Source organism: Mesocricetus auratus, unplaced genomic scaffold, assembly GCF_017639785.1.
Source record: "Mesocricetus auratus isolate SY011 unplaced genomic scaffold, BCM_Maur_2.0 Super-Scaffold_100045, whole genome shotgun sequence".
NCBI classification, from domain to species: domain Eukaryota; kingdom Metazoa; phylum Chordata; class Mammalia; order Rodentia; family Cricetidae; genus Mesocricetus; species Mesocricetus auratus.
This window is the reverse complement of record NW_024429222.1, coordinates 9045506-9186099: the sequence shown is the minus strand read 5'-3', so window position 1 is coordinate 9186099 and position 140594 is coordinate 9045506. Positions and strand designations below refer to the sequence as shown.

Genomic DNA, 140594 nt, shown 5'->3' with positions numbered 1-140594 from the left:
ACAGTTAAGTTTTCATCTCATCTTAAAGTAATTTTTATGTGTGATGAGTTAGGGTGAAAGTTCCTTTATAGTGAGTAAGTTTTGACATCATGTAGCATAAGCCTTCAAACATTTTCCACATAAGATTAGAATTGCCATTTCACTTTCCAACAAAACAATGAAACAAGCCAGTTGGACTTTTCATTTGGATTCAATTCACCCTGTAGCTTATGTGGAGACAGTTAACGTCTGTGATGACTAGTCTTCATCTTTCACTTGCCTGGACTTAGAGTCGTTAGGAGACTGGAGAGTCACACTTCTGGGAATGTCTGAGAAGGTGTTTGTAGACAAGTTTGACGGAGGTGAAGAACAATTCTGAATGCAGGTGCCCATAGTCCCAGATGCCATAGAGAGGGGAAAGGGACACTGTTGGAAGTGCATTGGCATTTATCCTTCTCCCTGCTTCATGGTCCGCTATGATGTGAGCTGGTATGCTCTTCCATGATCCACCTTCCATTGTGGATGGAACCCTTTGCAACTGGGAGCCTCAAGTTGTTTCTGTGAGATACTTTGGTTAGAATGACATATGAGCCTCTCACTAATATTGTCTCCTTGAACCCATGAACACATTTATCTCTTTATTACTTAGGTCTTCTTTAGTTTCTCTTAGCGGTATTATGTAATTTTAAGGTAGAAATTGTTTGCCTGGTATTGCTGGCGCACGCCTTTAATCCCAGCACTCAGGAGGCAAAGGCAGGTGGATCTCTGTGAGACTGAGGCCAGCCTGGTCTACAGGGCGAGTTCCAGGACAGCCTCCAAAACAATACAGAGAACCCCCCCAAAAAGTTAGAAATTGTTCAAGTCTTCCATTTAATATACTTTGAGTATTTGATGTTTTGATCCTATCACACTTTGCATTTTGAATCGTTTAACTTCTTTGTTCATAGAGAATACACACATAGAACACAGTGTTTGGTAGGTACTTCATGTTCTCTTGAAATGCATAATCTAGAGTTGTTAATATTATTTTATGTGTTTAACTCAATATGTGTCATTACGATTGCTATAGGATCCAACTCCTATCTATGGGTGTGCATGTATGGCTTTAGACAAGCAAGGACAGACAATACATATTTTCTAATGGCATAGACTCACTTTTCTTGTTATTGTTCCCTAAAACATAAAGTAACACAACTATTCATATAAAATTTTCATTGTATTGAGCGTTATATACAACTTAGAGATGACTTAAGTAGAAGAGTGTGCATAGCTTCTGTGCAGAATCCATACCATTTTATGAGGGACTTGAAAATTTGTGGATTTTCTCTCTCTCTCTCTCTCTCTCTCTCTCTCTCTCTCTCTCTCTCTCATGAAACAAACCCCTCCAGACACCAAGGTAAGAACTTATATTTTTATAATATTTCTTGTTTTAAAATCTGCTCTCCCAAGTGTACTGGAAGATCACATTCTTCAATTGCTCTATTTAGATGATTTCACTAAATGTGTTTACCAATATGAACATATATGGAGAGTCTCAAGCCAACATTTTTTTGTTTTTGTATTTTTATTTATTTAAATTAGAAACAAGCTTGTTTTACATGTTAATCCCAGTTTCTCTCCTCTCTGCTCCCCACCGACCACCTATCCCATCTCCTTTCTGCTCCCCAGGGAGAGTGAGGCCTTCCATGGGGGATCTTCAAAGTTTGTCATATCATTTGGAACAGGGCCTAGGACTTCCCTTATGTGTCTAAACCTACATTTTTTTTGTTACTGGTTCTGTATTTTTCTCATGTCTTTTCTTTTCTAGTCCTTATTTCCTCTTCTAAATTAATTGTTATGATTTTTGGAGAGTTCAGCTATTAAGTTTACTAGCTACATAAGATAAGAAACTTACAGAATGAACATTCCATCAAGCTGGTAGTAACATACCAATGTTCAGCACTGATTTTAATTATCTGTGTCAGATATCTTTGTCTTGATCAGAAATTTATCAATTTCCTCTTCAAAGAATCAGCTTTGGGATCCATCACTATTAACATCTTGCTATTTTTCTATCCATCATAATTAACATCTCATTATTTTTCTATTCTCTACTAGTTTTTCTACAACACATTATTTCCTTCCTTTACTTTGGATTTGCTTGATATTTTTCTCCTGGTTACTGACATAGATGATCAGGTACTGATGTGAGAATTTTTATTATGGGATAAATGTTATTCTGGTACTGTTTTTACATATAATAAGCTACAGTGTGTTGAATCTTTACTTTTATTTGTCTCATAATACTTGCTAGTTCCCATTAATTTTTTTGCTTTGACCTACTGGTTGTTTGGTGTTTCAGTTGCATTTTACATACTAGTAAAATTTGTGCATTCCTTTTATTATTTATTTCTAGGTTCATTTCATTGTGGTAGTCGATGATATTTGGTATGATTTCCAACTTTCTAAATTTACTGAAATTTATTTTGTGGCTTAACATGTGGTACCATGGGGGAATTTTCCATGTTCACTTTAGAATAATATAGAGTCTGCTGTTATAAAAATGCATGCACATATTCACTGGAAATAAGATCTTGACAGGTAGTTCACATTATCCTCAAACTCTTGATCTTCAGGCCCTTGAGATGGTTCAGTGGGTAAAAGCTTTGCAGTGCTAACCTTTGATGACCTGGGTTTGATATCTGGACCCATACTGGAAAGACACAGGCAGCTATGAAAGCTGTCAGCTGACTTTAACATGCCTGGTGTGTGTCTCTCTCTCATATACACATAGTGATGATCCATGACATCCACCAAGATAACGTTGATTTTAGTAATAAAAGCTCAGTCTTCCCATCCCGGCTTGCCTAGTGGTGGGTGTCAGGTCCAAGACTTAGGACAAATGGCTAACTGTGGTGCCTATAAGCATACCAAAGGGTATGCTGGCCTCCAGTCTCTCTCAGCAATGCCTATTGCAGAGCCTATGCTGGCATCGTGGCTCTTCTTATCTCTTCTCATCCGGCCCCAACCTTAAACTTCTCCAGCTTATGGGCTTCCTTTGCCCTAGCTTCTCATCCCTATAATGCTGCCATTCAGCCCTGCTCTCTCCCGGCTCTTGGTCCCCTTTCTTTGCTCCCTCTTCTTTGTCTCCTCTCTCTTGGTCCCCTCCTCTTTCATACCCCCCCTACTCCTCTCATGGCCTGATCCATTCTGTTAGCCATGTTTAGTTAGAACTACTTTCTCTCCTTGCTCTGGACTCTTCCAGATGCTTCTAGCTGTCTTCTCCCTCATATCGACAATAAAAACCTTCTCCTCAATCATACCTTGGAACGGTCATGTCCTCACTTTATTTATATAGGGGGTTTGCATATATGTGTCAACATGCCCTGTTTCTGTTGTTTGTTGGAATGTATTGCACAGAACCCTTAGGTCTAGTTGGTTTATACTAATTTTAAAATCTTTCATTTCTATGAGCAGCTTGTATTCAAATGGTCTATCCATTATTGAAAGCAGCATATTGAAAACATCAATTATCACTGTAGAACTGTTCAAAACCTGTGATTTTCTACTTTGTATATTTTGGAGCTCTGATGTTAGCAGTATATGTATTTATAATTCTTGTAACTTCTGGTGGGCTGATTAGCCCTTCATCATTACATATACCCTCGGTATGTGTTTTTGAGAGCATTTGTGTGGTTGCCTATGTGTGTGGGGGTATACATGTATGAAGGTGACAGTGTGCATGTGTTGCCAAATTTACAAAGTCAATATTATTGTAATGATGTCTCATAATAAAAGGGAAAGGGAAGTACTCCCTGAATGTCGGCGATGGTTATTGAGCCCGGATGCATGACTCAGCATACAGCTCACCAGCTGACATACTGGTGCCAGTAGGTTCCAGGCTTCTCCTGTTTCTGAACCCTGGCACACAGACATGTGCCACTGCACCCAGGTTTCGTGTGCATGCTGGGGATCCAAGCCCAGCTCTTCACGTTTGTGTGGCAGACACTTCAGGAATAGTTTGGTTTTTAAAAAATTAATTTCTTTCATTGTACTTTTGTGTAAACTATTTTTCACATGTTCTTGACCTTTTTTGTTGAAAAGCAGAGATTTTGAATACCATTCAATGGAAGATCTGCAAATACAATTTTGTTTTAATCATTGTCTGTCAGTGTAATAAAATATTCCTGAAGACAACTTAATAGAGGATAAGTTCCCTGGTGATTTTAGAGTTTCAGCTCACAGTCACTTGGGCCCATTGCTTTGGGCCTGTGGCAAGGAAGACTGTCACGGTAGGAGCTCATGACATCATGAGAGAGGAGGAGACTATTCACCTCTTTGCAGCTGACAGGGACAAAGGGCCAGAGTTCCCTCTCTTTCCTCTCACTGGACCCCACCCCACCTTCTAGAGGTTTCAGCCTCTCTCAATAGGACCGGGAGGCTGGCCACGACTTAGGAACATGGGCCTTTGGGGGACATTTAAGATTAAAACCAAAACACTTCCTTGATTGCTGTTGTGCTGACCTTGGTCGCAGAGGACTCAGAGACCCGCCTGCCTTTGCTTGGACTAGAGACACGCACTGACTGATTCACCCAGACAAAGTGGTTGTTATAGGGGCTGGAAAGCTGGCTTAGCAGTTAAGAGCACTTGCTTCTCCTGTTTGTTTAACAGCTTATAAACTAATTTTGTAAAGTTTATACTCTTTGTCCTGTATGGCAACTGATGTCTCTGTTTGGTTAGCTTAGTGGTCAGTTAGTGGTTTGGCAGAAATTTCCTGTTTTTGTTTCACTTTAATTTATTCTGTGGAGTTTGAGGTGAAGATTTAAACGCGCGTACCATGGAAGCTTTGGATATGGCACTGAACACACCCCGAGACAAAAAACACAAGTCATTACACATTCCTCATTTTTTTTTATTTTACATCTTCTTGTACAGAGGCAGTGTTAGCACACAAGTTCTAATTGCTCACAACCTGTTTTTGTCAAGCAGCGGCACCACAACGTGCCACGGTGGACTTTGCTGGAGGGTGAGGCCAGGCGTTCCTCGTGGGACAGGTAATGAATGTGAAGCAACAGATGGAAACAAATCTGACTTCTAAAGATACCGAGAGAAGAAAAATGTTAGCTTCAGGATATGTTAAAAGCAGGCATTACCAGTGGCTTTAATTCTGCCCCGTAGCTTAACACTTCTGTAGCTGCTTGAATCAGTGTGTTTCGAGGACTGCCCATTGGCTTTAGAAAGTCACCTTCAAATATAAAAGCACACAGTCTCTTGGCGAAGAATCTATATTTACACTGACAAATGCTACAGTAAAACATACCTCCTGAGAAAAATAGGCATTAAAAAGACTTGCATTGTGGGCTTACAATGATTTTAAAACTCGTTTTTCTTAAAAAGGAAAATGCTACTTTCAGATCTTTCAATATATGTTAGATGCCAGTAATTTATGTATTCTACACTTCAAGCAAAATTCTATTTTCTGAAGTGGTTCTTAAGCCTAATCTAAAACAAACAAACAAAAAAAGAAGTCAGCAAGTCTGTGAAATGGCTGTCCAGTACAGAACAGAATCTGTTTCTTCTATGAAAATTCATTCAGCTCTATCATTACCTTCAGGTAAGTGTTTAATATCTCATTTACCAGTGTCATACAAATATTTAGTGCTGGAACAACAAAAGCCGTAAACCAAACCTTCCAATCTGTGGACACGTTCTCTGTGTATGCTAAAGTGCCCTCAGCATTCAGCTGGGCAATTCATAACCAACACTACCTTTACTTCACAGAGGTCAGCCAGACACCAGAGACTTGTGGCTTACAGATATTTGTTGGGTGTGTTCCCTACCTTTGAAATACACATAGCCACAGGACTACGTGGGACTGTTTGAAATCTTTATTATATGTTAGTTGGCTTTTTGTTGCTGGGACAGAATGCCTTACACAAACAACTTAAAAGGAGGGATAATTCATTTTAGTTCATTATCTCAGAGATTTCAGTCTGTCAGTGAGGATAGCATGGTAGAGCCCTAGCCTAGGGATCAGGAAAGCTTACACTGGTGGGTTCGGTCCACTCTTATTTTGTTTGAGTCCGCAACATATGGGAGAGAGCCACCAACTTTCAGGGTGGGCTTTCTGCCCTTAGGTGACCCTTTCTGGAAAAGCAGTGGAAGACACACCCACTGGTGTGATTTTGAAACCAAGCCTTCTTCTCACATCTCCAAGTTTTCCACCATCCAGGCTGTCCTCCCAAGCTTTCCTATGATAGCTGTTTTCCTGGACTGGATCCAATTATTTTTTCCATTTTTGAAATTAAAACACTTTTTTTGTTAATATGTTTTGATCATGTTCACCTCCCTGAACTCTCCCAGAACCTACTCACTTTCCTATGCCCCAACTTTTTGTGTCCCCCTCCTCTCTCATAAAGCAACTCACAGAACAACAAAATGAAAATCAAAACAAATACAAATCCAATAAGACAAAAACAAAAGTGGTGAAACAAAGCAAAATGAAATAAAAGTCCACAGAACAAAACACCATAGAGTTTGTCTTGTGTTGACAAACTACTCCTGGGTATGGAGCCTGCCTTGGGGTCTAGTTGATAGGCCCAGTGACACTCCTTTATAGAAAACTGATTTTCATTTTCTCACCAGGTACCAGTTATGAATAGCGTCTTGGTTGGGAGTGGGACCCTCTGTCTACTTCTCCATTTCCGTGCTGGGACCTCATCTGGCTTGAACTAGGGAGATAAAATATAATCACAGTTTGTTGGTAATGAAGTCTGAACTCCTCCTTCTACACGAGGGCCCTCTACTGGGAGTTTGATTGACACCTCTGAGCTTGCCAGAGAACTGAGGAATGGGAGACAGTGCCAACAAATGTCACAGAACTCTCTTGCCATGACTCAGCTATTCCTTACTGGGTTGAATGTTTACCTGTTTTTGTTTTGTTTTGTTTGTGCTGCTTTGGCTGGTTTCCAGAGCTCAGATAAATTTATTCTGACAGTTCTGTTAACATATCCACCGATTTGTGGCAGAATGGGCCCAGGGAGTCCTTCCCTACTCAATGGTTTCGAAACCTCCCAGTGTTTGTGAGTAATTTTCCCTGGATTTCTAGACTCTTGGATATCTGATTGGCATTCAGGTAATGTCAACGTGTGGGCTGAGGGCTTGCTGACGAAGCTTCCTAATTCTTTCTTCTAGTATTGTCACTAGAGATGGATTCCCTCAGCGTCCTCCTCCTGAGCATGCCCTCCCCTTTCACCATTCTAGAAGTCTAGCCTCATGATGTGGGTGTTGGACAGGCAGTTCCTTCCCTTTCATCTTTTTCCATCTTTTGAACATCTTCTATTGTCTCCACTAAAAATAGTTCTATTCTTCTTGTTCTGTTCTCCCTGGGCTCCAATGCGTCTCATTTTCTGTCTGCTTTTAAGACTCCTTTTTTTTTAAGGCTTTGATTTTCACAAATTGATCATGATACATTATGTAACAATAATTTTCTTTGAATTAAATTCTGTTTAGAATTTATTGAGATTCTTAGATGTATAGACTAACATATTTTTAGATCAGTTTTTCATTCAATATATTTTTAAAAATAATCTTCAGTTTCTCTTCTCTTCCAGACGCCAGCATTCTTTTGAGATAAGAGTTTAGTGTGTAGCTCAGACTAGAGCCAAACTCACAGTCCCCTTGCCTCTGCCTCGTAAGTGCAGAGATTGTGTCTCACACAAATGTTGGACGATTACACGCTTTCCCTTGTTCCAGCAATCCTTTGATTTTCCTCTCTTCCTTTTTGCAATTCGTGCTTCAGTTGTGAGACTTTCTGCTGTTGTTTTCAAGTTCACCACCTGTTCCCCAGCTTACATGAGCTTACTATTAAACCCATCCCGTACAGCATTTATCTTACGTACTGTATCTTAATACTTTGCAATTGTCATTACCAACACTGTAGTGTTTTTCGCTTTGCCTGACATTCTCCATTTTTCCACCTGTTTTGTCCACTTGCCTTTGAAGTCTTCCATGTGCTTATCTGTAATAGTCATTGTGAAGTTCTCATCCATTAGTAACACTTTGGTCATTTGCGAGGGCAGTGTTTATTGAATTCCGTTGTCTTCTCATTGATTGGAGCTCACACCTTCTTGTTTCCTCATGATTCACAAGCTTTCTTTTCTTTTCTTTTTTTTTTTTTTTGGTTTTTCGAGACAGGGTTTCTCTGTGGCTTTTTTTTTTTTTTTGGAGGCTGTCCTGGAACTAGCTCTTATAGACCAGGCTGGCCTCGAACTCACAGAGATCCACCTGCCTCTGCCTCCCAAGTGCTGGGATTAAAGCACAAGCTTTCTATCTTATACCAGTTGTTGGAAATGCGCTTGCAGTGGTCAGCTTAGTTGCTGCTGACCTCTGTATCGCAGGTGGGACCCAGTCTCTTCCCTCTCTGGGGCCCTGACAGGTGGCACTGGGAATGCCTGCCAGTTCTGCTCCTCAGCATCTCCCTCAGTCCCTCCGTGCCATGCTTGAGAAGTGGCAGTCAGAGAGCGAGAGCAGAAAACCTTTTCTGGACTCTTTTACAGAGTTCAGTCCGCCGGGCTAATAATACATAGTTAGCTTGGATCGTCTGTTTCTGTTCATGAGAGACTTCCTGTTTGGGTCGCCCTTCCTTCTACACGCATGTGACCCCCCCCCACGCACATGGGCAATCTCTTCCAAAGACACAGTTCTACTCATCTGTATTCATACGCGTGTGCCAGGGACAGTTTGTTCTCGCTGTGTACTTTAGTTTAATAAGACTTCCCTGTGGCCATCCATCAAGTCCTCAAAGGATGACTTTAAGAAAAAAAATATACGTTTTTTAAAAATAGGGCTGGCTCTTATTCTTTCCTACGCTAGAAGCTGTAATAATCTTCCGTGTTTTAAAAGGGAAGAAAACTCCCATGACTGACTTTACGAGCAGATCTATATTTCAAAAAAAGTTTTTGAAAAGCGAAAGTGATGACTACCCAAGGTTTTGATATTAGGCCAAGACAGTTTGTAATGTGGTAACCACACTGACTGATTTTTCTAATATTAAACCAACCTTGCATGTCAGTGCAACCAAGGGGAAATCTAAGTAAATCCTCGAGTTTCATTATTTGCTTCTAGTTGACTTTAAAAGTCATAATTTTTGAGGCCACATAGCTGAAGAATTATCCATCTTCCACCAGCTTGGCTATTGGTGACACCTCTGACTGAAGATGCCCAATAAATTAATCCTGATATATTTGCTATCTCTCCTTATTCTCTGGCATGCAACTTTTAATTTATTTTGCATTATAATGATTAATTGCCAGGTTAGCTATTCCTGGGAAAGGGAACTTAAAAGGACACACAGTGTAAACTTGCCTGTTAGTACTTTTCCTTTAGATTTGTCACATTTGGATATCTGATAGCCTTTAGATAACATCAAAATGTGGGCCAAGGTTTGCTAAACTTATTACTATCATTGTTAAAAGTAGACTAATGTTTAACTGGAAGGGAAATAGAATATTTATAATCAGAAATTATAAGGACTGGCCTAAAATCTAAAGTCAGATTTGTTGCAATGATGCCTCACTAGAATGGGAAAAGACATATGTCCTCTGAATGTCAGATATGGCTGTAGAGCCTGGATGCAGGACTCAGCCACCTTCCCTCACACTGCCCCCTCTCTGCTTTTCCTTCCCTGTAAAAGCCATCTTGCATCCCTGATCGCCCTTCGTGCACAACAAAGCATACCCAAATCTCTTTGAGGAACAAAGCAAACTAAATATAGATCAGATGTGACCAGATGGAAAGTCTTTGTAAAGATGTGACACCTTCCATGAAGATAGTTCTAGAGTGACTGAGAAAGACAAGTTTCTGAGAAGGGTCTGGAGAGAAAGTCTCTGGTCACACAGATAGAGCAACGGCCACAGGTTGGAAAGCTTGTCTGTTCCAGGTTTTAACTCCTTCCCTTGAAGGAACAATCTTGTGTGCTTAACATTCCAGGTTCTGCTAGCAATGAAGTTCACAACCTTCCTGATGCTGTGACACTCTAATACAGTTCCTTGTGTTGTGGTGACCCCCAACCACACAATTATTTTCATTGCTACTTCATAACTGTAATTTTGCTGCTGTTATGACTTGTAATGTAAATATCTGATATGTAGGATATCTGAAAGGTGACCTCTGTGCCAAGGTCATTCCATACCCAAAAGGTCATGGCCCACAGGTTGAGAAACACTACCCAGAGCATGTCTGTGAACACAAAGACTTCTGTGACCCCGACAATATGCTATTGCATACATTACTGGATCTGAAATGCTAAGTTATTAAAGGAGTTTTCACATGGATTGAAGGGAGTCATCTATATTTCATTTTTATTCTATTGAAAGGTCATGTATTTTGAAGGAAAGTTCTGAGGACTCATTAGAGCATTTGCAAGTGTCGTAGTAACTGTCTCATCACTGTGGCCAAACACCTAACAAACAGTTTAAAGGAAGAAGGGCCTGTTTTGACTTGAAGCTTTGAAGGTGCCGGTCCATCACAGTTGAAAGGCTTGGGAGAGCTGAACAATTCGTATCAAGGTGTCCAGGAAGCAAAGAAAAAAATATGAGAAAGGGGTAGGGCGAAACATAGCAGCCAAGGAAGAGAGTGGCCTACCTGCTTGAGTTAAGTTCTACTCCCTGCCTTTCACTGTCTCCCAACAACACTACAATGCTATGAATCCATCAAAGGATAAATACGTTCATTAGGCAAGAGGCTTCAGGGACCAATTTCCCATGGCAATGACCTTACCTCCCTACTCCAGGCATGCTTTTCTAATCTCCTAGGCTTGTATCCATCCGATTAAGTTGACAATCAAGATAAGCCATCACAGAAAATAATTCATTATATTCTCTGAAAGAGTTCCTGCAACATTGACATAATTCATCTTTAAATCTTAGCCCCCAAACCATAAAAAAGATAAAATAAAAAATGCTTGTAAAAGAATTCTCTTTCACGTTTTCCTTTTCACATTTCACAACAATAAAAATGCAAGAATTATTTAATTAGACTCTCAAGAACTTGGATGCTCCTTGAGATTCAAGACTAAATGATCTGAATTTCCCTTTCCAAATAGAATGTTTCTTGTAATCAATAACTTCAGATTCATTTTTTCCAGACTCTCTTGGGACGAAGTTTTCTGTATTTCTTTGGTCCTTCTTTTAATGGCTTTCTCCTCAGCCTTGTAGAATATATAGTGGAAGTCAGTCTCTGTTGGGTGTTGGCAGGATCCCCACAGTCATAGAGAAATGTGAGTCCTAAAACCCTTGGAGCCTCCGGAATGATATCTGTGTGTCCCTCTATGACAATGAGATAACTAGGAGATGAGGACTGCTGGAGACCCGCAGTCAAGTGACTAGAAGAGAAAAATTATCAGTCCCCTCAATGCCTGGGGAGAGGGAAAGGGGCCGAGTGATGAGTTAAAAAATAATGTCCAGTGACTTAATCAATCATGTCTACTAGTCCCTCAACATGCGTGATCTTGGTGAGCCTGTGACTGGTGCCCTCAGAAGTTCCTGGAGAGAGCGAGAGAGACCTTTCAATGTATTTTGCCCTGTATATCTCTTCCACCTGGTTGTTTGTCTTTGTCCTTTATAACAAATGTATCAATGGAAGTCTTTCCCTGAGTCCTGCAAACCACTTAAGCAAATTAATCCAACCACGGACTGGGTTACCTAAATGCCAGTTTCTTTTTCATTGGAAGGATGAGTTGCAGTCTACAAATAGATAGTCTGTAGTCTTTTGGGGCTAAGCCCTAAACTGGTGGTATCTGTCATATTGATTGTGCTAGAGGAATTCCAGGTGATTTTTCACTGGAGAAATGTTTAATATATGGAGAAATATCGTAAACATTGGGTGAAGTATTGTGCTGAATGACACATGAGACTAAAAACAAGCAAAAAACTTTTCCCCCCTATCCCTTAGACTCACCAAGATGTAGTTCATGTCCTTTAGAGTTCTGGTATCAGGACCGTAATACTTTGCTTAGTTTGTGCTATTGCTGACCACTTTGCATAAACTGCACCCTTCAGCTATTGAATTCATTTATAATTTTAGACTTAACATTTACTAAAGCCCTGCTCTGTCAGACACAGGAATGGTTATTAGAACACCCAGTGAATTCAACATATCCCAGCCCTCATGTAGTCTAGAACCCAGTGTGATGGTTCATCTTGATGGTAAATTTGCTGTCATTTAGACTCTCTTAGAGGATGAACCTCTCTTTCTCTCTCTCTTCCTCCTTCTGCCCTTCTCTGTATGTGTGTGTATGTTTGCAGAAAGATTTAACTAATATGGGAAGACCCACTCTGACTGTAGGAGCACCATTCCATGCTCCAAGACTTGGTAGGACGGAGAAAGCTGCAGCTGGAGAAATGATTCAGAGTTTAGGAATACTTGTTACTTCTTGCTGGGAACCCAGGCTTCTGTTCATAATACCCACATGGTGGGTCACAGTGATCCGTAACTCCATTTCTAGGGCATCTGTTGCCTTCTTCTGACCTCTGTGGGTACCAGGTGTGCATGTGGTGTACATACATATCTGCAGGAGAAACACTCATGAAAATGCAACAAATCTTAGTGAGCGTTAGAAAAAGGAGAAGGCCAAGTGGGCACTCACTCTCATCCCTCCCTGCTTCCTGACTCTTGTGAACATAATGGCACCAACCACCTCACACTCCTACTTCCTTCCTTGCTTCGACAAAATTTACTCCCAAACTAGGAGCTGCAATTAACCCTTCTTTTCTTAAGTTGCTTCTGTTGGGTATTTTGTCATAGTAACAAGAAAGGTGGTTAACACCCAGTGAGAGAGACTGAGTAATGTTATGGTTGAAACCAGAGTCTAACAGATCCATCTTTGAAGGTCAGCCTTGCCAATCACTGATCTTTGTGACCTTCTTTTAACCTGATAGTGCTCAGCTTTCTTATCTATAGATAGAATAACAAAAGAATCACTTCCAAAGCATTTTATGAAGATTTAGCAAGGCAAGGCTTGTCACTAGAAAAAGCTTCATAGCAAAGATTGAGACAGAATTTATCAACATGAAATGAGTCTGCATTTCCATGGAAGGGCTTGCAAAAACTTCAGCTGAATTCGGAGGGGTCCCAAGTATTACTATGGAATCCCCAGGACATCTGCTGCAATCCATCCCGAGCCCAGCAGATGGCACTGTCCTCAGTGGGTAGGCCTTCCTCTACCTATTAAGATAATTGATATGATCTCTTATAAATGTTCACAGAAACCCTACCAGATGATTTCAGATCATGTCAGGTTGACAATAAAAACTGACCACCACAGTACTCAATGTGTTCTCAGCATGAGACACAGGTCCACCCAGTTGAGCTCATTTCCCATGGTGGATTGTGTGTTTCTTCCTCAAGCCTCTGGGTCATGTTTTCTCCCATCTGCCCCTTTCCAGAGTCGTGAGCAGCCCACTTTTTTCACCAATATCCAGAAGTTATGTGTGTCTGTCTCCCTGGCTCACTTTTGTTCTTATTCAAGGTAGACATCCAAGTGCATTGCTCACACCTGCACATCAGGAGACTTCTCTCTTGTCCAATGTCCTTTAGGGTGGCTATGGTGGAACAATTTGATTTTATCCTGTTTTTCTTAAACACAACTCTGTGTGAGCAAAGCCTGTTTTCTTCCTCTGTCAGCTAATGGCAGAGGAGCTCCTATGACTGGGTATATGCATTCCCTTCAGAGGCTTTGACATAGTAAAGGGAAATGACATGGGAACAGTCATGCCTACTTAATTTACTTGTGCTATGTGTATTTGCTTAATCCCAACTTCTAATAAATACTAAATGTGCTTGCCTGATCCTATTTCTAGATCCGAAAATATTTTGTTCCTAATAGATAGCACCGATGACAATACTTAATTCCAAGAGTAGGATAGCAGCCACATGACTGGAGTTTGCAGGCTTCTAAGAATTAGACTGCGCGCAGGCTGCCTGGCTCTGAAGTCACATTACACCAAAGCCATGCTTCCTATAGGCTTCCTCCAATTCTAATGAGCATGAGAGACATATAAGTCTCAGACCAATTTTGGGGGGACCTTGTAGTGATTGGTTTCAGTTTCTGGGCATCCTAACATGCTTTAGACCTCCTTTGGTTCTCATTGGCATCTAGAATACTCCTACCCAAACCATTTGTCATATTTTATCCACTTAGACTCTCCTTTCAGATCCTATCATTATTTGGCAGCTCCCCTAGACTTGCCTACCTTCCTTTCTGTTTTTAAGTCCTAGTTATCTCCCCCAATTAAATCTTTGCATAAAATCCTCTTTTGGCACAGACTTCTTAGTTAACTCAATGCAAGCTGTATTAATTGGTCTCAGAAGGCATGAGGTATGATGGAGCCCTGGGATTTGACCTTGAAGGAATGGAAGATGCCATCTTGTTTCACTGGAGGCATACAGAGAGTCCTTGACACCAGGTGGTAACTCAGTTGCTGACTTTTTTTTCTTTTTTTTGCTGGTGGTAAGAAATATAGGTGGCTACTATACTACGCATGTAATGTGGTATTGGGAAAAATAAAAGACCAAGGTCAGCACAGACAACCGAGTAGGCAGATGGGGTACTATGTTCTGTACGGCAGAGAACGATGGGAGACAAAGTTGTTAAGAAACAGATAATGCTGCGCCCGTGTGAGAATGTAAGGAAGGTCCCTTTACTCTTGACTGGGGTCATCGCCCACACACGCTGTTGCCTCTTGTGTCTCCCTTGTTGTGGATACGAAGCAGCATCTCTTTTGCTTCACAGGTACAATGCTGTCTCAAGCAACTCCATCACTTCTGACAGGTGAAGCCCCTGTGTGGTCCCTTGGATGCTGCGGGTCTTAGTGTCTTCCTTCTGGCTTCTGGCAGTGAAGTGTCACCCACCACCTAGTGTATGAAGCTTCACCATCTTCCAGACTCATGGTTGCCATTACAACTCTACTGTAGGAAGGTCCTGTGGTCCCAGAGAACCCAATTTCTCTAGGTCTCTGGCCTATTGATGCTGGTCACCTGACCCCACTGCTCCTGTGTCCATGGTGAGGTCTTTCCTGCAGCTTCATTGAGATTTTGTTGTCACTCTCTAAGCATACAGGGCATTCTTTCGGGACAATCAACAATACAAATTAAGAATGTGCCTTTTTATTATTAAATTCTCTCCTATCTTGCCTCATCTTCTGCCCCTCTCCTCAGCACCACCGTCAAGAATCATTTCAACTCCATTCTTGGTAGTGCATACAAGCCACAAAATATTATTCATTTGGTGAGAAATCTATTTTCTTCTACAGAATGAACTTTATTTGTGTGTGTGTGTGTGTGTGTGTGTGTGTGTGTGTGTGTGTGCAGGCTACGCTGAAACCTAAAAGCACAAGTCTCCAAGTTCTCATCCCCCTAGAGCATGAGGGCCAGTTGTTCTAAACATGCGGGTTGCAGCCCCTTTTGGGGGGAGGTTGAGTGATCCTTTCCCAGGGTCTCCTAAGACCATCTAAATAGTAGATATTCACATTATGATTCATAACAGTAGCAACATTAAAGTTGTAAAGTAGCAATGTAAACAATTTTGTAGTCGGGGGTCACCACATGAGGAACTGTGTTAAAGGGTTGCAGCATCAGGTAGGTTGAGAACCACTGCTGTAGGCCATCTTCACGAGGAAAGGTTTTATTTTGTGAGGCGTGAGACACCATCTGGGCCTTGTCAGAACAGCAATGTCTCTCTTTTAGTAAAATGAGGAAGACTGCACTGGTTAGCGTGCAGACTTTAGGAGAATCTGGGTGTTCATGGTTTCCAAACGTACCATCCTATGCCCCATCCCATGCTGAGTGCTTCAAGGCTACATGGAGATCTTCCAAGGCTACATGGAGAACCTCTTGTAGAGCACTGCTATCTTTGTGGTCAATCCCTATGTCTAATTCCCAGCATGGTTTAGCTATGGTTTTAGAAATAAAGGCAACCCTTAAAAGCTACCCCGGTGTTCCCTGACTTCCATGGCATACCCCGCATGTTGACAGAAGGTTTGCCTGAGCCCACTGTTTTCTTTAAGTCCAAGTCAGTTAACAGCCAGCCAACATCACACTTAAAGTTATACTGCTTCTGTATCTAGTGGAGCTAGAGTTTCTGCATTTCACACACCTGCCCTTCTACCCAGAAGCCTTCCTCATCATGAGTTTTAGTAATACGATGCTGTTGGACTGGAAAGTGACCAAGTTTCATAATTTTGCTGCCATCTTTCTTCCCACTTCTTTTTGTAGTAACAGACTTAATTCTGTTTTCTGAAAGCAAAACTGGATACAAGGTTTCAGCTTAGAAAAAAAATCCCTATGTAGGAGATCATCCTAGGAAGGAGAAAGAAACAGGAAGGAAAAGGACCAAACAGGGGAGGAATATTACAGACAATGTTATTGTCAGCAATGAGAACCTAACTTCAGGTCTTGGGCCTGCTGAGCAGCCTATAGAAAGCCTCCAGAGCCCTCCTGGCCTTGTGGCCCTTTCACTGAGGGCTACTCTTGGGGCTTTAACTGTCTCATAATTACAGTCTCACCTGAGTAAGGATGCATTTGTACCGCTGCCATCTGAGTCTGATTGAGATCTTCGCTCTCATCTGGGTTTTCTCCCTCAGGGTTTCAGTGGAGCAATCTGGAAAACAGGGAGGCATGATCAAAGGTCAGGGCCACTGGTCTGTGCTGCTGCTGAGAACATCCAGGACTGAGGGTGTAGTGTCAACTGAAAAGGTTAATTGAGTGTGGCCAAGAAGAAAGGAAAACCAGTGTCCTTCCTGATTTAGCGTTCCTCATTTCTTACTCCATTCTCCTTAAAACTGTAAGATGTGCTGCTAAGAGGCAAGGAAGTTGGTTTCAAGGGCTAGATGTGTTTCTTCCCTAGTGCGATATTGGACAAAACATGCTGCTCTACAGAGCTTCAGTTTCCTCACACACAGATGTGAAGCGTCTAACCTGGGGCCCGGTACCTGTACGGCTTCCTGTAAATGGATGTAGGGGCCTTGTTTCCTGGCATATGGTGAGGAGCACCTGAGGTAGCCATAGGTGTGACCCTTGTGATAGCAAGACAGTACTCGGGAAGCCTCTTTAAACGATTTAAAGGGTTAACTATTGCCTTCTGATTGGAGAGGGGTGGGTACAGATACCCAGCCAGGGAGAATCTTTGTGGTGGCCACTCAGGAGGACCAGGAAAGAAGGTGATGAAAGGAGCTGCAAGGAGCACATGAACATTGAAGAGTGCTCACTGACCTTCATCTTGGTGCGCAGACTTTCTCGAGGTGGTGAAATTTGTGCCTTCACAGCCAGTCACCCGCTTGTTAGCAACCTTTGTCCAGTTCTTGGAAACTTCTCCACTTCACTGTCAGGTGCCTGTGGCTTCACAGGCAGGTCTGGAAACCTCACTCACTCTTGTGAGCCTGGGACATACAATCATTAAGGATCTGCAAAGCTGCATCATTTATAACATTGGGAAACTGACGTCCACAGGAGAGGAAGGATTTGTTCAAGGACACTCATCCTCCACTGTGAGGGGGAATCAAAGAATCCAGGTCTCCATTAAGGGTTGGAAGGCCATGAGTAAGAACATCTAGCTGCTTGGACAGGCAGGGGCCAAAGTCATATTTCTTTATTGCCCTTTGAAGAACAGTGTGTGTTGGTAGAACAAAGACAGTTGTCCACCTACTGTAGAATCAGGATCCGAGTAAAGTGCTTTGAAGTCTACACAGCTATAAGGGTAGCCTGACTGCAGCCAGTGAACCATGTACACGTGTTGAGATGTCCAGTGAACCCCACTCAGAAGAAAAACGAATATGCATTAACCAAAAGTAAAACCATTGAAAACCTTTTGTGGGTTCTCTCAACAGCAAACGCGTGTAAGCATTCATTAGGCTGTTTAAATGCTCAGTGTTGTGTGTAACCAAGTAAGCCCCCAATGCCGCCTCAGGCAAACAAGGGGTGGTTTAGAAATCCCCATTCTTCCACCTAAACACCCCTAGAGGTTGTGACCACCTCAAAGATGGGCAATTTGAATAGCCAGGCTTTAATAAAAGACATGTCTTTTCTTCCTTAGCTGCAGTTTATGCTTCTTAAACATCAATTATGTTCACTGTTGGCCTCTGGGTCCCAGGGGAAAATTTGAGCAGAGATTTTTATTTTGTTTGCATATATATATATATTTGTTTGCACATATATATACATATATGTGTGTGTGTGTGTGTGTGCATATACACCCTAAACCATATTTAGGGCACACATATATATTTATTTTACTGAAAGACAGATCTTTTCTCACATAATATATCTCGATTACAGTCTTCCCCTTGCTCTATTCCTCTCAGCTTCTCCCCATCCCCCTCCCCATCTTGATCCGTTGCCTTCTGTCTCTCATCAGAAAACAAACAGGCTTCTATGGGACAATAATAAGATATAATAAGATAAAAGATGAGATACAACAAACACTAACACACCAGAATTGGATAAAACAAGCAAACAGAAAGAACAGAGCCCAAGAGAAGGCACAAGAAGCAGAGACCTAATCATTTGTACATTCGGAAAGTTCATGAAAACACTAAATTGGAAGTCATAATATACATACAAAGGACCCGTAGGGCAAAAATAGAGAAGAAAAAATATAAATACAATTTAAAAAATAAGATAAAATTAAAAAGCCAGAATAGCTCCGAATCTGCAGTACATGGGAGTATCATGGGGAGCAGGGAGGGAGGACCCACTGGGAAATTCAAATCCTCACAGATTTATTGAGTGACTCATTTTGAGCAAAGCACATCCCCCAGTCCTTGGCTCTGACCTTGAGAAAATCCTTTGCTGTTTCTTGAACAGTGCTCAGTATCCACCAGGAATATAATACTTGCTCATGACCCACCATATGAATATTCACCTCTCTGGATCTATTCCTCTGTAGATAGACTAGAAAACATAGGTATAGATCATGATTGCACAGGGTTGACTCCAGACACAATTCAAACTAGAAAATTGTTATATGGAGTACACAATTTAAGAGTAAATTGAAACTGTTTTAAAAACTTGACCCACAACACTGCCCTAAGGCAAATGTATACTGCATCTGAGAAGTCACTATAACTTTAGCAAACATGCATTTTGTTAAGTTTGCCATAGTCCTTACCACACCCTATTGCCTCTCTCCTAGTTATCTCCATTCTCCGTTAGTTTGCTGCCTGCATGGCTTCTGTAGACCTAAGTGGTAGTTTGAATGTATCAGATATCTCCTGCAGGATCAGGTGTTCCCAGCAGGTGGTGCTATTTTGAGAAACTATGGAAGCTTTTGGAGATGAGAGAGCTGGAGGAAGTCATCACTTAAGGAAGGTTCTTGGGGATATCTTCTCTCTGGCCTCTTCCTATGTCCCTTTCTCTGATTTCTGCTTTTCATGGTAAAACCTTTTATCACTACACATGTCAGCTTCAATGAACCCCCTGGAACTGTAAGCTCAAACAAACCTTTCCTGGATTTTTTTAAGTTGGGTGTTTTGTTACAACAAAGGGGATGTCTAACCCATGCTGGCTTAGCGGTTCCCAAAAGGCCTTTCAACTCTGTCATCATATGAATTACCAGTCTATAATATGCTTTTTCTCAGTGTCAGTGTTAATCATTACCCACTTCATATGTAAATCAGAACAGGAAAGTCTCGCTTGGCCAATTCTTCGAAAATCTAGCTTTGATGTTTTCACTGCATCCAGTATCTTGCTTGTTCAGCACCTGTCTGCTCACAGGAAGCACTTTCTAGTCCCTGACTGAAGTTCTCTGAGGCCAGCAGCAGCTGTGGATATCCAGACAGTTCAGGCAGGCCAACCAGATGACCGGGGATTGGGTGCACCCAGGACAGGCCCTAATGTGGGCCATTTGGATCTTTGCAGCCATCATGAGGGGTGAGATGGCCAGTGGGAGACGAGGGTTCTCAGGATGTGAGAAAATGGTAGGATTGTCTACTAGGGGAAATGAATGGATTTCTCAGAGGTCTTTGGGAGCCCATTGTGGGATGTATAGACCCTTAGGGCTTCAGTGTCCAGTACTGTTGAACGTTTGGGACCAGAGTCTCCTTCTCAGAGGTGGACAGTCAGACAGACTGACTCTGTCCTTGGGGTTACTCACACCCCGCAAGGAAAGACACCAGCCTGGGTACCGGGGAGACATGTGGACTGGAGCGTGTACTCTGTGGTGTTGCCTGTGGAGACAGGACTTGCACAAGTGACAGAACAGGTAGTGCCAAAACTCCTGCCGGGGTCCTGTTAAGTGAGTAATTCAAGGCGTCGTATTCTGTGACAAACCCAAGATTCTTGCATGCCTAGTCACCAAAGTACCGTGTTCAACCTCCTTGAGGGAGAAGTGCGGATTTCAGCTGTCCTTATCATGAGGAGTTTTTTTAAACATTCTTACTGATATATTTCAGTTTTTGTACGTAACCAAAGCAGCTATCTAACTTACCCAAACAACAGCTCTGTAGATACGATTGCTCAGGATTCCTCTAGGCTAAAATGTAAAGAAAATATTCAGTTTGTTTAAAAAAACATCACCACCCAGTAACTGCAGGCAATGACTGACATGTGGTGGTTTTGCGGTGAGTGTGGGAATGGCAAAAGTGCAATCAATCTGGCAGGGTCCAGGCATCCACAGAGCTGCGGCGTAGAAGAAAGGCCTCTCCCAAGCTCCTCGGTGTGGTGGTGGGCTCTCAGGAGCAACTGAGGCAGGCCCCCTTGGTGGTGGCTTCTCAAACAATCCTGGGGAAAGTGGACCTTGATTCAAAGAGAAGGACCCAGCTACTGTGGCCTCCGGGTGGAGGAAGAACACCCTTAAAGGGAGCCCCGGGGTGGCTGATGGTTTCTCTCTGTCTAGCCTGCTCCTCAGTCCTCCCTTGTATTTCCTCAGGGTCTGTGACTGAAGAGCCACATAGGTATACCAGGCTGGGATGGGTAAAGGGGAAGCAAGTCACCGTGCTGGGAACCCCCAAACCTGTGGACGTGTTCCTGGGGATCCCTTTTGCTGCACCCCCTCTTGGAGACCTGAGATTTTCCAATCCACAGCCTGCGAGCCCCTGGCATGACCTTCGAGAAGCCACCACATATCCCAATTTGTAAGTCACAGGTGGCCTGTGGTTCTGGGGACTGGGAGAGACGGCTGAGGGGGAATAAAGTTCATGATGTCCAGGGCAGAGGAGAGGAAAGAAGGACCCGGAGGTGGGAGGAACACAGACCTGGGTGAGTGTTTTCCTGTCTCAGGACTCCCACACTGGCTGCTCATCAGAACTGCTGGAGCCTTGTTAGAAATTGAACGTGTCCCCTGGCCTCCTCCAAGCATCACAAACCAGAACCCCTTAGGCTGGGCCCAAGACTCTGAGTGATCTGGAATCTCTGTGGGGTTCTGAGCCCTGAGCAGGTGTTGGAAGTGCTATGATGGCCTCCCACATCTTTCAAAGAAAGAGACTTTCCTAGTGTGTTTCTGTGTGACCTTTGCCCTGAGCTGGCCTTTATGGCTAGTCTGGATGAGGGATTCAGAGAGCAAAACCACAGTGTGTGTGTGTGTGCGTGCACACACACACACACACTTAACTCCTGAGGTCTCAGTTGGATTCAATGCAAGGCTGGGCTCACAGGGGGAACTTCATAAATGCCTGTGTAATGACAACATGGCTGCAGTATTAGTTACTTTTCTAGTCTCTGTGACCAAATTTTGTTTGGAAACGATTTAAGGGAAGAAGGACTGATTTGGGCCCATAGTTGAGACACCATTGTAGCAGAGTCTGTCGAGGCAGGTGATTGATGGCAGCTGGGGCTCCTCACCTCTGGGCAGATGAAGAAGCAGACAGCAATCTGTGTTTCTGCTATTTTCTCCCCCTTTCTTCACTGTGAGACCATAGCCCATAGGTCACATTTAGGGTAGATCCTCCCAGAGGAGCATCTTCTAGGTGATTCCTGTGAAGTTGACAGTGAAGGTTAACCATCACAGATGCCTCTGTGGCACAAGGGCAGTAGGTAGCTTCCAGCCAGTGAAGGGGTCCAAGGCTAGGTGGGTAACCAGTTACCATGTTAGTTATGGAAGACTGATAGAACGCTGTGTGGGGCAGGAAGACTTGAAGGTCCCCAGAGATGTTCTACTCTGGTTTCCTGAAGTCCTTAGGTTGGGTCACACGGGGCTAAAGGAGTACCTCGATACCAGGACATTCCCTACACCCCCAAAGATGATTTCATGTGGTTCACCTGTGGACCGAAAACAGTATGAAGAAACTCATTGGTTGGTTATTTATTGGTTTGGTTATGTTTATTCATTCACTCATTTATCAACTCATTCAGAACCAACTATAGAACTGGATATCATTAGGATTTGGGGATTTCCACAGTGGACCAAGGAGATTCTTCAGTTTACATCCTAAGGCATTGTAAATTGAAAATATATTTACTTCACCTGCCTTACCTACCCTATCCTACATCAACCCCCAATCATATAATACATGTGCCCCTGTGACACCATGGCCATTCACCTACACAACCGAGCATCTTGGGTACTGGCCAACATAACGTTCACCCAGCTAAAGATTAAAACTCAGCGTTTGAAGCCTGGTTTCTGTGGAGTACATATTGATTTTTTCACATTATAAAGTTAAGAAAAACCAAAGATCATTGTGTGTTGAGGAAATGTCAGCACAGTTTCCCTTAAGGAGCATGTAGACCATTAATGACAGAGGACAGAGACAAATAATTGATAATTAAAATATAAGGAGCCAAGGAAACCACCAGGGGTCAGAGAAGGCAACTGAGAGAGCAGAGAAGCACCCAGCCCAGCTTTAAGGAAAGGTCAGGTATACCTTTGTGGATAGTAAATGAACCCTGAATTTACGAATGACAACACTTAAAGGAGCCAGAAACATAATCACCCAAGAAGGAATATATTCCAGTGGTGGTTTCTCACTGTTCACCAGTGTTCACTCGTCTATCAAGAAAACAAGAAATAATAACTGAGCACTTATGTATAGCAAAAGCATCCATATACACAGTTTCACTTAAGTCACCCATTAGCCCTTTGGCTGAGATCAAATGTAGTCTGTTCTCATTCTTAGTGTGTGTCAGACTTGTGCTAGGGACTGAAGAGCAGAAGCGATTAATCTAGACTCATAGACTTTTTAGCTTCTCATTGAGTTGGAGAAGATAATAATGTCATGTGCAAGCCTGGAGCACGTTCTAGGGCATAGCACATGTTCTGTGGGAATTTCTAAAGAAGGGCTATGGTCACTTGGAGAAATCTCAGAAGGCTTCTTGGAGGAGGGGTATTTGGACTGAATCAGAAAGAAAGGGATGATGGTAAGCCATAACATCTTAGGAGAAGCAATCCAGCAGAGGGTACTTGTGCAAAGCTGGGGTACGGGAGTCTTCCTGTATCTATCTGGTTCCTGGTATGGAGACTGCAGGAAGATCCCTTTGCTTCCCTGGCTGTAGAAGAGAGACTGGTGGGAGAGAACCTTTGCTATGCTACTCAGTGGTGGGTATAGGCAGGAGGGTCCTTGGGGTTAATGACACTATTATTTTGGAAAATGAGCTTTCCTACCCAGAAACTGGGTAAAAGGTAAATGGGAATTATCATTTGTTAGTTTGCTTGTTTCTGAAAGAAGAGGTCGGGCAATCAGATTCTGTACCAATAGTTCTGACATGCCTCTTGGCTCAGAAGTGATGGTTGGACCTTGTCTTTGTCCCAAGAACCCGCCCCTCCCCTCCTTGGAAGGCATGATGGCATAGATTGTGGACAGACTCTCTCTCTCTCTCTCTCTCTCTCTCTCTCTCTCTCTCTCTCTCTCTCTCTCTCTCTCTCTCTCTCTGCCCCCCAGGTGCTTTCAGAACTCAGAGTGGCTCTCCACTAATCAAAAAATGCTCAAAGTGCATTACCCTAATTTTGGAGTCTCAGAAGACTGTCTGTACCTCAACATTCATGCGCCAGCTCATGCCAACAATGGCTCCAATCTCCCGGTAAGGCTGCCTGCTTCACTGAGCATCTACTAGCAGGCCTGGGCACCTGATGGGAAAGGGGGTATCTATTGGGTAAGGGAAATTTCATCACACAATAACTTGTTTTTTAAAAATCATAATGGTAGCTATTCCCTGTCATTGTCTCTGCTGGATGTTTCAATGGTCATGATTTCAAGTTTTGTTTCATTTTGTCTCCCCTCCCCTTCTGATAAATAATAAAATTGTCTGAGCAACTTAGAAAAGATACACTTTAAAAGGATTCTGATTGGTTTTCCAGTTTGAGAACCCCTTTTAAAAGAGTATAATTGAATAACTCAACTTTTCTTACCTAATTAAGACAGTCAAGTACTAATGTCAAATACTTCATTTAAGAACATAAGGAACCCTGTAGGTGAATGAAGGAAGATTTTTATGACCTACTGCACCTTCTCTCTATGCATCCTCTCTCTCCATGCTTCCACAATGGGAGAGCCTTTCTTCAGTATCAGGCAGCAACATTTGTCCACTATGTATTGTGTGCCAGGCGCTGGGCATTGTGTTGCTTAACAAAAGGTGTAAGAATGGTTGAAGTCATTTTGCAGATGAGAAAGTTGAGGCACTAGGAGTCTGCACATGCTTGCTCTGTGTTGTATAGAGTCAGGGCTTGTCCTCCACAGCTCTCCTCTCTTTCCCTGACCCAGGTCTGTAGTCTCAAACATGGGGTTGGAAGAGTGCAAAGGATTAAGATTTAAATAGTACTGCTATTTAAATAAGGTTTGGGTTCATTGGTCCTAATCGTTCATAAACAAGGTAAAGTTCCTGTACCCCCTTATGCCCCCTTTTACAATGAAGAAACCTCTTTAGCTAATGTCTTAGTAATTTGTCATATCACTGTGTTAAACTACCCAGACCAAAACAACTTTAGGGAGAAAAGGTTTGTATGACTCACAGTTCCAGGTTCAGTCCATCATGGCAGAGAAGCCCCAGCAGACTGCAACATTTGCTCACACTGGATCCACAGCCAGGAGCCAGGGTCAAGAAGGCTGAGGATCACCCTGCTTTCTTCTGGGAATTCAGTCCAGGCCTCTAGGTCCACATTAGGATGGGTCTTTCCACGTCAGTTATCCTGATGTAGCTAGTCTTTCACAACTACACCTAATCTAGACAATGCCTCACGTGCTGTCCTTGAAGCCTATCTCCTAGATGACTCTAGTTTTTAGTCTTCCTAACACTGTGACCCTTTAATATACTTCCTCATGTTGTGACCACAACCATAAAATTACTTTCTTTGCCACTTTATAACTGTAATTTTGCTACTGTTGTGAACTGTAATGTAAACATCTGTGTTTTCGATGGTCTTTAGGTGACCTCTGTGAAAGGATCATTTAATCCCCAGATGACTGAGATCCACAGGTTGAGAAAGACTGCTCTAGAACCTGTGAAGTTGACAGTTTTGACATCACAGCTTTTGCTCTTACGTGAACCTTACAATGGTTTCTGCCTTCCTGTGGTCCACAGGCTCAATGGGCTTCAGTTACAAGCGCTAAGCACTTGAACTGAGCAAACACTCTTCTAAAGCTTTAACTGCAGACTCTTATTTGGACCTCACAAAAACCTTATTAAAAAATAAGACCTTAAAGCCTACTTTTGAAAAAGAGTGAGGCATTTATGTTTTCCTCAATAAAAAACAACCCAACAAGCATGGGAAGGGATTGACTGGAGTGGTTCTGTCTCCTCAGGTCATGGTGTGGATACCAGGGGGTGGCTTTCAGACTGGCTCTGCCTCCATCTTTGATGGGTCTTCCCTGGCTGCCTATGAGGACGTGGTGATTGTGACCATCCAGTACCGTCTAGGAATATTTGGCTTCTTCAAGTGAGTTTCTTCTGGTGAATGACACTCCAGACCACAAAAGGAAGCTATAAAGTAGCTGTGGCCAGCGGCCAGCTACCTTAGGAGGAAGGAACGTTCAGTGGTATTGAATGAATTAGGTCCTAAGCAGCTAGTCAATTTAGCACAGTAACATAAAACCTCTCAAATCCTAGCAGTTTAAAAAGACCTCTGTCTCATCAAGGGCAGTCCAAGCTGTGCCCGCAATGGACAATCTTTGCGTGTGGTTAACCAGTGCCCCGGGATCTTTCCATTTTTTGGCTCTGATGCCATTGACTAGATTTGAATTTGTCCAGCAATGAATAAAGCATAGAGGGCCACATAGGGGACATGTTCCTGGGTCAGCCTGAAGATGGCACTCACTACTTCTGTTCACATACTCCTGGGCAGAAGGCATGCACTCACAAGGCATACTGGGCTGCCATGGAGACAGACACAGACATGTGGTGTGACCTGGAATTGTGTGACTCTGAAAGGTCTGATAGGGCAGGCGAATAATGCCACGGTGTTCATGGAGTTTGGAACTTTATCTTTTAAAGACCGAGGGTCTTACAAGTACCCTGCTCAGAGATATGTACTGGAAGAATACTTTGGAAGAGACCGGAGGCTAGACCATGCTTGATGGCTGTCCATTAACAAATGGTAGGCCAGTAAGGAGGCTGCTGCTGTCTTACTGAATCCACAAAGGGCTGTCATAAAAGCAAGAGGTAGCAAATGCAGCACAGTATGCTTGCTATCTCTATTTCTAGCAGTCCCAAGGAACGGGTATTGTTGCTGTTAGTTTCAACTGAGGGATTTGAGGCCCAGTTGGTTAAATGACTGACCCAAGGTCACCCAGATAATGGATGGGCAGGCAATGAATTCTGTGCTGCAGCTAGAGATCTTAATGATGTGGCCAGGTGCTTCTGCACCTTGAGGGAGGAATGGGAGCCACTGTGGAACCCACCATGGAATGAAGGTTAAATTGACGGAGGTTGGAGTGAGAAACTAGTCTTAGCCAGCATGGTTACAAACTGACAGAAGGTGTAGAAGGAGGAACAGGTTGGGGAACTGGAGGATGACAGGGGACAGAGTCCTGAGATTTCTCACTCAGAAGTGTACCACGTGGCAGTTATGGGTCCCAGGACTTTCCTTTTTTTTTTTTTTTGGCTCTCTGTTATTTTCATGTATTTCCTATGAATTGCTCAGTAATTCTGGGCAACACGCAATTTTTTGAGACACGTGGGATATGATTAGGAGTAGGGATTCTGAGGCTACAATCATTGAATCCTAATTCTTTCTAGCAAGAAGACCTATGTTCCTGAATTTCCTAGTCTGTTTAAATGAGATGTGTATCCTGATGGTACGCTCACAGATGTAACTGAAAGAGCTGTGTCCACTGGGGTAGTCACTTCCTTACCCCTCTGTCCAGCATGGAAGGAGCATAGGGTGGGTGGTAGGATATATAGCCCAGTCTTTCTCTCCTTTCAGGTCTCAGTACTTCCAATGGCACATGCTGAAGCCCAGGTGACAGTTTCTAGATGTCAACCTTTTGGTATCAGGGGAGAGAAAACCCAGAGAGGCAGAGAGGGCAATGTCCAGAGCCATCCATCTCAAAGACTGTGAAGGTCATAGGAGTATTAGCTGTACACTTCTTGGGGCCATGTTGGGCACACCTGCTGTGGTGGGCACTGCTTTTTATTGTTAACACCTAGGCAATTTAGAATGTTGTCATTCACTGGAATGGCTTTGTCCAAGAAAGCCTGGCTTACATGGCAGAGAGAACTCTCAACAGCAGGATTTTCCGGGGTCCATGAGTTAAGGGGAGCCGAGAATACCCTAACATTGGACATACCATATTGTGTGTATACTTCTCTGGAGTACAGAACTTCCACCATTCTTGAGGAAATACCAGAATTGTGTGGACTAAGCCTGTTGCTCTCAGTTCCTGTAGAGCTCTGGTTCTCAATGTCCTGCCAGATCATGCCTGACCGAGAACTGTGGACTGCAGGACGTGTAGCCAGCTAAGAACTTCCTCTTTGCCTCTTACCCCTAGCACACGGGACCAACATGCCCCTGGGAACTGGGCCTTCCACGACCAGCTGGCTGCTCTCCGATGGGTCAAGGAGAACATCAAGTTCTTCGGTGGAAACCCTGACTCCGTGACCATCTTTGGTGGCTCAGCAGGAGCCATAAGCATTTCTAGCCTTGTGAGTTTTCTGCTATATGACTTGGCTAGGGCGGTTATAGGCATAGAAACAAGACATCACCTACGTTTGGATGCTGCTATTGTGCTGAATAATAGTACATTCTTATTTCCTTAGGGTTAAAAATGAAACTCTTATTAATTTTTGAGTATTTTATGCATGCATGCAATATATTTTGATCATATTCATTCCCTCACTCTTCCCCTGAAGCCCTCCAAATTCTACCTCTCCCAGCTGCATGTCCTTCTTTATTTTTAATAACCCACTGAGTTAGTTTGTGCTGCTCATATCCACATGGGTGTGGGGTAGTCTACTGGAGTAGAATGCACATTTAAAAAATACATATTGCTTCATAGATAAGTTGTTAGTCTGGGGCACAGTCTCACTTCATGAACAAGACAGCAGTCACCAAGAGAGTTTAGATGAGTTCCTAAGGTCACATAATGAATGATAATTTGAGGGGAAAAATCCCTGTGTTTGTAGAGTTGAATCCTTATAATCTAGTCATCAGGACTGGTCAGCACTTGTTTATAATAGTTACATACTCCCACATACCACACACACACACGGTAGTAGGTGGCATCACATCTTGAACCAACAAGCGGAGAGTTGCCTGCAGTGGGAACTACTCATTTTATTACCACACTCTCCTGAGAACTACTTGCACCCTTTCCAAGGCCAGGTTCCCTCTTAGTCTACCTCTTTATAGATTTCACAATATTTTCCAATAGTACCGTCCAGGATGCCAAACATCTAGCACTCAGACCGTCTGTGGTGGAGGTGGGGGTGTCATACAAACCATAGCGTTGTTCACTAGAAAAACACAGCTAAAGCATGAATAATGAAGGATGTGTAGATGCACACATGGGGTGCTCATGCCTCACAGAGAGCTAGATACAGGCATTTTTCTTTTAGAGCTGGTCTGCTGCCCAGAGTTTAGACATGGATCCTTTTGTGCAGATCAGCTGCAGAACTCACATCCTTTGAGCATAGTTTTTGAGAGGTTTTATAGTCAGCACCCACATTTAAACATATCTACAAAGTAGCTTGTAGAAAACCACACTTAAACTATTATAACAGCATAGCAGGTTTTTACAGTTTTCTCTCAAAGATTTCACTCTTCTCCACACCAAATTTGACAGCAATATTTTTTAGCCACCCATCTTTATCAATCTTTCCCTAGACACAATGCTTTCTTTTCACATGTGAAGTCCACTGGTTCGAATTATATTCCCTTGATTGTGTTGCCACAGTAACAAGTGTGGCTGACATTACAACTTCGGGAATAACATACCCGACTTTTGGCACAAAGCTGGTAGGAATAGAAATGCTTGAATATAGTAGAGAATTACTGTCTTCAAGTGGTTGAATTCCCTGACATAAATCAGCATGTTAGTCAGAGATGAGTTATATAATAGTGAGCTAAGAGGGTTTCTGCTGTACAGTGCCCAACACTACTCAAGGTATATATAATCAAGTGTCATCCTTCATGAGTGAAATTGACCAGGTACTGAGTGACACTCATAATCATTACTTCTCCTACTCTAAATAAAAATATCTATGACATGATTCAATTTTTGCTACAGTGTTTCAGAGTAATACATTGATGCTTGGAAATATTAAGTGACTTGAGAGTAGCAATGGAGTAAAGGCACTAGAAATGATGTCAAAACACCTGACCAAGTCTTCCTGAAGCCAATCATGGAGGTACATGCCTGTAATTCTGGCACATGGAGGCTGAAGCAGAAAGATGGAGTGAGCCTGGGCTACAGAGAAAGATCCTGTCTTAAAAGCATAAACAAATTAAAGAACAACTCATTCAAGCCTCTATATCTAGTCCTGGAACTCCCAAGGAGGACTCTCCAGACTAAAGCTTGGATAGCAGAGGAGGCTTCCTGGGATGGTGACTTTAAGGAAGGAATTGGTGGCGTATGTGATGGGTGTGGTTCTGAGATGACTGTTGCTGGCTACATTCTCTTTCTAGGTTATATCTCCTTTGAGCAAGGGCTTATTCCACAGAGCCATCATGGAGAGCGGAGTGGCCATCATTCCAAGCCTGAGTAGCTTTGATGCTGACCTGAAAACTGATGTAGGTACACTGCTCACATCTCTCCTCGGTCCCCAGAAGCCCACAGGCTGCCAGCCTGTCATCATATGCTTAGATTTTTCTCACTGACCATGTCCAAAGAACCTCATGCTAGTCCAGTGTCCATCTTGCACCTGTATGGAAGGTCTGTTCAACAGGAAATGGTTCAACCACACAGCATAGCATTGTTGTTGTGCCCAAGGGTGTGCATATGCATGTCAGTCATAGAGCAATGGTTCGCAACCCATTCACGGGGGTTGCCTGAGACCATCAGGTAATGGAGATATTTACATTATGATTTATAACAGTAGCAAAATTACAGTTATGAGGTAGCAACATAAATATATTATTTTTATAGTTGGGGGTCCCCACAACACAAGGAACTGTATTAAAGGGTCTCAGCATTAGGAAGGTTGAAAACCACTGTCATAGAGGAAAGGAGTCCAGCTACGCATAGTAACATTACTGTTGTGCCTGGGTGTGCAAATGTGCACTATATTTCTTAAATCATTTAATGGGGACAAAAGTCAGTCCCAGTTATTCTCAGGATTCTGTGCCTTCCATAATTTATGCTATCCTAGAGTGCAATGTTAAGAAGGACTCTGGGGGCTGTTTCCAGCTCTTTGGGGCAGATGGAGTGATTAATGGGGTTTATGGGATGAGGTAGGGGCTATATCCAGGTACTTGTCATCCCCTGGAAATTATTTATTTGAGTGGTTACATTGTCATTTTTATTTCTTTCCCTCCCGTCCTCCCTTCTCTCCCTATCTTCCTTTTCTTGAGGTGGATATCTTACTATGTTGCACAGGCTGGTCTCAAATCTCTGGACTGAAGAGACCCTTCTATCTCAGTCTGTAGAATATATGGAACTAGACTTGAGTACCACGTCATTGAGCTTATATGGTATATTTTCTTAAACACGATGTAGAAAATAGCACCTCGCAGAGTTTAAACAGGGTCATAAAACTGCGAACTACTGTCTTTGTTAATGCTCAATACAAAGCTACTTTCAGCTTGTGCATCCATTTATTCCTCCCTCCCAAAGCATTTATTGAGTGCATGTAGTTTTCCAGTGCTGCATTGGGACTCATAGCTTTAATCAGTGGAGAAAGCATATCCTCAACTAGAGAAGACAGGCTCTTCTTATTATGCAGAACTTTAACAGGAGTCTGAGGACTGGTGTGGAAGGTGGTCCTTTAATGACTTACTGTCACATATAGAGTGTGTATGTTGGCTATATATGCAACTAATGTTGAATCCCTAAACACCCCATGACTCCCAAAAGTTTAAGGGCAATTGTAAATGGACAAGTTCTGTAAATATAGAAAGCTTGATGGTGGCCAAAGGTTGCCTAGCAATGGCCTAGGTAGCAAAGGCGGGGAACACGGGCTGACATGAGATCAGGAGAAGAAGGGCCTTTATGGGACTTCAGTGGTCGGAAGGGATGGCCTAGAGAAGGCTGCACTGGGGCCTTAAATTAGAGAGGAAAGTAAATAGAGACAAATGCAAAAGTATAACTGTGAAATGAAGACAAAGGTAAGATTAGTATCTTTAAAGATAGAGAAAAGACCCCTAGAGATTCCTGGCCATGTGTGGAGCTGAAGTTTAATCAGTGTAGATAAACTCAGTGCTGAGCGAGGACTGCCTCAGCTGAAGACTGGAGCTTGCAAAGCTCTCCTTCACCCTTGAGGGTGCAGCTCCACTTAGCACTCCAGTATCAGAACCTTGTGACATTGTAGCTAAGTCCACCGGACTGGTATATCAGGAAGGAATTCTGAGTCCAGTCCATGGCCACAGACTGACAACCCATTACCCCCAGCTCTGGCAGCCACTAGAGTCAGGACAACACCAGTCTAACCTCAATGTAGCAGCATAGACAGAGAGACAGGCAGAATGCTGGACTTGACATAGAAGGACCACCTGTGGCTGCATAGGCCACATTCCAGGTTCTCATTCCCCTGGATGCATTCAGTAGCACTGTCTGCCTGCCTTCTCTGTAAACAGTTGCAGGTAGTTGCAGATGCCTGTGGTGTGGATGAATCAGACTCCCAGACTTTGCTGCAGTGCCTCAGAGAAAAGTCATCCTTGGAGTTGCTGAAACTTGGCAAGGTGAGGAGAGATGGGAAAATCTGGGGGTGTGTAACTCAGAAGAAGGAGTGGCCAAACATTCTCTTTCATTTGTTTTGATTGTAAAGGTCAACAAGAGATGAGTTGGTGATTCATGAAACATCTGAATGATGTGGGGGTTAGGACTCTTACAAGTGACTCAAGGTGGGCTAGGGATATTTCTCAGCCTGGGTTGTTGCTTAGACAGTGAAGGCATCACACTGGGAAGAGGACCATGCTTTTATGTCACGTGACACCAAAAGCTAAAGTCAGGATCAAAAGCTGGGAGTTCTAGTTGGAAGTAACTTTTTTTGTTGTTGTTGTTGTAGCAGAATATTCTAAAATCTTAGAGTGCCTGTAAATGAATGGGCAAAGATGCCCACTGCTATAGGTATTCAGTGAGTCTGGTTAGCACTAGAGAATTTCCATCATTAGATGGCTGATTGGACTGAACATATTTTAATGGATCTTCAGGTCTTGAGATTTTTTTTTGCTAGTCCTTGTATTACTAAGACAGCCACCTATCAGACTCAAATGCTTGTAGCTACTTGGCATGCGTAGAATATTTGCATTCTAGAATCTATAAACTGGGTAATGGTTTCCTACCGATGTAAGCTCTTGCATGGCCCCTTCTCTCCAGTTCCCTAAACAGGAACCTAAAAAAAACATGATCAGGGCTGGTGAGATAGCTTATCCAAGAAAAAAATGTTCTACATAAGCCCGATGACCAGTTCCATGCCCAAACCCCGTTGGTCTCCACACAGACACTGTGGTATGTGCATGCCATATCTTCCCTACACACACACACACACACACACACACACACACACACACACACACACACACACACACACACACACACACACACACACACACACACACACACACACACACGCACGCTATAAAAAAGGCTCAGGAAAGGGTTTGTATCCATTTCCTTTATCATTCTAGCTACTCTTCCCCTCCCCATTTTGGTCAGACATTCTCAAACTTGAGCAGGCGTCAGTATCACCTAGAGGCGACCCCAATTAGGCTGCCTTCAGTGTTGAACAGACCCAGGAATTTGTACATCTAATACATTTTCAGATGTTATTGATGATGGTGATCTATGAGCCCTTTAGAGAACCACTGTGTTAGGCTATTATATTTCTTTAGTTGATATAATTGTCATTGTTTTATTTATTCGGCAAATGAGAAACTATGGCACAGAAAGAAAAGTTTTAAGCAAATGACAGTCAGAAACTAATGCATTTGGCTGGGCCAATAGTATTTGTTTTTTCCTCTTCCTGGAAGTATTTGGACTTCTGGAGACAGTAGATTTTATAAACAGAAACGATTGCTTTTCCTCTCTTTATCGCAGAAAACAAAGTCATTCACTCGAGTGGTTGATGGCTCTTTCTTTCCTGATGAACCGATAGAACTATTGTCTCAAAAGACATTTAAAGCAGTTCCTTCTATCATTGGAGTCAATAACCATGAGTGTGGCTACATATTGCCCATGGTAAGAATTCTGTCTTTCCTCTTTGCCTGTCCCTCAACAGTAAGACAACTGTTTGCTTCCATAGTTGATTCCCTGTGTGGTAAGGGTTGGGGCCTATCGTTCTACCAGCAGCAATAATATTCCCAATGATGGGAAGAGGGTGTCTTAATTTGTTTAATGTCATTAAAATATAACACTTAGTGCTGGGAGTTTTAAATTTGAGGGGTTTATTTGACTTGTGATTTAGGCCAATAGAAAGTAAAAACAGTATGGTGACAGCATTTGGAGATGACGTCGCAGACTATGTCACAACTTGGTGGAGCAGTAGAAAGGCAGAAGGGGCCCAGCATGAAGAGGAATCCCTACTATTCTTGAGAACTGCCCAGATCCTAGGAGAACAACATTAATCTCTTCAAAAGGATGGTGCTCCTTTGACCTATTCACTTTTGCCTAGATCCTGCCTTGCAGAGATTCACCGTTGCACAACACATTTATAATGGAGATATAAGTTCCAACACACACATCTTGCTCCTTATACAGATTTATTGCAAAAGAAGTAACTGTATGAAGAGAAGAGAGTTGGATCCATTTGTCTTTACTAAAAACAAGCAAATACAAAAACTACAAGTGATTATTTCAAGTAACTACAGTTACTATTTCAGATAGGTTTTGGAAACTTCACTCCTTCAATTTTTTTAGACTTGGTCTTGTCCCTGGCACTCTGACTTCTGAGAAGAGTTTGCACCCACTGTGGAATTATGGGATGCAGAGAAGTTGTAAACATTTAGAAATGCCAAACCTTCAATAGGGGACAATCGCGGGTTCTTGCTTCCTATAAGGTCACACTCGCCAGGGGCATACAGCGAGTGTGCATTTTCACAGATGTGTTTCAGAGCATGCTCAGAGCAATGCAGAATGCAGTGGGAGGAAATCTTCTCTAGGGGTGTCATAGGATGATGAGCCAAACCCTCTGAGGAAGGGTGACTGAACAAAAGGCGGGTGAACATGGAGGGATGCTTTCTGGGCTCTGGGATTTAAGAAGCTTTTCTTCTGCTTTAGAAGTTTGGAGGGTAGGTCAAATTCATTATAATGTCAAAACTCATTTACCTAGGCCAACCTCTTTGTTTTAAACTGGCAGGGTAAGGGGGCAATAAAGGAATCAGTGACCATAACCATTGTGAGTACTTCCCAAAGTGCCTTTCACTTTTAGGCACATTACCTAAATGGGAACTTGCAAACAGGTGTCATTTCTTCTACTTCATAGTTAAAGAAACTTTTAGAGGGTGAGAGTGGTGCCTCTGCGTCCTAGACAGTAGTGTGCAACTTCTATGTTTTCCAAGCAATGAGCCCAGATGGTTTCTTTCCACAGAGGGACACCCCTGAGATCCTCCTCGGCTCCAACGAGTCTGTTGCTCTTAACTTGGTACACATTCTCCTGGTAAGTGACTGTGGGTTGTGTGGCTCTCCAGAGAGTCATTCACTTGGCAAAAAATCCTTGCTCTACACATGGATAGAGGTTAGAGTAAAGACAATGCACACGGGGTAATTCATCAACTACTTAATTCAGTAGACTTGTTATTGGTTCACAATCCTGTATTTACAGTCTTAAGTGCAAAGAGTTTGAAAAACCTGAAGGTTTTTTTGTAACCCTTATATTAGCCAAATGTGATCTGGGCCATAGAGCTTTTTCACTTCTATGCATTAATTTTCTTTATTTATGTCATTATTAATCTGCCTTTGGGATGTATTGATGTGTATTTTTTGGTACTCCCCATTCAAGAATGTTGTAAACCAATACAAACACTGAATTATCTAACTACAATTTGAAAAGCTATGAATTATGAAATATACAGGGAGCTAGAATCCTATATTTGATATAAGGCCATCTCACATTGGGTTAAGTTCCAGAAATGACAGTCATGTGCTAGCTCATCTATTCATTTGTGAAGTATTTCACATTTTAGAAGCATAGTAGTGTCAGGTCTTACTCTAGACACTACGGTGTGAAAGTAAATTTCTTTCTTTGCTTCCTGCTCTTTCCTTTCTTCCCACAAACATCTATATAGCATAATCTCAAGGCTGTGTTCATTGCTCTTATTGACTCATAGAACCTCTGTTTACTGAGACCAAATACTCTAAAACTTCCTCAGAGAATGAGACACAGGCATGATCATGACTGTCACATGAAGCAGAGCAGATGAGAGCCCATGGCCTGTGATGTCCACCAGAAGCATCAAGGTAGCTCCCTGCAGGGAGAAAGAGTTCCAGGGAGTCAAGAGCAAGGGGAGCACAGGAAGAACTGTAGGGACCCACTGGGAACTGGGAATGGGAAGAGATCAGCTGAGGGAGGGAGTGCCTGCCAAGGGAGAGGATCAATGAGACCCTGATAACCCAGAGGAGTAAGAAATCATTAAAGCACCGAGAAACGGAGAAGGGGAAGTCATTGGACTTCCTTTTTTTTTTTTTTTTTTTTTTGGTTTTTACGAGACAGGGTTTCTCTGTATTGTTTTGGAGGCTATCGGTCCAGCCCGGCCTCGAACTCACAGAGATCCGCCTGCCTCTGCCTCCCGAGTGCTGGGATTAAAGGCTTGCGCCACCACCGCCCGGCCATTGGACTTCCTTTTGAAGGTTTCTTCTAGCTATAGAGTGGCCTGACTGGGTGGGCCAGGGGACTCGTTAATCCCTGGGTCTGGAATAGGGATGTTTGGTGAATTTTGGCTATCCAATGGAGTGAACTGAGTCTGAAGATGGAGGGGTGTTTACTTATGTAAATAGAGCAGTTGGGTCTCTCTGGCTGTTCAGTAGACATTCCTTGTAGGGGATTTTCATTGCTCTGAGCCATAGGGGAGGGAATACTGGACAAGAAGGGCATTTCAAATGCAGACTGTGTCATGAGCCAAATATCAGGGATGGAAGCAAGTAGGTTTTCTGGGATGGTGCAAGAGCAGTGTCTCTAGGAAAGCCCCGGTAGCATGCAGGGGCTGCTTCACAAATGGTGACTAGTCCCTGGGCCTTGACCCAGAAGTCCCAGTCTGCCTTGTGACTGTCAGCCTCTCTACCCCTCTGGACACTTCCAGGCCTGTAAGGTCTGCTGTCTCATGATCCACAGGGACAGGCTTTTGCCACAACTTTCACAGTAGCAGTCATTTCTTACTCTGGGACCCATAAATACACCCTCAGCCTTCTGAGCTTCCAAACAGTGGGTCTCAGCTGCGCTCCCACATGTGGCTTATGTGGCTTTGCTGCCAATTCCACAGACATTTTCCCATAGCTGTGCCTCCAAAATAAAGGTTTACAGTATAACAAATTTCCCAGTGTTACCTAGACCGTTGGACCCCTTTAAACAGTCACCATGGTGACAGGCCCTTGGATCCTCAGGAAGTTGACCTTCCATAGTTTTCCACTGGTACTCAGGGCAAAGTCAAAGTTAGAAGACTTGGAGGCAGCTGGAGTTGGGCCAGAGAAGGCATCAAATGCTGGATGGAGGTACTTAACAACCAAGCTCAGCAGCCAACCCATCCAGGGCCTGCTGTCTGCCAGGAAGCATGCTTGTAGGTAAAGTTTCTGTCCTGCTTGGTCCCACAGCCATTTAGTCCCAAATAAACACAGATATTAGTTATAAACTGTTTGGTCGATGGCTCAAGTTTCTTATTGGCTAGTTCTCTCTTAATTATTAACCAGTATCTATTAACCTGTGAATCTTCAAATAGTCTTGGCTTACCAGTGATGCCTGAGTCTCTTGATTCCTTGGAAGCTACATGGTGTCTCCCTTACTCCACCTACCACCTTTCTCTATCCCTGTTTGGATTTCCCACCTGGCTAAATCTTGCCTGTCTTTGGTCAGAACAGCTTTATTCATCAACTAATAAGAGAAAGATATTTACCGCATACAGAAGAAATATCTTATCACATGCTTTTCCTGTCATCTCACCTAATTCTAGAACAACCTATTTTAAAAATTATAGATGGGGAAACTGAGTCTGCAAGAAACCAAATGGCTCATAAGTAGAGCTTGTCCCAGGAGCAGGGACAACTTTGTGGATGTGTGGCCAGTGTATCATTCAACATGTCCTGCTATGAAGGGCCCTCCCTTAGCTCCATATTCTGCTGTCACCATCTGGAAATTCTTAATATCTTTGGAACACAGGACTCCAGATTTGCACTTTTACTGAGCATCACCAGTGTTTACTGTGTGTGACTCAGCATGGGGTTTGAATATAGACTTGTGAAAGAACAGTGGTTCCATCATCAGTTTGGATCCAACATTTACTCTTTCTATGCCTTAGTTTCCAAATCTGTGGAGTTATATTTTAATCCATCCTAGAATTGCTATGTGTGTGAAGTGATGTGACATAGAGTCAGTATTTATAAATTTATGCAAACAGGTTAATTAACAGGTTGGCCATTGTTATTGACTTGGATATGCACATGATATTTTCTTTTCCTCCTTCCCTCCCTCCCTCCCCCTCTCTCTCTCTTTCTCTCTTTCTTTCTTTCTTTCTTCCTTTTCACAGCATATTCCTACCCAATATTTGCATGTTGTATCTAAAGAGTACTTCCATGGTATGCATTCCCTGACTGACATTCGAGATACTTTACTGGACTTGTTTGGAGATGTGTTCTTTGTGGTTCCTGGGCTGGTCACAGCACGATATCACAGAGGTGAGTCTGAAGAACAGCTTCAAGGATACAGACAGTGAGGTAGGAGGCCATGGGGTTCGTGCTGCCCATGATGGAATACATCCATCTTTGTAGTTAAGGAACATGGACTACTTATTTCATTTCTTCACTTTTCTCTCTGAAGTTGGTTGCTTTTCAAAACATCTTAGCTATAGGAGAAAGAAGAAAAATGGGAGAGAAGAAACATCCTTGGGGAGGGGTTGTAAAGCTAACCTTCCCCTTTTATCCCTTTCTCTATCCATCCCTTTCTCCCCTCCCCTGTCTCTCATTTCCCTTTCCTTTGTTATTCTTATAGCAACTACTTAGCAATGAATGACCTTCTTTATTCTTGATTCCGTTCTATTTTCTGGAGATTTGGCAGCGAGCAGAATAAATACCCCACCAGTGTTCTAGTGAGAAAGACTGGAAAAAAGAAACAATCAAATTAAGATAGGCTGTGTACGATGGTGATAGTGCAGTGACATAAAAGGACAGAGGCTATGGGCCAGGTCTCCATGAGAGATCACTGTTGCATTAGGTCTGTTAATGACAGGCAAGATGACAAGTGTTGAATTGGCAACACAGAGGTCACCGGTGACCTTGACAATTACTTTGGTGGAATGATAAGGCAGTGGAAGTCTAATTTAAATGGTTCAAAGAAAATGGGGAAAATGGATCTGTAGACTCAATACAGAACAACTTCAATTCCTTTGTAACAGTTTTATAGAAATTAACAAATGCTTTCTAGAATTTACGTGAAAATGCAGTGATGGTCAAATCAATCTCCAGAAAGTGTAACAAAATTAGAGGAGATAGAATTCACTTGGACCCCTCACTGAGGAGCTCCTGGCAGTAGAAAGCCGAAGGGGTAGAGAGAATCACTTTTTGTGAATGTTGGTACTGGTTGATTTCCAAAAGTGGGTCACCTCACCCATGTGCGTATGGGCAGCACTAATTGGACTTATTAGAAAATTAAAAGACATGAAGTTGAGGAAGGGAAGAGGGGAAGTTGGGTAGATATAGTCATATCTCATTGTATACATCTATAAATTTCTCAGAAATAAAGAAAAAGTTATAAGGAAAGTACTTCAGAGGGTGAGGCCGTCAGATCTCTGAGTTTGAGGTCAGCCTGGTCTAAAGAGAGAGTTCCAGGAAAGACAGGGCTACACAGAGAAATACTGAATAAAACACAAACACACATAAATAAGTAAACAAACAAACAACAATAGCTGTGTGTTGTCTAGAGGGTAGACAAGTCCAATAGTAGAGCATCGTGGAGAGTACAGAATATATAGACCCACTCTTCTCCAGCTAAGAAGTGGAACTGTAGGCCAGTGAGATGACTCAGTGGGCTACAGTGCTTGCTGGCAAGCCTGAGGACCTGAGTTTTATTCTCAGAGACCACAGAGTAGAAAACAGAAGAAAGAAACCTGATAGATTGTCCTCTGATTTGCACACAATGCTATGGTGTGCAGATGTGTGAGCACACACACACACACACACACACACACACACACATTCATCACACCCTACATATGAGCTCAAATACACACCGAGTCTAGAGTCTAACTGAAAAGATTGTGAGTTCCTCTGTTTTTCTTTTTCTGCTTTGTGTGACTGGTGGCTCCATAGGTTTATGGAAATCTCAATAACTTATTACATCATAAACTGATCGCAAATGTACCAGAAAACAGGCTTCAATGGCAACTTAGGACAAATAATACAAACTTTATAAAGTTAGTATGGAATATCAGTAAAAAAATTGACAGCATCCAGTCAGTGAAACATCAAAACCCAGGAGTAGGTAGGATCAGATTCTATCACTTCTACACCAGAACTTCTGTTTTTCTTGTTATTGTTTCTGTTTTGTTTTGTGTTTTAAAATTACATTAGAGCCGGGGATTGGTGGCACACACCTTTAATCCCAGCACTCGGGAGGCAGAGGCAGGCAGATCTCTGTGAGTTCAAGACCAGCCTGGTCTACCAGGACAGCTGGTAGTTCCAGGACAGCTTCCAAAACAATACAGAGAAACCCTGTCTCGAAAAACCAAAAAAATAAAAAAAAATGAAATTATATTAGACAAATAAACAAGAATGTCTTGCTCACATATAGGAAAAATAAAATAATAGAAACTGGTTTTGAGGAATTCCAAACATGGGAGCTATTGAACAAAAACTTTAATCCAATTATCTTAAATATAGAACAGCAGGAACACCAGCCACTGTATCACCACCGCCTCAGTGAAAATCTACTATTTTAAATATGTTCAAAATGTCTAAAGGAACCCATGAGAATAAATTATCACTAAGTACTGGCTATAAAGATATAGGATTTGTTAGGAAAATAACTTGGGAAGAAACTGAACAGAGTGGAAAGACACAATAAATGAAGTGAACAGGTTACTTCAGGGATCCATTACAGATCTGAACACATGAAAGAAAGAACAAGGGACTGAGTTATACCATTTGAGACACTCAATCTGAAAGATAAATGAATAAAGGAAGATGATCAGGGCATAGGAATCTTGTGGGACAATTTGATCAACTAAATTTTATGTATAATAGGATTCCAAGAAAGACAGGACAGAAAAAAAGAGTCACGAAGAATAAGTAATGGGCAAAATATCCCAAAGTTGTTGAAAGTTGGGCATCTAAGAATTTCAACCACCCCCCCCACACATATAGGAAAAACTCAGGGACCACCAAGGGACACATCATATCTAAAGTCAAAGAAAAATTAAAGAGCTTCATGGACACTGTAAGAGACCTGATAATTGTCATCTAGAATTGAGATTACCACAGGATTTATCTTAAGAAATGATGGACCAGAAAGCAGGGGAATGACATATTCCAAGTGCTGTAAGTTGAAACAGCCAAGGCTTCTAACCAAGAGTTAGATATTTAGTAAAACTGCCCTTCAAAAAAGGAGAAATTATGATATTTCCTGCTACACAGAACTTTTCCTCATAGCTAACAAACTTTCCAGAAATTTTAAGCTGAAATAAAAAGATTCAGAAAGCATTTAAAAAGCACATTAGCAGGTAAATAACACAATAAAACCAAGTAAATATATATGGAAGTCATTTTTCATTTTTGTTTATAGCACCCCATTTCCTAAACGATTTTAAAGACAATTTCATCTGTCACTAAGATACAATGTATAATGACATAAATTTTAGTCTTAACAGCATGAAGTTGTTATGCTATCAAAAGTAAATTAAAATTTGAACTTTATTATAAGTTAAGATGTGAATTACAAATATTAGACATTAATTTAGAAAATAACTAAAAATATGTGGTAAAAGGAGTAAGAGGTAGACCGAAATGGTTCAGTAGAAAATTCTAACACAGAAGAAGGCTATAACAGAGCAACTAAAAAACAAAACTGCTATAAGATACAGAAAATAAATAGCAAGATGGTGGATGTCAGTCCTCACTTAGTCATTATATTAAATGTAAATGAACTAACATCTTAATAGACAAATGTTGTAGAGGGATTAAAGAAACTATGACACATGCTCTTTTGAAGACATTCGTCTGAGAACCAAGGGTGCACATTGGCTGAAAGAGGAATAATGGAAAAGATATTCAGTGCAAACAGTCACCAGAAGAGATCTGGGCCTGCTGCATAAGTCAGACAAAATGAATTCAGAGACTGAAAGTGTGACAAGACACAGGGAAACACATGAAAGGGTGTCTGCACTAAAAAAGCATCAGAATTAAAAACCTATATATACGTTCTGAGAGAGAAATAAAGGTAACAGAAAAAGCTTGAAGGGATACTTTCATTACAATAGTTTGAGACCTTAACATCAAAATGTCAATGACAATTATGCAAAATATGAATAGGGAAATAACAGATGAGAATAATACTATAAATCAAACAGACCTAACCATGCATAAAGAACATTAGAGTTCACATTTTTCTTGTATGCATGTAATGTCCCCAGGATAAACTACACATTTGCCCACAGACCAAACATCAACACATCTCAAAAAGTAGAGCATGATCCCAGTGGAGTGAAAGCAGAAATCAACTAGATGAAATACAAAAACTCAGTAATGTAAAAATTAAACAACATAATTTTCACACTTAAAATATAATGCAAAATATGCATGACAAACCATTTATTAACCATTTTTATGTATCTCCTGTGAGTGAAATAACAAAATATTTGTCCTTTTGTCTAGCTTATTAGAGTAATGCCTGAAGGTTCATCTGCTACATATCAGCATTTCTTTCTCAGGCTGAGGAACATTCTTTACCTGTTTATACCATGTTTACTTATGGTCATTTGAGTGATTATACCTTCTGATTATGGTGAATAATGCTGTTTGAAAGTGCCTATAGAGATAGCCATTCTTTTAGATGCGTATCAGAGGCCATGTTACTGGACCCCGCATCATTCTAAGTTTTGAAGACCTGCATGTTAGTTTCTACAGTGGCTGTGCCAGTTTTACCTCTGCCCACCAATGTACGAGATCAGCAGATCCCCTGCTGCACCAGCACACGCTTCCTGCAGTTTCTGAAGGGATATCTATCACGGACATGTGTTTACGGGTGAAGCGTCACCCAATTATGGGGCTGATTTGTGTTTCCCTAACGATTCGACAAGTTAGGGCTGTTTCTGTGTTCCTTTCAGGCATTTTAAAACGAACTTTTAAAACTAACACAAAATGATGGATCTTACGGTGAGATTTCATACATACACATCATCAGTTCTCCCTCCCACATATCCATCTCCTATCCCTACCCCTTTTGTTGTTTGATCCCTTCTGCCCTTAAACAACGTTTCTTCTGCCCTCTCTGTCTCCTCTTCCTCTTTTGGTCTCCCTCCATACGTTTGTGTGTGTGTGTATATATATATATATATATATATATATATATATGTATGTATAAATACCACATGTAAGAGAAAATGTGAAATATTTTGCAAGCATTTTCACATCTCTTGGCAAATGTCTGTGAAAATACTTTGCTCTTTTTTTCTTTGAACTGAGAATTACCTTTTTTTATTTCAGGGATTCTATATGTATTTCACAGAATAATTCCTTTTTTGATATGATTTGCAAGTATTTGCAGTGGTTTGCAAGACACTCTGTGGATTGATGCATTTATTGCTTTGTTGATAACATTCAATAACTGGATACTGATTTAAAATTTTCATGCATATTGTCTCACGCTATCTTTGTTAATTGTGTAATCTGTGTCATATGTTAGAAATCATTTCCAAATCTGAGACATGGGGGAAAATGTATTTGTTGTTTTTAAGTGTGTGTGTGTGTGTGTGTGTGTGTGTGTGTGCATGTGTGTGTTGGGTTGATGGACATATTCTGTGTGGCATGCTAATGATTATGCATAGATTTGCAAAAGCTCCTCAAATTCTACATTTAAAATAGGTGCTTTTTGTTATCTGTAGAAGGATAATAGAAAGAGAGAGAATGAAATAAATAGAAAGTAGATGTATTTTGGTGTCTTGTTGCAAGAGATGCTGAAAAATGAGCCAATAATTGAAGAAAAATTGAGAGCAAGAATATGTGTGTTTGTGTGTGTACATGTGAATGCCTGTGTGGGTGCTTATGTATGTGTGTGCGCTGTTACAGAGGAAGGTTTGGTTGCGTGTGTGCTAGTGGGTTATTTTGGAAGGCGGGGATTACTCTGTGTGCCTCCAGACGTCGGAACCAGAGTCAATGAGAGTTACAAGGTGTATCTGGGCTCACTATGAATGTTTTTCTCTTTTTAGTGAGTAGATTTCGTTCCTTCTTAGGGTGTGCTCAGGGTTGTCACATCTTTGTCCCTAGGGACAAGAAGATTTCTGTAGAAGGGAATTCCAACCTCAAATAAGGCAGGCAGGAGGAAGGGAGGGAGGGAGGCAGGGAGGCAGGGAGGCAGGGAGGGAGGATGGAAGGAAGCAACGATGGAAGGAAGGAAGGAAAGAGAACTAGGGAGGTGGTCAGGCAGTTAGGCTGGCCTCTGAGTGATCACACCTCTGGGTCTGTAAATTGGGACTTGACAGGTAGGGATGCAGGGCCACACCTTACTTGGGTGCATGCCTGATGTTTTCTGTTTTTTCTCAGATGCTGGTGCACCTGTCTATTTTTACGAGTTTCAGCACCGACCCCTGTGCTTTAAAAACATCAGGCCAGCTTTTGTGAAGGCTGACCACACAGATGAAATCCGCTTTGTCTTTGGAGGCCCCTTTCTGAAGGGTGATATAGCCATGTTTGGTAAGTAGCTGACTGGGCTTCTTATGCAGGAACATGGAATTGGTATGGGGGTGAGAAGAGTCAACTCTTCACTGCTTACATAAAGGCCCCGCTCAACCCATCACTATGCAAGAGTCAGTAAGGACTAGCTGGCTGGGATTTAATCACTTCAGTAGTTTACAAGAGTACACATCACACACACACACACACACACACACACACACACACACACACACACACACATGAAAAGTTGCAAGCAAATCACACATAGGAACTGCCACTAAAACACTGCATTTAAAACACCATGAAATGCATGCTCCTTACTAGTTCAGCCTGGCCTTTGACAGATGATGGAGCTGTTATGGAGAATAACTGTGGACTGTGGTTTAGTGATTTTATTTATCTATCCATCCTTATGTTAGAGATAATGAGATAGATGCCACTTAGGTTTTATAAGTATGAAACTAAACAATTGCCACAAAGCAAACATTGGGTGCTCAATACATGCTTTTACTCAGCTGAGAGCTCACACTCTGGGTGAAGAAAGGCCTCTCCAGACTGGAAACAATGAACAGCCTTAGGGTTAGGGATGTAGATTCCTTGAAATCTAGGGTCTCTAAAGTCTGTAAGAAAAGAACAAGCTAATATGGTGATATATTATTTATGATTTATTAAAGTTTGCCTGTGGATTCAGAAAACAAAGTCACCCTCAAGCCAAAGGCAGTGGTGGTACACACCTTTAATCCCAGGACTTTTGATTCTGAGGTCGCCTTTGTGTGAGCTGTTTCTCTTTAGGACTGGATCAGTTTCATGTAACTCAGTGTGTCCTTGAACTAACAGAGATCTGTCTACCTCTTAATCCTGAGTCCTAGGATTAAAGGTATGTTCCACCATAAAGGTATGTACCTAGTTTGTGGCTGCTTGGATTAAAGGCGTGTGCCTGACTTCTTTTTTTTTTTTCATTTTTTATTTTAATTTTAAATAGCTTGTTTTACATGTCAATCCCAGTTCCCTCTCCCTCCCCTCTTCCCGCACTCCCCTTCCCCCCCCTCCCACCCTATTGCCAAATCCTTCCACATAGGGGATATCTAGAGTCTGTCATTTTACTCTTGGTAGGGTCAAGGCACTCCCCTAAGAGTCCAGGCTGAGAGAGCATCTCTCTTTGTGCTATAGGCACATGAAGACAGTTTGTATACCAGGGATAGACACTGATCCACAGCTCAGGGCCCCATAGGTTGCCCAGGCCTTCTCGCTGACACTCACATTTGGGGGGTCCAGATCAGTCCCATGCTGGCCTCCCCACTGTTGGTCTGGGGTCCAAGAGCACTCCCCTGTTCAGATCAGCTGTCTCTGCTGGTTTTGCCAGCCCATTCTTTGCCAATTTGCTCATCACTCCTCTCTGTCACTGGGTTCCTTGGGTTCAGTTCAGTGATTAGTTGTGTGTTTGCCTCTGCTTCCATCAGTCACAGGATGAAGGCTCCCGGATGGTTATAGACATCAAGTTCATTATCAGGAATGGGCATTCGAGGTGGTCCCTCCACTATTGCTTAGCTTGCCAATTGATGTTATACCTTTAGATCACTCGAGGTCACTCTGGTGCCTGATCTGTCTTCGATCCTATGATTCCCATTTCCCCTATTCTACCCCCACCCCCTCAACTTCCTGTTCCCCCATGACCAACTCCCTTCCTCTTTACCCCCTCTATTCTTCCCAGGTCCCACTCCCCCTCCCTCGCCGTGTTCCCCATCCATTCAGAGGATCTTGTCTCCATCCTCTTCTCTTGGGTACTATGCATATATGCATATCTTTTAGGTTCTTTCCTGTTTCCCAGACTCTCTATCTGTGGAAGTGCAGACTGGCACTATCCTGATCCATGTCTAAAATCCATATATAAGTGAGTACATACCATGTTTGTCTTTTTGCGACTGGGTTACCTCACTCAGGATGGTTTCTTCCAGTGCTATTCATTTCCCTGCAAATTTCAAGATTCCATTGTTTTTTTCTGCCGAGTAATACTCCATTGTGTAAATGTACCACATTTTCTCTATCCACTCTTCAGTTGAGGGGCATCTAGGTTGCTTCCAGGTTCTGGCTATTACAAACAATGCTGCTATGAACATAGTGGAGCAGATGCCCTTGTTGTATGAACCTGCCTCATTTGGATAAATGCCTAAGAGTGGAATTGCTGGGTCTAGTGGTAGATTAATTCCCATTTTCCTGAGGAATCTCCATACTGATTTCCAAAGAGGCTGTATGAGTCGGCATTCCCACCAGCAGTGGAGGAGTGTTCCTCTCTCTCCACATCCTCTCCAGCATAAATTGTCTTCGGTGTTTTTGATTCTAGCCATTCTGACAGGAGTAAGATGGTATCTCAGAGTTGTTTTGATTTGCATTTCCCTGATGGCTAAGGATGTTGAGCACTTTCTTAAGTGTCTCTTGGCCATTTTAGCCTCCTCTACTGAGAATTCTCTATTTAGCTCTGTACCCCACCTTTCAAGTGGATCCTTTGGTGTTTTGGAGACTTGTTTCTTGAGTTCTTTGTAAATTTTGGAGATTAGCCCTCTGTCAGATGTAGGGTTAGTGAATATCTTTTCCCATTCTGTGGCCTGCCTTTTTGTCTTTTTGACTGTGTCCTTTGCCTTACAGAAGCTTTTTAGTTTCAAAAGGTCCCATTTGTTAATTGTCGATCTCAGTGCCTGTGCCACTGGTGTTATGTTTAGGAAGTGGTCTCCTGTACCAACTCGTTGAAGAGTATCTCCCACTTTCTCTTCTAAAAGTTTCAGTGTGGCTGGATGTATGTTGAGATCTTTGATCCATTTGGACTTAAGTTTTGTACAAGGCGATAAACATGGATCTATCTGCAGTCTTCTGCATACCAGTACCCAGTTATGCCAGCACCATTTGTTGAAGATGCTTTCTTTTTTCCACTGTAAAGTTTTAGCTTCTTTGTCAAAAATCAGGTGTTCATAGGTGTGTGGGTTAAAATTAGGTGTGCCTGACTTCTATGGCTTGTGGCTGACTTTGCTTTCTGAGTCCTCAGGTAAGCTTTAATAAGTCATAAATAATATATCACCACAAAGTACTAAAAAACCTGAACAACTTGTGGAAAAGGAGACATGTAGGTGGCTTTTAATGAATCCAAGACTCCCAGTTTCCGTTACAGCAGGAGAACAGCAGACTGCCCTTGGCTGATGAAACATTCTTTCTGAAGTCCATGTTTGGAAGAACGACTGTGTATTACAGCAGGCATGGGAAACAGACAATTTCATATATTAAAAGAAGGTCATAAGTATTTACAGTGTATACAGTCCTTAGCTTGTCTCTTCTAGTGTGTAGATGTTTTTGATAATTATATCCACATGTGCAAAAACATACGTGTACATGAAAACATTGCCTTTTCTGAAAAAGACATGATGTAGATATCCATCACTAGAATATCGGATACCCACACTGTATTTATGCAATCTTAAATGCAATTGAATATACATATGTTTGAATACACATACTATTACTGTGTAGAACAACACTTGGCAGATTTACAGGTGGCCATGTAGAATTTATAGACACAATTTGTACAGAAAGAATGAGATGCAGAGCATCTGCCCACACATGAGCAAAGGTTGACCTGCACACGGCACAGGTGGAGCCTGTCTTCCTGATTGTATCTAAGACATCGGAAACAGTGCTTGCTCTTGACCGGGCAGCTAAGTAACTGCAGGGAAGTGATGAGATTCTCCTGACCTTTGTTCTGTGCTAGGTATCGCAAGTGAGGCAGAAGTGAGTTGAGGGTTTGCAGGCGCTATAAGCAAATGACGTTGTTTTATAGATGGACTGCAGACTCTTTGGAATTGATTATTGTTAGAGGCATCTTGGGATCAATCTTCAGCAGATAGCAGTGATTGGCTGTAGTTGATGAGAGAGAGAGAGGGAGAGAGGGAGACAGAGAGAGGGAGATGGAGACAGAGGGAGACAGAGGGAAAGGGAGGTAGACAGAGGGAGACAGAGAGAGGGAGAGGGAGAGGAAGAGAGAGAGGGAGAGAGAGAGGGAGAGGGAGAGGGAGAGGGAGAGGGAGAGGGAGAGGGAGAGGGAGAGGGAGAGGGAGAGGGAGAGGGAGAGGGAGAGGGAGAGGGAGAGGGAGAGGGAGAGACTCCTGCAGTCAAATGGGAATGGCTAGAGAGAAGGCCAAGGAGGAAGGCATGTTCAGCCTGCACTATTTGGAAGCCAGGAGTCCTTGGTGGTGCCTCAGCTGCATATGCCAGCTAGGACTTATTTGTAAGTATTCAGCAATGGACCAGGGTCTGAACAGGCTCACTGAATGGGAGGAGCTTCGGGCCAGGGCGAAGTGGGTAAGCAGCTGGATTTGTGTTCATCTGCAGAGGAAGCCACTGAGGAAGAGAAGTTGCTAAGCAGGAAGATGATGGAATACTGGGCTAACTTTGCCAGGAGCGGGTGAGTGAACCAGCTGGCCTTCTTGCAGGCGGGTGTTTGAGGATGGCCCGCTCACTGGAGTCTGCTCTCACTTTCAGCAATCCTAATGGGGACGGCCTCCCTCTGTGGCCAGTCTACGACCAGGACGAGCGGTACCTGATGCTGGATTTGAACATTAGCGTGGGACAGAGACTGAAAGATCGGAGAGTGGAATTTTGGACGGATACCCTCCCCCTGATCATGTCTGAGTCAGGAGCACTGCTCCGTCCTGCTTCCTCCGTAATCCTCTTTTCTCTGCCTCTGCCTTTCCTTTTCTCTGTTGCTCTTTAGAAGTCATCATTGCGTGGTTCTGGATTTCCTCCTCCCAAGTTTCTCCCCCAACCATTATCCTCATTCCCAGTTGAGCTGCTTTCTGCGGGGATTTCTGCTCACTAATCTGCTTTAGCTAGTGTTTTATGGGCTTAGGGATGAACCTCATGAAATTCTTTTCAACATTAAAAAATTCAATTTGTCTTGGAAGGTAATGAGATTTCCTCAATAAGTCTGGAGAAGGGCTGGCCCATTACTTGTCATAGTGATCCTGTTACTCACATGAAATAAAATCAGAATGCAAAATAATATACCAGAATTTAATTTGTGCTGATAAATCCCCTCCACACACCAGCACTCAAGATGCAGATATTGAATAAAACAGGAGTCCTTTACCTCAATGCAGTAGAGGTCTAAAACCAGAGAGCAAATGTCAGACCTGGAATGAGGAGAAATGAGGCTACGCTGGTGGGTGGTGGTGGTGGTGGTGACGATGATTCCATAATTCATCAAAGCCATGCCGAGTGTATCACATATGCCAGGCGTGTCCCCAAGGGACACAGTGGTGAAAAATGGTGTGCAAGCAGGTTTTGGGAAGGCTCCACACCTCTGAATCTTATGGTGTAAGTTTGCTGAGTGCTACTGGGGAGAGGCAAGGTGTTTTGAGATTTAGCAGAGAGGGAACTTGATTTAGAAAGAAGCTGTGGGCTTTCTCTGGAGAACTCATACTTACACTAGAAAGGATGGAATTGACTTAGCCACCTGGTAGGTGGGTGGGTGTGTTCTACTCACCACTTTTCAGAAAAGGAAGGTGACAGCCTTACTTTTTATATCCGTACTATACCTGTATAACTTGCCACAGTTATTATTGTGGCTGTTTCAGGATTGCACAGGAGGTACAAAGAGTAGGTGAGTTTCTGAGGTGGCAGTAATTTCGAGTTTATCTGGCTCAGACATCTCCAACTGACAGAGTTACTCTGATGGCCCAGAAGTGTTTTCTTCAGCCTACACAAAAAGAAATGGCTTACAGTTAGGAAAGGTCTAATTTTATTAGAGGAACTTCATGTTAAAAGTCATACTTCCAACTTGCCTAGAAAATAAAAGCAAACTCTGGGATCAGCAGAGTTCTGTTCTCAGATGCTGGGACCCCATGGTACATGCTGAAAGGTATAACTTCCTCAAGACTGTCTGGAGCCATCTTCCAGCAAACTTCCAGGTTTCTCCACAACAAGGTCCTTTCTGCAGAGGTGCATACTCTCTGAACACAGCATCCAACATTGTGGGCTATCTCTTAGCTCAGGTGGTTTTGGAAAAAATGTACTAGGGTCACTTTCTGGTTCTAGAAAGGGGTCACACCATTTGCAAGGGAGTTGGAAGATTCCATGGCCTCTGCAGCTGTAGGGAGCTCTTTCCCATGTTGATAGTTGGAAAAACTATCAGCTTGAAAGCACTTATTTAAAACAAAATTGCTAAGGTTGAGGGAGTGGTTAAGTCCATAGAGTGCTTGGCTTCCAAGCATAAGCAGCAGAACCCACATACAAATGTTGGGTGTGGGGTTAAGTACCCATCCCAGTGTTGGGGTGGTGGAGACTAGCAGACCCCAGTCAACTCCAGCTCACTGGCCAACCAATCCAGTCTCATTGGTGAGCTTCAGGTCAGTGAGAGATGCTGTCTTAAAAGGGATGAACTTCATTTCTGAGGATGACACCTGACATTGTCCTTTGTCTTCCACACAGGTATACACATGTGCCTTGTACACATATGAATACACACACAACACACATGCTTCAAACAATTACAGTAAATGATATGCATGCTTCCTTAACATGGCCCAATGTCCAGCATTCTCAAATAGGGTTCTGATTTTGGCAGGTGTCTTGCTAGTGACATTTCCATGTCACCCAGATACAGAACCCTATCCTGCCTTGTTCACCTGCAATCTTATGTATTATGGAGTGGAAGCTGGCATACAAATGAAAGCTGATGTCTTTTTGTTTGTTTGTTTGATGGTGGCTCCCCTCTGAGGAGTATAAAAGAATCATTTGGATGAATATTCCAGTATCCTGCCAGTTTCCAGTCATATGAAGTAGAAACTTCTTGCATGGCCTGGGCAGCTGTGTTTTTAGTTCACACACATCTGATGCTCACTTTCAGAACCACAGAGTCTGTGCTCAGTCTGCATATACTTTATCAGCTGCTATCATCTCTCCAGAAGTCTGTTTTAATAACCTGGATATGAATGCATATAGTTCCATTTTAACATTTTTGGTGTTTTGAGACACGTTACACATAGCCTAGTCTGGCTTGACCTCGGTACGTAACTGAGAATGACCTTGGATTCCTAATCCTTCTGTCTCTGCTTCCTAAGTGCTGGGGTTATACATATATGCCTTCACACCTAGGTTTAGATACATAATTTCATTTTGGGAAGAACTATTTTTGTTTTAAAATATTATTTATGGAATCAATATTTTTAAGAACATGGGCTGGTGTAAGCCAGACTCTTTTGTGTGTGTGTGAACCATGGGTTTTATTTAGGTTTCTTACAGGTTTTTAAGAAATCTTTTTTAATGATTTATTTTAATGCTCATTGTTGTTTTGCTTGTATGTATGTCTTGGCAAGGGCATATGATCCTGTAGAACTAGAGTTATGGATGTTTTGCAGTGCATTATGGGTGCTGAGAATTGAACCCAGCTCCTCTGGAAGAGCAGCTTGTACTCTTAACAGTCTGAGAAATGTTTTTCTCTGTATTAATGACTGGCATGGAACTTACTCTGTAGACTAGGCTGACCTTGATCAGAGCTCTGCCTACCCCTTTTTCTGCTGTGCTGGTATTAATTGGCAAGCCAGACTCTTCATGAGCTATATATGCATTCACTATCCTGAAGAGTCACACCATTTCCTTCTCGTCAGCAATACAAGTAGGCAGCACATATCAGTTATCTGTGCTTTTCCATCACTGTAAAAGTCCCAAATATGTACTAACCTTCAATAAATGGTTTGTTTTCTTTTTACCTGGAGGTAGCTTTAGCTCCCTCACTCCCAATCTTGGACTCCTTTCACTAAATCAAACCAACGTCATATTTAGGACCAAAACATCAGTCTTTGTCTGTGAATTTCATAGTGTCCAGGAGATGGCAGCATGACAGCAAGGAAAAGGTGCTTCCTCCTGCGGGTGGCTCCCGGCAGCCGCTGCAATTCTGTAGATCCAGGATGGAGCACAAGCACAGTAAACTGATAACTAGAAAGAACAACTTTCATGCCTTTTTTTCTTTCTCTGTAACGTTTAGCATGGGAAGAGTTATAATCCACGACTCAAAAGGCTAGACTCATATGCAGAACAGAGGTTGAACAAAGTCTGAAGGTTTTATTTTTGTGCTTTCCTGCAAAGTTCCTATGACAGAGGGCCTCAGGTGAGGCAGACTTTCCTTCCAGGCCAGGCTTTTCTTCTGTTCTCTGGAGGAACTTCAGACTGTGGATGGATGGTTTGCTCAAGGCAGAAGCCCAGTTCTCCCCTCTTGGCCTCTGGCCTGAGATGCATGTCGCCTTCCATCTTTCTCAGAGAGCAGGAATTGTGCTCAGCCTTCCACAGGGAAGACACCCGATGCGTACTGCCCCAGACATCTTTCCTAATGTGGAGGGGGAGGCCATTTGCTTATAACCTGTGTCCCCAGCTAAAGTTGATTTAAGTGTGTTTCATTTGTTCCCTGGGAAGAAAGGGCAGGAAAAACAAAACAAAACAAAACAAAACAACAACAACAAAACAACCTACGTTGCCATATGAGTGTGTAAAACTCCAGGGCACACTTACTAATGAGTGCTGGCTTGAATGGATTGGAGCTCAAGTGTAAAGGATGTCTAGACATAAGGGGACCTGCCAGGAGAGAGCGCGCGCATGATGGTAAAGGAGTTGCAGCACATATGAGCCCCTGTGGGGACAGCTTTCATGGCCTGATCTGCAGGAAATAACCTAAAAAACAAGCAAAACCCTGACAAAAAACAGCAAACCCAAAACCAGAGAGTCGTATTAGTCCATCTTCTGTTGCTGCATCAACATACATGAGGTTGAGAGGTTCACGAAGATGAAAAGCTTATTGAATCCACAGTCACGGGGTTCAAAAGCATGGTGTTGGCATCTGCTTGGTTTCGGCGAGGACTTCAGGACAGATGACATTGCAATGGTGGGACATGTTCAGAAGAGAGCGCCTGGGAGAGCTAGGCTCACCCACAAACAACAACCATAATCCATTCTGGCAAGTACCACTGCTGAAAGAGTTGGAGAGTACATCATCCTTGTCCAGTATGCTGTCCCCAAGGTGAAAGAAGTTCCAGAGAGGAGCCTTGTTTTGCATAAGCCATGGTCATCTATTCTTGAGGGTTGTTCTGAGCAGTCCTCATCCATGTCCTCTGCTTCTGTTCCCAACTCCAGAATTGTGCCTTGAGTTCCTGGCCTGACTTCCCTTGGTGATGAACTCAGACATGGAGGCTGTATGCTGAAATAAACCCTTTCCTCGTTAAGCTGCTTTTGGTCATCATGGTTTATCACAGCTCCATAGTGGATAGCACAGAATCTAGAACCTGAAAGATGTACCCAGAAAAAAGCATTTGGCCAAGGCTCTGGCAGTCAATGTTCCCTGAAGCTCCAGGAGATGGCTGAGTGACTATGACGCCGACCTGTTTAATATCTGTCACCTAGCTGGTGATGGTCGTCAAGATAGCTGTTGTCTGTATGTTACTAAATGACTATCAATGGTTTATTTTCTGCATTAAGTTGCTTGCTTTCAGGTACAGATAGTTTTGTGAATATAATATGTTGTTATCTGTATTTCCTCATTTACTTTTTTATCTTATCAACATTTAATTTTTAAGTAAACGATATTTTTTACCTCTAATTTAATGGAGGTAATACTGGTCTGCTATTTATAGAAATGAGTGAAAGTAAAAAAATTAATACATTTAAGCAAATTTAAAGAAACCCCAATGACATAGATGATATACTGATATGGTGTAAACCTCCAAATATAAAGCAGAAAAGGGAGGGAATGGAGGAGAGGTTTGAGTCCAGGGAAAAGACATCCCCCTGAAAAGCATGCCTTGGTAACTCATGTCCTCTCCCTAAGTCCCTCCTCCTGACAGGTCAGTCATTCAACTATGGACTCATCAAATGATCACTAAATTGTAGAAATTAGTGCCCTCATGACCTACTCACCTTAACAGCACCGTGAGCTTCGGCCAATGATTCAATACACGGAAGATTTAGGAAGACACTTCTTGATGAAATCATAACAGCAGAGGACTGATTAATGTATATGATCATGTTCAAACTTGAAAGCCTAGAACCATTGGAAATACCAGACCACATAAGCCAAGGGATGTGTCCTAACACCATAGTTGAGTAACTTTGGGGCCGTATGTTGCTCTATATTGTTGTGCCTTTTTCTTAGAACCCAGTTTGCCTGATGTTATCTGACTCTGAGGCTGGAGTTCTACAATGGGGAAAGTATGATATACAAAGTTAGATATATTTATGCCCATCTGCCACTTGTTACAGACCGCTCAGATGAAGGATGGTAGACATGGCGTGGCGGTCCTTAAAGGACTTCTGGAGAGGGAGGTGTTTCTGCTACATTAAATAATGTAGTTGGTCTGCTTATGCAGGGCAAAGATGGAGGTTTGGGGCGGGGACAGCACATTCTTTAAGAGGAGCCCAGAGAAGTCAGAGCTGGAAGAAGGGTTGCCATTCCACAAGATGTGGTTCCATGCTCTGTTCCTTGCCTTTCTTCCTGTTTGCATGTCTTATGGTGAGTCCCCTGAAGTATGAATATGTAGAAGCTCTGTTCCAGGGAAGAGATGGGCAGAACTGCAAGGGATGATGGGTTTGGTTCTGTAGCATGGTTTGTCTTCCAAACTTGGACTTGAATTTGGGGCAGTCATGTCTAGCCAGACTTGGCCATGAAAGATGACACAGAAGACCACAAAGTCCCTGAGACCCTCTGACAAGCATTAGGTTCAGGAGGCTGGTGTGTTGATGGCAGGCTTCACACAGACTAAGAGATCAGATCATTTCCCCTTTGATTATTAGACTGTTTCTGCCTGGATCATGAACTATCTAAAAAAGATGTTTAATTTTTTGGCAGAATATTAAAGTTGGTGGAATGTGGCTCTAAATCCAGCTCAGGCTTTTAGTTGTGTATCCTTTGACCAGACACTTATTTTTCTGTGTCTGGGTGACCCCACCTCTAAAATAGGGGTAGTAATAATACTTATTAGGCTGCAGTGAGGGGAAAACTACTGCTTGTTTCTAGAACACTTAAGATAGGCTAGAGAAGGACACACACACACACACACACATACACACAGGACATGAGCGTTCCCAGTGGGTATCAGGTCATTTGGGAGGCATGTGGTAGAAAGATTGTGGACAATGTACTTTATTGTGTTTTTCTTGAAAGGAAGGACAAAGGCAGAGGAAACTGGTGTGTAGGAAGGGCTGTGTAGTTATCTCAGAGGACTCTGGGGCACATGGGCTGCTACCAGTTTTCAGGTGTCCAATTTTGGATGATCAGGACAGCTTAGGGATATTCTGGTCTATGAGACCCAAATAAACCTGGTGTCCAGGGTGTGGACTCTGGAGTGACTGGATTCAGGGCAAATGTCTCCCTCAGGCCATACCAGGAGAGAGAAAAACAGAATCCCTGGTCAGTAGAGGTGTGAGGTGAGGGGACATACACTTGTGAGGGCCACCTGAAAATCACATCCAGGCACATCTCTAATTCTAGAATCTAGCCAAGGGCCGAGTTATCACAGTCCTGGCAGCCCAGGTCTCTTCTGTACTTTATCTTCTTTCTGGACACATGGCACAATGAGAGGCTGGGAACTGAGCACGAGGTAGAACTAGGAAGGACCCAAATTTGGAGTGAGAGGTTACTCTGGTAATGCCAAATTACTTTCTTCTTTAGGAGCTCTGTCCAGGCGGCTTTCAAATTCTGCTCATTTACCAGTGAAGTGGGCATGTTGACAGGCACCCAGCAAGGCAGCTTTGAGTAACTGGGGGACTGGAATTCATATCTGGCATGCAGCAATTGGTTGATATGTGAGCCTGTGCACACTCTTACATATGTGGCATCTGCTCAGACCTTTTCTTTTACCCTCCTCCTGGAATTTATTCCCTGTAGAATTCACCAGGAGCAAAAGCATTAGTTCTCTGATAACCCATGGAGCAGGCATGTGGGTTTGTCATTTCACTTTTAGAGTTTCTAGTATTAATGATTATGTCCTTAGACTCATGATGAGGCTATGTTCTCTATCTTAGATTAAAAACACCATAAACTGGGGACTATTTTGACACGTCTCCCTGAAAGTTCATGACAATGATATTTGTAATAATTAGCAGCCACCATAAAAAACAGCTTGAATGTTCACAGTATGGAACTGGCCATTGGCACTGTGAGACTTGGATACTGTTTTTATATTTTCATTTTATTTACTATTGATTTATACTAAACCATTTATTTAACATATGCTACCAGTTCATACATTACATAATCGTTTCTTCATGAGGAATGTAGTTCATTGCTATATATTATTATTAATTATGAAGTAATTACTCAAGAAAAATCCAGAGTGAACAAGGGAATTAGAAGTTCAGACACTGTTTTAAAAACCTTTCCAATACAGCGTTTCTAATACTTGGAGTATTCTTCCCTTAGGCCAAATGTAGACTGTTGTTTTTGTCTCTGGCCACACACTTTAGGAGAGATGTTGACAATCTACCTGTCTCCACAGCAACTGGGAGGGCAGGTGAAGGATACCCTGGTGCATAGATTACCAAAGCCTGACAAGAGCAGGTCAGGAGTGACTGCAAAGGAGTCCCGAAAGAGGGTGGTGTTTGGTCAATGTCCCCGAAGGTAGAAGTATGACAGAGGAGAAGGATTGCTTTGTCTGAGAGAAACTTGTCTATGACCCCACCCAATCTCTATTCTCTGCATGGCCCAACCCAGAGCCAACAGAGGAAAGTTCTAGAATTACATATTTTGTCCTCCAGCACACTTATTGCAGCTTTTTATTTGCAAAGTCATCTCAGTCCTTGTGCTAGACCCCACCTGCTCACCCAGGACCATCTTCTTCTCACCATAGACTCCACTTGGTGGCATCATGGTCATTTGCCATTCCCAGCCCGGTCCTGGGCTCTGGCTGCTCCGGGTCTTTGTTGAGTCTCTTTCCTCTGTTTTATACTCTCTTCCCATCTTACCCTGTCCCCTCTGCATGCCTGTAAATCCAGTTCCTCCATGATCACACGGTTAGAAGGTCTCACTCCTTCCGACTCCATAGCTCTTCCTGTCCTCTCCCAGGATGAAGCCTCTTTCACTCCAGAGTCAGGTGAAGTGTGTCTGCGGTCCTTCCCCTACTGGGCCATTCCTCCACAGACAAGGAGATATACCTTCCATCCTCTCACCCAGCCTGCACTGGGATCATGGCAGATAAATACTTCCAGAGGCTTTAGAGAGGAATCTGATGTTCATTAGTTCTCTGTTTACCACCACTTTGCTTGGATAGTTTTATACCTCCAACTCCAGTTTATTCATTCCATCATTCTTGCGAGTTATGAAGAATTATTTTCATGTGAGAAGAAACCATGGCCTAGAGATTTGAGGTGACTTACTCAAGGTCACATGCATGGATAGTGGGAAAACTCCTGGAATCCAGGTCTGGTCTTGTCACTCTGATGTGTTCTTGTTTCTTTTCCATGTTGAGCAGGCGATCCATCCTGACCACCTGTGGTGGACACCAGGCATGGCAAAGTCCTGGGGAAGTAGGTCTGCTTAGAAGGATTCACACGGCCTGTGGCTGTCTTCCTGGGAGTCCCCTTGCCATGTCTCCTCTTGGATTCCTGAGGTTTACTCCACCACAGCCTGCACAGCCCTGGGGTTTTGTGAAGAATGCCACCTCCTACCCCCCTATGTAAGCTGCTGGGGTGGGCCTGGGCCTTGTTCCACAAGAACATCTGTCTCAGTGATGCAGAAAGGAGTCAGGCAGTTCTGTGATCAACTGTGTTTTGTCTGAAGTCCTTACGAACACTAGAAATTAAAGCAGCCCAGAAGTGTTACGGCTCTTTAGAGCCCTTATCCATCATGTGTTTGTTTAGTGTTCTTGTGAGTTGAGCGTGCTCTGGGTGTATGAATCCATGTGCAAAGAAAACAATGATCTTCAGGATACTTGCTGTTTTGAGATAATGAGTAAGCTAATAAATGATTTAGAGAATATGCTACAACGCTAAGTGCTTTGATAAGATAAACAAGTTGAGCAGTAAGATTCGGTCTGTTCTGTCTTAAATGCTGATAGGGCGGTGTGGGTTTAGTAAGAAACATGGGTGAGGGATAATGGAGGTTCACTGCAAATCCAGGCTTGCTGCCTAGTCACAAGCTGATTGGTGGTTGGCCTTCCTTAGTCACCTAAAGAAGTGCAAGTCTAACACACACAGTTTACAAAAAATAGTTGGGAAACACAGCAAGCAGAGACAGGAAAACTGAAACCCAGAGAGAATTGCAGGAACTTTCAGCCGGACTTCTTGTCTTTTCTTTGTGGTATACTTTCTTCCTGATCACAGTCAGAGGCACCGTGGAGGACTCTTTACTCATTTGACAGAATATCATCATTATTCTATCCCATAATTATCACAGCCTGATGTTAAGAAGCTGCCTTAATTTTTCTAATGAAATACAGTTTATTTAGTCAATTAATCAGTTTCTTTCTGGGGGCCATTGAGTTGTTTTTTATATTCATGACAAAATGAATAAGAATATTGTGGATATGTTTTAGCTACATAATTACATACTTTGATGAATTTTTATCCCCAGAAATGACATTATTGAATCAAATAATATGTGCTTTTGGCTCAATTTCTCTTCATAAGTATTCTAAATATACACACTTCTTTCACTGATAAATGAAAAAGTCCTTATTTAGCAGATGCTTGCCAATGCTTGGGCTTAATCAAAGGATGCTTGTTTTGTGGTTACTAAATCAGGAAACTAATAGTATAAAACCACAGTAATAATTTATAGCATTAGATCTTTGCATTATACTTATCTAAATTACTGGTGATGTTGAACTCCTTTTCCTCTTTGATACTTGAAAATTAAAATCCCTTATGAATATTATTCCCTTTGCCATTGTTGACATGCTCTCCAAGATGGAAACCAGGAATTTCCCTCAAGCATCTCAGATTCTGCCACTTGACATCTGTGTGATTCTGGTACCAGAGAGCTTCAGTTCCTCCTTTTATACTAAGGAGTGCATGCTTCCCACAGAATCCACTGGGATCAGGGATGTCGATTATATTTTCCTGGAATGTAAACACTATGTTGTCCTCCTGCTCATAGTACCTTGAATGGTTTCTCTAATTAACCTGTGCCCTACTTTTCTCATTTGTAACTCAAGATATAAAAGAACACATTGTGGATAATCTGTGGCTTAAATAAGTTATCACATAACGGGACTTTAAGTCAATATCCATTTAAACCAACTAGGAGAAGTCAGTTCTCATTAATAGTTACAATCTGGGAATAATCTCTTAAGACCTCTCATCAGGGAAGTCACCAATGGCTACTGGGGCAAGTGGATAATAGAACCTTATCAGGCCAGGATTGCAAGGTCATTTGAGACATCACTCTTCTCAACTGCACCTGGAAGATTAGGGACCACAGCAGGAAAGAAATTCACCCAACGTTGCCTAGCACATTAGAGGCTGAGGCAGGACTAGAATGAATCTCTTCGTCCCACAGAGATATGACCCCTGACATGCCGTGGGCTGTCAGTTATTGGAGGTATTTTCCTGGCTGAGTGAAGTCTCTCAAGAACTAGATCATGTTTATGAGGTGGAGAAGTAGTCCATCCTATAGGCTATACAAAGCCTAGCAGAAGAAAACCATCAGACAGGTGCCATCTTCCAGGAGAAATCAGTGTGAGAGCAACTCCTTACATTGACTAAGGCAGCTCAAACACTCCGGGAAGAGGAATGATGCTAGGTCCTCACCCTCTGCAGATTCAGGAGACTCTACAGAATCCCATGGTCCCTCAGGAACCACAAAGACCATCCTATCCTTTGATAGCAACCTCATTTCTAGGTTCAAGTTTTGCAAGGCAAAGCTAAGCACCAGGTGACATGCCCAGTATCTGTCTGGTGGAACCTCAGATGTTCTCTCTCTTTCTCTCTCTCTCAGGTGTTCCCAAGATGCTGTTGTAGGGAAAATGCTCTCTGATCTCTTTACCAACAGAAAGGAGAGCATTCCTCTCACATTTTTGAAGACTGTCTCTACCTAAATATTTACACTCCTGCTGACTTGACAAAGAGCATGAGGTTGCTGGTGAGCATGGGGATCACTGATCAGGAGCTGTGATTTCCAGCATCAGTTGGTTCTGTACAATTGGAGGTGAAGGAAATTGGGATGGGACTCTATGGCAGGGGCTAGAGCATTCTGCAACTATTGGAAATGCAAGCATTCATTCTCTCATGCTGTCGTGGTGATGTCAGCCAGACTGTGGTAGAGACTGCTATGCATCTGGGACACACACCTTATCCTTCCAAGTTCTCTCATACAAACAGAAGGGCAGTGACTGGTCTTAGTTACTAGAGAGAGAATATAATCCACAGAGAAGCTGAGGTATACTTTGCAGAAAATTAAAGCTGGAAAGAATCTTACTGAAAAATGAGGAACTTTTTGTTACACATAGAGAAACTAGGGCAATAATCGAAGAAAAAGAAAACGTCAGCCATTAGTGATAGAGTCTAAGAGACTGGTTTTCTGATCTTCACATCAGTGTCTTTGTCATGAGCTAAGAATTAAACGAAGCTTGTCCACAGCACACAGGTATCGTATGTAGAATCTTTTACTGTCCTATGGCAGTGTGGAGGATGCAGAGTGAGACAGTGTCACAAACACTTTGGCCAAATATTTGGGACTTAATTGTAGCTCATTTCCTCCTCATCTCATCACAGACTGGTGACCTAGTGAATTAGAATTTTCCAAATGAATGAAGAGTCAGAAATGGGGCTGTCTATTAATTGAAGGCTGAAGTTAAAGGGGCTTCTGGGGTAGAAGATGACTCATGGAAGAGGTTAGGGTATCATGATCTTCCTGAGATACCCTGACTTTTAGCCTAGGAGTATGTACTTTGAAACCACAAGGAAGTGGGGATAGAGATCATTCACCCATGTATGCATTGTCTACTGTACACTCAGGGTACCCATACACAGCCAGGTTTGGGGTCAGTAAGAGGAGGATCATGCTCCAGTCTCATAGAGCCTTCCTTCTAGTACTATGGGTGTGGATTACAGCCCAGAGTGCTCCTACCGAGACATCTAAGTTCTTGTTTTCTGGAACAAAGGAGTGGATTAGGGACATATGAATATTGATAGAAATAGAGAAAGTTTATTAAGCAAGAGAGAAATATTGCTGAGAATGAAGTGAGCTGGAGAACTGGGAGGAGTCTGAGTCTCAGAGGCCTTGGGCCATGAGATTCTCTCTTTTATAAGTCATTTACATAGTCATTTATAGCTTGGCTTTGCCAGCATTTGGAGATCACCAGGCTTGTCTTCCATACATGCTGGTTTGTTCCATGTAACTTGTGGTCAAAAGGGTTTCCAGTTTTTCTCTGCTGCTGGATTCTCTCATTTTTCAATCTTGATGCCTTTGGAGTACCCCTCTCTATCCTATTCTCCCATCTCAAATCTCCCTGAGAGCAGTGGTCCATAACATGTTTTTAGGGGGACCGAAGAATTGACCTGTCTTGTAAAATCTTCCTCATGCTTCTGAGAGGTATAGTTCCCACCTAAGACAGATCACAAACACTTCCTCTACTTTATCAATTGGAGTGGAGACTTTGAATTTCATATAGCAGAAACTGGTTAGAATCCCTGAATCATTAGGGATATAGTTTGAAATTGTCATAGCCTAGAAAACACAAACTTAACATGGTTAAAAATACCAAGCCTAAGCAATAATAGCATGACTACACCAATTAATGGTGACAGAAATGGCAAGAGTCATTGAAAACATGGTACAACTGCCCTGCATCATCAATGTGATCTGTGTGTCATGTAGTTTACTCCTTAGAGTGTTGTTGAAACAACAACTGTCTTAGTAGTTATATTTTGAGAATATGACAAGATACAAAAATATTTAAAAAATAATCAAAAGGCAGAATTTATTGAAAGAAAGATAGTGTGATTTAATTGCCACAGAATGCCAGCAAAACTATTAAATGAAAAAATAATGAGGACGATTATAACATAAAGTGGGACTGGTTACAATGTTCTCAGGTTGGATAGTCCTGGGAGTGAATGACACCAAGAATGGATAAGAAAGTTATTTCTAATGCTTGGTCAGTTCTTGGTGTATGGCACAAATTATAAGCTTTTCTTTATTGGTAATGTTACAATATTATTTAAACACTCTCAGGGCAGCAGGAAAAGAACAAGCTATTGGGCCTGGGATGGATCTTTGAAATCTCAAACCCATGCCCAGTGAAGACCTACTCCAACAAGGCCACACCTCCTAATTCTTCCAAAGCAGTTCCACCAACTAGAGAAAAAAAGAAGCCGGGCGTTGGTGGCACACACCTTTAATTCCAGCACTCGGGAGGCAGAGGCAGGCGGATCTCTGTGAGTTCGAGGCCAGCCTGGTCTACAGAGCGAGTTCCAGGACAACCTCCAAAGCCACAGAGAAACTCTGTCTCGAAAAACCAAAAAAAATTCAAATATATAAGCCTACAGGAGCCATTTTCATTCACACCATCCCAGGGAGGGGGGGATTCTTGGGTCTTGAGGTAATCACAATATATAATAGAGTTTAACCCACAACTACAGAGTTAACTGCTGTGGAGCATAAATTCAGGTAGATGAGTCCAGGATGAGTATTAGGGAAAACAGCACATCCTTGATCCTTCCTGTGACTGCAACGATGTTATCAATGCAAAGCGCATTAGAATACATGGCTCTCAGGGTGGGAGTGAAAGGCATGAACTTCCAGGAGACACAAAGTTGGATGTGGGCTGAGCACTGGTGAGAGGATATGGAAGAACATGCTTTTTTATCCTTGCTGGGCACTGACAGACCTTGGGCATTGACCTCCTTCAGTAAGAGTGAGGAAAAAGTAACAAGAACAGACAGTTTCTATTAGCCTTCCCAGTTCTGCTTCTTATGGCCTTCACAGCAATGTCCCGCAAGTGATGGTGTGGATCCATGGAGGCTCTCTGGTGATGGGTGGGGCATCAACTTATGATGGACTGGCCCTCTCTGCCCATGGAAATGTGGTGGTGGTGGCCATTCAGTACCGCGTTGGCACCTGGGGATTCTTCAGGTAGGTCACTGGAGACTGTGCATTAGCTCCCATAATAGTCAGTTGCATATTGATTATACAAAATAAAAAGGTGAATTTAGAACTGTTTTTGAACAGACAAAGTACAAGATCAAGTGGCCTCATGGTGGTACCTGGTGGCATCAAGTGGCCCTGTGGTGGCATCAGCAAGCACTGCCACATAGCCAATACATCAACATGGAGTCTTCAGCCTAGACACCTACATACATCTCATGGTGATGTATGGAAACTAAATGAGGAGCCTTATTCTTACTACAAGAGCTTTCTGACAGATACATTCCTAGTGCGTAGCCTGGTGACCTAGTCACCTTCCACTTGGGCCTTGTATTTTACAGGATCCATCACTATATATTCTTGCCACATTGGGAAACAATAAACCTTGGTAGCACAAACCACATCTAAACCATAACATCTGCCAATTCGAAGATTTTAGAACCCAGCTGTAGTGATGTAATCTCTCATGGAGGCCTTTGCTCAACTCTTTCAAAAATCCTTTGTTCTCTTCTTTATTATTTGACCTCACCCACCTCATTATTCTGCAGCAATGCCTGTCCGTCTGCCTTTGAACGTTTGTACTGTTTCTCCTGTTTTGAGTTCTAAACTACCTGTGAAGCCCTGATGTGTTCTCTATGGCCTACTCTTTGTGTTACCAGTTTTGAAACACTTACCTCTTTTGACCTGTGCTGGCAGCACACTGCATTCCTCTATGCTGCTGGTTACCAGGCAGCATAATAGCTGAATGCTTTACATCTTCTCATAGGAAAGACGGGACAGTTTCCTGAAGAAACTTAGTGAGTGCTCTTGCAGGCATGTTTTCATCTGCCCATGCACTTCAGGCTGCCCCAGAGGTCAGCTGTGACCTTTATCAGTACGCGTAACTGCATGCGATACGCTGCATCAGCCATGGGCAGCCTCTACTGCCTCTTTGAGATAATCCTTCTCCTGGCTTTGGTCATGTCCCATCTTGTTGGATGCTGCTTTTCCCTCTCCAGCAAATACCTGAGTGATTCCAAGGGTTACCATCTGTAGTCATTACCTCTCCTTGGAACCCTAGGTGCTTGGCCTTTAGCTACTTCGTCTTATTTCCCTGGGGTGTCTACAGGATGCCTTTACAGGGGTACATGGAACTGTAGACTCCATTTACTTCTCCAACAAACATACCTCTTCCCTCAAAGATCCCCTGTATAGCTGCTGGGAGCTCCACTTTCCCCTTTGATCAGGACAAAGGTCTAATAGAAACCTGGAATTTTCTTTCTCTCCCTCCCTACATTCAGTTCCATATCAAACTTTCTTGGCTTCCTTTGAAATATGCTTAGAATCTAGCTACCTTGAAATGATTTCTGCCTACTAATCAAAACCCTATGTCTTTGACATTGATAATTATCTTAACCGCTTATTATTACAATATTGCTAATGTCATGATTAGAGTACACACGTGTCAGAGTCAGTTATGTTTTGTCACTGGAGAGTGCCCCCACTTGGTCTACGTCTACAAGGACATACAAGTCTTAGCCAAGTGCATGCTTTTCCCACATTGACATTTGCTTCCTACCCAGCTTTGTTCCCATGGCTCTGGGGTCCTGCACTCAGCTCTGCTTCCTTCCTCTGATAATTTCTCAAGTAGATGTGTTCATTCTATTTGTCACTGTTAAGTGCCAGTGCCTCAAAGGATGTCTCCATGATCACAAAATCTTTCATTCTCCTCTCTAGGTCTCCTTCTAGCTCCTCTTTGCTCATTTTTTATGTCCCCACTAGGTGGCATTATACTCTTTTCATCCGATTCTGATTTTCATTTTTGTCAGAAGTTTTTGTATACTTCTCAGTTGTGCTCTAGGTCTTAGATCACTCTTAGATACATAGTTATGCCCCAGAACACACTTTCTGAGAGAGGGAAGCCTCACTCAGAACAATTCTATAAGGATGAGGGGCAGATGAAGGTCCTCATATCAGGGATACAGACAGAATCAGCTCTATTCCAGAAAGCTCACACTGAGCTTCTAATCAATCCATGGTTCTGAGAACCTGCTTTGACATATCTGTCCACACTTGCACCTTTTTTTTGCAGCACAGGAGATGAATACAGCCAGGGAAACTGGGGCCACTTGGACCAGGTGGCTGCATTGCGCTGTGTTCAGGACAACACTTTGTGATCATCTTTGGACAGTCAGCAGGAGGTGAAAGTGTCTCTGTCCTTGTAAGTGTCCCCAGCACCAGGTCTCATGCCTAGGCTTTATGTGGCCCTAACAGGATCTCTTGGGGGGTCAGTCAGTCCAGCCACAACAATTTTGCTATCAGATTTCAATTTACTTATTGCATAATATCAGATAGTACCGAGCTAATGGTCAAATTTTCCTTGCTCTTAGAAAGCTCAGAACTCAACTTTACAATAATACCTAATAATGTCTATGCTAGGGACATACCTATCTTTTCTTGTAAAACCTTTTCTTCTTTGCTAATCCCTAAGCACTATGACTTTACCATTCTTGGGAACTAGGGGTAGATAGAATTCAAATAGGAAGAAACAAAAACATGAGTTAGACAGACTGTCATTCAATGGCCACAAGGTAAGTCTACATGTTGGAAGATAGGGTAACATGAAGGCTTCTCTACCTTTAAGAGGGGGAACAGCTGGAATTGAGGAATGACAGGTTGATAAATGTGGGTGATGGAAGAATGAGTGAAATGACAAGTGAAGAGTAGAGCAGAGAACATGGGACACAGACAAGTCCAGAGGGACAGTGATGTGTTGTGCTGGTGTGGAAATAGGCCGTGGACTCAGATGGTGTTGGGAGCTGTAAGGAGCTCATCATCTGCTTCTGGGATGAGCAGAGGGTTGTCCCCACTATCTCATTGCTCAAATGCATATTTGTTCCACGGTTTGACAGTCACAAAAACGTTTTAATGTGGTTTAGAAGTATAGTAAATGTTAAATTTCAGATAAGCCTAAAGAATAAAGTTATCCAGTGTCCCACTACCCAGGCATTGTCAATGTAAAAATTTTGACATTTTTTTGTTTTCTACATTTTATGCCTCTTCCCTCCTCTATCTTTCTCTTATCTTGTATTTTTTAAAATACTATTCCATGGTTGGAATGAATGTTTTTTTACCTATATAATCTCCTAATATTAAAATAGTGAGTTATCCTGGCACTGTTTTCTAGTAAGAACCTTCAGCTAGATAGATCATAGGCCTTAGGGGAGAGTGTACTACTATTGTTCTGCTAAATGAACATAGTACTAAAGCAGTCTCTAAGAACTTATCATTATACCTATGGGTTGGGACATCTCTCAGCCCTCACCACATAAGTGTCGTTTTTCAGTAGATGGTGATGAACGGGGAGGATAGGAGACTGCAGAAAGTGCAGCCCCAAACGGGCATCTATACCACAACTCTTCCTCCAAGTCTCAAGGGCTGTTACAGAAGAAGAGGGGAGGGTTGTATGAGTGAGATGTGGTGGGTGACTACAACACAGGGGTGGCTGTAACAGGAGTGGCACAGCAGGTCAGTCACACAACTCACAGTAGTGGCGACAATATGAACGAGGCCTGCGAAAGCTCAAGGCAGACAAGTGCCAGCATTCAGAGGGGAGGATAGCATGAGTTCCTCCCCATCTGAGGAGCTGTTGGCACTTGCTAGTTGCTGGGACTAGAAGTGCTAGTTTTCTTTAAGGCAGATGCTCTCAACCTGGGGGTTGTGATCCCTTTGAGGGTAAAATGACCCTTTCATAGGGTCACTTAAGACCATCAGAAAACACAGATATCTGTGTTAAGTTTCCCAACTAACAGAATTACAGTTTTGAAGTAGCAGCAAAAACAACTTTATGGTTGGAGGCCACCATATCATGAGGAGCTGTATTAAAGGCTTGCAGTATTAGGGACGCTGAGGACAACTGCTTTAAGAATATATCTCCTGGTAGGCAGAATAGCTTCTTTTTTGTTGTTTTGATTCAAGCTACCCTTTCATAGGGCTAATTCCAAGTAATAGAACTGCTGAAATGGAATTTGAGGTCAGGGATTGCTAACTCTTTCCAATAGTTTTGTTGTTATGGCTGAGTATTTAATACATACATACTTCTTTTTCTATTTCTTGCTCAAAACTCTGGTTCCAGTGAGGCTCTCTTAGGAAATTTGGCCCTACAGGGAGCCTGAGGTGCATTCTGGGATACATGGTTGTTTCTATGGAGCACCAAAGTCCCAAGCTGAACATCCAGGGCCAAGAAGCAGATACAGGGAGACTCAAAGGGCCAGTGAGTCATTGACCACTTCTGTGAGTACAAACTGCTTCTTCCCTCCAGCTGTCATCTCCTCTGGCCAAGAACCTCTTCCACAGGGCCATTTCTGAGAGTGGTGTGGCCCTCATCCCTGGTATGGTCAGGAAAGATGCCAGACCTGTGGCTGAGGTAAGACCTACCTGGGACAGCTCCCATGCCCTTTCTTCTGCTCTTCTGGAGTCCTTGAAAGTCTTTCTTGCCTAGAGAGTCAGGTCTAAACCAGATGGGGTTCCAGTGCAGAAAGGGGAAGCGGATACAAGGCCCCAAAAGCACTGCTCACAAAGGGAAAAAATAGTGTTCTCTGATGGAATCTCACTAAGTATGCAATCTATTAAGGGCAGGCCCCATAGGTGGCCAACACAAAATGAAGAACAAACCCAGTAACAAACATTTTTGGAGTTTTCTTTTTTTTTTTTCTTTCTTTTTGGTCTCATAATGATTGGTCTGGGCATTTGGTTTCAAGTTTTGTGTTTTTATTTGTGAATATGTGTGTTCCTGCATCTGTGTGTTTCTTGTGCTTTTTCTTTGGTCTTTTTCCTATTTTCTATTTTTTTTTCATTTTAAATAGCTTGTTTTACATGTCAATCCCAGTTCTCTCTCCCTCCCCTCCTCCCGCACCCTCCACCATCCCCCCATCCTCCCACCCTATTCCTATTTTCTATTTTTATTATGAGATATATTACTATATGTTTATAATGTGAGAGAGAAAGGAAAAGTGTGGGTTTGGGTGGGTGTGGAGGTAGGAGGATCTGTGAGGAGTTGGGGAAAGAGAAACTGGAGTCAGGATATATTGTACGACAAAAATAAAGGTACTTGCATAATTCCAGAAGTGAGAACAGCTGAGAGGGAAAGCCTGCCGGGTTCTACCCAAGCCACACTCTCTAAGCCTGGATGTATCATTGTGTAACTTGTGTTGTCTAGGCTTCCTGTAAGTTATGATGAATAGCGATATGAACCTTCCTTCATTATGTTACAGGCACCAGCCCTCCTTATGTGACGGGTGCAATAATCACCCTAATCTATTGGTAGAAAAATTGAAAGCAAAAGACCAGAGAGTAGAGGAGGATATTGTAAATCAGACAGAGAAATTTAAGATTCCTTGCTCTTAATTGCATGAAACACAGCTGGTGTTAAGCCTGCCGCTTTGACAATGTGCCAGGTTTTAAAGTTCAGTAACCGAGATACAGATATAATGCCATCATTTCAATTAGAAACATGTAAACCTCTGTTGGTCATAGGCATATTGGTCTAGAGAATTTTCAAGTACCCCCTGCTTTCTTCAGAAATCGGTATGTGTCAGACACGTCCGTCTGTATTGATGGAGGGAAGGGACATTGATCTTGACCTCTGCTGTTACTTTTGATTTTGTATAGCAAGTTGCTCTGGCAGCTGGGTGTGCAACCACCACCTCAGCTGTCATGGTTCACTGCCTTCGCCAGAAGACAGAGGGTGAGCTCTCGGCGACCACACTGAACCTGGTAGGTTTGCTCCTTTGAGGAGCCCCACCTTGTGACTCATCTATTCAACTGCACCTTGCTCTGGGTGGTCTGGCCAAGTGCTCACCTGCTAGAAGCCTCTTGACCCAGACCTGGAATTCCATTATTCTATATTATTGTCAAATATCATTAATATAAGAGAGTCCAAAAGCAGCAGGATGGAAATTGTGTAACAGGGCAAGGGATGACACCCGTGTTATAGCACTGACACAGCATGGGCAAAGAACTTAAGTTTTCAACAAAACAACCATATAATAACCTATACCTTATCCTAAAGTAATACTAGTCATTCTATTAGTGTTCCATGTCTATTTTAAGAAATTTAAATTTCCCTGTTCCACAAATAATTGCTATTTGAATTTTAGGACAGGGTTATTAAGCACAATTTGGTAAAAGAATGGTGCCACAATTTATCTTTTCTGCTTAAAATGCTTTCTAAGGAATAATCTAACAGTCTTCCAATTATTTAGATTTTATGAGCAACTGTTCCAATTTTGGAAATAGATTGTCCTTCCTTCCTTCCTTCCTTCCTTCCTTCCTCCCTCCCTCCCTCCCTCCTTCCCTCCCTCTATCTTTCCCTCCTTTCTTTCCTTCTTTCTTTCTTTTCTTGGTTTTTCTATACAGGATTTCTCTGTGTATTCCTGGCTGTCCCAGAACTCACTCTGTAGACTAGGCTGGTATCAAACTCGCAGAGATTTGCCTGCCTCTGCCTCACGAATTTGGGATTAAAGGTGTAAACCACCACGCTAAGATTTTTTTCTGTACTATTTCTTTATCTGTCATCCGTCCATCCATCCATCCATCCACCCAATATAGCTTTTTTCTAAATTTGAGATTATAATATAGCTACAAAATCTCTCCTTTCCTTTTCTTCTACCCAAATGGTCTCATATGCCCTTCCCCACTCTCTTTCGAATTTGTAGCCTCTTTTCTCACTAATAGTTATTGCATGAAATTATGTATTTTTCTATTCATATATATTCCTAAATATAATCTGTTCATGTCATATAATGTTATTTGTATATATGTTTTAAAGGTTGACCATTTGTCATTGGACAACCAATTGGTATGCTCTTCCTGGAGAAGAGACCACATCTCCAGCTCCCAGCTTTCCCCAGTTGCCATAGTTCCTGTGTAGGGTCAAGGTCTTACAGGCTTTACCCCATCTATTGCAGTAGATGGGTCCTAGGACTGATTCCCATATATAGGCAAGACCTACAAGCTAAGTCATAGCATTGTAAACACTGCAGTCTTGATGAACACACTACAGAAACGCATGGTTTAGAACAAGTCAGTGAGATTATTATGGTCAAGTTTTCTTAATGTAAGAGAGCACTCTGGACAAGGGGCCACGGACAGAGAAAGGAAAGAGGAACAGAATCTTCAAGTGGCTCCTGTCTTGGGATGTGGACTCCGGAGATGTTATTGAGATGCTGCACCACAGCTTTTGTGTTTCTTTATTGGCATCTTTCTGAAGCAAATTTATCTTCATGGCAGGTTAAAGACAGAGCACTCTACACTATTTCCTATTCCCTTAGAAACGGTCTAAGTCCCAACATTTGATTTGAATCCTGTTGCATTGACAGTGGCATGTATCCATCTTTGGACTGGTCTCTAGGTTCAGGGACATGGTGATTCACTTTGTCTGATGACTGAACTTACAAAGTGAGAGCAGGGAAGGGTGGGGGAGGGACAAACCAATTCTCTTTGGATGGTCCATCCTACCTCTTGCTCTATTATGCCTTGAGGCCATGCATCCCTGCTACCAAGTCATTTTATTCTTCCTTTCCCCCCCAGGGAATATGGGTATATAGAAAAGATAAAGAATAGCCTAGGCATAGGCAATAGGTGTCTTCCCCAGAGCTCCAGCAATCCGGGCTCTGAGTCTGAGAATCTGCCTCCTTGATGCCCCCTTCACTCATCAGAGACCATGCCAATATTAAGAATTCTGTGCAGTGTCCTCTTAGCCTGAGTCCATGTAAGGAATAGCTAGGAATGAGAATCTGATGCCTTAGGAGTGATAGTCAAAGGATCATCGTTTATTCATGGAGACCATCTCACCAAAATCTCTGCCTCTTTCTTCACAGAAACTTTTTAAGATCAATTTACTTGAGGACCCCAGAGCGGTAAGGACCTTTGCCCTCTGAATTATCCGTTTTTAATCTTATTAGTATTATTCCATGTTGAATTACGAATGGGGAATTTTACTGTGTGGATTCCTTGTGTGTATACTGCTGATGTCCTAAGAGGGAAAGTCCTTTGCCAGGGAAACACAGACACAGACATGAAGACCAGAGTTAAGTCCGTCTGGCTCCTACTCCAGTGTTCCCTGTCAACAGCTCTATATCCCCTGCTAGATTTCACATTCTCATTTACATTTTCTTCTCCCAAAATGGCCCTGTGGTAGGGGGAGATTACGTTAGGACCTTACATTGTGTATATCATCTTCCATTTTAGTGTTGGAATGTGTCAGCAGAAAACAAAGATGCTATGTGTTCAGACGTAAGGTAAAAATGAAATTGGCGGGTGGCGAGAGCATTAATTAATATCTTAACATATCCAAAAGAGGAGGGAAGGTGTACCTGCTTGTCTTGCTGTGGGAAAGAACTGTGGCAGGATGGAAAGGTGGCTACATATGCAGCCATGGGAGCTGGTTGACCTTCTCTTTTGTTCTGAAGACTTGGCCGGTCCTTCTTCCTTTCTTCCTTCTTCCTTCCTTCCTTCCTTCCTTCCTTCCTTCCTTCCTTCCTTCCTTCCTTTCTCTCTTGGATTAGAAATTTACATACTAACCCAGTTCCCTCTTCCAACTCTCTGAAGGCAGGATTTAAATGAGTCCACCAGACCCAAGATAAATGATAAATAGGTATTTATTATGGAAGTACTTACACAAATAAGAGTAAATAGATGCAGCGGTCTTTCTGCTCCAGAAGATGTAGTCTCTGTCCTTTTGATGCTCTCTGCAACCTAAGAGAACTCAAGCCAGTCCCTCCTCTACCTTATTGGGTCACGTCTGCACATGAAACCATGCCAAAAGGGTGTGGCCACCACCACAAGTTCATTGGAAAGGCAAGATGCCACTACATGCCCCATCCACTCAGAGAGTGTGAGACCTCCCGTGGGGAGTCAAAAAAAGTCTGTCATATCACATTGAGGGCAGGACCAAGGCCCTCCCCCCTGTATCTAGGCTGAGAGAATATCCCTTCATAGGGAATGGGCTCCAAAATAGCCAGTTCATGCCCTAGGGATAAATCCTAGTCCCACTGCCAGTGGCCCCATAAACTGTCCAACCCACATAACTGTCACCACATTCAGAGGGCCTAATTTGGCCCTATGCAGTTTCACCAGATGTCAATCTGGAGTCAGTGAGCTCCCACTAGCTTGGGTCAGCTGTTTCTGTGGGTTTCCCCATGGTGGTCTTGACCCCTTTGATCGTATTATCAGCCCTTCTTCTCTTCAGCTCGACTCTGGGAGCTCTGCCCAGTGCTTAGCTGTGGATATCTGCTTCTGCTTCCATCAGCTACTGGATGAAGGCTCTATGATGATAATTACAATAGTCTTTGATCTGTTACAAGGGAAGGCCAATTCAGACATCCTCTCCTCTATTGCTTAGAGTTTTATCTGGGGTCATCCTTGTACATTCCTGGGAATTTCCCCAGTGCCAGGTTTCTTGCTAATCACATAATGGCTCCCTCTGTCAAGGTATTTCTTTTCTTGCTCTCCCTCTCTGTCCTTTCCCCATCTCGACCATCCTGTTCCCTCATGTTCTCCTCCTCTGTCCCCTTCTCCACTTTCCCCTCCTTTTCCCCCCTCCCCTTGCTCCCAGTTTACTCAGGAGATCTAGACTATTTTTCTTCCACAGGGAAATCCATGTATCTTTCTTTTCCCTCCCTTCTTTACTTCTTTTTGGAGATAAGGTTTCAGTCTCTAGCCCAGGATAATCTGGAACTCAGCATGTAGCTCAGGCTCACTTCAAACTCATAGCAATCCTCCTGCTTCAGGCTCCATAGTGTTAGAATTTCAGGCACAGGCCACTATGCCTGCTCATGATTATGGATTTTTTAAAAAAGCTTAATGGAGAGCATGTTTGTGAGACTGAAGCCAAAAGGAATTTACAATTAAGTTACTCAGGTCAGGAAAATGTTAAACATTTTTTAGCCATTGGATAAATGTTCCATGTATTAATAAACCTAAACATTGTGTTTATAAACAGGAACTCCCACACAAGTAAGAGCTGATAAAAACTGTGTGGTTAGAGGCTCATAGGGCTCTAGAATTCTAACTCAAGAATTCTCCTTGGAGTAGTGACTCAATATTTACTAATTTTACATTTACTGCAACTTTGAAGACACAAGTTCTACAAAGAGCAAGAACTCCAAATGTATGTTATGTCTAATGTCCATATTTGTATACATGTGTAAATAAGTCTCAACTATTTTCATATCAAGTGTATTTTAATTTAAGTGAAGATGTCCTGCGCACCCCTCTACATCATCAATGCTGGCTCCCTGGTTGGTGTTCTGCCCTTGTGTCTCAGCCCCCCTTGCTAGTCTCTGTGACTATTGCTCATAGCCACTGGAGTCTGGGCACTCGCCACACATTCACAAAGGCAGGGTGGCACATAGCCTTCTCTGAGAAGAAATAATCACAGATAGTGTTTTGTTCTCTCTCCTAGAACTGCCTTGTCCTGCCTACTACAATTGATGGAGTGCTACTGCCCAAGGCCCCAGAAGAGATTCTGACTGAGAAGAATTTCAATATTGTGCCCTACATTGTGGGGATCAACAAGCAAGAGTTTGGTTGGCTTCTTCCACTGGTAAGAAAGTCCAGATGTGACACAGATACACTCCACCCTAAGTCATTCAAGGATTTACTACCTCTTCTCTGAATCCAGAGAAACTGAACTCACTGTTATGAGTAGACATTGGCATGAAAATCTTCTTCATATGGTGCAAATGTCTCTTGGATGGTTTAACCCTAGGAACCTATGTATCTCATAAATACTCTCTCTTCTTATTAAAGAGTCCTGCATGGACCCACAGAGGTAGTAATTGTGTCTTTATCAGAAGGACATCCAGACAAGGGAACTGGAGGGTAGGGAGAGCCGGACCTGGCATAATTGCTTCCAGTTTGCATGCGGAGTCCCAGGTCCTGTGAATCTCCATACATAATCTCAGGCTCCTCAGTGAACAGTTAAGTCAGATGCTAACTGAAGCAGTGGGATAGGCTTTATGCAGTAATATGACTGCAGTAAGTTAAACAAGTATGCCTGGAACCTAAATCCCTGACACTAAAAGATACAGACGACTCCAGGAGGGACTAATAGCAAAGAGGTCACTGGGCTTGTGAGTCCAAGTGGCTACACCCAGGCTTTACTAATTAATGGTCACCTGCCAGAGAGCTATCAAACCCTTCATGATAGGAACCAGACTTGTGAAGAAAAGTGTTCGTGGGATTCAAACATTTGTTTGCAGACTCTGGTAGCTTGGCCAAGACTTATCTTCCCAAATACTATTATTTGAAGACATTTTGAATTAATTTTATTTTTTATAGATTTCTCTCAGGTCTTTGAGGAGATGTCTTTGAGTAGGAGATTCACATCCCTAGCAGGGAAATGGTTGATAATTGACACTTTCTAGAATAAGTGCAACTGAAAGCATCAAGCTTTCCCCAGGCATTGTGGGGTTTGTAGTTATCCTAGGCTGTGCCCTAGGCTGCTGTGCTCCTTACCCATGCTACAGTCCTTCTTTGACTGAAGAGCTTTGGATACAACCAGCACACTCTGAGAGTTCTGCAGCTGTCACTGCAGGGGAATTTCAGAGGTCACCAAGTAGGCAAGCATCACCAATTGATATTGGTTTCTGCTATCATCCGAGTCTGAGGGGTGTGTGTTCTATGTCCTTTGTACCTGAGATCTCTGCTTCTGCTTGCACTACCATTGTTTACATATTTTCTACTGGAGAATCAGTACACCCCATACACTGACATGTCAAACACACACACACACACACACACACACACACACCTTAGTATTTCTTGGATTTTATATGTAAGTCCTTTTGTTTCATTGATTTTTTTTTCTAATTCTTGGAAGATCAGTGCTCATTGAGGCCCAGCAAAGAAATTTCGTGTTTTTAATTGATTTGATTGGTTTTCCTATTGGGTTATTTCTGTTAATTCTTGAAGACTCACAAGTACTTGGCACATTATTTTTTTCAACAGATGATGGGATATCCACTCTCTGCAGGCAAATTGGACCAGAAGACAGCCACATCTCTTCTGAGGAAGTCTAGCCCCTATTTTGTAAGAGGCTTTTGTTGATTATGAGAGTTGACTGAGAAGCAGGGAAGGGCTTGGGGCTCATCTCAAATAACAGAAAATCCAATGGCACAAATATATGTAGGCTTGGGGTTCTGTTTCATTTTTATGTCTGTAACACTTCATCATCCTATCAGGGACTGAACGGTTAAAAGGGGTTGTGATCAATGAAAACTTTTAAACCGGCCAAAGAAACCACATTGCTCACCATTCAGGGCAGGGGTTGCTTCTTTGATCCATTTCAGAACATCCCTGAGGATGCGATTCCAGCAGCCATTAAGGAGTACTTAGGAGGGACAGAAGACCCTGTTTAACATAGATGGTGGAAGCTGGAGAGTTCGAGAGAACAGTCAAGAGTTCCTTTTGGTACTGGGGACCTTGATAGTATCCAGGTTTGTGCCTCAGCATGAATTATACATGGACCTGTGTCTTCTCAGATGCTGGAGCCCCTGTCTATATGTATGAATTTCAGTACCACCCAAGCTTCTCATCGGACTTGAAACCTGGGATGGTGATGGGAGACCATGGGGATGAGCTCTTCTCAGTATTTGGTGCCCCATTTACAAAAGGTAATGGTTCCTTGTTAGTTATGTGCCTGAAGATAGGAGGCCTGTACTCCAGTCTCCTCTGGGTATTCTTGAGTTTCTTGTCTTTGATTTTAGTTTCATGGCTCATCAAAAAGGAGCTGAGTTAGCTTGAGCAGTCCCTACCCTTTCCCTGCTCTAATAGGCATGAGAGAGGACTGTGTTTGTGTCCCCAGCATAGTCTCTTAGAATCCTCATTTGTACATGGCATTGCCTGAAGATGAGAGTGCCAGTAGTTTCTTGCTCATAGGGGTATGGCAAAAGTTGGAATTTACATTAACCTTGAGTTGTATTTAAAATGTTTATTAATATGTCTATAGATACTTGAAACTTATGTAATTTTAGCTATGGCATATTTTCACAAATGTCTCCAGTATCTTAACTCTCAGCAGTTGTGTGTGACTCATGACCTCTTTCATGGCCCACCAGTATCTCCAATCTGGGTTACTCATTAGGATTTTCACATTAATATATTTCAGACTATGAAAGGTATGTGTGTGTGCATGTGTGCATGTGTGTGCATACGTGTGTGTGTGTGTGTGTGTGTGTGTGTGAGAGAGAGAGAGAGAGAGAGAGAGAGAGAGAGAGAGAGAGAGACTTAAAGCCCTGAGTTATGGCACCTCAAACTTATGGGACAAGCTGGAAATGTGCTAAGGAAAGCAAAAGCATCAAGATTTCTGATGGATTGCATACGCAGTACTGAAAGTATGAAATTGGTCAGCATTTTATTCAAATGTAGACATTTTGACTCAGTTAACATGGAATAAGAGTAGAGAATCTGCAGTGGTAAAGGCTCTCATGGCAGTGACACTGCTGGCTAATGGACCAATATGAGTATCAAAGAGCTTTTATCGAGGAAAGAGATCAGCCCCTCCAAGACCCCAACCCAGCGAGCCCAGCTTCAGGTGAGATTGGGTCTCTGGCTGGGACCACCCGCCCATCACCCATCCCCCTCCATCTTCGGGGCCGCTCCCGGCTTCCAGAAGAACCGCCCACACAGGAAAGAGATCAGCCCCTCCAAGACTCCAACCCAGCGAGCCCAGCTTCAGAAGAGCCGCCCACACAGGAAAGAGATCAGCCCCTCCAAGACCCCAACCCAGCGAGCCCAGCTTCAGGAAAGAGATCAGCCCCTCCAAGACCCCAACCCCAGCGAGGCCAGCTTCAGCTTCAGCTGCAGTAAGGAAGGAGACCAGTGGAAACAGAAAGCCCCCACCAGCACCCACTGGAAGAAGAGATGGGAAGAAGACAGAATAAGAGATCACTCAGCAATAGAAACACCAACACGACCCCACCAGAATCCAGGGATCCAACACCAGCAAGACCTGAAAAGCACTACATAGATGAAGAAGAGGAGACAGACCTTAAAAATTATTTCATGAAGATGATGGAGAGCCTCAAAGAAGAAACGAGGAAATCCCTTAAAGAAATAGAAGAAAAAACAAACAAAAAAATCCATGAAATGGGGGAAAAATTCAAGAAATAAACAAATCTCTCAAAGAATCTAAAGAGCACCAAGAAAAAACAACCAAGAAAATTAAGGAAACAGCTCAAACAGTTGAAGGATTGAAAGCTGAAATAGAAACGATAAAGAAAACACAGAATGAAGGGATGCTGGAAATAGAAAAGCTCGGTAAACGGTCTGGAATTACAGATGCAAGCATCACCAATAGAATACAAGAGATAGAAGAGAGAATCTCAGGTGTTGAAGACTCATTAGAGGACATAGCATCGTCAACCAAAGAAAATCTCAAAACCAACAAATCCTTAACACAAAATATTCAGGAAATATGGGACGCCGTGAAGAAGCCAAACCTGAGAATAATAGGTATAGAAGAAGGTGAAGAACTTCAACTTAAAGGTACAGAAAACATATTCAACAAAATCATAGAAGAAAACTTCCCTAACCTAAAGAAAGATATGCCTATGAAAGTACAAGAATCTTACAGAACACCAAATAGGCTTGACCAGAAAAAGAAGTCACCTCGCCATATAATAATCAAAACATCAAACCTACAGAGCAAAGAGAAAATATTAAGAGCAGCTAAAGAAAAAGGCCAAGTAACATATAAAGGCAGACCTATCCGAATTACACCTGACTTCTCAATGGAAACGATGAAAGCCAGAAGATCCTGTTCAGATGTCCTACAAACGCTAAGGGAACAAGGATGCCAGCCCAGACTACTATATCCAGCAAAGCTCTCAATTACCATAGATGGAGAAAACAAAATATTCCATGACAAAGCCAGATTTAAACAATACGTATCCATGAATCCAGCTCTACAGAAAATGCTAGAAGGAAAACCTAGAGCCAAGGAAGATAACTACATTCACAAAGACACAGGCAATATAGAATCATACTTTACAAAACACTAAAAGAAAAAGGGAGGAGAAACTACACAAAATAACTTCACTAACAATAAATCAAGCGCAAACAAGGATCACCAATCAATGGTCATTAATATCCCTCAATGTCAATGGCCTCAACTTACCTATAAAAAGACACAGACTAGCAGAATGGATACGAAGACAGAACCCTTCCTTCTGCTGCATACAAGAAACACATCTCAACACCAAAGACAGACGTTATCTCAGAGTAAAGGGCTGGGAAAAGATCTTCCAATCAAACGGCCCCAAGAAACAAGCGGGCGTAGCAATCCTAATATCTAACAAATTAGGCTTCAAATTAAAATCAATCAAAAGAGATGAAGAAGGGCACTTCATATTCATCAAAGGAAAAATACATCAAGACGAAGTCTCGATTTTAAATATCTACGCCCCAAATACAAAGGCACCTACATTCGTGAAAGAAACATTACTAAAGCTCAAAATGCACATAAAATCTCACACACTAATAGTAGGAGACTTCAACACTCCGCTCTCACCGCTAGATAGGACCTCCAGACAGAAACTTAACAAAGAAACAAAAGAATTAATAGAAGTTATGACCCAACTGGGTTTAACAGACATCTATAGAACATTCCACCCAAATACAAAGGGATATACCTTCTTCTCGGCACCACATGGAACCTTCTCTAAAATTGACCACATAATAGGAAACATAGCAAATCTCCACAGATACAAAAAAATTGGAATAACCCCCTGCATCTTATCAGACCACCATGCATTAACATTAGAATTCAACAATAGCACAAATCGCAGAAACCCTACAAACTCATGGAGATTGAACAATGCACAATTGCACCATCCCTGGGTAAAGGAACAAATAAAAAAAGAAATTAAAGACTTCCTCGATTTCAATGAGAATGAAGACACAACATACACAAACTTATGGGACACTTTGAAAGCAGTGCTGAGAGGAAAGTTTATAGCACTAAGTGCCCACATGAAAAAACTGGAGAACAGTCATACTAGAGAATTAATAGCACAGCTGAATGTTCTAGAACAAAAAGAAGCAAACTCCCCCAGGAGGAGCAGATGCCAGGAAATAATCAAATTGAGGGCTGAAATCAATCAAGTAGAAACCAGGAAAACATTGAGAAGAATCAATGAAACAAAGAGTTGGTTCTTTGAGAAAATCAACAAAATAGACAAACCTCTGTCCAAACTAACCAAAAGACAGAGAGAGAACATGCTAATTAACAAAATCAGGGATGAGAAAGGGGACATAACAACGGACTCTGAGGAAATCAAGAGAATCATCAGGGCATACTTTGAAAATCTGTACTCCACAAAATTTGAAAATTTAAAGGAAATGGACAATTTCCTGGATAGATATCACTTGCCAAAACTAAATCAAGAACAGATAAATAATCTAAACAGACCTATAACCCCTAATGAAATAGAAGCAGTCATCAAAAATCTCCCAAACAAAAAAAGCCCAGGCCCAGATGGCTTCAGTGCAGAATTCTACCAGAAATTCAAAGAAGAGCTCATTCCAATACTCATCAAAGTATTCCACACTATAGAAGCAGGAGGCTCACTGCCAAACTCTTTCTACGAGGCTACAATTACCTTGATACCCAAGCCACACAAAGACACAACTAAGAAAGAGAACTATAGACCAATTTCCCTCATGAACATTGATGCAAAAATACTCAATAAAATACTTGCAAACCGGATTCAAGAACACATCAGAAAAATCATCCACCATGATCAAGTAGGCTTCATTCCAGGAATGCAGGGATGGTTCAACATTAGAAAATCTATCAATGTAATCCACCATATTAACAATCTGCGAAAGAAAAACCACATGATCATCTCACTAGATGCTGAAAAAGCCTTTGACAAAATCCAGCACCCCTTCATGATAAAGGTCCTAGAGAGATCAGGGATAACAGGAACGTACCTGAATATAATAAAAGCAATATACAGTAAACCAACAGCTAACATCAAACTAAATGGAGAGAAACTCAAAGCAATTCCTCTAAAATCAGGAACAAGACAAGGCTGTCCACTCTCTCCATATCTCTTCAATATTGTACTTGAAGTTCTAGCTACAGCAATAAGACAACAAAAGGAGATAAAGGGGATACAAATAGGAAAAGAAGAAGTCAAACTTTCATTATTTGCAGATGATATGATAGTTTACATAAGTGACCCAAAAAACTCCGCAAGGTTACTCCTAGAGCTGATAAACACCTTCAGCAATGTGGCAGGATACAAGGTAAACTCAAAAAAATCAGTGGCCCTATTATATACAGATGATGAAGTGACTGAGAAAGAAATCAGAGAAACATCACCTTTTACAATAGCCAAAAACAGCATCAAATATCTGGGGATAATGTTAACCAAGGAAGTGAAAGACCTGTATATCAAGAACTTTGTGTCTTTGAAGAAAGAAATCAAAGAAGATACCAGAAAATGGAAAGATCTCCCATGCTCTTGGATTGGTAGGATCAACATAATAAAAATGGCAATCTTGCCAAAAGCAGTCTATAGATTCAATGCAATCCCTATCAAAATTCCATCACAATTTTTCAAGGACCTGGAAAGAACATTAATCAACTTTATATGGAAAAACAAAAGGCCCAGGATAGCCAAAACATCCCTATACAATAAAGGAACTTCAGGAGGCATCACCATACCTGACTTCAAGCTCTATTATAGAGCTATAGTCCTGAAAACAGCTTGGTATTGGCACAAAAATAGGCAGGTAGACCAATGGAACCGAATCGAAAGCCCTAATTTTAACCCACACACCTATGAACACCTGATTTTTGACAAAGAAGCTAAAACTGTACAGTGGAAAAAAGAAAGCATCTTCAACAAATGGTGCTGGCATAACTGGGTAGTGGTATGCAGAAGACTGCAGATAGATCCATGTTTATCGCCTTGTACAAAACTTAAGTCCAAATGGATCAAAGATCTCAACATACATCCAGCCACACTGAAACTTTTAGAAGAGAAAGTGGGAGATACTCTTCAACGAGTTGGTACAGGAGACCACTTCCTAAACATAACACCAGTGGCACAGGCACTGAGATCAACAATTAACAAATGGGACCTTCTGAAACTAAAAAGCTTCTGTAAGGCAAAGGACACAATCAAAAAGACAAAAAGGCAGGCCACAGAATGGGAAAAGATATTCACTAACCCTACATCTGACAGAGGGCTAATCTCCAAAATTTACAAAGAACTCAAGAAACAAGTCTCCAAAACACCAAAGGATCCACTTGAAAGGTGGGGTACAGAACTAAATAGAGAATTCTCAGTAGAGGAGGCTAAAATGGCCAAGAGACACTTAAGAAAGTGCTCAACATCCTTAGCCATCAGGGAAATGCAAATCAAAACAACTCTGAGATACCATCTTACTCCTGTCAGAATGGCTAGAATCAAAAACACCGAAGACAATTTATGCTGGAGGGGATGTGGAGAGAGAGGAACACTCCTCCACTGCTGGTGGGAATGCCAACTCATACAGCCTCTTTGGAAATCAGTATGGAGATTCCTCAGGAAAATGGGAATTAATCTACCACTAGACCCAGCAATTCCACTCTTAGGCATTTATCCAAATGAGGCAGGTTCATACAACAAGGGCATCTGCTCCACTATGTTCATAGCAGCATTGTTTGTAATAGCCAGAACCTGGAAGCAACCTAGATGCCCCTCAACTGAAGAGTGGATAGAGAAAATGTGGTACATTTACACAATGGAGTATTACTCAGCAGAAAAAAACAATGGAATCTTGAAATTCGCAGGGAAATGGATAGCACTGGAAGAAACCATCCTGAGTGAGGTAACCCAGTCGCAAAAAGACAAACATGGTATGTACTCACTCATATATGGATTTTAGATATGGATCAGGATAGTGCCAGTCTGCACTTCCACAGATAGAGAGTCTGGGAAACAGGAAAGAACCTAAAAGATATGCATATATGCATAGTACCCAAGAGAAGAGGATGGAGACAAGATCCTCTGAATGGATGGGGAACAGGGCGAGGGGGGGGTAGTGGGACCTGGGAAGAATAGAGGGGGTAAAGAGGAAGGGAGTTGGTCATGGGGGAACAGGAAGTTGAGGGGGTGGGGGTAGAATAGGGGGAAGAGGGAATCATAGGATCGAAGATAGATCAGGCACCAGAGTGACCTCGAGTGATCTAAAGGTATAACATCAATTGGCAAGCTAAGCAATAGTGGAAGGACCACCTCGAATGCCCATTCCTGATAATGAACTTGATGTCTATAACTATCCGGGAGCCTTCATTCTGGGACTGATGGAAGCAGAGGCAAACACACAACTAAGCACTGAACTGAACCCAAGGAACCCAGTGACAGAGAGAGAGGAATGATGAGCAAATTGGCAAAGAATGGGCTGGCAAAACCAGCAGAGACAGCTGATCTGAACAGGGGAGTGCTCTTGGACCCCAGACCGACAGTGGGGAGGCCAGAATGGGACTGATCTGGACCCCCCAAATGTGAGTGTCAGTGAGAAGGCCTGGACAACCTATGGGGCTCTGAGCTGTGGATCAATGTCTATCCCTGGTATACAATCTGTCTTCATGTGCCTATAGCACAAAGAGAGATGCTCTCTCAGCCTGGACTCTTAGGGGAGTGCCTTGACCCTACCAAGAGTAAAATGATAGACTCTAGACATCCCCTATGTGGAAGGATTTGGCAATAGGGTGGGAGGGAGGGTGGAAGGGGAGTGCGGGAGGAGGGGAGGGAGAGGGAACTGGGATTGACATGTAAAACAAGCTATTTAAAATTAAAAAAAGAACTAAATGAATAAATTAACATTGAGAACTGAAAAGTTCACAATGATGTTTATTATCTCTCATTAAAAAAAAAAGAGCTTTTATCTTCTTCCTCACAGGGGGTGCCTCAGGTGAAGAAAGCAGCATCAGCAAGATGGTGATGAAGTTTTGGGGCAATTTTGCTTGGAATGGGTGAGATTGGTGGCAATGGTGGGCAGTGCTAATGGGAAAGGTAGGATATTATGGGGGTAGCCATGGGGAAGTGGATTTTAAAGTTGAAGTGGACAAAGGCCGGAGCATATGACTATAGTACTTTGTGAGAACTCTCAGCAATGGTCAGGCTGTCCAAGCAGATGAAGTGCTCCTCATCTCTAGAGCCATATGGCCCATGACAACAGTATACCCAGAATCCATCCAATTTTCGGAGAGACGTGGGAACCACAAAGCAGACTTGAGAAATTTTGATTTTGCTTCTAGGAACCCAAATGGGAAGACATTACCTGCATGGCCAGAAATACAGTCAGAACGAAGAATACTTGAAGATTGGTGCAACCACTCAGGCAGCCCAAGGGCTGAAAGATAAGGAAGTGGCATTTTGGACTAAAGTCTGGACCAAGGAGGCAGCAGAGAAGCCACTCCAGGGGGAAAAAAAAAGACTGAACTCTGATTGGGAAGCCCAGCTAGCTCTGGGGGGCCAATGCAGCAAAGGCAGTGCTAGACCATGTGGTGCTTGTAGATGAAAAGGTTTCTTACTGTGGGGACTACAGAGCTGTGTGTTATTGGGTGTGGGAAGTCAAGAAAGATGTGACGTTTATCTCATGGCCTCAATTTGTAGAAAACTTTAGCTCTTTTAGATACCACATCAATGTCTGTGTTGTCTTTGGTTCCAAATGAATGCACCCTTCTTTGGCAGAGAAAGATGAAAAGTACAAAGGATAAAAACCATTGTAGGAAGACAACACCACAGGGGCGGATGGAGGAATAGTTAACCTGAAAAACAATGAAAGATGGCACTTTGGGAAGGCGAGACTATTCATCAACTCACCTTCCCTCTCCAGACAAATGTTCTTTTGCATGCGAGGAGAATGACTAGACTCTAGAGTTTATTAAAGTGCTAAAAGTTGCACATGGGCTACATCAAGGGCATAGAACTCCTGGGAACCACAGACTCAAGGAGGAGATTACATCCATCACAGACAGACAGGTGTCCATGGTTAAGATTGGGGACAGTAGAATGACCAGATAAAGCTTGTCCCTTGGGGTTCAGGTTCAAAATATTTCACAGGGACTGAAGAGATGGCCCAGAAATTAGAAGCACTTATTTCTCTTCCTGAAGACCTGGGTTCAATTTCCAGAACCCACATGGTAGCTTGCAACCATCTATAATTCCAGTTCCAGGGGATTTGATGCCTTCTGACCCTCTGTGAATACCAGGCATGTACATGGTACACAGAGATACATGTAGGCCAGATTCTCATACACATGCAATGAGCAAACACCCCAACACTGCAGACCACATAGGAACACAATTCTATAGCAATTGGAGGGAAAACAGCAAGCTGATCTCTATTTTGGTCCTGGTGAAGACTTATTAACGACACAAGAAGGACAATTGTGACTATCTACGCTCTTAGTGTGGGGGACAGGCGATTGTCGTGGATCAAGATCCCTGTAGACCTTTTAGTGTTGATATTTTAGGACTTCTACTGCTGTGACTAAACATCATGATCAAAAGCGACTTGGGGAGAAAAGGGTTTATTTTGTCTTATAGTTTCACATCACAGTCTATCCCTGAGGGAAGTCAGGGCAGGAAGTCAAGGCAGGGACCTGAAGGCAGGAGCTGATGCAGAGAATGTGGCATCAGTTGCTAAGGGAAGAAATGTTCAATAGACCTGTCTAAGGCCAATCTGACGAGGGCATTTTCTCAGTTAAGATTCCTTCTTCCCAGATACGTCTAGGTTTGTGTCAAGCTGATAAAACAAACAAAAAACAACAAAAACCCAACCAGCACAGTCACAGGATCATTGAGAAGGGTCCATCTCCAAGACTGAGGAACATGGGGTCCCCCTAAAATTGAGACTAGACCAGGGCTAGAGAAATCACTCCTGTGTGCTACTACAGTAGACATGGACAAACAGGCTGGGTAAGGAAAGCATGGGAAACCACTCACTTTGGAGGGAGGTAAAAACAGCTGGCAAAATATATAACAAAAATAGCATCAAAGATAAGAGGTAATACTTTATATTTTTTGAAAATTTTTAAATGATAGCTAACAGACATTATATTGTTTGAAGAGATAATGAGATCAAAGCTGGATATGGTATAACCAGGGTGACCAGTAAAGATTTTCTCTCCATCTACATAAGAAGGAAAACGTGCAAGTCATAACTCTTGCATACTATATGCTTAGGAAACCAGCACATTATTGATAACGACAGAGTCTATTGCCAACTTGAGCACTAACGGGTCCCCTTGGTCACAGGTGCCTCTGTGTGCCTTGTTGGATGAATGTGGAGAAACGAATCCCTAGGTGTTCCTGTGTGAATAGGATACCCATGCAAATTACTTGGTCTGTTTTTATTTTAGAAGACTTAGTTTTGTTTCTGTGTGTATGGGTGATGATGTCTATGGAGGCCAGAAGAGGGCACCACAATCCCCTAAGATGGAGTTATAGGTGTTTGTGAGCTGTCAATTGTGGGTACTGAAGCAGCTGCAGCCTTTGGAAAAGCAGGAAGTGCTCTTAACTCCTGAGACATCTGTCTACCATGCTTGGCATCTTTCAGTAGCCTTTAACTTCTTCAGCAGGAGCATTTCATTGGTCCCAATATCAAATAGGCTTTTATGGCCTTCTGAAGAACCCTTTGCTCCCAGTTTTCACTGCAAACTTGGCTAAAAACAGCTGGCAATAACAATATCGTTGTCCAAATACTTTACTACCACGAACTTGCTTCTGCTAAGCTAATTTTTCTATCATTTTCAAACGCAGTCTCAAAACAAAGCCCAAAGTCTATAGTTACATCTTTTTCAAATTCTTTCTGCAAACTGGTTCCAGAGGTTTCCGGACCCCACAGTTAATAACAGTCACAGAAACAGTCCCACAGCCCAGTACCTGTTTTACTCAGACTCCATGCCATTATGCCATGCAGCAGAGAGAAACAGTGAGACAGGTGAAGGCTTCGTTTTGGCTCAGTGTCATTTCATCATGACAGGAAAGGGCATGGTGGGGCTGGACACTGATACCACGGTGAAGCAGGGCAGGCGGAGAGGATGCCTGTGCCAGGGGATCGATCCTCAGCTTTATTCCTTCTGGCCTACGGGATGATGCTGTTCATGCTCTGGGTTCCCAGGCTACCGAATGATGCTGTCCACACTCAAGATAGACCTTATGTCCCTAGAAGAGTCTCTCTGGAATGCTCTTAAAGACACACAGAGCGGGGCTTTACTCTCCCCTAGTACTTCTTAAGCCATCCATGCTGATAACTGCTACAGGCCTGGGTTGCAGTCTCCTGCCAGATGAATGGCTAACAAAGGTTTTCCCTATCTGTAGGAAAGTTCCAGTATGGTTTTACTTTTGCTATGTGTGCTCCCACTCAGGAAATTATCTGTCCCAATATCTTGAAGGTTTTATATCTCTCTATTTGTTGTAGCAGTTTCAGCATTTATAATAAGGTTTTTTTTAAATTTAAAGTTATTTTGCACAGGGCCAGAGAGGGATCTGCTACTCAGTATTTTTGGCATCATTTGTTGAAAAGGTTATGTTTTCCAGCATATGTTTTGGGAACCTTTTTCATAAATCAATTTAAAACAAGTGGGTTATTTTAGGGTACTTTATTCTATTACGTTTGTCTATATATCTTTTTTTTTACAGTAATGCCATATTTTTTTTACTATGGATCTGTAATTAGTATTTGAAAACAGGAATTGTAAAGCCTCCAGTTTTTTTTTAACTTTCACAACTGCCATTTATTGGCTGAGTGAGGAGCAGACATTTCAACTCTTCACACATGCACCCGTCTCTGAAGTCATACCCTGTGTTCAGGAACCCCGAAGAGCCACCTGCTGCTTCTCTTTGAACTTATTTCAGTGATGTCCCAGCCTCACAGGTGTCAAGTTTTCCCTAAGACCTCACGTAACACCCAAATGCTCACACTCCTCCATCCCACTGGCTCACAATTTTATGCCACATATAGTACATACTCAAAATGTCCAACTTTCACAACATATTATCACAATTGTTAGGAAATGAATGGCCGTGACCCTGAGAGACAGTTCTGACACGGCAAGGACCGAGGAGTGTTTTTTTTAAGGAAACAGTTCTACTAGAAACATGAGACCATATAGAACTGAAAATATTGCAGACACAAATGCAGGACCAAGACTCCAAGTTACCACTTAGTATGCTTTGTGCTGTAGGATATAAAACTAGCCCCCTCTGCGGAATGGTATGGTGACCCTGGAGACAGTCACAGCTTCTCTTGATTCAGTATTCTGTTTTATGGTTGTACCAAAAAATAAACAACCAGCAAATGATTTAACTTCTTAAAAATCATTTACACTTAAAAAAATGGGATGAGGTGAGATTTCCTCCCACCTTTTAAAAATGTTTCCAGAGCAGCGCTTGGACCCCACCTTCAATGCTCCATCAGCGCTAACCTGAAGCCTCCAGTTTTGCCTTTTTGCTGAGGATTATTTTGGTTACTCAATGACTCTTTTGCTTCATGTGAATTTTAGGATATTTCCCCAGTTTTATGAAAGGGACATTAGTACTTTGATGGGCATGATGGAGCTCCCTTTCTGTACAATTGCCATTTTAACACTCTCAGTTCTCTTTATCCTTGAGCATGTGAGGTCTTTGAATCTTCTAATATTTTCTTTGGTGTCTTTTCTCATGCATTACAATTTTAATTGTTAAAAGCCTTCTACCTCTTTAGACTTATTGCTATATACTTTATTTTGTGAGGTTATTATGAACAGTTAATTTCTTTCTTTCTCAGAATTACTGATATATAGGAAAGCTAATTTTGGCTGTTGACCTTGTGTCCCAAGTGTCTTATAATCATTAGCATAATAAGCTGATACAGACAAAATAGAATTATAAACACTTCCTTGATCTCAAAGCAAGAAGAGTAATAGGAAAAGAATGCAGAATTTATGAAGAAGTGGGAATGTCCTCCCAAGGTGGACAACTCTGGTGCAAACATATTAAAATTCTATTGAACAATGGTGATTCCAACTCATCAATTAAAAGTGATTGTCAAACTGGTTAAGACAGGAAGACAAGCAAATGCCCCATGAGGAGTCTCACTTTAGGACCTTTTTTCATTCCTTTAATTGTTTTGAATGAACAACAGCAATGTTGTGTGATCATGATGACATTAGTGGCTACACTTGCTACTGGGCATTACCTTACACAGGCAAGAATTGTCAAATAATGTTGGCTCCCTCCTGTCCAAACCCTTGTAAGAACGCTGGTATTTATAAAGAGGCACCTAATTTTGAGAGCTTCACCTGCTTGTTTTTAAATATGATAACATAAAGCACATAACTGGTATACCACACAATCCTAAAGGACAAGCCGGAGTTGAGAGACCTAATCATACTTTAAAAGAAATGCGGTATAAACAGGCAGGGGAAACAAAGACCCCCAAGCACAGATTACATAATGCTTTATTAACACTAAATTTTCTTAATGCTGATGAAAAAGGAAAAACAGCTGTAGAAAGATACTGGAAAATAGAAAAAAACTTCTGAACTAAATCAGCCTATGTACTTCAAGGATGTGTTGACCTCAGAATGGAAACCAGACTATGTGTTACATTGGGGTAGGGGTTTCACCCTTGTTTCCACAGGAGATGAAAAGTTTTGGATACCATCAAAGTTGATCAAGATTTGGACTGAACAGGAGAAACCTCTTCATGAAGAAAAATGACAGGACATCCACCACGTAATATCCCAGGAGTTGCATGGAGACCTCAAAAGGGAAAGGGGAGTGATTTTTCTTGTCTTAACAGGAAAAACCATCTCCAAAAGCAAAAAAAAAATACTGAACGTGTAGATGCCTAAAGAAAGAGAGGATAGCTATCCAAAAAGAACCATCAAACAAAGTAGAATCTGACATGTGGTAAACACTTGAACTATTTCTATACAAAAACTATTTCTCTTTACTTCCTAGCACTCTTTTAGTCCCAATTCACTCAAACCATTGCTGGCTTTGGAGTTGGACTTGGCTTTCCTCCTCTAAATCCAAGCATGTTAAAATAAAATTCAGAGTGTCTGTATTACATCAAGAAGCCAATTGATATAAGGCAGAAGAAAACAAATTCTAGGGACTGTCATTTGTCTAAACTCAATTATTTCTCTGAAAGTCTAATTTCCCTCATATTTATTATCTTCCTTTTCAGGTCTTTGATGAGGTTGAAGATTGGATTGTTACAATTATTGTTCTCTCTCCCTAGATAGAAATATTTAGTACTAGACTTAAACTTTCCAGCTTAGTACAGCCCTCTAGTAACTTCTGTGATGCCTTTACCCTAGGACTGGATATGTAGTTCTTGCCATTTGCTCTTGTTGTTTACTGGCTTTAGATCTTGAGGGAGTATGTTTGTACTTCTCCTTTTCCTAGTGCACACTTGAATTTTGCCATCTTTGTACATAGTTTTGTATAAAGTCTTACGTAGGGGCCCGAATATAATAGTTTGGATATAGGCTTCAGCTCAATTCTAGGAGCTCGAATCTCCTGTTGTCTTTTAGATGTTGGCTGGTTGCCTCCGGCTGGCCTGGCCACAGTGAAGAATGGCTTCTAGTTTATGTATCAATATACTTAGGTCCCACACCCATCATGAGGTCTAGTGGGATGTGCCTGAAGACTGGTGAGATGCGAAACATGCCTTACAGAATGTCTGAGGGCTTGTGGAAGTGCATTCTAGGACCACCACTAGGGTTAAAGGAAGTGTTTCCTAGTCAGCCCTATATACATGATAATGGATGTCTTCTGCCAGTAACCCCGCTTTTGGAAAGCTATTTAAGAGGATGTTTGAATAAACCATGGCCTCCAGTATTAATGGAGAGCCCTCCTGAGATGACATGATGTCTCTGACTTGTCCTTAATGCCACTGGGTAGCTAGGACTTACCTGGTCTATACTCCCCCACTCAGAGTCAGACCCGGGGCTGTTTGGCTAGTTCCGAAGACAGTCCTCAAAGACATCAGTCCAGAATAGATGGCCACTGCAGCAATTTGTGCAGTGACACTCCCCTTGTTCTCTCATTGCTTCTCCCCTTTCTTGCTTCTTCTGTTTATACAGTCCCATCTATACTTTCTCCCGCCTAGATATTGGCTGCTCAGTTCTTTATTAGACCATCAGGTGTTTTAGACAGGCAAAAAGTCACAGATTCACAGAGTTAAACAAATACAGCAGAAACAAAAGTCACACACCTTAAAATAATATTCTAACACGTGCAGGCATTGAAAAAGTGATCCCTACTGCCTGAGTTCTCTCAGCCCTATTCTAAAGAGCGTAAAGGCTAAGGTAGGGAGGACCTCTGTTTTGTAAAGAGGTTCTCTATTAGTTCATTTTTATCTGTTGCTAGAACATTTATTTATTGCTAGAACCCCTGTTTTTAGCCTGGGGCCTCAGAGTGGCACCTGCCAGACAGGAAACCCTGAGAAGTCCCAGGGCAGTTGAAGACAAGAGATGGCAGGCAAACCAAGGTCTCAAGACACTGGTCAGCCTGGCCTTTGTTCAGCTCCTGAGCTGCAGCCGGCGTAGCTTCCTAAGGCCTATGAATAGGTGAAGAGTGGTTGCCTGGGTTGTTCCCTGCTGCCCGGCTCCGTGCTGCCTCCTCAGAGGGCTATCTCCAGAGCTGATCTATATCAAACACACCTTTTATCATCTGTGCTACAGATCCCTTAGCTCCCTGCACGTGGTTATGCCTGGCACAGGGGTCTGTGACATTTCTAAAAGGCTGCTCTCACTGGTGGCTGGCTGGCTAAGTTTCCTTTAAGCAGCCAGATGCTGCAGAGGCATTTGTTAATTTAAAGGACCAGAGAGGCAGAGTTCTAAACGTGAAAGGAAGACTAAACCATGAGTGATCTTGGAATTGGCACTAATGAGTTCTGACCTCAGACCTCATCAGTGGTGGAGAGAAGAAAACCCTTCGGCTTCAGGTTTCCTAAAGAACTTCACTAGATATCACAGGAAAGGAAAGGGAGATTACACAAATACTCTTAAAAGACTAGGATTACAGCCCTACTATAGGAATATAGGACATCACATTTAGGGATCGACAGTCCTATGTTTCCCTAAATGCCCCTGAACTTTACAGAATCAGAACTCAAGTTTGTTCTGGACAAGTCCCTGCCCTGAACACAAGCTGCCTCTCATCCCCTCACAGAACCTCAGCAAAGAACCAGAGAGGAGCATAGTGCTCAATGCAGGGCATAAGGTGTCCCTCCAACTCATCTGCTGCTCACAAAGGCAGTCTCTTCTCAGTCCCTGCCTCCTAGATAGCACTTACATAAGATGGGAACCACAGCGGTGAATCAAGGCAAAGTAGTTATTAGAGCTGACATAGAGCCAAGAGCATCTTGTGGATTTGGGGGATGTAGCTCCGGCAGTAGCACAGCTGTGTAGAAGCCTAAGAACCGGGATCTCATTCCAAACAATACAACACTAACACACACACACACACACCGTCATTTAACAAGAGAGATATGACAGTGGGTTGTAGGCTGTCTTATGCCAAAAGGCAAGGCTAGCAAATAACTGTTGGTTTTGTTGAAGAACTACTCTACCACCTTCCCAAACCAAGAGCAACTTATCCTTCCAATCTGAGGTGGGAAGGCTCTGAAAAGCATGCGCCCACTGGAAACATCAGAAGAAGGATGGGTGCTTACTGAACAATACCAGAAAGCACCTGGACGGTGCCTTTTAAAGAATGGCTTTTGTCACCCAGCCCTAATCTTCTCCCTAGTCATTTCCTGCATCTTTTAAAGGTGCATTATCATAATGTGTTATCTAAATATTAAAGAGAGGGAGAGGACTGTGTACAGCCCACTTCTCTCTTTAAACTATGAATAACCTCAGGAAAAACAAAACAACAACAAAAAACATGCCTGTCTGAAAATACTGGCCCTAAATCCAGGATGGATCCTGAGAGAGAGAGAGAGAGAGAGAGAGAGAGAGAGAGAGAGAGAGAGAGAGAGAGAGAGAGAGAGAGAGAGAGAGAGAGAGAATAAGACATAGAGGACATGCTCTGCAGAGGAAGACTGCCAGACTGTGGATTTCCATTGGTTCATTGTATTCCTTTTAATCTCATATCTTTCATGCCTTTGAGCTCCAGCAAAAAGGGTGTATGATTTGGAAAAATCTCCACTATCCTCAGGGTGATTTTTCAACTTGTTTTTGAGACATGTGTACATTCAAGGTTCATCCCTAGGCTTCAGAGAAGGACAGCGATGTTGGAGGATGTCCTGAAGACTGTGAATATATGTTTCTTTTATTGGTTGATGAGTAAATGCTGATTGGCCAGTAGCCACGCAGGAAGTATAGGCGCAGTTACCAGACTAGGAGAATGCTGGGAAGAGAAAGGCAGAGAGGAGCTGCCAGAGAGATTCTATGTAGCTGCAGGGAACATAGGATGCCAGGCATCCTCCAGTAAGATAAGGTCAGGTAGAAATACATAGACTTATAGTTATGGGTTAATAATTAAGAGAGAGCTAGTCAGTAAGAAGCCTAAGCCATCGGTTAGACAGTATATATTTAAATAAGCCTTCGTGTGTTTATTTGGGACTAAACAGCCGTGGGACCAGGCAGAAAAGAAACTCCATCTACACAAAGGAACTTCAGCTATTGAAGAGGCCTCTGGGAATCCTGGCAAGGACCACTGCTCATTCCCCTGAAGTAAAATCATCCTGATAGCCAATAAGGGATCAGTAGGACATCCAGAACCTTCTGGATACTTCTTCCCTTTTTCAGCCTTACAGAAATAACAGATACATACACCAGTTACTCTCTAATGCATTACTCTACACTGAGGCCTCAAACTTACTTTTTTTTTGGTTTTTCGAGACATGATTTCTCTGTGGCTTTGGAGGCTGTCCTGGAACTTGCTTGGTAGCCCAGGCTGGTCTCAAACTCACAGAGATCCGCCTGCCTCTGCCTCCCGAGTGCTGGGATTAAAGGCGTACGCCACCATCTCCCGGCTGAGGCCTCAAACTCTTAACTGCAAACTCCTTAACTTACTTGCCTATAGTTCCTCAGGCCTGCAGACTCTGTCTTTCTGTTCATTCCAGCTTATTCTGGCTTTATTGCTCTTTCTATTTCCTCACTGAGGTTGTCATTCCTACCACAGAGTACATCAGCCTACCTGCCTGTGCTGGCTCACTGATGCTACTTGTGTATCTTTGTTTATAGCTTTTAAACAAATTGTACACACAATGAAATTGATAGGTTAAAAGAGAATGAAACGTTATCCCACACAGACACTCAGACAGTTTGGAGGCTGTATGAATACTGGGTCAATGTATGAATTGTATGAATTCATAATGTATGAATATTGGTGGGAGGAGAGCTAGTATAGAATAAAGGAAAAGTCAATTCACTAAGAATACATGGCAGAGCTATGTATATATGTAATGGGGAACATTATTCTTAGAGGATAAGTTTACTGTGCTAGGCTTGTAAAAAAATTGCTTTTAGCTTATATAAACCATGAGAATGTTACTCCTACTTTGAATATACCCTGTCAGCTGGCTCAAGATGGAGCACTTTTTGGTGCAGTTGAGCTACTCTTTAAAAAATTGCTGATTGTTGTAAGATATTTCATTTCCTCAGCTATTCCTACAAGGTAATAGGCCACAAGATTTAACAGACTAACTGCCAACTTTTCCTTTTGTATGAAATGCTTGCTTGGATGGCCGAAGGCACCTGCTGGTCATCTGTTATAAAATCAATTCTTGCCCACACCCAGACTGGATATGAGTTAATGTGACTCCCCCAAATTATAACTTTGTGGTTATAGTCCTTGGGTTAAAAATAGCCAGGGCTTTACCTAAAGAACTCTGCCTAGTTTGGTCCTGGCCAGTCTCATTTTAATAAAAAAACCTCTAATTTACTAAAGCCAAAACCTTGAGTAAGATGGGTGAATCTATGAATGAATCCAGATGTACAACATTTGGAGGCCCCTGAGAGATCTGGGAGTTCAGACAGTAGCTGCTATTTTTTTCTGTCTTTGGGTCCCCTTGGGCTCCTGGCTTTGGGGCTGATAAATCAGAATCCCGGTGTTTGGGGGACAGGTACCTAATGCCTAGACAACACAGAGGGACCTTGAGTCACTGAGGGCTTTCAACCTGGGGGATGAAGCAGAGAGGACTGGGATCTCAGAGAGCCACCAGAAGGTTCTCAGAAGGGAGAATTTTGTGGGAAGAGGAAGACTATAAATATATGTGCTGACAGTAGATATGCCTGTGTCACTGCATGTGCATGGACTATCTACCTGAAGAGAGGCCTTACTTCTCAAAACTAAGATGATGATATTGGACACGTTAACTACAATTTCAACCACAAAACTGGTTGATATCATACACTGTCCTGGTCAACATGAAGGAGAGTCATAGAGTATTGGAAATAGCATGGCTGACAGGGTAACCAGAGAAATTGTCTTAAAAGCAGTAAAGGACTGCCTTCCTTCCCAGAACCCATCCTGTCTGATAAGCCACTCAGAAGAGGGTCTGAAGCTGTCAGAGACACTGGATACACCCCCAACAATGTTAATTTAAAAACTGATAAAAGGAAAATTGTTCCAGTGCTGGGAGACACTTGGCTCATCAACTCCACGAAGGAACTCACCTGAGAAAAACCAAGTTAACTGTATAATGAGAAATAGATTGTTTTTTCACAAGAACGGACAGCAGGATATGAGGAATTGTTCCCAGATGTCAAGACTTTCAACAAACAAATGCTTCCTCAGGAGTGGTACCACCTCTAGAGATTAGGGGACAACGTTCAGCAGAGGCTAGATTCTGGCAAGAAGATTTTACAGAAGTCATGTCAAAACTATGAGGACACAGGGATTGGCTTGTTTTTGTGGATATATTTTTTTTGATGGGTAGACAGTTTTTTTGCCAAGACTGTTAAGAATACAGTTAAGAAACTTACATGTAAGATAATGCCTAGGTCTGGACATTGTCCTTTGGGTTAGATAACAGACCATCCTTCACACCCCAGGTGACTGAAAGTACTTCTGCTGTTCCGGGGATCAATTGGAAATTACATTGTGCATGTCATCCCCAAAGTTCAGGACAGAAAAAAGGATAAATTGGACTGTAAATGAGACCTGAACAAAAATAACCATAGGGACTGGTGAAGGATGGGTGGGGTTCCTTCCCATTGCCCTCCTTAGGCTTCCAAGTACTACCCATGTCAAAGGCTGACTCCATTTGAAATTTTTTTGGAAGGCCTCCTCCTAGCCTCTTGCACATAGGACTGGAACTAGCTATTGAAATTCCTAATCATCAGTTACTTCAATCTGTGAGACTTTGCAGCAGACTCATGTGGTTGTGGCTTCCTCAGTTAAGTCTACCCTCAAGAGTCTAATTCTTAATCAATCCTCCTTCTAGACAGGAGATAAGGCATGGGTCAAGAAATATGGAAGTGCTGAATTAGTAGCTTGCTGGAAGGGAGCCTATCTGGTCACGCTGACTACCCCCATTGCTGTCAAGGTAGATGGTATCCACACCTCCATACATTACTCTCTAACCAAGGGCATTTAGATGGCCCAGGTGCAGGGAAACCAACAACCCAGTTCTGGAGAGATGAACCAGTATCAGGACCTGCAAAGGTCCACTAAAGAGAAGACTGACTCTAATTTTATCCTAGTGATGTTGTCTGAATATATTGCCTCCTTTTAATGTTTTGGGATCCAAAGTAGAAAAGCCTTCTGCCCCCTCAGATGTCTATATCCCACATAGTAAGTTTAGAATTAGAATATCTGGAGTCACTTTTGGTACTACAAGCACAGTGTGGCTGACTCTAACTACAGGAATATAGGATGTCAGATAACCCAGGATTTATTTGCATTGGAAAAGTCTATTGAAAGTTGGAGGAAATTTTAGCTGAGGTAGTCTTACAACATGGCAGGACATTTGACAGGAGCTATACATGCTATATATGGTGTTACTGTATGGCCTTAGGGGATACTTTCTGCTTTTATACAAACCATTTAGGGATCCTAAGAGATAATTTGGCTATGCATGAACAACACCTCATAGAAGGGGAAAGACTGCATGAAGGCAGTCCAGGGTTTCTGTTCTCATTATCTGGTTGCTCTTGTCTGGAATCTGTACTTTTTGATGTTGCAGGACCTCTAGCCCTACTGTTCCTTCTGATACTGTTGGCTCTGCACCTATAATTCCATGACTAGGCATATAAATTCATGCTTAGTAGCCAATAGGCTGAGGGATATTTGATCCCAATATGAACAGGTACCCACTGTAGAGTGAAAGATTTGACAGAATATCAGACTAAAACTGTTACTTGACTTTGGAGAAAACTGCTTGACAAATCCATCTTTATATGAAATTGTGTAAGTGTAAAATGCAGGATCCATATAATCTCATGGGTGTTATCTCTACACCTGGCCTGCCTAATATAACTGAAGGACACTTTCCTTAAACTTGAGTAGAGCAAAATCATCTCACACTGTAACAGGGTCCCAGACCTTACCACAACTGACTCCATGATGGAAGTACCATGCAGGCCATACTCGACAGCACATGTTCACTATTCACCATGTGCTACATCGATGTACAAAGACCCACTACATCAAAGCCCATAGTTCTGGGAAAGTGTTTAAATGCACTAACTTGGCTTCTGTAGTTCCACCTCTAGCTATCTGTTCTTGTAACTGAAGTATGTCAAACCAGGATATATTATTTACACTTAAAACTCAAGACTGGGGTCTATATTGGGATTCTGAATACCCAGTGTGGTTGCCAGCCTGGTAGTAAAGACTTCCTATACAGGCTTGAACCTGTGTGAGAGTAGTCTTCTCAGGTAGATGCCTCACAATAATACAGAGCCTAAATTAGAATTAGTTTTTTGTATTTTAAATTATAATTGTGTGAGTGCGTGTGTATGTCTGTGTACATATATACATACATGTGTCACAGCAGGCATTTGTGGGTCAAAAGGACAACTTATTTGTTTGAGGCAGGGTTTCTCTGTGTAGCCCTGGACATCCTATAACTCACTTTGTAGACCAGAATGCCCTCGAACTCACAGAGATTTGCCTGCCTCTGCCTCCTGAGTGCTGGGGTTGAAGGCATGTACCACCACCCAGCAACAGGACAAGATTTAGGAGCTGAGTTTCTCCATCCACTATGGGCACCAGGGGCAAACCTCAGGTTCCCAGGCTTACCTGACAAGCACTTTTACCCTAGCAATCCTGTCCCCCACATCTACAACCCCATAGAATCTAGGTACAAAGGGAACCCTAAGAAGGACACATATGGAGGAATAAAGGTAGGCAAACTGGGTAAACTTGGAGTGGGGGTAGAAAGGAGGAGATGGGTAAGAAGAACACTAAGTGTTTATATTTTAAGTAATCATTTAGTGTGTGCGTGTGTGTATGTCTGTGTATGTATGTATGTATGTATGCATGTATGCATGTTTGTATGTATGTGTCACAGAATGTGTCCATGGGGACCAGAGGACTAATTTTGGGAACTGAGTCTCTCTGTCAGCTATGGGCACCAGGGTAGAACTTAGGTTCCCAGGCTTACCTGGCAAGCACTTTTACCCTAGCAATCCTGTTCCCCAAATGACTTTTCTCTAAACAGTATAGAATGGTTCATTCACTGAATAGAGTACTGAACATGAAAAATAAACACACAGAGTTATGAAGAAACAAGGGAGGAATAAGATACTCCTGTGTGATAGGCAAGGTTGTACTTGTAATTCCAGCTTTCTTATTTCCCCGTCTTTTACTGTCTTATACCATCTTTGTGAAAGGTCTTCCTCCCCAGATACTTCCCTTATATCTAAATAGATTCATTATAAAAGTAGCCAATGAGACTAAGGGGATGGTTCAGTGGTTACAAGCACTTTCTGCTCTTTCTGAAGACCCAGGTTCAATTATCAGAACCCACTTGGTAGTTCAAATATTCCAGGGGGAACTGACACCCTCTTCTGGCTTCTATGGGCAGCAGGAATGGATGTGGTACACAGACATGCATACAGGCAAACATCCACACACATAAAAGAAAACGTTAAAGATATGTTAAAGTAGACAACAGTCCCTGCCAATTTCATTTATTATTTCCATTATTTTAGAGACAAGGATAAAACACAAACCATCAGAGTTCCAGCATAGGGCCTTCAGCCAAGGACTGCCTCTAAAGGCCCAAAGTCTAAAAACCACAATCACTCTAACCGACCATTTCTTCCATAGTTTCTTTCTTATGAGACAGTTTCATCGTGTAGCTTCCATGACTACTCTTGGTTGTCAAGTTTACTGCATTTGGAATGGACTAAACCCACGGGTATTGGAACACCTGAAAGTGAATTTTCAAGATTGGGTGGCTTGAGGTGTGAAGACTTCGCCAAACTTGGGCCACCCCTTCTGGTTGCAGCCTGCAAATGGCAGGAAAGGAGGAAGCTTTTGCTCTTTGCCTGCTTAGTATCATTATCACTGTCAGATTAATTCATTCACTGGTATTAGATCTTACTTTTGGACTACAGAATATACTGAAGATCAGCAAAGATGCTTAGCCTTGTACACCACACAACTATTAGATTCTTGGACTTCATTGGAAACAACCATTGTTGGAAGTGTCTGTAAGCCACTCCAATCAATCCCTTGTGTACTCATATGTGTCTATTCATTCTATCAGCTCTGTTTCTTTAGAGAACCCTGAATAACACAACAGCATAGGTTGGCCTCCCTAACATCATGCCCCATGTTAGAAGATTACAGGTGTCAGAAACAGGCACCTCTCCCTTCTTATTGGCTTATAGTAACACTGCATTATCCCTTTGGGACTGCTATATATGCCCATTTCCAAAGCATAGTAAGCAAGTTCATGATGAAAATGAGATTTCTCAAAATAAGATAAAAAACCAAGGAACTAGACACATTGAAAACATTCTGTTAGACTGCTACTAAACACTTTGAAAACCTGTGGAATAAATGATACAAGGTGAGATCCAATGACACCATGAGCCTTAATCAAAATTACTGCTACCAGTGGTCAGCAATGTGGGCCAAAGTGTTCAGCTTTTCAAAAAGAAAATAAAAGCACACATATATCGCAAAGTAGCACAGATATTGGACTCAAAGCCAGAGGATAGTATGGCTACTAAGGAAACATGAAGAGTGACACTGTGTATAGGAATGAGGGTATCAAGCACCCTCATTCCTTTGGGTTTGGGTTCCTTTTATCGGGTTCAGGAAGAAGAGTTCATGCTCTATTTACCATCCGCACACTTCACTCACTGGGCACATAGCTAAACAGAAAATGAAGACTTACTTTACAGATATTGAGTCTGTAAAAAGAAGGCGGCCTCTTAGAATCTTCCAAATAAAATAGAGGGCAAAAGCAAACCAAGTCTGTCCTCTGCTTCCTAAATTATGGGCAGATGTTATCCTTCTTTGACAAGACATCTTTTTGTCTGTCTTTCTTATCCCAACTCTCATTCTGACCATTGAATTGCAGCTGACTTTTTTGGTCTGGACTACATTTCCCTGTTTTCGCTTGAGCATCCTGACTGTTTTTGAAACATAGCTGAGGGGATTTAATAATTTCATTCTGATGGTCCCATGGAATATCTATATCACAACTACATTGAGCAGAAGGCACATGGTAAGCCCCAGTAGGATTCATAGAGCAAAAAAACCCTTGTCCTACTAAGAGAGTCACAGATGGAATAATCCAGAAGGTGCTGATATGGGATGAAAGAAGGCAGATCTGTTTTAACTCTGAAGTGTCTAAAATGAAACAGATGATTATGATCACATGCCTGAACCTCTGACAAAGCAGCTGTCATTCACATGAAATGAGGTTTAAAGTCCTGGATATTTTAGCTTTAAATATTTTTCGCTAATATCAGATTCAAGGTTTTGGCAGGAGAGCAGTGCTCAGGCATCCAGTTGAACATTTTAGAATAACTATTCACTTTCTTTCTGTCTTTCTTCTTTCCTCTGATGTGGTCCTGTCCTTTTCTTTCTGTCCATCCCTCCTGCCTATCATCCAGTGTCCTGCTCCACCAATGCAGAGCTTTGTGTGACTTCACTTTAACTTTTCATCCTGTGCCTCTGTCTTCCTTGGAGAGGGCATGAGGATGCTGCTGGAAAGACTTTCTTAGTGCTTGTCTTTCCCACCTTTTCACTGTCCCAAAACCAATGAAACTGAGTATATATGGTTCCTTTCAGAAAGATTCTGATACGATGACATATGTGATTTAAAACAGAGATTTACATTTCTAGGTTGTCAGCCACCAATCAAAATGTTGGATAAGCACACTGAACTATCTAGTCTGAGAGAAGAGGTTGTTTCTAAATTTGAACAGGGGGTCAAGACAGCCTTCATCTGGCAACTCTAAAGAGTGTCTTGAACATTTCCCTTTGTTTACAGCAGACAATGGGTGCTGGACTCATGGTTCATAAGCCTGGACTACATATTCCTATCATTTTATATTCAGAAATAATCAAGCATCAGGAGTGTCATATGGGTTAGCCTCATAACTACCCAATAAATATTGTTGATTTGAATTGAAGAAGCTGGGCATAGTGAGCAACATTTTTCATCCTTGCCCTTGGAAGGCTCAGACAGGAGGATTGTTGCAAATCTAAGACACATAGGAAGTACCTGACTATCCAGGGCTGTGTAACAAAACCCAGTCTCACTAAACACCAAGGAAACAATAACAAGAACAAAAACCAACTCCCTAGTACAAGACAGTCAATAGATTTAGTTCTGTAGAATATATGAAAACGAATAAAGACAAGGTAGAATACCCATAAAACAACCACATTATATCAATCAGTTCTTAACCAGAACAAGAAGTTCCAAAATGAAGACAAATAGAACAGTGAAAGAGGCTCTGAAATCTTCTAATCAGCAGTGTCTGTTCTAGAAGTTCAGACCTTCTGTGTGAGCATAGTCATAAAGACATCGACTAAGCCAGTGGTTACTGGCATTTAGTATGCAGCAAGCACAGTGCTAAGTGCTTTGGACACACATTGCATGTATTCCTCATCATAAATCTAAGAGAATTAGTGTTAAAAGTGAAAATGTCCAAATAAAAAAATTACCAAAGGAACAATTATTTTCACAGAGATACATAAAATGAATACATCTTCACTGTCACTACAGTAATGAAATTCATAAGCATAATGTTTTAATGTCCTTTAGTTGTAAGATAAGACTCACAAGAAGAGATCTATCTTGAGAATTTCTTCCCACTCAATAGTCAGACCTTAAGGTTTGTTTACTCCACAATATGGCTTTTATGCCAGCCTTCCTGACATGATTTCCTAGGGGCTCTTTAGGTATTGAAATTCTCAGGCTTCCTTCCAGAGATATCAGCCATGCATTAGGACAATATCTCCAGGTGGCTCATGTACACATTAGTGTTTAGAAGTGCCATCTTCAGTATGAAGTAATGTGTCTGGATTGTAAACGGACTCTAAAGCAGTGGTTGTCAACCTCCTAATGCTATGATCCATTCATACAGTTCCTCATGTTGTGGTGAACCCAGCCTTAAAATTATGTCACTGCTACCTCATACTTGTAATTTCCCATTGTCATGTGAATATTGTTATGTAGCATACCTATATGTGACCCCTATGAAAGTGTCTTTCATTAACCCTCAAGTGTCTAGACTGACAGTCTGAGAACTGATAATCTAAATTGATTCTGTTGTTTGTGATCAATAGTTAGGCCATGCGTTTCAGGACCTGATCCCAAAATGCAATCCACTGAAATCAAAAGTGAAAACAGTTTTAGTCTTGGGGAGTCCAGAGTATAGTATTAGTGTTCAGAGCAGTCTGAGTTCTGATGATCTGGCCTGATCCATGAACACAACATAACATACTGACAGAGTTTTACATTCTTCATGTTTAATACCCTCTGTTGGGAAGAAAAATACATCTTTTTATTTAATGGGATTCCCAGAATGGTTCACATCAAATATGAAATTCACTGACACCAGAAATACATCTGAACACCAATGTGACATTTACTACTTTGAAAAGGTGTTTCAGAGTCTGTGGAGATGGATTTGTTAGTCAAGTGCGTACTGTGAAAGCAGGAGGAACACCATCAGATGAGGAAAATTCTCAGTGTGATGTTGTGTGTCTGTCATTACACTGCTATGACGGCAGAGTCTTCGGAGTCCTTGGGGCTGCCTGGCCAAGTGTGTGATCTCCAGGTTCAGAGAGAGACCCTGTGCAAAGGACTGAGGGTGACAGCTGATGTCAACCTATTTCCTCCACACATCAGGTGCAGACAAACACATACAGACCCAGGGTAACTTTTTATTGTAGGCACAAATAATCCTTCAATAAGTAAGGCTTTTTTTGCTGCCAGGGCCCTGGTGAGTAGTACTCTTTACTCCATATTAAACGGTCAGATTGTACATGAAATTCTCTCCTTGAAACTTGGGCCATCCAGTAAAAGCAGGAATCTGTCCATCAGACACATGTCTTATAACATACCAATGAAGAGTGAAAATAAGGAAATTAGCAGGCAGTTGGCAAAAACATAGAGCTAATAAACCAGCCACCACAGGGTGGTGCAAAGTTACAGAGAATGAATGTGAGAATCTAAGTTCATGTGGCCTATGGAACCTGGGTCACTGTGACTACTAGTCTTTAAGTCACAGCCATACAGAATTATCAAATTGGGGAATAAATCTGGCTCATATATATGAGAAAGACAATTACAGTAAGATGAGTAACAAGATCCAGTGATTTACAACTAGGATTAGAAGCACTCTTCTTGTTGTATGTGAACATGATTCCCAGTCAACAGACTACAGGAACACAGGATATAGACAGTCGAAAGAGGAATGAATGTGGATTCAGGAAGATGTGCTCTGGAATTATGTCCTTGTTAGACCTCAGATACTGAACGCTGTGTCTCCAGATTCTCATTTGTAATATTAAGGCAGTGGAACCACCTTGTGTGGTTCTTGTGAGAATATGTGCAGAATGTTCCCCTTAGAGTGCAATACTCAAATGTGGTAAATTAAGTCATGAGCAGTCCACATGTTATATTGACTGGTGATTAGACACTGTGATAGTTAATGTTGTTTTTGCTAGAATTCAGAATCATCCAGGAGATAAGGCTTTGAGCACACCTACAAGGAATTGGAATTGGAGGCACCCTAACCATGTGTGCCTCTATTCCACAGTCTTGGGTCCAGGACTGAGAAATATGGTAAACAAACCCAAACATGAGCATTCATATCTCCCTGCCTCTCTTCAGTGGATAAAATACCCCAGTCTCCTGCTGTCATGCCTTTTCTCCAGAGGGAAAACCTCCATTGAAAGTTAGATTAAACCCTGAAGATGGAAGTTTCAGTACTGCCTTTACACCTCAGTCCCACATCAGCCTTGTTAATGTTCATTGGCAGAAAGTATAGGTAGGGCTACTAGACTAGGAGAATTCGGGGAAGAGGAGGGCCAAGAGGGGTCACTAAGGAGTCCCAAGTGAGGCCATGTAGCTGTCCAGGCACACAGGGACTAGGCAATAACAGCAAGCCCAAACCAATTGGAAATACATACATTAATAGATATGTGATAATCATTAACAAGGCTGATGTGCCTGAGAAGGGTTTAACCAATAAGAGAAACATATGTTCAAAGCATACAGAAGGACAACCTCTATCAAATCCATTATATTATTGTTTGGTTTTGTTTTGCCATCATATCTTATCACAATAGCAAGATAAATTTTTAGTGCACATTCCATGGTGAAATCAGAGCTCAGTAAGATATTCACTATGAGTTTTAAAATGTATTCTATTAACAATGATTAAAACTGGGTGCTGTAGAGGAGGCAGAAGTATTGCCATGAGTTTCAGGACAGCTGGGCCACATAGCAGGACTCTCAAAGCAAGAGCACTAACACACCGGCTAAACACAAGAGAAAGTAGGTGATACCCTTGAACAAATTGGTACAGGAGACCACTTCCTGAACATAACACCAGTAGCACAGACAGTGAGGTCAACAATTAATACATGGGACCTCCTGAAACTGAGAAGCTTCTGTAAGGCAAAGGACAGAGTCAACAAGACAAAAAGGCAGTCCACAGAATGGGAAAAGATATTCACTAACCACACATCTGACAGAGAGCCGATCTCAAAAATTTACAAAGAACTCAAGAAGCAAGTCTCCAAAGCACCAAAGGATCCAATTAATAAGTGGGCTACAGAACTAAATCGAGAATTCTCAATAGAGGAGTCTAAAATGACTGAGAGGCACTTGAGAAAGTGCTCAACATCCCTAGCCATCAGGGAAATGCAAATCAAAGCAACTCTGAGATACCATCTTACTTCTGTCAGAATGGCTAAAATAAAAAAAAAAAACAATGACAGTTTATGCTGGGGAGGATGTGCAGAAAGGGGAGCACTCCTCCACTGCTGGTGGGGGTGCCAACTCGTACAGCCACTTTGGAAATCAGCATGGAGATTCCTCAGAAAAATGGGAATAAGCCTACCACAAGACCTAACAATTCCACTCTTAGGCATATGTCCAAAACATGCACATTCATACAACAAGGACATCTGTTCCACTATGTTCATAGCAGCATTATTTGTAATTGCCAGAACTTGGAAGCAACCTAGATGTCCCTCAACGGAAGACTGGATTGAAAAAATGTGGTACATTTACACAATGGAGTACTATTCAGCAGAAAAAAACAATGGAATCCTGGAATTTGCAGGCAAATGGATGGCACTAGAAGAAACCATCCTGAGTGAGGTAACGCAGTCACAAAAAGACAAACATGGTATTTATATGGATTTTAGACATAGGTCTGGGGAATGCCAGCCCACAATCCCATGGCCAGAGAGTCTGGGAAACAAAACCTTCATTCAGTGGCTGATGGAACCAGAGGCAGACTCCCACAGCTAAACACTGAGCTGAACTCAAGGAACCTAGTGACAGAGAGGGAGGACTGATGAGCAAAGGGGTTAAAACTGGGCTGTTTTAAACCCCAGAAACAGCTGACCTGACAAGGGTTAGTTCTTGAATCCCAGACTGATGCCTGGGAATCCAGCATGGGACTGACTGATTAAGACACCCTTAATGTGGGTGTCACTGAGGAGGCCTAGGCAATCCATTGGGCCTTGGGTAGTAGATCAGTATTAATCCTGGGTATACAAATGGACTTTGGGCACCGATCACCCTGGACTTCCTCGGAGGGTCTAGGCCCTGCCCTGGATGAAATGACAGATTATGGACACCCCCATGGAGGGTGAAGCCCTCCATGGGGCAATGAGGGGGCATTGGGGGGGGTTGGTGGGAGGGTGTGTGAGGAGGGGGAGAGGGACCTGGGATTGACATGTGAAGCGACCTTGTTTCTAACTTAAATTTAAAAATAAAAATAAAAAAGAAAAAGATTATAATGATGGTAACACACATTTGATGTGTTCAAAAGTTGGCTTCTGGCTATTGTTGGTGATGTAGGCAGGGGCTTCCTAAAGGACTCAGGTGGTCCCCAACTCCTCTCAGCAGCAGTTACCCCATTTTTTAACCTCTTGATAACTCATCATCTGAGGTGATTTTAATGTGATTGGTCTCATTAGGCTCGTCGTTTTTAATACTTGGTCTGCTGTCTAACTTTCTGTCTATATTTTACTTCTTGTCTCAAATTTTAAGCTCTCAGCTGCTCTTCTAGACACATGACTGCCATAATGCTAGCTATCAGGATGGTCATAGATTCACCCTCTGAAAAGTAGGCAAATCTCTAGAGCAATGCTTTCTTTTATATATTGCCTTGGTTCCTGTTCACCTTTCTAGCAATAGAAGAGTAACTTGAGAAAAAGACTAAACCACAGACCCTTTTGTTAAGTAATTTTAAAGCATTATCTTAATAAGGAACTCTCGTATTGCAGGGATCCAGGGAGGAACAATGATTCTTTCTTTCTTTCTTTCTTTCTTTCTTTCTTTCTTTCTTTCTTTCTTTCTTTCTTTCTCTCTCTCTCTTTCTTTCTCTTTCTTTCCTTCCTTCTTCTTTTCCTTCCTTCTTTGTTTGTATCTTCCTTCCTTTCTTACTCTTTCTTCCTTCCTTTCATTATTTCTTTTGCTTTTTTTATTTTTTGTTTTTCTTTTTTCTTTAAATTAGAAACAAGCTTTCTTCACATGTCAATCCTAGCTTCTCCCTCCCCTCCTTCCCTGCCCCCTCTCCAAGTCCCCACCCAATCCTCACTTTACTTTCCAGGAGTGTGGAGCCCTTCATTTGGCAACTCCAGAGTCTGTCATTTCATCCTGGGCAGGGCCTAGGCCCTCCCCCATGTGTCCAGGATGAGAAAAAATCCCTCCATGTGGAATGGACAGCCACTTTGGAAGTCAGTATGGAGATTTCTTAGGAAAATGAAAATAAGTATACCACAAGATCCAGCAATTCCACTCTTAGGCATATACCTAAAAATGCACATTCATACAACAAGGACATCTGTTTCACTATGTTCATAGCAGCATTATTTGTAATTGCCAGAAACTGGAAGCAACCTAGATGCCCCTCAACTGAAGAGTGGATAGAGAAAATGTGGTACATTTACACAATGAAGTACTACTCAGCAGAAAAAACAATGGAATCTTGAAATTTGCAGGCAAAAGATGGTACTAGAAGAAACCACCCTGAGTGATGTAACCGAGTCACAAAAAGACAAACATGGTATGTACCCACTCATATATGGATTTTAGACATGGATCAGGGGAGTGCCACTCTGCAATCCGACTACCAGAGAGTCTGGGAAACAGGGAGGACCCTAAGAGAGATATGTATGGTATCCCAGAGGAGGGGAATGGGATAGGATCTCTTGAGCAGATTGGGAGCATGGGGGGGGAGGGAGAGGGAGCCGGGAGATTGAGAGGGGGACAAGAGGGGGGAAGAAGACCACATGGGGGATCATGAAGGTTGAGTAGGGGAAAGAACAGAGGAGAACAGAATGAGAGATACCATAATAGAGGGAGTCGTTTTAGGTTTGAGGAGAGATTTGGCACTAGTGTGGTTTCCATAGATCTGCAAGGATGAGACCAACTGGTAAACTAAGCAATAATGGAGAGGCTATCTTACAAGCCCATCCCCCATAATGAGATTGATGACTACCTTATATGCCACCCTAGAGCCTTCATCCAGTGGCTGATGGAAGCAGAGGCACACACCCACAGCTAAACACTGAACTGAACTCCTGGATCCCATTTACAGAGAGGGAGAAGTGATGAGCAAAGGGGTCAACACCAGGCTGGTGAAACCCCCAGAAACAGCTGACTTGAACAAGGGGGAGTTCATGGACCCCAGACTGATGGCTGAGAGGCTAGCATGGGACTTATCCAGACCCCCTAAGTTTGGGTGTCAGTGAGGAGGCCTTGGAAACCTATGGGGCCTAGGGTAGTAGATCAGTATTTATCCCTGGCAAATGAATTGACTTTCTTTTTCTAAAGATGCAGCAGTGCCAAGACTCATAATTCAGCCCTCTATCTGCAGTTTAGTTCAAGGCTCAGACATCAATTCATTTCTGATAGTTCAGTCTCTTCTGCCAAATTGAATTTGTTAGCTACAAAATGGAATAAACTCCAACAGCTCCATGAGTAATAGGAATCCCAGTTAGATTTGAAGCCATCTCATGAAATGTGACTCTGATTGTCAATCATGCTGTGTCCCTGCCTCTGTTCTCACTCTACACAGACTGACCCATCCTTCTGACCAGTCAGTTATCACAATATTGCACAAAACCAAGCATGGCACTTCCCTACCTCAAAGGATCCCTGCTGTTCAAGAACCTGTCCAGTAGCTCAGCATGGTGCAGGAGGTCTCTCCCAGGTGGCTCTGACCTTCCTATCCAGCTTCTGCATTGAATATTCTGGAACATCACTCTGTACTGCTTCTTAAGTCAGATGCACCTGCAGTCAGGGCAGCCAAGACCGGATTCCTAGACCCAGAGGGTTCAGTGGTGAGTCCTATCCCACTGTTTCCTTAGAGTCAGAAAATGACAGCCTAATCTGCTGTGCAGGAAAACAGAATGAAATCATTTGGGCTGGAGCTCAGCTGGAGAGTGATTAGCTGGAAGGCACTAAACCCTGGGTCTCATCTCCAGCAGTGCAGGAAAACTAGCTGTAAGGCAACTGCCTATAATCTCAGCATTCAGGGGGTAGAAACAGCCATCGACAGAAGAAGGTCATCCTCACCTACATTGCAGATTGGAACCAGTTTATAGTACTGTCCCAAATAAAATAAAATAATTAGCAAAATTCAAGGCCAACATGCTTTATGTGATACTCGTCCAAAATAGCAAAGACTTTCTCTTACCTAGTATTTTGGTATAAAACAGAACATTGCTAAATATTAAATTAAAACAATGAACAATTTGAAAAACATCCACCTACTGGATAGATATGAGTTCTACATATGCCTAAAATTTTTAAGGTATTTTCTCCTCCTAACATACATTAAATTTGAGTGGACCTTTGTAAATATATTTGCAGTCACCCAGAATAAAATCCTTCTCCTAGAATGCTTCTTTTCCTTCAAATTAGATCACCAACTGCTTACTCTTCAACTCTTAATCTCAGTAATGGGTGATAGGGTTCAGGGATTTCTTCATCGATGATGCCATTGGCTAATTCTCCATTAATTCAAACTAGCCATCAATTATTGTAGTCCTATTCTTCTATGATTTCTTACTGTCCTAGTTGACTGATACACATAGTCCAGTTTTTCTTCCTTCCATCTCCCCATAGCCCTATATTTGGATGAGAAAATTTTCCCTACAGCCTAACTGCACTGCCTGTAATTACTTAAATATTCAATGTATGGTGAGATTCTTTAGGACAGGCACCTAATCCCAACTCCCTCCCTCTCAGAATGTGTTTAGTCAGCAGTAAAAACTAATGTTCATCTCTGACTATAGCAGTTAATGCTAAGAGTATAAAAGTTTCTATGAACTTGAAATGTTAAAGTGGAAACATTTTGCATTACGTATGACATTGCCTTATCATTTTGATAAACCAGGTCCAGAGCTTTTGAGAAATATTTTGAGAGGAGTCAGGAAAGGCCTAATGGTTACACAGAGCTGGATGAAAGCCAGGACCATCCTAAGTGTGACTGATTCCTATCATGATTCTGTCATGATTTGTTATTATTTATTTTTCCATTTATTTCTTTATATTTTTGGTATTTTGAGATTGTGATTCCCTGGGTATCTTTTAGAACCTATCCTGCATATACCTTGGAATCTATCAGGGTTACTTACACTCATCTCTGGAGTTTCCCCACTGGAAGAGAGTCCAGCTAAACCCACATGGCATGCTGGAGGAAGGTCTGTCCCCAGGTTGTAGGGGTCTCCAGATGTAGGCCACAGTGTTGAGCCCTAGTGCGACAAGGCACTGTGAGTACCACCCAGGGCATCACAAGGGGCATCCATCTCCAGCATAGTGGGCACCAGGGCAATAGTAGAGAGGTATTCAGCCCACAACAGTCTTCACCTTTCTTTATTCCTCTTGGCCAGAAGCAGACATTCTTCATGAGATGCTAGCAGATGTCCAGTTCAGGAGAAGGACTCAGCAATCTTGGGTGGGGGCATTGCTTTAGATGTGCATTTTGTCATGGCTGCCCAGACTCAGTAACAGACAATGGTCAGTGGAGAAGAGGGCCAGGGCATCTAGTGACCAAGGCAGCAGAAAATTCTTGTGCTTCCATCTGCCAGTGCTGAATCCAGTGATTCTGAGTGCTACTGCCACCCATCGAGTGTCAATCAGGGGACTCGCATGGGAACTGCCATACTGTCAGCCTGCAGGGCATTGACAGCAGTGGAAGATTCTAGCAGGGCGTGAGCAGATAGTAGACAGCAGCAGTCAGTGCCCACCACTGAGCAGGACTCAAGAGTGGTGCACAGAGCTGCTGTGGTCCCCACATGCTCCCTGTGGTGCCAGAGAAAGCAGCTGGGAGATCTACCCTCCACTTCCTTGCCTGTGCTTGGTGCTGGCCTCACAATGGCAATGACTAAAGCCACAAGTGTGAAATCTAGAAGCTAGGAAAGTTTCGTGGGTGATTCTGAGTCATTTCCATTATAGGTGATTTTTTTTCACTCTCAAACTATGATCCCAAAACTCTAGAGGCATTGTTTTTTAATTCTTACATCACATTTCTCTGATAACAATGGCATTTCCCTCAGAAATCCTGGGATAGTATTTTGATCTGACAAAATACCTCAAAATCCTAGATTTTATTTCTGTGGCTGCCTGCAAATATTTTGAGAACAAGACTACCTGGGACTGTCCCCATACCTGCATTAGTTTCATGATTCCAGTTGGATAGGTCTTTTGTTTATCTCTTGATGTGGTTTTACTCATCTATGAAGAATGTAGATTTTCTTAGTCTTCAGGATCTGTGACTCTACTTGAAGATGGCATGAATGTTCATGTTAATGGCTTCTTAAAATATTCAAGATTTTCAGTTTTTTTCTTGGCTGTCCTGATGGGGGATGAAATCACCTTTGTTTTTAAATTTTTCCATAATAATTGAGCCCGATCTACAAAGTATTTCCAGATATAGTCATGGATCCATAGAAAGATCCTGTATCAGAAATATGAACAAAAGCTCTGCCCAAAACCAAGAAAAAAAATCCCCAAACCTAAATGACAGTAGAAGTGATAGTAATAATAATAAAGTGAGATCTAAAATACAGATGTTTATATTATAATTACCATTTCCAATGACTCCTATGAAACTGATGAGTCACAATGCCCACCTTGCTGCAAAGAAGTCTGGGAAATGAAGTCATTCCTAATAGCTACACACTCGTATAGCTTGGTGTAGTCCAGTGACCCCTAAGGGTTACTGGAGATTGACATGAAGACCTTTTAAAGAAGCAATCTGCTGAGTGAAACGGGATTTTGTTTTAATTTGTATAATTAGGATTGCTAATAAGAGAATTTTTTCCTCATGTATTTGCTCTTATTGTATGGACTTACTGATAGAGGTGTGCAAGTGTGATATTCTAAACACACATACCAGCCCTACTCTCTCTCTCTCTTTCCCCCTCTATCTTACCCTGACTTGTGTGGATCCATGTGAGTTGTCATTTACTATTCCAGTGCAATGTATTCCTGTCTTTCTTCCTGCCTGCCTGCCTGTCTGTCTGCCTGTCTGCCTGCCTGCTAGCCACCATGCTACACCATAATGAAACTAACCTTCTGAAGCTGTAAGAAAAAAAACCCCAATTAAATGCTTCCTTTATGAGTGTCCTTACTCATGGCCCCTGATCACAGTGAGAGGACAGTAGCTAAGACATATTTATTGACTTGATTAGGTGGGATCATATTGAGGTTATTGAACATCACTGCTCCTTGTATTTGATTGTTTTCTTCTGAATAATATTATCATGGCTCCCAGTACTACTCAGACATGGTCAGTAGTCCAGAGCTGGTCAGCAGGCTGTTTGAGAACTTAAATCATGACACTGAGTCCCTTATGCAGAAAGTCTTTTCACAAATGAGCATGGGCTAAAGCACACAGAGCTGAGGGATCTGATCCTATAGTGCAAGCTCTCAGGACAAAGAACAGTACACTGGTCTTTAGTGGTACCCATCTATGCCATCATCTTTCCACCTTCATCCTCCTAATGGGATGCTGGTGGCCTCCTTCCTTTTTGACTCTGCAAATCTCCATTAGATTACAATATAGGTTTCCTGTAACAAGGCAGAATGCTTGTCAGTTGAGATTTTGGTTATCACAGTAAATGGTTTTCAGTAAGTAACACTGAGTGGCTGTGATAATAATGCTATTGTTTCATAGCACCAGAAGCTGTGCTCTACATTATTGCCCAATTAACTTTCTTAAGTCAATCTCTAAGAAGCAGGCATTTGCGTATATATGCTGTCTTAAAATCAGGACATTTATTGTTCAGCCTATCTGGGTGTGGGTATTAAAGCAATGTTCAACTGAACCTGGATGGCTACAAATTTTCAGGCACTTAATTTTTTCCTTCTTTTTAATATTATTCCCATTGCTATGTTATGAATGGAACCTAAGGCCTTGAACACAATAGACAAGTGTTCTGCGAGCTACATCTTGAGCTCAGGACTCACTCATCTCTAGAGATCTTCAAATTAATGGGGTTTAAACTATACAAAGTAAATTAAGTTGAAGATTTCAATAACTCCCTAGAATATGATGGAACCCATATTGTCAATCAGAAGAAGTCACACTGACGCAATCCTCAAAAGGGCTGCTGGTCCTTCTGTGACTTGTAGACCCATGAGGAGGATGCTGGAAGGAAAGTGGAAGGCAACAATCTGATAAATCCTATGATAATGGAAGGGTGGTTCCAAAGATGGCTGAAGATCCACAAGGCAAAGCTGTGATAGATATTACTCTAGGCGTGAGAGCCTCATGGAATTTGCCTCCATTTCCAAAATGCTTGAATCAAGGACTGCTTCTCACATGTGTTTTACCCCTGTTAATAGAAATGTCTCTAACTAGCAGGTTATGAATCTATGGGGTATAGAGTGATGAAAGGGGAGTTTGACAATTTTCATTGACCACTATGATGCTTACTGGACCAAGAAAAGTATGAAAACCTGCAATTAAGTAAAACTGGAAGCAAGAATTGTATGTGGGGACATAACCAGCTTTAGAACCACCTCCAAAACATCAAATCTGCTATAAATGCATGTATACAAATCCACGTCCATGCCCTTGTGAGTAACATTTCAAGTATGGACACTTGCATGTGAGTTTTAATGAACTCATGGGGTATCAGCCAATCATTACACTGGTTGTTCCACTCTGATGTGATATTATTTGTCCATACCCTGTGTTGTATATGAAACCTCTTGTGTTCATAGTTTAAGTGTAGATGCTTCCAGTACACTGTATACTAGCTGCCTCTATGGGACCCCATGCTGTACTGAGAAAAATGAGCATCTGCAGGGAAAATAGGCTCATATAAAGCAAAAGTTCTTCCATGGAAAATCAAAGTCTTTTCAGTGCCCTTGATAGAGCCTAGTGCTTTGCACACACTAGCATTATATTACACTTCACCTGGTGACTGTATTTCAACAACCATATACTGTATTCACACATTGCACATTCACAGAGAGCACTGCAAAGTAAAAATTCTAAGAATGGCCTGCAGTGAAGAAACATGGTTAGTACATCTGTGTTTAGCATTTATCAAACTTGATTGGCCATTGGGTACAGCAACTACTTATTGGCCTTGTACATCAAGTGTTCATTACACAGACTGAAGAAAAACTAGTTGATATGTGTGTTTGAATGAAATAATTAGTCTATCACAGTATACCTGCTATTTACTAATGCAGTACATAACTAACACAAGAGTGTGTATTTGTACAGAGGTTGTCTATTGGAAAGGAAAATGAAATATCAACAAAAGATGAAAAGTATGATATGTTCAATAAGCAATTGTAACTATACAACAGTGTATTTAATGCTAGTAAGTGCATATTCTGTTGCTTTTGCATGCTTTTCCTCTTTACATTGACTTAAGAGTGGCAGTTTTGAGATGAGCTATCCTGTGGTTTCCCAACAATACAAGAATGGTCCAGGGAACCTGATCTCAGGGTTGGGCAAGGAGGCTGAGATACTGACCCGAGTCCTGCCTCAGCTCTGAGCCCCAGTGCTGGCCATCTTTCAGGCACAGAGCATCGCTCAGGCTCCACCTTAGCCCTCCAGTCTTATCAGGCCCTACCTCATAAACCCACTGCCAGACACCTTCTCCCAGGACAGGCTTTAACCTCACATTGCCTTTCTCTGGTCCCACCCCAGGCTTTTTAGTGTCACTCAGGTCTAGTGCTATTATTAAGCCTGATGAGACTAACATCGATCTCTGGAGAACTAAGAAGGAGAGACACCTGACATCCACTCATGGTCTATTAAGTATATACTTTCACATACATGTGTACACACACACACGCACACACACACACACAGAACACTATAAATGAGCATATAGAAAATAAACACATATACTGAGCCTCTGTCCTACACTAGAATGAATGTGGGATACTCTCCTGAGCTACAGAGGGAATGGTCTGGTGGGTAAGAAGCCCGCGAGTCAGAAGAATTAGAGTTGCCCACAGTCGGAAATGGTGATCTTCTTGCTGGTCTTGCCGTTCCTGGACCTGAAACGCTCCATGGCCTCCACAATGTTCATGCCTCTTTCAACTTCCCAAAGACCACGTGCTTACCATCCAGCCACTCGGTCTTGGCGGGACAGATAAAAAGCTGGGAACCATTTGTGTTTGGTCCAGCATTTGCCATGGACAATATGCCAGGACCTGCAGCCAGTGCCATTATGGCTGCTGAAGTCACCACCCTGGCACATGAATCCTGGGATAATTCTGTGAAAGGAGGAACCCTTATATCCAAATCCTTTCTCTCCAGTGCTCAGAGCGCGAAAGTTTTCTGCTGTATTAGGAACTTTGTCTGCAATATCTCGAAGGAGACACAGCCCAAGGGCTCGCCATCAGCCCCGATGTCGAATTTCTTCCATTTTCTTCAAAGGATTCTTTTTCATTTCCTCTTTTAGCATTTCTATCATCTTCATGAAGTTGTTTTTTCAGGTCATTCTCTCCTGATTCATCTGTGTTGGGATGTCCAGGTCTTGCTAGTGTAGAGTCCATAGACTTGGTTTTTCTGTTGTTGAATGTGTTCTTATATTGTTGTCTTCCCAACCCTTCTTCCAGTGGCTGCAGGTGGGGTCTGTTCCTCTCCTGGTGTGTACAGGTCCAAGGTTCTCTTCTGGTGTGTGCAGGCAGGTCCAATACTTCTTCATTCATTAAAAGATGTGGGGATTGGGTGGGGGGCTGGGGAGGCTGGTGGAGGGATAGGAGAGTTGTGGTGGGAGAGGGAGCTGGGATTGATATGTGAAGCATTCATGTTTCTAATTTAAATAAAAATTTTAAAAAAGATCCCTTCAAAAGTGAATTATGTCACGTGAAGTTCACTGTATGTGCCTCAAGTTTGTCCCTGAATAAATTGTCACCTCAACATTCAGTCTCATAGCTTTCAGTGGAATCATCAGTCTCTTTTTCTGCCTGATTTTCTACTGGAAGGTACTCATGCATGTTTCAGAAAGATTTATGGAACATTCATGCAACTATGAAAGTCAACAAAGATGCTCATAAACATGCCTTGGCTTTACACCAAGAAGACATGCATAGTATGTATTGTATTTTACCATAGATACGTTGCAGGCCCATTGTAGGCATCTGGCTACAGATTCTTGCATTTGTAATACTTAGAAGTTTGCTGAATTAGTAATGATTTTTAAAAATGACTACGTGTAGCACTTAGAAATACTCAGACAATGATGGTATTGGTTATTGAAGTAGAAAAAATTCTCTTTAGGTGTTCCAATTTTTCCTGCCCCAAAGCTGGAGTTGACAGGGGACAGATTACATTAGAAATAGGAAAACTTGTTCAGGAATATTCCAAGAAAAAAGGGAGAGAGCAACAAATAGGCTTCAGCAATTCTAATGGCCCATTGTGCAAAGGATGTAGTGTTTTCTGTCATCTCATAAGCTGTTGTGTTCATTGTCAGTTGTGAGCATTTTCTCTATGGGTGTGGATGGGGGATGCATCTGCATGACCTTGATAACCCATGCTTGTGGAGTTCAGAGATCTGTGTTCTTACTCAAAATACATTGAGGTTATTCATTGCTGCAACTTTACTAAAGGGTGCTGACATGTTCTGCAACATGGAGCTTCTCCTACAATCCAGAATAAAGGAGGGTTCCTCACTAAAGTATTCAATTTTCATATTAGAGGCTAAAAAGAAAAGAACAATCACTGACATGGAGATATATGAACAGTTTCCAGCAACACTGACAAAATGTGCTTGGGTATCTACTTTCTAGTTCTCTCAGAAAAACTTATGACTCCATGTGAGGAATATCAGAGTAAAGGACTTGCAAAGTATGTACAAACAACACTAAACTTTATTAAGAAAACTTCATAAATATAGATGCACAATGTAAAATTAACAGAAAAAATAAATTCAAACTTTTTAAATGTAAAATTGAGCATTGTCTGATTTGCATCATAAATAATAGGTACCATGAAATCCATAGTTAATTTTGGACATTGGGTTGGAGAATTATAAATGCTAATGATGAAAACAAAGAAAATATATCAAAAGAAATATGACTTTAAATTGAATATCTCTTGGAAGAAACTGTTCATTACAGGACTAAAGAGGCTGAGGCTGATATTAAAGGAGACCTGAGGTATAAATACATATTTAGCATTATAAGAACTTCCTTAGCATCCAAGAGTAAACAGATCTGATTATTTGGGACCATGATGTGATTTGGAACATCTGTGTCACTTTTAGAAATATTCCTAGCTGGTCTGAGTCCAAAGTCACATGGACAGTATTCAACAATAATGGGAAAGAAACATAGTGCCCCACATTAGGACGACTAGTCTGACTGGCAGTAGAGACTGGCACTTGGATTGACATTCCTTTCAGAAATAAACAGTTCAAAAAATAATATATTAAATATCAAGAAAATTAACAAAAACAACTAACAAAAACTTATGAACAAAACCAGAAAAATTGTAAAAATTAAACAATTAAAAATAATTTAACATTAACATCAGTAACATAATCTTGAAAGAAACATACATATCAGCATGTTATGTTGTGTGGGCTGTGTGTTTCTAAAATGTTTTGGGCACACACATCGGATAGATTGCCCCAGATGCAAATCTGGGGCAGTTAGCAGTACATGGATGAGTGTTGGGGCTTCACCCACTTTTTATAGACCAGAGCCTGTTTCAAGGCTCTTTCAGCAACCCTGCCTGAAGTCCCTGGCAGCATCTATAAAAGACTGCAGAGCAGCCTCAGCAGCCAGTTGGAGCTGCTGCTACAGTAAGCGCTTATGCAGGATTTCCCATACCATCTTCTTCCTAAACAGAGGCATATGCTTCTGAGAGAAGGTTATGGGTTGGCCTCTCGAAATATAGTCTGCGTATTTACAGGTGAACACTCCACAATCACTCTTATTCAGCTGCAGAGGGATCTCCTCTGCTTCCATGCTGTATTGCCGCCACTCCAAAGGGTCCAGATCTATATTCCTTCTCGCTTTGCTCTCTTCTTGCAGGTACTGGAAAATCATCCTCAGGACACTTGGTCTTTTGAGTCCCATGGAATCCCAGTAGGCAATGGTCTTCTTTCGTAGGTCTATGACCACCAAACTCCAGTGGACCTCCAGGTGTACTGGCACAAGGACAATGTCCTTTTCAAAGATATTCAGGGCCCGGGTCCACCTCTTCACAGACCTGTATCCCCCACACTTGAGTTTCGTATAGAAGAATGTATTAAAGGTGTGAATCGCAGCATAGCCAGGTAATTTGCTTCTTTCAGAGATCAGGTTCATGTAAAAATTTATGATGTCATCATTGAGCCACTGGCTTTCCTGTAGAGTCTGCATGTCTCCTCGCGTAATGGTCAGTTTAAATGCACTGCTTAGGATGTCCTCCTGTGGCCCTGGAGCGAGTGCACTCATGATTTCCTTCTCCATGTCAGGTGTTATATCAGGGCCATGGTCTTGGCTGATGTCCTTCTCTTGCTCCTCAAAAGGCTTCTTCTTGCCCTCTGGCTTTAACATATCCTTGTGGATGATGTCACTGGTGTCACAATTTTTCGAGTTTGGGGCCTGAGCTCCTCCCAAAATGTCAGGCTGGGAGTGGTGTATTGTGATCTGGTTGTCAAAATCCACTCCACCTGTCTTTTGGGCTTCAAAATGTGTCTCTGGGGAGTAGATCTTTTCAGTTTTGACTGGTGAATGGTGTCTTGTGACCAGATGTCTGGATTGATTTGGCTGGAACAGAGTTGTTTCACATCCATGAATGTGTTCTTCCATGTAGCCTTTGGTGATCTTCAGGTCATCAGCAGGTCTTGTGTGAGAGTTGGGAGGACCACAGTGGGCAGCATCGCTGGGTTGAAGATGACCCAATAACCTTCTGCACTTTTCATTATGCTGTTTCTCAACTGTGTCCTGTGTGCTGGAGTAAGTGCGCTTGCGACTCCTGCCAGCACCCCCACATTTAACCTCAATGACATCCTCTGATTGAGGGTCTATGACCCTGTCCTGGTTTTCTGGGTGCAAGGCACCCTCTTCCATGGGATTCAATGCCTGATGATTTCCAGGTTCTTGATGGGCAGGATGTTTTTCCAAGTGTTCTTGTTTCACTCTCTTTGGAGACTCGTGTGGCTCCTCAGACTTCTCATCAGTTTCTCCTTCGTCCTGGCTCTTTCTTTTGCGAAATTTCACTGCATGTTTGGGACACATGGTACCAAGATTCTGGTTACATTGACATGTTGAGGAAGGGCTTGGTCTACCTTTAGTCATTAACAGGTTGTCTGATTGGCAAGAGCCTTTGAATTTCCATGTTGAAGTGCAGGTTAGCCTGAGTGTTGTTGAATCCTTCTGGAATATTTGGGTATTTATATCTGATATATCAGTTAGTCGAGTAGGAGTCTTCTTATCCTCTTGAGACATTTTGGTTCAAGTTCAGAAATCACAGTATAAAGTGCTAGATGTCCTCTTTAGCAGTGGAGGTACGCTTGGTGTTGGAGACAGGAGGAAAGTGACACCAGATGGATGTGACAGGATGAAACTGCACTTTTGGCTCACTGAGTCCATCAATCAATTCCTGTCTCTTAGGAGGTAGTTCTCTACTAGTTCCACTGTAGACTGTTTAATGGTCTTAATAAAAAGTCTTGTCTTGTGGGAAAAGTGGGGCTCCAGAGGGCAATAAACCTCTGTGTACCCCAAAATTGAGGTAATGGCTATGAGTTTCGTAGCCAGTAGCTCCAAGTCATAAGACCTAGGCAGCACAGTCAAGGAATTGGAGGCAAGACTGTTTGTCTCACTGTTGCCCTGGCTAAGACCCCGATGTTCCATAGCTAGTTATGATGCAGTTGATGCTTCATGACAACATTCTATAGTGAGCACAGCCCACACCCACCGTCTTCCAGATCAACAGTTATTTTTGATGTTTTTTTTTAAAGACAGGGATTCTCTGTAACAACCCTGGTTATCCTAGAACTCACTTTGTAGACCAGGCTGGCCCGGTCCTCACAGAGATACAGCTGCTTCTGCATCCTGAATACATGAAGTACTGTGTATGCCACCATTGCTTGCCACTTTAAGATTCTTAATGCTTGTTTCAATTCTTTAAGTTACTCTTAGACTGTATCCGTTTAAAAGCTGGAAGCTAACACAGAGTCAGTTAAAATTCAATAGGCATGAAGTGTAGTTATGCCTTCAGAAACGGGCAGACGATTGGGAAGAACAGTAGATTCACTATATTTCATTTTTTTGAAATGCAAAGTCTCGGAAGGAGGTTAGACACTTGGAACCATTTAGACACATCTCCTTTCCTCTCTTCTGGACAGAGGATTAGGCTCAGTTCAACCATACACCTACAGAGATTTGGTTTATTTTGCAAAAGTGTGGCTCAGGCAGTGTATGTTCATCTAAGTAGAAGCTAAGAGCCAATGCAGAGTCAGGTTACTCCCTCCTCCTAGACCTAGGGTACACATACTGGATCAAGGTGAATCTGGGTTACCTGCACCCTGAGTGATTATCAACGCCTCACAAAAACAGTGACAGCAAAGGGGAGAAGCTTTTGATTTGTTGATCCCCGAGATGTGTCAGTTGTCTGTTGTGTCATCACAGCCTAGCTCATCCCATGATCTTGCTGCCTCTTAGGGAAGGATCTCCTTTCTGATGCTGTTTTTAATTACAGAAAACAAACTGTAAGTATCATTCCATGACGTGGGGTCTAATTCTTCTAAATTGGTTGATAAAATTTACCTGAAAAGGAAATTTTCACTATATCGGTGTATTTCATCTCCATATTTCTTGTACGTACAAATAAAGTTACATGTATGAGACCTGGTAGACACCACTTATCAGCAATGTATCCTTTAACAACAACAATGGCTTAATCAGTGATCTGTAAAACCCTGTAGGCTGTGATGAGAAAGACTCAAGGTATTCCTGAGACAATGCTGCTATTATCACAAATCATGATTCTATTCCCAAGAAAACACTGGGGAGAATTTAATTGAAGGACATCATTAAAAACATAAAGCGGATGTGGTTATGCATGTAATCTAGCACTAGGAATACCAGTGTAGGAGGATATTTTTCAGAATGTAGACAAACTAGAGAGAAAGTAAAAAGGATAATGAAGTCTTAAGTAACACAGAGACTTTAGAAGTTTGAAAAACAAAGCATTTGATTTTTTAACAAGCTTTTATTTAAATTAAAAAGCAATCTTACTTTACATACCAATCCCACTTTCCTCTCCCTCCTGCCCTCCTATACCCCTACCAACCCCCTATTCCATACCATTCCACTCCTTAGGGAGGACGAGTCCCATCATGAGGGATCATCAATCTGTCACATCATTTGGGGCATGAACTAGGCTATCTCCCATGTATCTAGGCTAAGTGTAACCCCTCATAGGGAATGTGCTCCTAAAAACCCGTTGTACACTAGGGATAAATGCTGGTTCCACTGTCTGAGGCCCCATAGGCTTCCCAGGACTCCAAACTGACATCCGCAATCAGGGGCCTGGTTCAGTCCCCTGCTGGTTCCCAGATCTCAGTCTGGGGTCCATGAGGTTCCCCTTGCTCAGGTCAGCTATTTCTGCTTTGTTCTCCAGCATGATCTTGACCCCTTTGCTCATCACTCCTTCCTCTCTACAACTGGATTCCCGGAGTTTGGCCCAGTGCTTGGCTGTTAGTCTCTGCTTCTGCTTCCATCAGCTACTGGATAAACGCTCTATGATGGCATTTAAAGTAGGCATCTATCTCATAATAAGGAAAGGGCATTTAAGGTAGCCTGTCCACTATTGCTTATAGTCTTAGTTCGAATCATCCTTGTGGATCCCTGGACATTTTCCCAGTGCCAGATTTCTTTCTAAACCTATAATGGCTCCCTCCATTAAGTTATCTCTTTTCTTGCTCTCCTCCATTCTCCCCACAACTCCCTCTTCCTGATCCCTCATGTTATCCTCCCCCTTTCTTCCCTGCCCCTTCTCCTAACTGCCTTTCCTTGACCCCTGTGCTCCCAATTTGCTCAGGAGGTCATGTGGGTTTTAGGATGGTTATCCTTTGCTCTCTATATAATATCCACTTATGAATGAGTACATGCCAGAATTATACCCAAAAATGAATGCGGTATTTACTACTTTGTGAAGGTGTTTCAGAGTCTGGATCATTTGATCAAGTGCTTACTAGGAGAGCATTAGGACCTGAGATTGGAGAGCCAGCAAATGTGGAAATTCTCAGTGTAATGGTGTGTGTCTGTCATCTCAGTGCAGCGAAGATATAGACAGGGGAAACTCCAGGGCTACTGATCAATCAGGCTAACCCAGTGCGTGATCTCCGGGTTAAGAGAAAGACCCTGTGCAGGGAATTGAGGAAGAGAGCGGATGTCAACCTATTTCCTCCACACGTACAGGTGCACACAGTCCCTCCCTCCTCCACACATGCACCCACATGGACCCAGTGAAATTATTTACCACAAGCTCAAATTAATTCTTCAGTGAGAGGCTTTGTGGATGCCAGGCCCCTGGTAATAATCCTACTTTGTCTCTAGGAGAATGGCACATGGTTCATGAAGTTCTCCTTATGGAAACTTGGGCCATCCAGAAAGGGCAGGAATCTCATCCTCAGGGCCTTGTCTTACAACACAACTCTGAAGAGTGAAAGTATGCTAATTTGCAGGCAATGGGACAACACTATAGTGCTAAGAAAACAGCCACCACAAGGTGGAGCAATGTCAGAGTATAAATGTGAGAACCTTGGAACCTGGGTCTCCATTACATTCTAGTCTTTAAATCTCAGACATTCAGGTAATCAAATTGGGGAATAAGTTGGAGAAAGACAATTACTGCGAGTAAGAAGTTGAGAAACAAGCTTCATTGATTTACAACTAGGATTGGAAGGACTCTTCTTGTTGTATGTGAACCTGATTCCCAGTCAAGAGATTACAGGTACACAGGAAATAGTGGGAAAGAGAGCAAAATCCAGATGCAGGAAGATGTGCTCTGGAATTATGTCCTTATTAGACCTCAGATACTAAACAATGTGTCTCCAGATTCTCATTTGTACCATGAAGGCAGTGGAATCCACTTTTGGAGTTCTTATCAAATGTACTGATATCAAGTCATAAACACACTCCACATAGTATATGGACACTGATAATTAATTTTTTCCTTGCTAAAATTTAGACTCATCCAGGAGATAAAGCTCTGAGCACACCTACAAGGAAATCTCCAGATTTGGTTAATTGTAATGGAAAATCCACCATAACCATGTGTGTCTCTATTCCATAGTCTTGTGTCCAGGACTGAGCAATATGGTAAACAAACCTAACCATGAGCATTCATCTCTCCCTGTCTCTCTACAGTAGATAAAATACTCCAGTCTCCTGCTGCCATTCCTGTCCTCAGGATGGCCTGCTGTCCACTGGAGATCAAATAAACCTTTCATATCTTTGGTTACATTTGTCAGGATATCTTGTCACAACAGGAGGTTATCATGGTGAAATAAAAGATGGATAAGAAATTCTCTCTGATTTTTAAAACGATTTCCATTAAAAGTGATTAAAACTGGTTGCGGTGGAGGAGTCAGAAGAATTGCTATGAGATTCAGCTGGGCCACATAGCAAGACACTAAAAACAAGAACCCTAACACACCAGCTAATTAGAAAAGGTTATAATGATGATACCACACACTTGGTTTGTTTAAATGCTTGGCATCTGGCTGTTGTTAGTCATGTAGGCAGGGGCTTCCTAGAATACACAGGTTGGTCCCCAAAACTGTCAGGAAACCATTATATTTGTAGTAACTTCCACATAGCTTTATCTCTTGGCCTGTTGTGACTTGAATAAAAATGGTTCCATTAGGCTCTTACTTTCGAATGCTCGGTCTTTTGTCTATCTTTTTGTCTGTATTGATGCTTGTCTCAACAGGTAAGGTCTCAGCTGCTTTTCTAGCCCCATGCTTGACATGATGTTAGCTGTCATGGTGGTAACTGTCTCACCCTCTGAAAAGAAAGCAAATCTCTAGTTAAATACTTTCTTTTATACATTGCCTTGTTACTGTTCATCTTTCTAGAAATAGAAGAGTAACTTGAGAAAAAGCTAAACCAGAGTCCCTTCTGCTAGGTAATTATAAGGATTATCTCAATAAGATCCAGTTCTATTGTAAGGATCTAGGGACCAGTATCTCAGCATGGAACAGGAAGTCTCTCCCAGTTGGTTCTGACCTTCCATCCAGCTTCTGCATTGGACATTCTGGAGCTTCACTGTGCGTCTTTTCCTTCTAAGGAAGATCCCCAAGCACGTATTCTTCAACACTTAAACACAGGCACCGGGCATGTGGCTCAGGAATACTTTTCCTCCTGTGCTATTTCTCCATCACTGCAAACTAACAATCAATTGTTGAAGAGCTATTCTTCTATTATTTAGTACTCACTAAACTCCCTTATGCACATATTCCAGTTTTCCTTATCTCCTTCTTTCAAGTCCTCTACTTGCATGAGCTTATTTTCCCTACAGAAGTATCACACTGCCTGTAATCACTTATGCCTTTGGTTATGTATGCAGTGTATTGAGATCTTTCAGGGTAGGTTCGTAATGCGATTCCTTCATTCTCCCCTTGTGTTTATTCAGCAATAATAACTAATATTCATCACTGACTGAGGAAATGAATGCTCAGAGTTACAAGTCTCTACCTTTTTCAGCTCTTGCAGTGTAAATACTTTGGCATCACATGTGGCTTTGCCATATCTCTTTGAGAAATCAGGACCACAGTACTGGAGAAATTATTTGAGAGGAGCCGGGAAAGTTCTCTAATATTTCAACAAAGCTGGGAAAAAGCTAACAACATCCTAAAGTGACTGACTCCTAATACACCATGCATTTCATGATATCCTAGTACCTAGCTGTGTGTAGCATAGAGCTGTTGATGGTTTTCAGGAAGTGTTTCGCCCTGCCTGTACTGTGTAGAGCTCCTTCATCCTTCGAGTGTTTACAGGCAGACTCTTCCCAATGCAATGTTTACTTTTCAATCTGGGGTCCAGCATCTTAGAGATCAGGGTGACACCCAACTCTGAACTGGAAAAGAGCCTGATCACAGCACACATAGAAGGTAGCAAGGAGGTCTGTCCGCAGATCCAGAGGGTCTCCTGATGAAGGTCTCCTTATGGAGCTCAGGAGAGCAGGGAGCATTCGGTGCATCGCAGGGCATCTGGAGCTGGGTGAGCAGTTTCCCTCTTATGTTGGCCCCAAAGGGCATCATAATCCTGGAGGAGCCAAGAGCTTGGACCTAGGACTGCACAGAGAAGGATTCAGCGAGGGAGCTCTATCTCATCCACCTACAGGGCTCCCCCTCCCCTAACTCCCTATGGACAGCTTTAGCATTCCTCCACTAGCCACTGTGGCTCTGGGCATGACTTGCACTGAGTCCCAAGGGCTGGGATAAAGGTCCTGGTGCACTTGTCATAAGGGCCACCAGGGGGTAGCAGCGGCCAGTAGACTGATATGAAAAACTAATGTGCCCAGAATCATGAGAGCAGAGAACCTTCCCAGAGTCATCTCTTGAGAAAAGAACTCTGACTGGGCTGAGCCAGGCACCTCAGAGGGCAGCCGATGACGCACTTCAAGTCCCTCCAAAAGGACTCCTGAGATAACTGTCATCCCTCACTAGAAACGGACATTGGCAGTTTCAGCAGATCCCACCCAGGGCACATGCAGGATAGGAGGCAATGGACACTGACTGGGCGAGATCCCTGAGTCTCAACAGTGTCGTTCAGACCTGGGATGATCCTGTGTCCATCCCAAGGCAGTAGACAAAGCTTCCTGGAGATTTCTGAGGTAGTTCAAGTCAGATCTTGAGGCCAGAGCTTGACTCTTTGCTCCTCTCTCTTTGTCTCCTCGGTCCCCACTATTCCCTCCAGTCCCTCCAGGCACTAATGTTTTTGCCTTCTGGTCCAGACAGTGTACAGTCTCAGGTTCTCCGAGGAGACTTGCTGCTGACCACTGACAGTATTTGCCCGTTGAAAGCAAGCACGGAAGAGCTAGAGAATGTCCACCAGGAGCAGATTCAAAACCACAAGAGATCAAAGCCAAGCATCAAAATGAAGGCAAAGGTAAGGATGGGAGCAGCTGCCTTGCTCCTTTGTGTGTCTGCTTGTTTTGAGATCCCGGAGTTCAGTGTGGAACTTGGTGTCTGCATTGGCTGGAGGTGGCCAGGGGAAGCCTGGGCTCCTGAATGAGAGGGCAGGGGCAGGGGCAGGGGCAGGGCAGTGAAATGCAGGGCAGGGGGCAAGGGCAGGGTCAGGGGTAGGGGCAAGGCAGGGAGGGCAATGCAGGTGTTCATGTCTCAAATACTGAGACAATTGGCTGGGAATGAAGTAAACTTTCTCTTAGTCTCTTCACTGTACATCCCCAGTTCCTAGGTATCAGTGACCCTTCCCTACCCTGTGTGCTGGCTTCTGTGCCTGTGTCAACTTGAAACACACAGTGAAGTTATCTGAAAACAGGGACCTCAGTCGAGAAGAGTCTTCCATAAGATCCAGCTGCAAGGCATTTTCTTACTTAGTGATGGATGTTGGAGAACCCAGCCTACTGTGTGTGATTCCATCCCTGGACTGGTTCCTGGATTCTTTAAGAGAGCAGACTGGCAAGCCATGGGAGATAGCCAGTAAACAGCACCATTCCATGGCCTCTATATCAACTTCTGCCTCCAAGTTCAAATCCTGTTTGAGTCACTGCCCTGACTGTCTTCCCTGGAGAACAGCAACATGAAAGTGTGAGCCAAATTTCTTCCACAACTCGTTGTCACATCATGGTGTTTCATGTCAGCAGTATAAACCCTAACTAAGACAGCCTGTGAGGAACCAGGATTGCTCTGTTCATATGCAAATGTGGGCGTTGGGTATTTTAATTCAGTGAGGCCAATCCCTGACAAGATGTACTCTCAAATTCATCTCATCTTTCCTCTGTGCAAAACCTAGAAAGAGAAATACAGTTCACAGTGCATGAAGTCAGCAGTCCTGAGAAGCAGATACCTTATGAAGGATCAGCTGGGACACCAGTTCTGGGCTCCCTGAGCAGTGTGCATTAGTATGCTTGCAGAGTTCTGGCCAGGATTTAGATTTGTGATTTTGGAATAACCTACTCCTTAAGTTCAAGCTAGCTGCTTGATCTGTTGTTAAACAAAAAGAAACAACCCTTTTGTTTGCTGAAAGAAAAACCTGGCTTCCTTGGAATTGTTACTTCTGTTCCCAGTAAATAAAGCCATCTGAGTGAGATACAGCATGGTTGGGAAAAGGAACGGATGATTCTGAACGATCTCCATTATAGGTGAGTTTCTTTCACCCTCCAACTTAGAGCCCATCAGACTGCAGATAGTGTTCTTTCTTCCTGCATCTCATTTTCTTGATAACAATTGCATTTACCTCAGAATTCCTGTGACAGTAATATGCTGTGAGAAAATACTCAAGACCTCAGATTTTATCTGTTTGGCTGCTCAAACAAAACTATCTGGTGCTTTGGTCTTTTCCTGGCTATGATATGTAAATTAATGTGTGAGGCCTTAACTGCAGTTAGTTCCATGATTCAAGTTGTATGGGACTCTTGTTGGTCTCTGGGGTCTGTTTGCTCTTATCTATGTGGAAGCAATAAGAGAAGTGTTTTATGTAGCAACATATATTGATGTACATGTCACACATTGTTGATCAGAATGGACAGCTGTTCTCTGCAGTATCTCCTAGGAAGAGAACCCCAGACTATTCCCCACTTTTCTCTCCACGGGACATGTACAGGGAGGACCTGGAAAACCTGTTTTTCCTTGGCCAACCTGCAACCTGAGGTACACAATTTAAGATAATATGACTCCATGTCATGCCATGGGTTTAAGAGGGTAGTTAAAAATTGTTTGTGTTCCTACCATGCTCATGAAATCTGCTTTACTGCTCCCATATAACCTGGGAGATAAAAATTTACAATTAGTAAGGACATTAATCTTTTTTTACCAGTCTAATAATTTATATGATGTAGGGAGGCCTGGTGACAGATATATAATTGTATTATTAGCTATACAATCCTGGAGACTAGATCATGGTCCATCTTCTTTGGCAAGTGATGGTGTTTACAGGTTCCTCACAAAGTAGATAATGGCAGAATCTTACCCACTGATAGTCTACTGAATGCAGGACTCATAGTTGAACAAGAAAGAATAAAAACCTCAAGTCATTAAACTATCTCCACTGGAGTTTTTATTTTTTTCTTCTTTGTCAAGATCATTTAAGGGACCCCAGTGCTCAGAGAGCAACATCAAATGTTGGTCCTTAGTATTAACCAGAGTCACATTGTGAATGTGTGCACAAAATTTGCTTGCTATTATTGTGAAAATAATTGCAGGCACTGCAATGAGCCCACTTTCCTGACTAACTCCCCTGACTACAGATGTATTGAGGAAGAGTTCCTAGATGGTGATGTGAAGATCATGTCCTGAGAGACAGTGACATATCGATGACCTTCCAGGCTGCCAAACCCCAGCTCCAACCATCTGCACTGCTTTGCTCCCTCCTGGGTTGCTCAGGAGGAGTCACATCGCTTCATCCTGGATGCTGGATTCAGAGGTGACTTTGTCAGACCCTTGGTTTTTTGTCTTTTGACCTTTTTCCTTCCCTCCTCCTCTTCCCTCTCCTTTTCCTCCTGTTGGTTGTCTTATGTGTCCATTTTTCTGTTGTTTTTTATTCTTTTATTGTTTGTTTTTTCAAGGTGCATTTCTATGTGACTTTGGAGGCTGTCCTGGAACTAGCTTCTTGTATACCAGACTGGTCTCAAAATCACAGAGATCTGTCTGGGATTAAAGGAATGTGCTACCACTGACTGGCCATTTTTTTAAAAAATTATTCTGTTTAAGCATCCTATGCCATATTTTAATTTGGTTTCATTTTTCTTGTTTTCAACTTTAACTGTGACATGTAAGGCATTCCCCTGTAACACTTCTGGAGATGCATAGTAACCTGAGATCATTTCCTCTGCTCTGGTACATTGCATCTGCCCCTCGTATGTGTTCCAAAGACTCCATTTCAGTTAAGGATCCACCTACTGCTCCATGGCTCTAGTCAGGATCACTCAGTTTCTGGACCTGGGGTCTTACAGACACTAGCCTCATGTCTATTTCTACTTCAGAAAATGACACAAATTCATTTTTTTGTCTAAGCATGGGCCTCTTCTCTGGGCCTCCTTTCATGTTTGTTGTTCAATAGTTTCCCATGCAGTTATCCTAGGATTCCTGGTTGAACTCACTGGAACACGAAGAATCAACTCTGCCATGTGTTTTTGAACAATGTGTGAAGTACAGGGAGTCTGAGAACAGATGTACAAGTGGATGTTTGTCAATAACATTGGAGCATACCGAAACCTGTATGTGTATGTGTGTGTGTGTTGTATTGTGTTTGTATTTGTGTGTGCATCTGTGTGGATGTTTATCGGTAACACTGGAGTATACTAAAGCCAGTGTGCGTGTTGTGTGTGTGTGTGTGTGTGTGAGAGAGAGAGAGATAGTGTGAGAGAGTGTGTGTGAGTGAGTGTGTGTGTGAGCGTGTGCAAGAATAATTTTGGAGTGACCTTTCCTCACTTCATTCATCCTTGGTGAAACATGGTAGGTTCCAAAGAGTCTTTCTGAAGGTCCTCTCACCCTCCCTCCCACCCTAAGGAGGGCAGGGAGTGAATCTGCCTTCCCCACATTTGTGGCGTCTGAAGACAAGAAAGGGCAAGAAGTGAATGAAGTGAGAAAAAGCAAGAGCTCCTCTAGGTCCAGCTCTCCATTTGTATACAAGCTGCTGGATATCAGCTGGGCTTGGAATTCTGTCCCATGGTTTTCTCCTGTGACTGCCTATAACAACAATAAAAAAATCAGAGGACACAGAGAGTACCACCTCATTTGGTGATAGTGACACATCCGAGGAAAACCTCTCCTGCCTGGAGGACACCACTTCTTAGACCTCAGCACCCCATGATGTAGAGGATGCTGATAGTGAGGAGACGGGCAGTGACACCATGCTCAGTGTCATATCTTGGCATGGACTGTGGTTCCTGGAATACACTGGCAGCACAGGGATGCCAGAAACCCAGCATGATGCTGAGGAGGCTGAGAGTGAGGAGACGGGCAGCATCATCATGCACAGTCTCTCATCCCTCGAAGGGCTGTGTAGCACAGGGACGCCAGAAAAGCAGCATGATGCTGTGGTTACCACTAGCATCAGCACATCTAGAGACCTGAAGGAAATGTATGTACAGTGTAGGAAGAGAACACATGAGAGTATCGACTTCCTAGATTCTGCTTGGAATGAGAACACTGCATATGAAAAACATCTCTATCTCTAGCAAGGTCCAGCCTCAGGAGGAAGCCACAGGTTCCAAGAAGAAGCACAGAAAGGGCTGGAAAGGGGTGAGGAGGCAGATTAGGCACCTGTTTTCCAGCTTATGCTTCTGCCTCCTCACCCCAAAGACAGAAGATACAGTCCCCAGGAAAGGGACAGAAAGGCATAGGAAATGGAGTCCCAAGGAAACCCAGTAGGCATGGCCAGTAACCTTCCCTTGTGTATTTCATCTTTGAATTGCAAGGCCTTTGCCATTGATATGCTGGACCCATGATAGGAATGAACCCCAAGATGTCTGTGGCCCTAGAAGAAGCTGTCCTACTGTTCCCCTATATGTGGATCCTGGAGAAGTTGAGCCTGAAACCAGGGGCAGAAGAGGGAAGGAGGAGGGAGTTGGGCTTCATTACTGGGAACTTGTTCGGTGTGAGGTGTCTCGTGTAGAGCTATGGGACAGCAGGGTGACTCTGAGTTACCTCCTACCATTGATTCAGTCTCTAACACAGTCCTTTGCTTGTGTATCTTTTGAGGTCTGAAGAACAGGCCAGGGTCCATGGTTCTTAAACCATGGGACTCAGTTTGGCCTGGTGTGGCCTAAAAGGCACAGCATGGAGCCAGGCCACACCTGATAGAACTGTGTACCCCAAATATGGTGTTCCCCATCAGACACCTCCAGCACCCTGGACCCAAGATCTCTACCCCTCCTCTCCCTGTAGTGGGAGCTGTTAGCGGCTACAACTTATAATAATAGTTGCCCCTACACTATGGCTGGACGGAGAAGTCAGCCACTGTGTTTTGAAGAGGCAGCCGTCCTGTTTTTGCAACCCTGATAGACAACTTCATGTTCCACATGACTTCAGGTCTTCACCACTCCTCATCTTGATGTTTATCCATGACCAGATGTAAAAAAGTCTGCATACTGTGTGAGCCCAGGAGATAAGGGGGCCCAGAATGTGGGGCAGAGAGGAGGAGAGGGGCGTGTGGGACCTGTCCAGAGAGAAGAAAGTGAGAGAGTGAGGAGACAAGGACATGAAACTGGGTGAAGGGGAGGAGAGTCTGACCATAGGAACTTCCATTTCTAGTCAGGCAGCTGGGAAGAAGGGATGAGCATGTACGGTAAAGGCCAGGACCTTAGATGGGCAGGGGCAAGAGCAAACTCCCTGAGGAAGAGAGTTGTGGGTGTAAGACATGAGTTCCCAGGACCAGAAGAGCATGCCATCCCAGGGAGGTCAAGCCAAACCCTTCTCAGGACCTCTCTTTTTCTATTCTAACCAATCTTGGGCTGATTAGGTAACTAACATCCATGTCCTTTTCTTCACAGTTTCCTTCCATCAGGTGCCCATGTTGCTCTCTTGTTGTCCCAGAAGTCCAGACACTGGTATAATATTTTTATTCAAGTGAGTGTTAATTTGACTACAATTACTAGGCTTGAGGAGCCTAGGGAACATCACTCCAGACAAGACCAGCATCCTTGAACTAATTTTTGTCCAGTGCCCACATTCCAGGTCTAGATCAGTGGCAGACACTCATTGTCAAGGATATACAAATGCCAGTCAGTGACGTAATGTGCATTCTAGCTGAGTGTGGTGTCTGCAGAGTCTTCATGGTCACCATTCAGGCTGTGATCAGAACTCTGAGTCAGCAGAGACTGCCCAGATGACAGGGAATCCAAAGTCTTGTCTGAGGGGATCATTTAGATCAGTGGTTCTCAACCTTCCTAATGTTGTAGACCTTTATATAGCTGATGATATTGAGAGGACGCCCAACCTAACAATTATTTCTGTTGCCTCTTCATCAATAATTTTGTAACTGATATGAATCATAATGTAAATGTTTGTGTTTTCTATTGGTCTTAGGTGACCCTATTACAGGGTCATTTGACCCCCCCCAAAGAGGTTGAGAACCCCAGGTTAAAAACAACTGATTTAGATGAAGCAGTATGAGTTTCCTGAGTGTCTCTTTGAGTGGAAGATGAGTTTCTGAAGCCTGATCTTGATGTAATTTACTAAGGAAATTGGAGTTTGTCTTCTCTTTTGAGAATTCTGGCATTGGTCTTTGGAAATATGCATGTTGTGTTAGTTTTGCAATTTGCAATCCCAGCTTGCACACAAAGGTTCTGCGGAAGCCAACACTGCTCAGCCCTACTAGCAGTGATGGTGGAGTTGGCCAGCAGGTCTTGATAAGGAGGGCTTGGCACTCGGCTCCCTGTCTAGTGAAACATTTTCCAGATGAACTAGCAGGTGTAAAAATGGAACTTAATGCAGATAGACACAAAAGACTTCCTGTTCTGGCATTCACTTACTGAATTATTCTTCTCCTGCTCTGTTTCTTTTTTTATTATTCCTTTTTAAAAATTTTAGTTAGAAACAAGCTTACTTCGCATGTCAATCCCAGCTTCCTCTTCCTCCCCTCATCCCCCACCCTCCCCTCCAGCCTCCCACCAAATCTCTATACTGATCCCCAGAGAGGGTGAGGCCCTCCATGGAGTATCTCCAGAGTCTGTCATTTTATCCCCAAGAGTCCAGGCTGAGACAGCATCCCTCATTGTGGGATGGGCAGCCAAATTACATTTGTATGCCAGGGATAAATACTACCCAAGGCCCCATAGATTACCTAGGCCTCCTTACTGACACCCATATTCAGGGGAACTGAATCAGTCCTATGTTGTCTACCAAATCATCAGTCTGGGGTCCAAGAGCTCCCCCTTGTTCAGGTCAACTATTTCTGACGGTTTAATAAGCCCAGTCTTAACCCCTTTGATCATCAGTTCTCCCTTTCTGTCACTGGAGACAGGAGTTCAGTTCAGTGTTTAGCTGTGGGTGTCTGCCTCTGCTTCCATCAGTCTCTGGATGAAGGTTCTGTTTCCAAGACTCTCTAGCATGGGATTGCCTGTTGTCACTCCCCTGATTCATGTCTTAAATCCATATATGAGTGAGTACATACCATGTTTCTCTTTGTGTTACTGAGCTACCTCACTCAGGATTGTTTCTTCTGATGGTGTACATTTGTCTGCAAATTTCAAGATTCTATTGTTTTTTCTGCTCTGAGACCCTCTACTGACACCTACTCTAACAAGACCATATCTCCTTTTCCTTCCCAAAGAGTTTCACCTACTGGGGATAGGTATCCAAACAAATTCATCTATAGGAGCTATTGATACTCAAACTAACACTAAATATTAACCAGAAGCTTGGAAGAAGAAACTCTTAGGGGAGCATTGCCCTGGGGTTTGACAGTTGATATGCCCACATTTCTGCTTTTCTTTAATTTTCAGATAATAGATAATACCAGTGTCTCTCTTCCCATGCAGATGTTCCAGAGTCACAGAACTGCACCTCTTTGCACATCTCAGGACATTTTAAGAGACTCATATACTCAAACTCAAGATGCCTCCTTTGTGGAGCCCTTCAACTAGAGGAGCTCTGATTGGCTCTCCGTACCCAACTAGATGATTGTGACCACCTCACAAGGTCAGAATGGGCTAGACCATGAGACTATATTTGGAAAAAGATCAAATAACAGGTACAGCCCACGATTCTCATTGGGAGACAGAACACCCCAAAAATCAGTGGTCTGCCATGTGTGACAATGGAAGAGCCCATTGACTAGCCCATGCCACAGCCTCTATAGTCTGTGCTAGTGTCTTCCAGTCCCTGATTATCATAGAGAAAGTAGTCAATGTGAACATAAATCATGGACCAGCCCAGGACACCATGGTGTTCAGGAGTGTCCAGTCAATCAACTTCTTGGCTTGTGAAAGACTTCTAGGCAGCAATGGGTGATTTTCACAGCTTTTCTCATGATGCCTTGAAACTGGGGAAGATGGAAATCTTTGTGTGACTGTTACATCATGGTCTATTGCCTGTCATGGTGAAGCTGAATGGGGCATGGCCAGAGAATTCAGGATAAATACCATGGAAGCAGAGAACACTGGTCATATGTCTGGCCATCCGTCCTCAAATCAAATGCTTACTAGTCAGGGCCAATGTTAGATAAATATGTCCCTGACAGACAAGGTTACACCATCCAATGAGCCAGGCCCCTTTTTTTCAAAGTCCCAGAGACACCAAGCCTCACCTTCCCTGTGGCCCTTGCTCAGGAATGCATGTGGTCACTTTTCTGCCCTTTTCAGCTAACAAATCCACACTGCCCAGCTTCACATAAGACAAGCAACATTTTTTCCAAACATCCTGATTCCCCAGACGTTCACCATCACAGGAAATGGGTAGTACCATTTGTCTTCCTTAGTTTGTTGGTTCTCATGAGTCCTAAAACCTCCATAATACAGGTATCATGTTCAATCTCATTCTTGCCATGCTTCACTTATAGAGCTGCAACAGGAGACTGACAACCAAACAGGGTCCATGACCCATTGCTGTGCTGACTACATTAGGCTCCTGAGAGACATCATGAGATGACAATGTAGCCACTAACTGCCCTCCCTATATCAAGAATAACTCAGTGCACCAAGCACTTTGGTGTTCAAACATGAGGACAAGAGCTCAGGACCAGATACCACATCAAAGCTTGGCATTTTAGTGTGGACATATACTCCACCTTTATGGAGATGGAAGGGAGAATTCCTCTTTTCATGTTGTACAGATGGTCTAGGCTTATTGACAACCTCCAGCTTCAAGGAGAGTGTCTCAGAAAAGAAGGTAACTATGACATTCGATGACCCTTGAAACCCCTCCTGTCACCTATGAGTGAACCCATTCAAGTGCCCCAGAACACACAGATGAACACACACACACACACACACACACACACACACACACACACACACACAATGTGAGAGGCATGAAAAAAAGGGAATAGAAAAAAACTTGAAGGTTTCATCTTTTATAAACGATTGTTCTCATGTGTGGGATCTGTTTCTCAACCTGCAGTAATTTTGACTGTGTCCACCAGCATTCAAGTGACAGGCTCCTGCATAACTGTGGTTTCAATTTACTTTATGTCTCCTCATGTGAGTCTGCTGAAAAGCCCGTGTGTTTCGTTGGAATCCCTGAAGAACAGCAGGGTTACCTCTTGTCAGCTACCTGTGTGTGACCACCACAGAATGGCAACTCTTAGCTTTGTATTGGAAACTTTCCCATAGGGACTCAGTACTGTGGACAATATGGGTCATTTCTATTAGATGTTGACACATCAGAACTACATATGAACCTGGAGGGGTGTTATACTCTTCATAGTTGGTTGAAAATGTCCAGGCCTTACTGGAAATTCATTTCTTTGATTAAATGTTCACTTGATTTTCATCCTGACCCTTGTCTTTTACTAAAAACAACAACAACAACAAAAACAAAAAACAAAAACAACCAGGGTATCCAGTCTCAAGTGTATTGAACTATTGAAGCACAAGGAAGGTCACAGTCAGAATTTTTAAATTCTGTGCGCTCTTCACAGTAGCATGAAATTCTTGAAGTTTTCCCACACTGAGGTTTTGGCATTGACGCTTGGAGCAGTTCCTTTGTCAGGGCACCTATGTCTTTTTGATAGCTTAGTGACAGCCCACAGACATGTCAAGTCTGCAGCATGGTACAGGGATGGCCAATGCTTCTTGATGGCACTGACATGAATAGCACAGGAAGGAGTTAAGAAGGCCGCCAGCCCAGAACTGCGTCAGGAAATTCAGACACACAAAGACCTCAGAGCACCTGGGGAAATATGAGAACCAAAACAAAGGAAGCACATGCAGGGAGCAGAGGCAGGTGGATCTCTGTGAGTTCAAGGTCAGCCTTGTCTACAAAGAGAGTTCCAAAATAGCAAGCGCTATTACACAGAGAAAACCTTCCTGAAAGAACAAAACCAAAAACAAACAAACAAACAAAAAAGAATGAATGAAAAAGCAAAGGAAGCTCTAGAGTGGTGTCTGTCCACTGCTTTGTAGGCAAGCATGAGGCACGACTTCATCATCCTTTATCAATCAGGTGTGGTGACATATGCTTGGAGTCCCACCACCGGCAGGCCAGCCACCAGCTGATACCTGGGTCTCACTGTCAATTCCATCAGCATAGTAGAAGCCCCGAGACCTGTTATAAATGAGTGACAGATACTTGTGAGTTGCCATGTGGGTGCTGGGAATTGAACCAAGATTCTCTTATATTTTTGGTTGTAAGCCTAGCCTTTAATGGCTGAGGCATTTCTCCAGCCCCTGTCAAGGTATTTTTTTAATATTTTATTTTTAAATTAAATTAGAAACAAGGTTGCTTCGCATGATAATTCGAGGTCCCTCTACCTTCCCCTCCGTTCCTCCCATGCCCTCCCCTCCTACCTACTCCCCTTCCCCCATATCCCTTCATTTCCCCAGAGAGGGTGAGGCCCTCCATGGGGGTGTCCATAGTCTGTCATTTCATTCAGGGCAGGGCCTCTAGACCCTCTCCCAAGTGTCCAGGATGAGAGTGCATCTCTAATTGTTGGATGGGAGACCAAAGTCCGTTTGTATATCCGGGATAAATACTGATCTACTACCCAAGTCTCAATAGATTACCTAGGCCTCCTCACTGACACCCACATTCAGGGGGTCTTGATCAGTCCCATGCTGGATTTCCAGATATCAGTCTGGGATTCGAGAGCTAACTCTTGTCTGATCAGCTGTTTCTGGGGGTTAAACCATCCCTGTCTTAACTCCTTTGGTCATCAGTCCTCCTGCTCTGTCACTGGATTTCTTGAGTTCAGCTCAGTGCTTAGCCGTGAGAGTCTGCCTCTGCTACCATCAGCCACTGAATGAAGGTTTGTTTCCCAGACTCTCTGGCCATGGGGATTGTAGGCTGGGACTCCCCAGATCTATGTCTAAGATCCATATATGAGAGAGTACATGCCATGTTTCTCTTTTTGTGACTGGGTTACCTTGCTCAGGATGGTTTCTTCTAGTGACATCCATTTGCCTACAAATTTTAGGATTCCATTTTTTTTCTGCTGAAATAGAAATTACTCTATTGTGTAAATCTGCCACATTTTCTCTATCCATTCTTCGGTTAAGGGGCATCCAGGTTGCTTCCAAGTTCTAGCTATTACAAATAATGCTGCTATGAACATAGTGGAACAGACATCCTTGTTGTATGAATGGGCATCTTTTGGATATACGCCTGAGAGTGGAGTTGCTGGGTCTTGTGGTAGGTTTATTCCCATTTTTCTGAGGAATCTCCATACTAATTTCCAAAGTGGTGTACAAGTTGGCACTCCCACCAGCAGTGGAGGAGTGTTCCCCTTTCACCACATCCTCTCCAGCATAAATTGTCCTTGGTGTTTTTGATTTTAGCCATTCTGACAGGAGTAAGATGGTATCTCAGAGTTGTTTTTATTTGCATTTCCCAGATGACTAAGGATGTTGAGCACTTTCTCAAGTGCCTCTCAGTCATTTTAGACTCCTCTATTGAGAATTCTCTATTTAGTTCTGTAGCCCACTTTTTAATTGGATACTTTGGTACTTTGGAGACTTGCTTCTTGAGTTCTTTGCAAAATTTGGAGATCAGCCCTCTATCAGATGTGGGGTTAGTGAATATCTTTTCCCATTCGGTGGGCTGCCTTTTTGTCTTGCTAACTGTGTCCTTTGCCTTACAGAAGCTTCTCAGTTTCAGGAGATCCCATTTATTAATTGTTGATCTCATTGTCTTTGCTACTGGTGTTATGTTCAGGAAGCTGTCTCCTGTACCAATTTGTTCAAGGGTACCACCCACTTTCTCTTCTAAGAGGTTCAGTGTGGCTGGGTTTATGTTGAGGTCTTTGATCCATTTGGACTTAAGTTTTGTGCATGGCGATAGACATGGATCTATCTGCATTCTTCTACATGCCAGCATACAGTTATGCCAGCACCATTTGTTAAAGATGCTTTCTTTATTCCATTGTATATTTTTAGCTCCTTTGTCGAAGATCAGATGTTCATACATGTATGGGATAATATCAGGGTGTTCAATTCGACTCCATTGGTCTACCTGTCTATTTTTGTGCCAAAACCAAACTGTTTTCAGGACTACAGCTCTATAATAGAGCTTGAGGTCGGGGATGGTGATGCCTCCAGATGTTGCATTGTTGAATAAGGTTGTTTTGTCTATCCTGGTTTTTTTCCATACAAAATTGATTGTTGTTCTTTCAAGTTCTTTGAAGAATTGTACTGGCAATTTAATGGGGATTGCATTGAATCTGTAGATTGCTTTTGGCAGGATTGCCATTTTTACTACATTGATCCTATCTATCCAAGAGCATGGGAGAACTTTTCCATTTTCTGAGGGCTTCTTTAATTTTCTTCTTTAAAGACTCAAAGTTCTTGCGATACAGGTCTTTCACTTGTTTGGTTAGTGTTACCCCAAGGTATTTTAGGTTGTTTGTGGAAAATGTAAAGGGTGATGCTTCTCTGATTTCTTTCTCAGCCCTTTTATCATCTTTATATAGTAGGGCTACTGATTTTTTTAGTTGATCTTGTAGCCTGCCACTTTGCTGAAGGTGTTAATCAGCTGTAAGCCATACAACAACAAAAGGAGATCAAGGGGATACAAATTGGAAAGGCAGAGGTCAAACTTTCACTATTTGCAGATGATATGGTAGTTTACATAAATGACCCAAAGAACTCTACAAGGGAACTCTTACAGCTGTCAAGGTATTTTTATTTCTGATTCCTTGAGACAGTGTCAGTAGTCCATTCTGAAGGAGAATAAAGGCCCTGTGTAAATTAATGGTGACCTCAAGCATCTGCTCCTTCTGCCCCTGTTGCCTGAGTGCTGACATCACAGGTATTGGCCTGCTTCTTCCCTCTGTACAGTGCTACAAACTCTATCAGATACTGTAGTGTGCTGGGGCAGCACTCTGTGACTGGAGTGCATCCCTAAACCATTCCACAGATTCTCTAGAGGATCTGGTGTCAGGATGTGGAGGAAGGATCTCCTGTGGTCTTGGGATCACTGTAGATGATCTCGATTTATAGAGTGTAACTAGGGTCCTTCATAGCAGACAGAGACATTGAGAAAGGAGTTAGAAACCTGAGAAATGGTATTACAGGAGGAAAATGATCAATGGACACCATGGTTGCCTGCAATTCCCAAAGCTCAGACAAAAAAGAGACAGAGCCCCCTCAGAGCCACAGTAGAGACATGAGGCCAGGAGTCTTGCTGACTCCACATGGCTAATCCTCTCGTATTTGATGACAGTTCTGACCAACAGGTAGAAAATTCCTTAATGTTGTTCATCTTGGGTGATTATCCTTTGGTCAGTGTACAGGCCAGAATCACATTGACACAGACAGACAGGACCACTTACCCTCTGTCCTGGGGAACTGTATGGACTTCCACATTCTGAGCAACACCCAACTCATGAGAGTTACAGAGGAGAACATTCATGGTGAACATTGGGATTAAGAGAGTGGCACTAGGGGATTGTGTTGGGGAGATGCCTCAGGTGGCAAAGCCTTTGTCAAAAAACAATGAGGACCTGCATCTTTGTCCCAGCACCCACATAAAATATCAGTTGCACCACCACAATATGGGAATTCCTACTCCTGAGATTCTCAGCAAGGAGTCTAGGAGAATTGCTGAGCTCCAGAATTGGTGGCAGACTCTTTCTCAACAATCAAGCTGGAAGGCTGAAGAGAAGAGAATATTGAGGTTGACATTTGGATCAGTGAAGAAATACGCATAGAATTAACACACACACACACACACACACACACACAAATCATGCTTAGAAAGTTTCCAGCATCTGGTCAGGATCGAACCAGGTCCTAGCAGACAATTAAGCATGAAGTTCATGTTCACAGTGGGCACACAGAAGGTCCTCTTCTTTAGTCAGAAACTTTTTTCACCTGGTTAGAATTTAGGATCCATGCCCTATGCAACATCTAGCAAATAATTATAAACATAGACCTTTAGGTGATCAACCCATCCCAAAGAACCAGAATCAATGCATTTGCACATCAAGGGTCACATGACCATCATGAAACAGGAAATCCTCAGTAAACACAAAACCCTAGATATCATGTCAACGGCAACCCAGTGACTCTGGTCCTCCTTCTGGGAAGCCTCTCCTTTCCCAGTGGTGGGGTAGCTCTCAAGTCTAAGGCATGTGAAGCAAATGCATTTCTGGCTCTCATGAAGAATTCTCCATCACCTAACAACTGCATGGTATCCTTATGTAGATATGTTGATCCAGTAATTTCCCTAGCCTCAGGCATGGAAAAGAGCAATTCTGCTTGTGGAATATACAGAGTCCTATGTCCGTTTTGTCTGAGCCAGACACAAGAAGGCTCAGTCACTCCACCATACTCCTGTGTTCCCACAACGCTGAGAGCACTGACAGGATAGAGCAGTTGTGTGTCACACCCCTTTAAAGCTCAGCCTCACTGCTGTACACAGCTGTCATCAGGTTAAACAGAGGCTTCCTTAACTATGACATAGTAAATTGAACACAGCTGTCCATGCAGGGGCCATATCTCATA

At 42.5% G+C, this 140594-nt stretch overlaps 2 protein-coding genes and 1 pseudogene across 2 annotated transcripts; 2 read left to right on the top strand and 1 right to left on the bottom strand.

The window, feature by feature from the left end:
* The first annotated feature begins 19717 nt into the window (after positions 1-19717).
* Ces5a (carboxylesterase 5A) lies at positions 19718-49588 on the top strand. Its single transcript, XM_040735311.1, has 13 exons — positions 19718-19882; positions 20880-21084; positions 23827-23965; positions 25684-25817; positions 27868-28021; positions 30003-30107; positions 32109-32213; positions 33571-33711; positions 35060-35128; positions 38205-38352; positions 44428-44577; positions 48934-49006; positions 49084-49588. Exons 1-13 carry the CDS (start codon positions 19810-19812, stop codon positions 49313-49315), a joined length of 1728 nt encoding a protein of 575 aa, XP_040591245.1. The 5' UTR covers positions 19718-19809; the 3' UTR covers positions 49316-49588.
* Positions 49589-54960: 5372 nt separating this feature from the next.
* On the top strand, positions 54961-89944 carry LOC101824281 (annotated as a pseudogene).
* Positions 89945-117298: 27354 nt separating this feature from the next.
* LOC101824551 (sentrin-specific protease 2-like) lies at positions 117299-119038 on the bottom strand. The gene has a single exon (XM_040735299.1). The coding sequence runs from the start codon at positions 119036-119038 to the stop codon at positions 117611-117613; it is 1428 nt and encodes a 475-aa protein (XP_040591233.1). The 3' UTR covers positions 117299-117610.
* Positions 119039-140594: the final 21556 nt, after the last annotated feature.

Bases quoted from the DNA above. Each gene is read 5' to 3' on its own strand.
- LOC101824551 (XM_040735299.1), bottom strand. From the start codon at position 119,038: ATGTGTCCCAAACATGCAGTGAAATTTCGCAAAAGAAAGAGCCAGGAC.
- Ces5a (XM_040735311.1), top strand. From the start codon at position 19,810: ATGACCGGGGATTGGGTGCACCCAGGACAGGCCCTAATGTGGGCCATT. The intron at 28,022-30,002 runs GTGAGTTTTCTG...TTCTCTTTCTAG, and splicing joins CCATAAGCATTTCTAGCCTT to GTTATATCTCCTTTGAGCAA. The intron at 49,007-49,083 runs GTGAGTGAACCA...TCTCACTTTCAG, and splicing joins GCTAACTTTGCCAGGAGCGG to CAATCCTAATGGGGACGGCC.